The 124033-nt window shown below is 32.1% G+C and overlaps 5 protein-coding genes and 1 long non-coding RNA gene across 8 annotated transcripts; 5 read left to right on the forward strand and 1 right to left on the reverse strand.

The window, feature by feature from the left end:
- The first annotated feature begins 4253 nt into the window (after window positions 1–4253).
- On the forward strand, window positions 4254–17028 carry LOC143056569 (transcription elongation factor A protein 1-like). Its single transcript, XM_076229675.1, has 9 exons — window positions 4254–4436; window positions 6993–7061; window positions 9617–9728; window positions 10246–10488; window positions 10743–10796; window positions 11265–11419; window positions 13377–13523; window positions 14455–14526; window positions 16891–17028. The coding sequence occupies exons 1-9, from the start codon at window positions 4368–4370 to the stop codon at window positions 16897–16899; spliced, it is 930 nt and encodes a 309-aa protein (XP_076085790.1). The 5' UTR covers window positions 4254–4367; the 3' UTR covers window positions 16900–17028.
- Window positions 17029–27234: 10206 nt separating this feature from the next.
- Window positions 27235–31178, forward strand: LOC143056592 (uncharacterized). Its single transcript, XM_076229695.1, has 3 exons — window positions 27235–27611; window positions 28331–28458; window positions 29318–31178. Exons 1-3 carry the CDS (start codon window positions 27362–27364, stop codon window positions 30314–30316), a joined length of 1377 nt encoding a protein of 458 aa, XP_076085810.1. The 5' UTR covers window positions 27235–27361; the 3' UTR covers window positions 30317–31178.
- A 12657-nt stretch (window positions 31179–43835) lies between these two features.
- LOC143056686 (uncharacterized) lies at window positions 43836–70995 on the reverse strand. The gene is made up of 7 exons (XR_012972474.1): window positions 70904–70995; window positions 62231–62957; window positions 57665–57697; window positions 53384–53523; window positions 46503–46781; window positions 45448–45549; window positions 43836–43875 (listed from the first exon to the last, which is right to left on the reverse strand). It is a non-coding gene; the product is annotated as an uncharacterized LOC143056686 (long non-coding RNA).
- On the forward strand, window positions 45631–45861 carry LOC143061538 (uncharacterized; the record flags this gene model as incomplete). The annotated part of the gene is made up of 1 exon (XM_076233762.1): window positions 45631–45861. A coding segment is annotated over exon 1 (231 nt), but the record flags the coding sequence as incomplete, so codon positions are not given.
- Window positions 70996–71026: 31 nt separating the features above from the next.
- Window positions 71027–90040, forward strand: LOC143056581 (uncharacterized). The gene is made up of 3 exons (XM_076229686.1): window positions 71027–71080; window positions 80945–84343; window positions 89267–90040. Exons 1-3 carry the CDS (start codon window positions 71036–71038, stop codon window positions 89408–89410), a joined length of 3588 nt encoding a protein of 1195 aa, XP_076085801.1. The 5' UTR covers window positions 71027–71035; the 3' UTR covers window positions 89411–90040.
- Window positions 90041–102038: 11998 nt separating this feature from the next.
- Window positions 102039–117270, forward strand: LOC143056602 (uncharacterized). Of its 3 annotated transcripts, none has more exons than XM_076229705.1 (11): window positions 102039–102365; window positions 102656–102698; window positions 106047–106211; window positions 106762–106874; window positions 107174–107318; window positions 107862–108064; window positions 109094–109141; window positions 112886–113000; window positions 113335–113541; window positions 114221–114277; window positions 116187–117270. In XM_076229705.1, exons 1-11 carry the CDS (start codon window positions 102270–102272, stop codon window positions 117176–117178), a joined length of 2184 nt encoding a protein of 727 aa, XP_076085820.1. In that variant the 5' UTR covers window positions 102039–102269; the 3' UTR covers window positions 117179–117270. The 3 variants fall into 3 exon arrangements, with proteins under 3 accessions (XP_076085820.1, XP_076085831.1, XP_076085838.1); XM_076229716.1 differs by having other exon boundaries at window positions 114227–114277; XM_076229723.1 differs by lacking the exon at window positions 114221–114277.
- The last annotated feature ends 6763 nt before the right edge of the window (window positions 117271–124033 follow it).

A 124033-nucleotide genomic window follows, 5' to 3' on the forward strand; every position in this document is an offset into this window, starting at 1 on the left:
GTTATAGGGTTTTATATCATAAGTTAACTGTATATTTTAACTCATAACTGAATTCTTTGAACAGTTTTCGTTAAAATTTGGTGAATTGTTTGAATATATTAAAGTTTGACTTCTCTCATCGCATATGATGCTATTATGTCTGACTGTATATCAATCAAGCTTCTTTTTCAAATGCAATAACTTGGAATTCATCAGGATTAAACTTTGAATTGAGCATTGTCTGCATGCAATTAAATTTAAACACACCAATTAAAATAATACGTTCTCTTTCAATATACATTTTCGAAATCAGGGTCAGCATATGACATAGCATTATCGTCAGCATAATTATATAGGGTTCAACCCCAATCTGCACGGTTAGCCACTAGTCCGATGCCCCAGACTAGTAAAATTTCATTCGGACTAGTAAGTTTTTGCAAAACTTTGTTTGGCCAAATAAGAAAAATGTCAGAATATTGGTCTTCGGACTAGTAGTTGAAAAAGTTTTTGGTGCAGACTGCCGGGCGGGGCGGCGGGCGGGGCGGGCGGGCCCGTTCCATTTTCAGTAAGATAGAATCTAAATAAATAAATAATCTTTATTTCAAGAGGATGATCCCATTAGTTAAAACTAATCTTCCTGAGAGTCCTTAAAATATAATAACATATTTATAAGTACATAGAGTATTATAAAGTTATATTATTGTATTTAAATAATAATGAAAAAGCATATTAATTTGCACAATTGATGAAAAATTTGTAACATTTTGTTTTAAAAGATACAAGTGTATTACTCATTTTTATTTCATTTGGTAAACTGTTCCATATTTGAGAACCTGATTATGTAAATGTTTTCTTTAAAAAAATTTGTTTTTGGTTTTGTAAGATTTAATATTTTTTCATCAGCTGAACGTAAGTTATAATTTTGATTATCAGTAAAATGAAAATTTTCTTGTAAATAGTTAGGAACCATACCATTTAATGATTTAAATACAAGTATTGCCTTTTGGTATTGAATGCGTTTTTCCACAGTTAACCAGTGTAAACTATTAAACAATAAACTGGATGATGTCATTATGTCAGCTTCTACTATAACCCTAGCAGATTTCTTTAATAATAACTTATTAAGTTTATTTATTCCACTTTCACAACAGCTTCCCCATATATTGCAACAATAATCAAATAATGGCAGAATATAAGCATTAAAATAGATAATACGTATATCTATGTCATCTGTGAAAATCTTAAATTATAGAGGACCGAGGATGGAACTTTGGCATAATCTCTTTCTCAGTGGATGTAAGTCCAACTGCTTTGTTATCACTGAAGTTTGATTTATTGCCTACGATCTGTAAAATTGTTTTGAACTAATTTCACTGATTTTGAAGGACCAAAATCATATAACTAATTCACAACAATATCATGTGGTAATCGACCAAAAACTCTCGAAAAATCAATAAGTATTGCTGCCAATCCATATACATACATATTTTTCCAGATATGTTTTCCAATCCTTAATGAGTCTCAGCAAAATTATCTGACATCCATAACCTTTTCTAAATGCACACAATAAAGCATGAAATATATATTCGCTTGAATGAAAATGCATTAGTATTTAAGTAAAAACACATATTATACAAGATTCTTAATCTACATATTATTTTAAGAACTTAAATACTTCTCATTAATCTTTTTATTTTTATATATCATTGTTTGTATTGTATTATGAAAATTATTGATGTTGTAATGTTTATGCCCTTTGGGGCCCATAATTGGAATAAAAATATCTTCTTTTTATTCTAATATTCAATAGAATTATGTTAACTGATCATACATAACCATTTCATATACTTTGAAAATTGTTGGTCAAATGCTCACAGGTCTGTAGTTCCTTTTATCAAGTTGATAGTTTTTCTTTGTGTAGTTCTTTTTTTGGCAGTCTGTTTGGAAATTCAGTTGATCCTATTGTATTATTTAGAAGTGTTGTTATATGTTTTGTTAATCATTAGTGCACACAGGCACTCGTCTCAGATTTGTTCCCCTCTATATACCTTTATATAACACAAAGGTATATAGGAAAAACATTTTTGAGAAGAGTGCCTGTGCGAGTGCACCAGCTCGCAATAACCTAGAAGATAGCTGATCTACTCCAGTAGCTCTTTTATTATTGATTTTTTTTTCACCAGTTTGTCTACAGTGTCAACATGTTTTAAGGTTTAAAATCATTTTTTAATCATGTTGTATGTTAGCTTTAATTTTCAAAATGTCGTGTGGGGTTTGTTTTTTCTTTCAACATTGGTACCTTTGCCTATGTCATTGACAGTATTTACAAATAAGCATTACAGTTGCCAAACATCTTAACTGTTGTATGAAATTCTATTTTCATGCCATGCGGCTCTTGGGCTGATAATACATGCGATATGAAAAACAATCATTAATATTTTTTATTGTGATTTTGATAATGACTGACAGACTGCTATTTAAAAAGAGTGGTCATATGCTTCAGTGTTGTAGCTGAAAGCAATTCAATAAAATTGAAATTACGATTTTTATCAATATTTTGTATATATAGGTATCCCTCAATGATATATAGCATGGACAGACTGAGAAGAAATGGTACTATTATAGGAAATGGCCCGTTTACTTTTTCCAATTTAAAAAAGAAGATGTGGTCTGATTGCCAATGAGACAACTCTCCACAAGAGACCAAAATGACATAGAAATTAACAACTATAGATCGTCTTACGGCCTTCAACAATGAGCAAAGGCCCATACCGCATAGTCAGCTATAAGAGGCACCGAAATGACAATGTAAAACAAATAAAACGAGAAAACTAACGGCCTATTTTAAGTAAAAAATGAACAAAAAACAAATATGTAACACATAAACAACCGACAACCACTGAATTACAGGCGCCTGCTTTGGGACAGGCACATACATACATAATGTGGCGGGGTTAACATGTTAGCGGGATCCCAAACCCTCCCCTAACCTGGGACAATGGTATAACAGTACAAAATAAGAACGAACTTAAAAATCAGTTGAAAAAGGCTTAACTCATCAGATGGACAGACATACAAGTGGACGTGGCCGGGTACTTGTACATCCCAACAACAATAAGACACTAGGTACAGATCTGAGAGTACTCGCAGTTAATTGACAGCTAGTAAAGTTCAAATCCACTAACAAGTAATAAAAAAATCATGCATTTAAGACTAAATTATCAATCCGTACACATCCAATGGATTTAGTGTAAAGACTTCATAAACAGTCAGAGAAAACATGACCTTGTGAAATGCCAAGATGCAGGTATCGACATATTGTAGATCCATGAATGTGTATATGTATATAAAATACTAGTTATTTTTAATCTGCTATTAAATTGCTATATTTATACCAATAAAAACAATATTCAATGATCTTATTACAGTGTTGAATTGGTAACCTTTTAGAATATGTTTATTTAAAGGAGCGATAAGTCACGTTACCAGAATCATTTCTAAATTTACGGGCGCGATTAACCGTGAATACTTCCGTAAAAATGAAGATGAGCTATCCCGTTTGAAATAAGTTTTCTACAGGTACAACCAAAGTGAAACTTCAAAACCAAATCTTAATATCTATGGAAAATTTAGGAAAGGTTTTAAGTAATTTATGGTAACGAAATCCCTGGTTTAATAATTTACCAGTGATACGTAGATAACGTTCGTTAAAATGAAAAAAAACAAAAACAAAAAAAACGTCAAACAGACCGTGACGGGCATATCGAACGAACTGTGAAAAATAAACATCGTAAGATGGTGCCAAATGAACATCACCATCTATAAATGAAAAATTAACAAAGGGGAACAAAACATTGTCCCTTTTGTAATACATTTTAGTCATGCTGGTCTAACGCCCCTTTCAATCGCTAGGAAATGTGCACTGAGTTTAAATTAACTGAAAAGTGATCTGTCAGTTTTGAATTTACATATATCAATGTACGGGGACTTTTTCCCTTTTTTTTAGTCTTACAAAAGAAATTTAATTTTTCACATTTAGAAATATATTTCGCCTCTGCAGTCTCTTTTATGTCCGAGGTCAATCTTAAACAAAAAAAATACCCACTCAAATGTAAGTGTAATTTTTGACATAACCTCACATTAAAATTTTTAATTCGAACACCCTAGGCCACACTATATTGACTATGTTTGTAAAAATTATAACAGGGTTAATCTAATGTTCGGGTTTGACCATCTGTCTTCTAGCTACTTCGTCATTGACCGCCATTTTCAAGCATATATAATTCAACTTCCGGTTAAGCCGCATCCCAAGAAAACAAAAATCCCAATACTTGTCCAAATTAATAAACTTGCAATTGTTGCCAACCCATAAACAAACAAATTACAACATGAGTCTAGAAGATGAAGTATTAAAAATAGGGAAGAAGCTCGAGAAAATGATTACGAGCGAAACAGTGGTAAGTGTCGAATACTCCGTTACACTTTCGCTTCGCGTTTTTTTTTTCTCTATTTTTGTCGTCCTCGCGTAAGCGATGTCATGTCCGTATCTTATAAATTATACACTAAAAAATAGAATAATAAACATTTCTTTGTTAAGATGTAAAATATTTTATTATTATGAAGGCGAAGGGAATCAACATTTGTCATCACACACACACTCAAAATCGAAATAAAAACTCGTCTACCTCTTAAATTGAATTAAAATCTAGTCATTTAGCAGTGGCGGATCCAGAAATTTTAATAAGTGGGGGCCCACTGACTGACCTAAGAGGGGGCCCGCTCCAGTCACGCTTCAGTGATTCCCTATATAAGCAACCAAATTTTTTCCCAAAAAGGGGGGGCCCGGGCCCCCTGGGCCCCCCCCTCTAAATCCGCCTCTGTTTAGAGCTTTTTAAGTAAATATATAAGTAACTCAAGCATTGATAATTCACAAATTAAAAATAAAAGTGAATAAAAATTATCTTAGACGTCTAGGGCTCATTATTAGTTAATAAATGCAAAATATAGGTGACTATATATGGGGGGTGGGATTTGCATATTGTTGAAGGCCATACATTGACCTTAAGTTTTTAAATTCTATGTCATTTGGTCTCTTGTGAAGAGTTGTCTCATTGGCAATCATATTGATTATACTACATCTTTTTAATATAAAATAACACAGTGAAGATACAACTTTGTGCTTATATTAGTTATTTTTATCTTGAAATGCAGTCTACAGATAAAAACTAAAGTATTAAAACAATGCATGTAAGAATGTAGTAGCAATATAACTAGACAGATACCAGTGACATAGCTCATCAAGGACGCAAAAGTAGCAACCTTGGTAAAAAAAAGATTAAAAAAAGGAAAATAAAGGAAGAAAAAGAAACTTCACAATAATTTTGAAATGGCTTTCATATAATACAGATTCTGGCTAGTCAGGTATCAGGTCCGTTCGCGCCCAATATACTTTCGCACCCTACACGTTCGCACTTCGCACCCAAGGTCCGTTCGCACTCTACACGTTTGCGCCCAATTTTAATTCAAATTCCAGTTGAATAATTGGAAAATCATCATTGTTGTTTTTAATTGCTTTCGTGTAAATACTGAATGTATTTATAGCTTGGTATGAGTAAAAGATTGAAGATTATAAATGAAAAACACAAAAGATAATTGTTTTTAACAGCTTGGTCCCTTTGATCTGAAACAATGAAACAATAAAATATAGCAATACACTATTATAACCAAAACATGATAAAATTTATTCAAGACTCAAAAAAAAAAAACGTAGTCAGAATCTCACTTCATTTTGAAACAAGTCAATGAAACAAAGTTATAGTAATACACTAACCAAAACATGATAAAGAGTTATTCAACACAAAATAAAACGTTGACAGAATCCCACTTTATTTTGAAAGGAATATTTTTTTTTTAACAATACACTATCCAAAACATGATTAAGATTTATTCAACACAAAAAAATGCTGTATCACTTTATTTTGAGACAATGAAAACAATAATATTTATAAGAATACTACTTGATTACAAAGTTGAAATTGGGCGCGAACATGTAGGGTGCGAACGGACTTTGGGTGCGAACATGTAGGGTGCGAAAGTGAAAGGGGCGAACATGAGTGGGTGCGAACGTGAATGGGCGCGAACGGACCCGGATTCGGCTAGTCATATAGTTCATATTAGAAGACGTATTGAAATATTATGTTTTTTTTTAAGTTTTCCAAAATAAGTTGTAAAATGGAAATCCTTTTTATAAGGGGGAGGGGATGTGTTCAAACTCCCCATGAAATAATATCGGAGTTAAAGAAATTTACTTAATTAAACTGACAAATTTGTTTAATCCTTCCCTTAGCAACTATTTTATACAGATGATCTGTATGATCTGTTGTGCATTAGTATTCCTGGTCTCCGGGCATATCATCATGCAGCCTGTTGATGACCTCATTTTGGGTCAGCAGCTTGACAATGACGAGTTGTAAGTTCAGAGTGCTTTTTGGATATGTGTTAAGCCTACTTCTGGTTTGCTTATAAATGCTACAAAATTTTCAACATCTTAAATGAAAACAATTATTTTTGGCACACTTTTTTTCAGAAACTAGTGAACTGCTCAACAGAATGAATTCATATTTTAACAGCCGCTAGACAGCAATGAGATGTGAGCACATTCAGGCATACTAGACACCTACTGACTGTTAATATACATGATATAACTTAATTCATTTGGATAATTATGAATTTTTACAAATTTCAGATGGTAATTACATAATCATAGCACCCAACAAAGTAAACATTATGGTGTAAAACAATTGTATTTATTTTGTTGGGTGGTGCTGTCATATGAAAACCATGCCTGAAATTGAGTAAAACTAAAAAGGTTCAATCTACAGGTTATTACACAATTTTTTATGGGAGGAGAACCAAAACACACATTTTGGTTCAACCTGACTATGATTTGTAAAAAACAAATTTTGAAAGGTTAAGCCTTTAGTTTTTAACGGATTTTTTTTTCTCTATTTCAGGAACACTCCAGTTCTTTAGACTTACTGAAATCATTACAGGAAAAGAAACTGAATTTAAATGTGTTACAGGTTTGTTTTTTAAGGCATACTTTAAAAATATAAATACACAAACTTTTATAAATTTACCTCCTCAGAACTTATTTTAATTGTGATGATTTCCTATCTCAGAAGTTCATCTATCATAAAAGTTCCAGATAGAAAAAAATGTTCTGGAATAAAATTTCCACTGGAAGAAGTATTACTTTGTTCCTGATAGAGTAAAGAGTACAGAATATATATATGTAACACTCAGAAATGTGTCCTTCCCCTCAAAAGTGTCCAATTCCCCCAAACGTATCCAAATCGACATCACTGAACTGCAAAACATGTGTACTGGTAAAAGGGCGCAAAAGCTAGTCATTTGTGTAAACGCCCAAACGTGTCCATGTCAAGGTTATTTTTTTTTCTTTTACTGGAACTATCATTCTGGTCCATATCATAAGAACATAGATTTGTCTGGTTACTGCCTTTTTTATTAGCATATACTCATTTTACTATTTCATTTAAAATTAGTCAATATAAATGACTTTTTTTAAGTGGCAGTATAACCTTGGTAAAATGAGGGCGTAAGTTTTGCTATGTTTGATATAAATGTAAGCAGTCATACTCAGTTAAATTGTAGATATTAAATTAGATACCTCGTGTAGGGAGAATGTACCTTTCTCTGTGCATTTTAAAACACATTGTTTCATGGTGATATTAGTTGTATTTTGGAAGGCAACATTTTTTTTTTAAATTTCTGCAACTTTTATATAAAACGAGATCTATTACATAACGAAGATTGGAGCAGTTTCTTACTGAAATCATAAAAAAATCAGTCTTTACTCGCTCTTACATTTGTTTTTAGATTAAAGTCCAAACTAGTGTTTATCCCGAAATACTGTAAAAATTTAGGTGCAATAATAAAACTCCTGATATGATAATAAAACCTGTACAGTGATTTATTGATAACATGATGTCGTTCAAATAAGTCATGAAATATTTGGCACTGGATGTTATGTCTCTTGTTTGTGTGTCGTTAGTGATGCTCAAAACCTAGAATATGTAAAAAAAAAAAAAACTGATAACCAGTTTCAGAGCTTTTTACAATATCATTAACATCAACAGTATAAGAATCATATGTATGTTTGCTCTAAAATACTTGCAACTGGACAATAATCATTTTCAGTCAAAAGTCAATTCATATGTTAAATTTGCAATATTTTTTAATACTAATCATTAACAACCCGCATTGAACAAACTAATGCTAACAAATGACCACTTAATCAACTGTGCCCCCCATCGTATAATTGCCGTAAACGATATTGATTTCATATAGTACATGTATTAGCGCTAAAAGATGTGATGTTCTGGCCTTGCGGTCATAAAACTTTCGAGCACGTTTTTTGTACTCAGACTCAAGAATCAACCAGTCACTGGATTTTGTGTTTCGAGCACTTATTTTGTACTCGGAGTACTCAGTAAAGTTTTATGACCGAGAGGCCTGGCCTTTAATAGTGGACACATTTTGGCGAATAACAATTATCGGACACATTTGGGTGTTATGAAATCGAAAAACTTTTGGGCAACATTTAATATTACGGACATGTTTGGGGGTATTAGACACGTTTGGAGGAAAGGACACATTTTGGATTGTTACATATATTCAAACAGGAACAGAATATAATTGCATAGTTTATAACAGAGTTTCAAATAGAACTTAGGTTATGAGGAACAAACATGCATTCACAGGGAAACACAATCTGTGATTTATGATTTCTTTAGTAAGCTAAGAAAAAGTCGCCAATTACCTATTGTAGAAAATGTTTGGCAAGAAATTTTGCATTTTAAAAAGCTGGAGATCACCTTGAAGAAAGTTTTTATTTCAGTAATAACATCATTGTGTTTTGGATAAAGATTCAATTAAATTCAACTGAAACTGTATTGTCACTGGCCAGATGGCTAGATCTTCCATGTTTCATCTCTTCCTTTTGGAGTATAAACTTCAGAGTGCAGTGAGGTGAACATGCTGTAGATCCTTGCCCATGGCAAGCAGTTAATTAATATATACTCATATATTAAAGTTATAAGATGATATATATATGTAGGTGTATAACTGTACTAAAACTAACATAAGTTGTATATGATGTATGATTTTTTAGAATCTAGTGTAACTCCAATGTAAACAATGGAAGATAAGTCTAAATCAAGATAGTTTCCTTTGATTAATCGTTTTCTATATTTGATTGTAAAATGAAACCAATTTTTGCCCTTTAGTGTAAATTTTGATTGTGTGTTTGTACAATTGTTACTTGAACATTATGTCTGCTTTATAAAATTTTGTCTGTACCACACACTATATAAGAATAAGCAGATATGGCAATGAGACAACTATCCACCAAAGTTCAAATGAAGTGGATGTAAGCAATTCAAGACAACTGTTCACCCTTACTATGCCAGTTGTAATACATTTTTAAAATTAAATTGAATATTTTTGAAAATAAAAATAAAATTCATTGATAATTATTTAAAGAGTATAGCATATCTGTTAATATATTTAATAAAACATGAATATAAAACATTTTATTTGGTGACTTTTATTTTAGAAAACCAGAATTGGGATGACAGTAAATAATTTTAGGAAAGGATCAAGAAATGATGAAGTTATATCCCTGGCTAAAAGTCTGATTAAGAGTTGGAAAAAACTCTTACCAGCAGGTATGGAAATAAAGACTAGTATAATGTATTCATTTTAAAATTGTTGGAAGGTTGAGTGCTCTCAAACATGTTTAACCCTGCCACATTCATTATGTGTCTGTCCCAAGTCATGAACCTGTAGTTGCTGCCTTGGGCCAGGTGAAGTAAAAACATTATTCAAGAACAATAAATAAGAATTGAAGTCAGTTCACTTCTGTTAAAGACAAAAATGGTTACAACCATGCTTTTAACCTGAATGGCTATTTTAAGTTTTTTTCTGAAACACCTTCCTACAGCAAGTTAATGTCATAGCCATTTTAATTTTTGTTCAGTTGGACTTGAAGCAAATTTTGCTCATAACTTAATTTGGCCATGCAATCTTCACTGAGGACTAGAATTGTTTACATATATACAAATTTCTGTTAAGTGTTTGTTTGTGAAATGACGAGAAATATAACTTTATAATTTTTTTTTATATTTGAAATTGTTGATAGTTTTCACATGTTTGAATAATACCATTTTCTAATTTTTATTTAAGAAAATACCCAGTCAAATAATAAAAATGGGGAAACCAAAAAATCAACATCAAATTCTCCTGAAAATTCACAAGATTCAGAAATGTTAGAATCACAGGAATCTGTTGATAATTCTGAAGAAAAGTCTGAGGAAAAGCAGGAGACAAAAGAACCAACAACGCCTGTAGATATCACAGCGCCCTCTACACATGATCCTGTACGAATAAAATGTAGAGAATTATTAGCTAATGCATTAAAAATAGAATGTAAGTTACTTTATATATATATGTTACTTCTGTAAATACTTTTATAGGGTGCAAACTATCAATCTTCAAAGTACTATTTGACTACATTTTATTAATATTTATTTTACTTTAGTGATTGTGAAGATATTGTTTCAAATAATGGATATATTCTATAACATACATGTTTTATATTTTCCAATTGCAAAGTAAGCTTTTTTTATTTTATATTTTATACATGCCATTTATATCTTTTGAACAACCCTATTTTATTGTAGGTAATGTTGTTTCTTCATCAAGTCCTGACGATCTTGCTGCCCATGTTGAGGAATGTATCCTTTTATTCAGTCATATAATATATATGTACAGGCTTTAACATATATCATGAATGCTCAATATTGGTAACAATTGCATTCAGACCTTTACTTCTAACAAATGTCTGATACAATTATCCAGGTTGATTTCTATTCTAAGATTACGTTCATGGTCAACCTTTACACTACCAGTTTTCTTACTCCTACTGAATTTGAGCAATAACTGGCTGCAACAGCTGATATACAGTACATGTACTACATCAAAAATATGGAATTTATCTACTTTTTAGGGGTCCTGTAGGTTTCTTAATGTTCAGTTGTAACATTTTACTAAAAACTTATCTATCACAATACATACGAACTAAGGAAAATTAAGAAAGGGGGCATGTTTCTATGAGACAATAACCTCAAATCATAACAAACAAAAAACAAACAAAAAAAGCACACAGATTATGTATTATGACTTTTTTCCTTAACTGTATTTAGACATTTTTCAAGAATTTAACAATACAGATAGCAAATATAAGGCACGGGTTAGAAGTAGAATAGCTAACTTGAAAGATGTTAGAAATCCCAAACTAAGAGAAAATGTGCTGTGTGGTTTAGTTTCTACTGAAAGAATAGCCAGCATGCCAACAGAGGTAAGCTAAATTGAAAGACTTAAAATAACATTAGGATTTTACTGCTTACAAATGTCTGATACAATTATTTAGGATGATTTCTATTCTAAGAATAAGTTAATGGACAATGTTCACACTAGCAGTTTACCTTCTGCTACTGAATTTGAGCAATAACTGGCTCCAACTGCTGAGATACAGAACATGTGCAACATATAAAGTATTGAATATATCTAATTTTTAGGGTTACCTTAGGTTTCAAAATGTTCAGTTGTAAAGTTTGAATTTTTATCTATCATGGTACATATGAATTAGTTAGAACCCTGTGTTGTAACACAGAGGTCCCAGGTTCAAGTCCTGGAGGAAACAATGTGATTTTCTGATAAAAACTATGCTCTCCAGTTACATTTATAACTCCTATGAGTGATGGGGGCATTTCTTTTTTTAAAATTCCCATGACTTAAAGGGGCACTACCTACGAGATAAATTAAAAGTCTAAAGTATGATTTTTTTTGTTCAATCATCAATGAAAGAGAAGAAGTGAAATTATAATTCGCTTTTAGCTGCTAAAATGGTTCAATTTTGTCAAATTAAGATAAGAAACATTGATAATGAATTATTCACTTGCAAGTGAATGATTCGACCTCAATAAATCCGTATTCATGTGAACTCCAGTTTAATCCCTAAGAAAGAGATAGAATAACGCATGCATTGTATGTGTACAGTTATTTAAAGGAAAAGAATTTCGTCAACATTGAAAGTGAAACAAAGGTAAATCATTTGATTGACTGATTCTATCCACAAAAAAATCATTCTTATAAGGTAACAAGAGTGCACACGCTGAAATGTCTCGCCTTCTATACTAATCATTGATATTATGTTGATAGTCCTAAGTATAAAGCTAAGCTTGAATACAACTGTCACATAAACTTAACATTAACCAAGATAACTAAACAAAGACCAATGAACCTTGAAAATGAGGTCAAGGTCAGATGAACCATGCCAGGCAGACATGTACAGCTAACAATGCTTCTATACAACATATATAGTTGACCTATTACTTATAGTTTAAGAAAAATACACCAAAACACAAAAACTTAAAACTGTGCAATGAACCGTGAAAATGAAGTCACGGTCAAATAAAACCTGCGCGACTGACATAAAGATCATAAAATATTTCCATACACCAAATATCGATGACCTATGGCATATAGTATTAGATAAAAAGACCAAAACTCAAAAACTTAACTTTGACCACTGAACCATGAAATAATAAATAAAATATAAAGCTTTTAAGAAGTAAGCTAACACCGCCGCCGCCGCCTCCGCCGGATCACTATCCCTATGTCGAGCTTTCTGCAACAAAAGTTGCAGGCTCGACAAAAACGATGATAAACATATATTTTTAATCTATGATACAAAATTTAACAGACCTATAAAAATCCAATTGTACGAGTTGCTTAATCTATTTATATCTATGTTTATGTTTACATCGCTTATATGGTCATAAAAGGTCAACTCAATAGTTAATTAGATGGCATCTACACTAAAATATACACGAATCGAATCTAAATGTTATTGAGACCATGTCCTGCAAATTGTTTGTTTTAGACTTTTGATAGTTTGGAAAATAGATGAACATGAATTTGACAGCTAGTGCCCCTTTAAGGGAACATGCATTACTTTTATAATTCCCATGACTGAAGCAGACAACACTTATTTAATAAAATCCCATGACTGAAGGGAACATATCTTGCTGTTATAATTCCCATGACTGCTTTAATGTTGTTTGAAGTTAAAACTTATTGATATTATTATCATAAAAAATCAGAAAATAAACTATTTAGAACTCAGTTGATCGATGCTTTTAAGGTAAGCCTAATAAGTAAAATTTGCATAATAATATAGAAATTATTACAAGTGTATAGGAAGTAAACAAGTTTTGTCTGCAGACATATAGTGTTTGTTTTTATCACTGCAGGATATGGCCTGCGATAAGATGAAAGAGTTAAGAGCCAAATACACAAAAGAATCTATAGATGATCATCAGATGGCAAAAACAGAAGGGACAACGACAGATTTGTTTAAATGTGGAAAATGTGGAAAAAATAAGTGTACATATAGTCAGGTATGGTATTCAACCTAGGGACAATTAAAACAAATAAAGCATGGTTGTCATATGATATCTTTTCTTGAATATAACTTTACATTGAGAAGAGAAGCTTACATCAGTTTTGTGTAAAATAAATAAATATAGCTCATTCTATTTTGTTAAAAGATCAGAAATTTGGCCATTTCACATAGGAATATTTGTTACTATTAGAAATAATAAAAACATTAAAATTGAAATCTACATTAACATGCCTAACATAATTTAAAAAATTGATAAAATAAAATACCTATTTGGGACTAATGAAAAGTGAAAGTAGGTGGACTTTATCCTGCTCTGCAGGCAGTTCTCGTTTAAATTAAAACCTTTTTACTGGTAATTATGTAACAATACATAAGTAGTTTGAAAATAACTTTTGATCAGTGTTACAAAAGTAAACAAAATGTTGACTGTATTTATTTGGATAAGAAGAATAGTTATTTTTTCATTGTTTATGGAGTATAAAATGTATGCATAACATTATAAGGATTGCCAAGACTAATCATTTCATTGCCTTTTATTTTTTCCAGATGGGCCATTCAAATTTATCAATTTTCTTCTGTAAATAAATTTCTGCAGTTTCCCATTATAGATAAATTTATGCATTCAACTTAAGATATGCTAACTTTTATAACTTTGGCTAATTCTATGCCTATCAGCCTTTACTGTGGTGCCATTTAAACAAAATATGTCAAAATTTACACTTCTCATTATATAAGACATAACAATCTTCAATGAGAGGGTTTACTGAAGAATCTTTTCATCTTAATCAAAATTGAGAATGGAAATGGGGAATGTGTCAAAGAGATAACAACCGGACCAAAGAGCAGATAACAGTGTATATTTTATTTGTCAGATGATAGGGTTATTTTGAAACATTAACTAGATGTTATTGTCATCTGTCTTTCAGATGCAGACAAGAAGTGCTGATGAACCTATGACAACATTTGTGTTCTGCATGGAATGTGGTAACAGATGGAAGGTAATAGATACAACACCAAATAAACTTCATTATACCCTTGCTCCAATGGAGAGATATAATGGTTTCTCTAATTCTTCGTCAATTTATCCCTTTCTGCACCCATTGTATAAAAAAAATTTAATCAATGTGTGGTTCGTTTGATCTCAGTACTTCATTGGTTAAAATACGATTATGACATTGAATTTTGTTGCTTTCCTCTGAATTTCCTATTGTGATGGCATGAAAAAAGGCGACCATGTCTGATGACGTCACATAGAAAGAACACATCTTTTTGCAGATCATTGGAGTTTGTGTGCATAATGTTAGAAAATCATTAGAGAAACAGATTCCACCACCAAATCTCGTGTAATACGATATTTATCCACTCTCAACAGTTAAATTTTAAATATTCAAAACGCTCGGGCAAGCCTCGCGTTTTAAATTTGAAAATTTAACTGTCTTGAGTGGATAAATATCGTATTACACTCCATGCAGTCGTAGAATCTATATTTACCCGTCTCTGTCTATCTGTCTGTCAATCTCTTGAAAGTTTTATCAATTTTTAGCTCAGGCCAAGTGAGCTTTTCTCATCACTTGGCGTCCGTTGTCCATCGTTGTTAACTTTTACAAAAATCTTCTCCTCTGAAACTACTGGCCCAAATTTTAACCAAAATTAGCCACAATCATCATTGGGGTATCTAGTTTAAAAAATGTGTTAGATGACCGGGCCAACCAACCAAGATGGCTGCCATGGCTAAAAATAGAACATAGGGGGTAAAATGTAGATTTTGGCTTATATCTCTGAAACCAAAGCATTTAGAGCAAATCTGACAGGGTTTGTTAAATTGTTTATAAGGTCAAGATCTGTCTGCCCTCTAAATTTCAGACAAATCAGACAACCCGTTGTTGGGTAGCTGCCCCCAAATTAGTAATTTTAAGGAAATTTTGCCGTTTACGATTATTATCTTGAATATTATTATAGATAGAGATAAACTGTAAACTGCAATAATGTTCAGCAAAGTAAGATCTACAAATAAGTCGGCATGACCAAAATTATCAGCTGACCCCTAAAGGAGTTATTGCCCTTTATAGTCAATTTTTCTAAAATTTTGGTAATCTTTTAAAAAAATCTTCTCTGAAACTACTGGGCCAAATTTAACCAAACTTGGCCATAATTATCATTGGGGTAAAATGTAGATTTTTGCTTATATCTCTGAAACCAAAGCATTTATAGCAAATCTGACGCGGGGTTAAATTGTTAATCAGGTATCATGTATCTGCCCTGAAATTTTCAGACAAATTGAACAACCCGTTGTTGGGTTGCTGTCCCCGAATTAGTAATTTTAAGGGAATTTTGCAGATTTTGGTTATCTTGAATATTTAAAAAAAATAGAGATAAACTGTAATCAGCTGTTATTTTCAGCAAAGTAAGATCTATAAATAAGTCAACATGACCAAAATTGTCAATTGACCCCTTAAGGAGTTATTACCCTTTATAGTCAATTTTAACAATTTTCATAAATTTTTGTAAATTTTTGTAAATTTTTACAACATATTTTCCACTGCAGTTACTGTGCCAAGTTCATTATAGATAGAGATACTTGTAGCAACAAGAATGTTCAGTAAAGTAAGATCTACAAACACATCACCAAAACACAATTTTGTCATGAATTTATCTGTGTCCATTGTTTAATATGCACATAGACCAAGGTGAGCGACACAGGCTCTTGAGAGCCTCTAGTTTCATTGATCAGAGCTTCCTGAAATTTGGTATCTATCTCAGTTGATCATCCTATACTGTGGGATTTGTTTTTTTACATTCATTGCTCATCAACTTCCTGAAATATAGAAGAAAGCTTTGTATTGCCATGCCATACCATGTATGCGTTTTCACATGTTGCTTATCAACCTCCTGTTCGACAAATACTTATAGTAGGGAATCAATAGCTCACATTTCAGCTTCATTTTTCCTGCACATTTAATGTACTTTTTGTAACTTTTTGATCAGAATGTTATTTCACATGGATTTTTCTTAAATAGTGAGCAATACAAAAGGGAAGTTATTTGAACACTTTTAAAGTTCTAGCAGACTGTAGTCAATAAAGATATGCTATTCATCAATTTAGGATTCTGGAATCCCCTGTAACATTGCAGTTGGTTTAATTTTTTATCAGAAAAGAAATAAACATCATAAAGTCACTATTAGTTAGGCCTCGAAATCAAAATTATTACATTTTGATCTATCATCACACTACAGTGCATTCACATTTTTACAAGTCAAAGTCATTGTGTAGTTGTTAAAGAAGTCTTTCACATGATACTTTTCTCTTTTGATTTCTTTGATACAAGATTTATATATACATATGTCATAATTTTGTATTTTAGTTTTGCTGAGGAAAGGTATAAGCTGGGAAAGAAACACAGAGAGTTGTTCCATGGACAACCAAAAATGGATCAATGAATTGCTATCAAGAAATGTACATTACCTTTAACTTGTACATAAAAATTAGGGCATGGCCAAATAACTACAATTAAACATAAGTTATACTGTATAAATAGTTCTGCTGGAAAAATTGTAAATAATTAGACGGTAATGGTTACACTGTTTCAGTGATAAATGAATTACAATTATAAAGAACTTGTAAGTGAAATTATTTGGTTTTCAGACACCAGAAAAAAATAAATCTGTTAACTTTTTTTATGATAAAAACGAAAATAAACAGCTTGTTGAAATTCCTTCTGATTTTGAAGCTTGAATTAACTCTCTTCTTACTATTGGTAGTAATTTTATTTTATGTGCATGCCTTTTTTCGAAAGCAGCAGGGTTTATTGGCATTTAATCATGAGAGGTGTGGTTTAAAACTGATACAAAAACTAATCAGAACATGTCTGAATGATATATTTCCACAAATGATGAAAAGAATAATCAGATGAAAATTACTTTCCAATGCAGTCTAGTTCAGAGACTTAAATATGTTGGGCACGAGTTAGAAAATGAGAGTCAGAAACAGTTAAAAGTAAACAAATTATATGAATCAGTCACCGTAAATGAGTGGCAACTGATTGAATAAGACAAGAACATATTTTCTTTCACAATTGTTCCAAGAAACCTGTCTGAGAACCTTTTAATTTCATAAGGCCTAAAGGTGTCCTTTGTCAGAATATTTAAGTTTATGATAAATATTGTGTGTGTATATACAAAGAGTTCTTGTTAATGATAGTGAAAACAGTGGAAAGCAATCATGTGATTTGATTTCTTATAGAGTTTTGACATATTTTGTTAGATATTTTATATAACTTTGAATTTTACACCATGAAGCATTTGGAGCTTTAACTTCATCTCAAGGAATGATAAACTAGATTAGTATTAAACCTGAATATTTTTAAGAAATATTTTTAGTAGAAAAAGAAATGGAAATTAAGTGCATATTATATAATGGTTGTTATTATCAACACAAACAGTGGGTATTTTAGGATTATTAAGAATCATGTCAGATTTATTTTTTGATTTATAACCTGTAATCAGTAGAATTCCTATATGTTCATCTATTATTTCACACCATTTTTGTATAAAATTACATAACATTTCATATTTTTGTGTTTGTTTCATTTTGTGAAAAAGAATTCTAAATGTTTTATGAACTTTCCTGGGTAGTCAATCTTTTTCTAGAAATCACTTTTTTTTTACTTTAGTAGGTTTCATTAGTTATTTTTAGAAATATGTAAGGTTTTATAATTTTTTTTCCAAAGTTTGGTATTATAAAGTGTGTTCCTTTAAACTAATGCCAACAATAAATATGCCGATTTGTGAAAATATTGAATACATCAATACTTATGACTTTTATATATATATCAGCTATATATAGTTAGAGGAGAGGAAACTAAGTTCAGATCTTTCTTTAGTGAAGCTATTAATAGTTCATGACATTATCATATAAAAAATATCTTATGTTTTTCACTAATTGAAATTGGAACAGTTTTATGGCAGCTTTAAAAAAAATAAACTTACAATACCAGCCTACCCTAGGTATTATTTCATGAATGTTTCATTCTTACTGTATAGTAAAGTGTTGCTGCTATGTGTTAAATGTAAATAAACTTGTTTAATTTTATCTTCAGTCTTTCTTTAAAACAGGATTTATCTGCCTTGTATTTTCATGGGATCAACTTAAGACTGATCACATAAATCAATAAAGATCATTTCTGACGGCTAAAGTCTTGTTATGCAGACAAAAGTTGTGTTATATATATGGCATCTAACTGAATGGTAAAATAAATGCATTGACATTTTTTTATCCACTGCAATAAGTGTAAATAAAGGCAACAGTAGTATACTGCTGTTCGAAACTCATAAATCAATAGAAAAAAATAAAATCTGGGTTACAAACTAAAACTGAGGAAAACGCTTTAATATAAGAGAACAACGACACAACATTAAAATACAACGGTGGGTAAGCTATCATTAGTATATTTGAATAAATACACACTTGAAATCTTTTTGCAGAATTGATAATTGACCATAAAATGCCTATTTTCTTTGAAAAATTGTTAACAAAGTATATTTTTGTCTTGCCTGTGATGAAAGTCACAACAGGCAAGACATTTATGACAATCCAGCAGCTGGAACAGTTTTATATTTTGATAAAAGGCTTTTATTTCAAGAGGAAGAAAAGCTTTGAAGTTATATTTTGCATAAAGATTGCCTGTTGTCTAATGTTTCCATCTAGAATATGGCAGGTGAAATGGACTCTACTGTATTTTTGTCCATCTGATGAGTTAAGTCTTTTTCAACTGATTTTTAGGCAGTTAAGCTGCCTTATGCGAGCACCCTGGATTTGTGTGCTACCCAATAAATGCTGAAATATGTGCCATTGTTATCATCTTGCTGGCTACTGTATTATTTATAACTTATTGGACAGTTTTTTCATACTTTTCATTCTGGATTACAAAAAATATGACCAGAAAAACCTTAAATGATCGTCGATTTTCCCAAAAGTTTTAAAGTTGCACATAGGAAGTAGAGCACATTAGAAATCCTTATGTAGTTTATTATCCCCTGAGCTTTTGGCTAAGATGTCAAAGAACAAATGTATGAAATATTTAATCGCCGAAAATCTCTGAAGACAAGTAGTTAAGATTTCCCTAATTGCAAAAGTCGTAGGAATATTGTTTGTCGTCAATACGTAGTCAACTACGTATGTATGATACGTCAGTAGTCTATTATATAAGTTCAACTGATCACGTTGTTGGCGGCAATTTTGAATTAGAAAACGAAAATTTCGTATCTTTTCAATTTGGACGCAAGGTTTCAAATTAGCGATGGTCCGAGGTCTGCGACCTTCCAATTTTGCAGTCAGACTTTCTACTTGGTTACTAGCTACGCCCGACGGACCTTGAAAGAAAATAAAAAAATAACTTTGCAAACATTTTTATCAAAGTTTCCTAATAAAGATCAATAAACGATCTCAAACTTTTTTTTATCTTTACCATTCATGAGAGCGATGTTCAATTTGTTCAACCGCTAGCTTTATACAGAAAATCTCTGATTAATAATGTGTAAATCCGAGTAAAATCGTATCTCACTCTCTGTCAAAAACAACATTGAAAATAAAATGGCTGCCGCGAGATTACAATATCGGATCCGATTCCGGAAGCGGATAAGGGTAATCGCGGGTTTTGGCTATTTTAAACTAGAAAATCCAGACAGGTGACAAAATAAATCTATGCATGATGAATAAATATAAACACTAGAATTGAAAACCAAAAGATATATGCTGAGACTACTATAACAAAGTAGTGTCAGACATATATATAAAAGAAAGAAAAAGCAGAAAATATTTTGTACATCAATTTTAATGTCAAAATCAAATACAATGTGACAGTGGTAACAGTTTATCTAACAGTTTATTTTTTTTTATCAGTGATAAATGTTGGTTATGCATGTTAAATGTTTTTTAAGTTAAACATATTACTGCAATTTCAAGGGGTATTTTTTTCTTCTCAGTTTTGATAGGTCAGTTAAAATAGCTGGAAGTTTCTTATATAAAAAAAAGATGTGGTATGATTGCCAATGAGACAACTATCCATAACAGACCAAAATGAAATATAGGGGAAGTCCCTGTGGTCACCCTACCCCTCATGTTTAAGAACTTTGAAACAGTTGGGATCAACAACTCTAAATTAAATGAAATATAGGGGGAGTCCCTACAGTCACCTGATTGAGAAATTGGAAACAGTCGAGATCCCCACCTTTAAATTAAACCATATATATTCATGTATGAGAACTAATCAAATGAAATATAGGGAGAGTCCTTAGGGTGACCCTACCCACTCCTGTTTGATAACTTAGAAACAGATGAGATCCCCACTCTTCAACCATATATATTCAAGTATTGGACAATATAACAAATCAAATTAAATAAAGGGGAAGTCACTGGGATCCCCCACCCCCTCCTGTTTGAAAACTTGATAACGTTCGAGATCCCCACCAATAAACTATATATATTCATGTATGGGACAATATAAAAAATCAAATGAAAATTAGGGGTAGTCCCTAGGGTCACCCCACACCCTCTTGTGTGTGTTTTGAGAAGTTGTAAAAGATTGAGATACATACCAACGCCTAAACCATATTCATTCCTGCTTGTAATTTCAAAAAAGATTGAATGAAATACAAGGTCAATCTCATAGGTGACACATATGCATATCACTTTGCTAGACCCTAACACCTGTCATTTTATTACAAACTTTAAGACATCATGGACTTGGGGTGAAGGTGGGAGTCATTTACATTTATCAGTCAGACCTCATCATTGATCCCTGTAGTAGTAAACATTTGTCTGATTTGTGTCTCATAACTTTTGTACTGTACAACACAAACTCAGTTTTTGTTTCCAGGGAAGCAAGTCCATTCATACTTTTACAAGCTTTTACTAAAGTCAACTAATACGAAAAATTATGATCAAGTAGAAGAACTGCAATCATTGCAAATTTGTACCACTGCTGACTCATTAAAGACTCATGACCATTTGTGGTCATGTGCGTTGCTATTGAAAACCTTGATAAAATATGAATTATTTGCCTTAATGTTTAATTCATTAAATGAACATAAATGTACAATTATATATGAATGTTTGTTCTTTTTAATCTTTAAAAAAAAAGTTGAAGCAACATTACCACAGTTTTCATAATTATGTTTGCTTTGTTTTTTGGTTAACTGCCTACAGTGCTTACAGCGCTTTGATTATAGTTTGTTCTTATGTTGTACTGTTATACCACTGTCCCAGGTTACATTATTTATGTATGTGCCTGTCCCAAGTCAGGAGCCTGTAATTCAGTGGTTGTCGTTTGTTTATGTGTTACATATTTGTTTTTCGTTCATCTTTTTACAGAAATAAGGCTGTTAGTTTTCTTGTTTGAATTGTTTTACATTGCTCACTATGCGGTATGAGCTTTGCTCATTGTTGAAGGCCTTACAGTGACATATAGTTGTTAATGTCTGTGTTATTTTGGTCTTTTGTGGATAGTTGTCTCATTGGCAATCACACCACATCTTCTTTTTTATATATTCATTGTCATTGTTGAATAATGCTTTTAAGTCAAATCTAACTTTTAGTAAGTGAATCAGTTTCTCAGTAACTATCAGTTATAGGTTAATAAAATGAATTGGTGTAACAAACCTCATCAGAAATACCATGTTTTTTGAATGGTTGAGTATGTCAATTGGACATTAGGTGTTGGTCAATATTTTACAATCTTGTTGAGACTTGACACCAACTGTGGTAGTTCAGAGCCCACAGGCTGATTTTTAAAGTCCCCATTCTCTTCATTTTTATGGTTCACAATAGTTTCTCTTCCATCAAAGTTTTATTTTGTTAATTTCTAGGCTTCTGGTTACAAACCTTAATAATGGTGCCACATGTCTTTTTTAATTTGTCACATTGCTTGCATTGTTTTACCTGAAGGTTGCACTTTTGTAAATTCAGCTGTTTTACAAACCACTACTCTTTTAGGAAGATATCAAATATTCATAGATATTTGTTTTCTTTCACCTACTGTCTCCCAGATATGAATTCCTATGTTTCATCTTGTAGTAAATACCTTTGAAATGTTACCAGTATAAATACACAAGAATAGTGGCCAAATTGAAGGAGTTGTAGTACAGAGTTTTATCATAAGTTTAACTCTTAGAAGTTCAGGTCAAATAAAGTTGAATATCTGACGCACAGCACTATATTTTGTCCTTTGCAAAAAATAGTAGTACATATGAGCTTTCTGATCATGAACAAGCTTCTGTCCAAGTTTGATACAAATCAGGGATATTTTTTACAACACATCATAGTAAAAGTGTTACAATTTTAGTGGTAAAAGGAGTTCGTATAGGAAATTGGATTATCTATATTTACAGAAGTGCAACCTGTAGATAGATAGGATAATACATTTCTTGTTGATTTGGTCTTTAAAGGAAAGTTGTCACGTGGAAGTTGATACATCAATATGCCAACAGATGAGTATAAAATATATTGAAGTATATTCTGTCAAATCAGTATCTTTTTGTCAAACACATTCGCGTGAAGCTTTATTCAATACTCCTTTTCAAAACTTTATATTTTCCTGTACAACCACTGTTACAAACCCTCATTCAAACCAAAACAATTTTACAGCTACTATATACTGGATACGGATACTGCCAGTGCAAGGCTTTTAAGACCGGTTTGCAATGGAAAAGATGAAAAAAAAATTTGAATTTTCTTTTGCAAACAAAAGTCTAATGCAACTAATTTTTCCATTACAAACAAATGTTGTTGGATCTTAATATGAACGAATTCAAGTCTAAATCTCCTGGTTGTACCAATGCTAGTTCCCTGTGTAATCGGGTTGGTCACGTTATTACGGGCGACCTGATCATTTTCTCTTTATAGATTTTATATTGTGTTATCTAAAGACCCGAAATATCATAAGCCTAAAGTCATCAATTGGAAATGCAACTTCAAAATACTAATGGATTTAGTCGAGGATTATGCCAGACAATGGGCTAAACGCGGAAAAGATGACATATATACCCAGTCCGAATGGGTAGATGATTTCAGGTCGTTGATACAAATCAGAAATGAGAAAAATCGAATTGGCCAATTATTACACCTGCTACATCGATCGATAACCAAAGATAATATTATGAACCTGTCCTACAAACATACAGATTAAGTCCGAAAATCATTATTTTTGTATAATTCACTTTACATTAACTGCTTGTTAAATGAATTAGTTATTGAATATTCACTAGAAAACTCAACATATACTCCAACGACACGTCCTGAAAAGTCAGGTCTGTTCTATATTACTTTAGAATTTCAATCACTGATAAAGAACTGGATCTTCTTTCACTGATAAAGAACTGGATCTTCAATCACTGACAAAGAACTGGATCTTCCTTCACTGATAAAGAACTTGATCTTCCTTCACTGTATATGTTCTTAAAAGTATCGTGATATTGGTGAGTCATCCAAGTGCTCAACGAAAACTCTTTCTTAAATATAAACATCAATTGTATCAGCTATCCAGGTCGGGCTCTGGCTATGTATTGGCTTCCGAAGCTACACAAAACCCCTTACAAATATAGATTTATTTCGTCTTCAAGCCATTGTTCAACTACTAAATTGTCTATTCTTCTTACCAGCACACTTGGTACAATTAAAAACCTGATAATATATTGTTCAAATAAGGCCTTCGAAAATAGTGGAATAAATTACTTTTGGAGTGTCAAGAACTCGTTGGAAGTACTTGATAAATTGCATGCTTATATTGGTGATTTTTAATCTGTTCAAAGTTTTGATTTTTCTACCCTGTATACCACATTGCCTCACATTCTCATTAAGAAAAAATTCACACACCTAATTAAATGGGCATTCAAAAAATCAAAATGTGAATATATATGTTCAAACTCTTTTAGGTCATTTTTTAGTAGCAATAAACAAAAAAACTATGTTAATTGGACATGCTTTGATACTATATATGCCCTTGAATTTTTACTAGATAACATTTTTGTTCGCTTTGGGGATTCCGTATATCGTCAGATTATCGGAATTCCAATGGGGACTAACTGTGCACCACTTATTGCGGACCTGTTTTTGTACTGTTATGAGTTACAATTTATGACAAAAAAAAGCAAATACCCATCGAAACAACATCTGATAAACAAATTTAATAATACTTTAGATATTTGGATGATATTTTGGCTCTCAATAATCACGACTTCAGTATGTATATTAATGCAATTTATCCTGTTGAACTTACTTTAAATAAAGCTAATACTAACAATGACCACTGCCCTTTTCTCGATCTTGATATCTATATCACTAATGGAAAGCTGAATACTAAAATTTATGATAAAAGGGATGATTTTTCATTTCCTATCGTTAATTATCCGTTTTTAGATGGTGACGTTCCCTTGTCACCATCTTACGGTGTTTATATATCTCAACTTGTACGATTCGCTCGTGTATGTAACAATGTTTTAGATTTTAACGAGAGAAATTTATGTATTACTGAAAAATTATTACACCAGGGTTTTCGATATCACAAACTAGTCAAAACATTTACTAAATTTTATCATCGGTATAAAGACATCATTCGTAAATATAGCTCAACATGCAGACTTCTATTACGTTCAGGTATTTCACATCCAATTTTTTATGGAAATATTCTTTATAAAGCACAAAGGTGTCAGTATTCACCTCAGAAACTTACAAAACCTTTGAATAGACTTATTAAGAAGGGATATAATTACGATACTGGTGTCAAGTCATTAAAGATTGCATATTTTGGCGTTAATATTGAGTCACTGATAAGGTCTTTGCATCGGAACTAAACACATTTATTTTAAAAACAGTTGTTGGCATGACACGGGTTATGTTCTTCTCATATATGTTATGATGGTATGATACTAAACCCCTAACGGGAAGGATTGTGCCTGATGTTCATATGATGAAATCATAATCTTTCAGTCAGTTTAATTGAAGTCTGGAGCTGGCATGTCAGTTAACTGCTAGTAGTCTGTTGCTATTTATGTATTATTGTCATTTTGTTTATTTTCTTTGGTTACATCTCCTGACATCAGACTCGGACTTCTCTTGAACTGAATTTTAATGTGCGTATTGTTATGCGTTTACTTTTCTATATTGGTTAGAGGTATAGGGGGAGGGTTGAGATCTCACAAACATGTTTAACCCCGCCGCATTTTTGCGCCTGTCCCAAGTCAGGAACCTCTGGCCTTTGTTAGTCTTGTATTATTTTAATTTTAGTTTCTTGTGTACAATTTGGAAATTAGTATGGCGTTCATTATCACTAGACTAGTATATATTTGTTTATGGGCCAGCTGAGGGACGCCTCCGGGTGCGGGAATTTCTCGCTACATTGAAGACCTGTTGGTGACCCTCTGCTGTTGTTTTTTATTTGGTCGGGTTGTTGTCTCTTTGACACATTCCCCATTTCCATTCTCAATTTTATCTAAAATTGTAAAACTTACTACTCTTGACGCGGCATGAATCCTGATTAAATATTTAAATTCTAAAGATCTGTTTGGGTACATACAAAATACAACACAGATCTTTTTCCTATTGCAATTGTATTAAAAGAGGGACGAAAGATACCAAAGAGACAGTTAAACTCATAAATCTAAAACAAACTGACAATGCCAAGGCTAAAAATGAAAACGACAAACAGAAAAACAATAGTACACATGACACAAGATATAAAACTAAAGAATAAACAACACGAACCCCGTTTTACTTTTTTTAACCCTTACACAAGAACTTCCCATTAAAAATTAAAAGGCAAATTAAAAGAATCGGTTCTTGTGCTTTTTTTCATACACAATTGGCCAACATAGATAGAAGTATCTTCTTATGGAGGGATAAATCGTACTTTGTACAAAATCCCTCTGATTCAAACAAAAAGTTCTCTGAAACTGACACGAATTTATTGACAACATATTTGGTTCGTTTTGAGGACGGGTTTTACAATAAACATTAGGCATTCCCATAATAAACAACTTTGCTACTTTCTTGCCGACTTATTCCTTGTTTTCATCTGAGTTCACTTCTTACAGGAGATTCCAGCAGCGACTGCATATGGAGTATGTATATCCCAGTCGATGTGGTATTCCAGAGCTTGCATTTCCCATCATGATTTCTTTGATAGAGGTTTGCTGCTTACAATGAAGCTATCGAACCAAGAGTTCTAAGGGGAGAATGCGAAAAATTCCCTTCAAAAATTGACCGTGTTACTGATGAAACAGGATGAGTTTGAATATCTTTTATCTCTCTTTTAAAAGGAATATGATCTGTTATGTCAGTTTCAGATGCTATCCGGGGTAAAAGTTCAATTTTGTTTACAGTAACAGTAATAGTTTATAAAATACGCACTCCTAACTGTATAAAGGAAACCAGTACTTACTGTTAAATAGCTATGATGACATACATTTGACAATCCTTGTCTATCCTTTTCAAATTACGTAGGAAATGTGCGATGGTTTATTTTTGCAGTATAATTATAATTATTGGTATCTGCAAAATAAATAATTTCAAAAAATGAATAATAATAATAATAACTCTGGGTTGTAAAAATAAAAATAAAGAATAACATTTGATCATTCCTTCCTATTTTGTAAATGTACATTTTTGTTATAATAACAATATTATCCTAAACACTTCCGCATCTTGTACTTGACAGCAATATAACCGGGGATGAACGACCCACTTCATTCTTACGAAAACCTACTTAGCTAGTTGGTTAAAACTTTTACGTAGATTGTTTTCGATTTAAATATTTCAAATATAATCCTTGTTGATCATTGGAGATGACTCCTTTAGGAACTGTACTTTTCATTGCGGGTTTTTCAAAAGTCTTGTGTATTTGTGATCGCAACAATGGTCCAGTCGGTGAACCAGAATGTGTTCGATTGAACGGTTACAATGGGAAGCAATGGGCAACTTGTTTAACAGATGATTATATACAGTCTAATTCATTTGGAACCATAAAGTGTGAGGATAGACAGACCAAATATTGTTATTACCAGTGTATGGTGGAGTTGCACGGAATGAATGATGGTATGAATATTTCAAAATTAAAAGGAAATGAAGAGAAAACTTTCTTTTCAGCAAACATTTCCCGTCTAGTAAATATATCAAGAACACCAAAGTGAATATAGCACTTACTTTTTCAGATGATTGATTTTAGTTTATAAATGATAACAGCATATATTAGAACTATGATTACTATTCCCTTGATTTATAACGTTTGATTATACTAGTTTTTATGGACTTCTCCTGAGTGAATATACTTTGAAGTTCTGTATTTTGTTTTCTGGTCTGTGTGTCCATCCGTTCGTCCGTCTGTCCCGCTTCAGGTTAAAGGTTTTGGTCGAGGTAGTTTTTGATGAAGTTGAAGTCCAATCAACTTGAAACTTAGTAAAAATGTTCCCTATGATATGATCTTTCTTATTGTAATGCCAAATTAGAGATTTCATCCCATTTTCACGGTCCACTGAACATGGAAAACGACAGTGCAGATGGAGGATCCGTGTACTTTGGACACATTCTTGTTTATGCACTACTTTCAGCTTTGATAAGCATAGATTTTGCTCCAAAATTGTTATTGACCTCATTCGAGACAGAGTGATACGAAACTTAACTGAGATCTGCTATCAAGGCACTTTTATCAAACAACGAGACAACATTAAGACATATTAATATCGATATCAACATTATTAAACATTGATTCAATGAAAATTAAAATATTCATTCTGTAAACTTTATTTTTCTCGAAGGACTAGTGACGCAGGACTGTAGCTGTAATGAGTTGACCAAGCACAACATCTCGATACAAACTGATTTGCCTTCCTGGTGTCTGAGTCCATCCCTTGATGATTGTAGATGGATTGGGGAATGTCTACAGGTAAGTAATGTCATAAACATTAGACTATTTTGACATGAGAAGGCATTATATTCATCAATATCTTTAAACCGAAAGTAAGCGCGATGTAAATTGTTGACCAATATAATGCCTACCCATGTTTGAATTAGCATGGGCATGGCGCGAAAGAAGTATTTCTTAGGTGTATTACTTAACTGTGAAATTTCAATATTGTTTTAAACTGTATGAAACTACATGTTAAATAGACCTCAAAATTGCGGCCAACAGGGTATTCTATGTAACCCGGATTTATTTTCGCTTAATCGATTTTTGTCTATTGAACATTGTTATACTACTGTTACCTTTATTTTTATCAAACCAAACTGTGCAGTTACAACTTTCGGCCCCACTTCCCTGAGAATTTTAGAAAAGAAAACATATTCAATGACATAGAAATCGCTTTCCATCTCCTGAAATAAAAGTGAAATCCTATAAATCAAATTTGTACGCGTTTAATGAAATATGAAAATGGGAAACAAAATGCGTACGTTGTCTTAAATTAATCGACAGACGTGAGGTGGAATTACCCAAGGTATACCATCATAGTTTGTGCTTCTAGTATAAAACCATAGTTTATAGTTAACTAATTTGAGATGAATGAACTCGTGAATTAAACCATCTGATTAATGGCAACTGATTACAAAGCTTATCAAAACTAATGTTTGAATTTGGGTCCTATTTGGAATTATCTTCGTTTTGAATTGTATAGTGAAGAAGAGATATGCAAGAGGAATATACACAACATGGGTAAAACACAATAAATCAACTATTGTTTGCTACCAGCAAAGAGAAAAATGGAACAATAAACTTTCGACAAATAACTGTTTTTTTTCGTTTTCAGAAACGTTACAGATGCACTGGATATTTAGGGAAATCAGATGCAATGGAATTTACACAAAAGGTATGCCAAGCATATTCATTCCACTACCAACGGTTCTCACTAGAAGGGGGGAAATGGTTGAATGGTGTTAGAAAATGTCTACAATCAAAACTTGTTCCATTTCTTCGACCATGGATGAAAGCAACATGCAACACGATAAACTTACGAGCGCTGCAGTCTCAGTATCAATGCCTTAACGTTCCTGGCATAGGACTGCCATCGATATGCAATATAACCAGTGAAGATCGGTGGTCTTTGTTTTGGACTCTACACGAAATAATTGAAGACAATGTAATAAATTACTACAGTTTATTAAATTTGTTAACTGCAATTTTATCTTGTGAAAAGCATATGTACAAACCTGATACATTAGAACTTATGAAATATCAGGTCAACCAAAAACGATTTTTTTCCAACAAGTTTGAACCAACAGAATATGATAAATACGATATTTCAAAAAAAGTAACGAAATTTATCTCTAGGGAAATGAAATGGCAGGAGACTGGGATATCTTGCTATGCTTTTGTTGAAGGGGTTCCGGTCCAAACGATGACGAACAATGTTATATGGAACGTCAGTATAATAATAACTTCAAAATCTGAATATGACTTAAATGACCACAAATCTGTTCCCCAAAACTTATCAAATGAGGTAAGACAAATTTTGGAGCGCATTCAGAGGAAGGATATACCAAACACTACCAATAGACTGACATTTGAGTTTTTCTATTACTGCGAGTCATTTAACTGTTCACAACCGTTGAAAAGTGAAGAGATTTATAACCAGAGGACATCTGCAGAATCAATAGCGACAGCAGTTACCTACCTGGCTTATGTTGGAGGCATTGTAATCCTTATCATTATAGCTGGAGTTGCAATCAAGAAGTTTAAAAAAAATAGACTTTCACAAAATCATAATCAAACAAAATTCATAGCAGTAATTGCAAGAGTTAAATCGTGACATTTAGCGATTTTGTGATAATTATTTCCTATAATTTAGCGCCAATATATTTCACGAAAAGTTTTTGAGATATTGGTAAAGGAGAACGAGGAATAGTCCGCTTTGTTATTTAAATTGTAAATTGAAAGAGTTGTCCCACTTTTGCACAAAAACACGGCTAACAAAAAAGATATTCATTTTAGTGAATTTATGTTTCTTTTTTCTTGCAAACCTATTCTATTTTCTTTTCTAAATGCAATTTCAAATATTCACTTTATATGATTTACAAGTATAAGGCAGACACACATATTAAAATTTTGTAAAGCGAAATGTTTAAAATAATATCTGGAGATGTAAGTTTAAAGACAAGACATTTCCATAACAAACAGAGTGAAGATCATTACTTTAAGGTGGTACCCAACACTTGCACTACAATACGTTTGGCTCGTTTAATTTTCATAAAATTTTATCAAAGTACTTACTTTGACCCTTTAACAAAAATATAAAAATTTCAAAAATTTTGAACCAACCGTTTTGTCAGAAAAATTACACTTGTTATATAGCAGTTTGACAAACACCAATTTTGATCATTGAGAAGCTTAATATTCCTTTTACAGCACAACGTAATTAAAACGTTTAGCTGACTTTACTGAGTTATCTCCCTGTAGTGTTAGGTACCACCTTAAGGAAGTCATGACTTGGCTTAATGTAAGAACACAAATTTGTATCATATAGGATGATCCAACATAATGTAAAGGCTTTTCTTATCATTCAAATAAAGAGATATGTCCTCATTACTAACGAAACTTATAACTCTGGTCTCATCTTAACTTATATCAGTACTTATTGATGTAGTATAATTTAATAAAAGATGATGAATTATCTTGTTCCTTCTAGATTTTGGCAACACACCATAAGCGTAATAAGTTTTATATCAGTAGATACTCTGGATAATATATCGATATAGGAAGATGTGGTATGAGTGCCAATGAGACAACTCTCCACCCAAGTAACAATTTATAAAAATAAACCATTATAGGTCAAGGTACGACCTTCAACACAGAGCCTTGGCTCACATCAAACAGCAAGCTATAAAAGGCCCCAAAAATTACTAGTGTAAAACCATTCAAACGGGAAAACCAACAGTATAATCTATACAAAAAACGAGAAACGAGAAACACTTATGAACCACATTAACAGACGACAACCACTGAACATCAGATTCCTTACTTAGGATAGGTGCAAACAATTGCAGCGGGATAAAAACACTTAAAAGAAGGAATGTCACCGGGCGTTTATGAATCTTGTTGGGATCTAAATATTTCAATGTATTTTCTGTCTCAGATCTAAACAAAACCGGGTGCTACCAGTCACTACACCCTTAAAACATTATATTGCGTTTCAAGATGTCAAATACAGACGCCTTTGTCCTTATGTAGTCAGGTTAATAACGGAAAGCCTGACCGAAATTAATAATGGGTGACATGTTTGAAAAGAAATATGTGTATATGCAAGTTATAAATAAATCATAACATACATCTTAATTTCAGTTGCAAGAAAGACTAGATTTCTTTTATTCCTTGAGACGAACAAAATTTGAACCAACCATCTTTTGTTATTGATATCCATATGAATAAAAGAAGACGAAAGATATTATTCAATGAGACAGCAACCCAACGACAAAAATAAAATAAAACCTATCTTTATTTCCTCTTATATCATCAATTTTATGTAGATCGCCTCATTAAAACTTTGATCTTAGATAACAGATATTTTATTGCACTGACAGTCTGTGCAACAAATATATTATACATCTTTTGATGTTAAATATTGATTGAACCATGTTGATACTGCTTTACTGGCTTAATTATATAAAGGTAATCTATAGTGATTACAATGTACTTCAAAAGAATGTCAAAGAGGGACGAAAGATACCAAAGGGACAGTCAAACTCATAAATCGAAAATAAACTGACAACGCCTGGCTAGAAATGAAAGAAGACAAACAGACAAACAATCGATGACTAACATTCATAAAACGTCAATACTAATTAAAACAAAAAACTGAGAGAGTTTCATGAACCCCAAAAAAGAAGCCAGACCGGATGCGTCGACAGGTTCGACATCTGCCTCTGTGTGTACCACCCTCTAAAAATTCAATGCTCAGTCCAATACTCTAAGATCTTCTCGAAGTTAAAAATATAAGATCGCCAACACATGCTTGCTGTTAGATTTGAAATGTAATTCCAAATTGTTGGGTTTCTTTTATTTATTATTACTGAATTTATTCATTTCATTTATGATACTTGTAGATACTATTTTTGTGTATTTGCGCATATGTAACGTTGCGGTCATGAACATTTTAATATTTCCCGTTTTTTAAGTTTTATGACGTTTCGCTTTTGACGTACGTAACGTTGTCTAGTTTTTATTCATTGCTAGTTATTTGATATTCGGAGACACATCATTATTTTATAGAGAGATCATAATCGGTAAGAGATAATTATTGTACATTTTTAAGAACAATATTTATTTAAAGAAGAAATATTAAGAATTGTAAAAGTATTTATAAATTAATATCTGTTCTAATTAACCTTTTCATTTAACAAGTTAATTATGAAGCGTGAAAGAAAGTGAATCATATTGTTTGATTAGTATTATGCCTCTAGTGTTTTAAGTTATATTTTAACTTACGTGTATTTGTATTTTATTGTAGAGAATCGGTTGTTATGATATAGTATATGAAGCCAAAATTATATGCAGTTTTGAAGAATAAAGATACTTATAGACCGCATACTCGACTTATCGCCTTATTTGATGTCTTTGATGTGACCTATTTAGTTAAACATGACATATCGTACCGGGGTTTAAATTTAAGATTTTGACTGTAAAACTTATGAAGTGCCAATTGAGGTATTTCGTTTTCATAACTCTGTTGGAGCAGTTTGTTATGAAAGGCGAACTCCTCTTTTAACAAAGTTCGAAGTTATTAATGCCTCACGACGTGTAATTTGGTATGTTATTGATGAGAAATTGAAAGTTTTTCTTCTCCATCTGGGTCAATAGTTATCAAAGGTACCAGGATTATAATTTAGTACGCCAGACGCGTGTTTAGTCGACATAAGGCTCATCAGTGACGCTCATATCAAAATATTTATAAAGCCAAACAAGTACAAAGTTGAAGAGCATTGAGGATCCAAAATTCCAAAAAGTCAATATCGACGTAAAGATCAAGATATGGTGCACATTTATTCTTTTGGTAATATCATTAATCTGAAGTTCACTGAGTAATATGATATTTAAGTACATCGTCAATATATCTTTAAGTGAAAGAAAAGTAGGAGTGCACAATAAGAACCCATTGGAATACCTGGCTGTTGAAAAATTAACGCACCAAACTCAGTTAACTCGTGGTCGGTCGCACAACCAGCATTTTGATGAGTTCATATTGGGTGTATTTCAAAACCTAAACAGAGGAATTGACATCTACGAGTTTGTTTTCTAGAATTTGAACAAATCTGTTAACTAGACGATTGAATTAATATCTTTAAATTGGCCATAGAAAAAAGCATAGACAAATCAAACGTTTTGATATAACTGCAAAATTGTATAGGTTATGATTTAAGATTTAAGAGTAGATTGGTAAAATTTTTGACGCCACTGTTAAATTATACCTACTTATGTTATTTGTGAAAGTCATCGTAATAGTTGTAAGAACTTCAGAAACATGTTTGGTCAAGAATGACGATCTGGGAAAAAAGTAAAATCACAAAAATACTGAACTCAGAGGAAAATCAAATCGGAAAGTCCCTAATCACATGACAAAATCAAATGACAAAACACATCAAAAACGAATGGACAAGAACTGTCATATTTATGACTTGGTACAGACATTTTCAAATGTAGAAAATGGTGGATTAAACCTGGTTTGATAGCGCTAAACCTCTCACTTTGTTGACAGTCTAATCAAATTCGTTATACTTACAATGATGCGTGAAATAAACAGACATATTTAAGTATATCGTTCTTTAAAAAAAGTTTTAGATATCTAGTATAAGGACGTCAGATATTTAGGGTCATTTTTAATGTTTAGTCAAAAATAGAAAAGGACGTATTTGTGGTTTTCTAAAGTCTCCTCTGTCGCTTATGCATAGTTATCAAAGGTACCAGGCTTATAATTTGATAGTCAGACGCGCGTTTCGTCTACGTAAGACTCACCAGTGATCCTCAGATCAAAAGAGTTAGAAAGCCAAACAAGTACAAAGTTAAAGAGCATTGAGGACTCAAAATTCAAAACAGTTGTGCCAGATCAAGACTGTCCGCCATCAATGTCAACAATATAGATAATTGTGTTATCTAAAAGGAATCAAGATATAGATTTGGAAAACAATACAGAGAGGTATGACGGCTGTTTCACCATCAACCAAGTTTGGCCCGACTAGGGGTTTTCAAATATGACCATAACCAAAAATAGACTTCAAATACCAGCCTACCCTTGGTGTTATTTCATGAATGTTTCATTCTTGCTCTACAGTGAAATGTTGCTGCTATGTGTTAAATGTAATTAAACTTGTTTAATTTTATCTTCAGTCTTCCTTTAGAATTGAAAAAGTAATATCACAAAAATACTGAACTCCGAGGAAAATCCAAATTGAAATTTCCCTAATCAAATGGAAAAATCGAAAGCTCAAACACATCAAAAGAATGGACAACAACTGTCACATTTCTGACTTAGTACATGCAGTTTCTTATGTAAAGAAAGGTGAATCAAACCTGGTTTTATAGCTAACTAAACCTCTCACTTGTGTCACATCAAATTCCATTATATTGACAATGATGTGTGAACAAAACAAACACATACTAGGTGAAAATGCAAAAAACAAGGGTACAACAGTCAACAGTGTGTTATAATCTTAATCACTATAAAAACCAACAAATATGTAACAAAGAAGCACAAAAAGGCATATAGACAAAGCACATTAGCCAAAATAAAAGACAGGAATACAAAAAGTTACAATAGTACAATTACATAATGACGGGATGTATTAGTACAGAGCCACATCATTTTGTATCAAAGAAAGACAAAAAGTCATATAGACAAGCACATTAGCAAAATTGAAAGACAAGATTACAAAAATGATCATAGAACAATAAATGATGGGATTTATAAGTACATAGTCACTTCATATGGATTTCACCAAAAATAGACTAATATTCATGAAGACAAATAAAAGAATACTATGACATGATATTAAGATGATACACAACGTCAGTAACCAGAATCTATACTTCAAGACCCTTTGTGTATTATTTGTGAACTTCAAGTTGATACGAAATATTTATCAACATTTACCAACCAATTATTATCAGGGGATCGACTTATCAACTGATCGAATAAGTAGAAAGTAGAATGGTATACTGAAGTAGTCTTTGATCTAAGGTTTGTGTATTTGGCTTGAATGTATAATAACTTAAGGAAAAACAAAAAACTTTATCATATCTTAAATATTGAAATAAAAAGGAGGGTAGTCACTTTCCATTTAAGCCAAAAATCAAATGTCACAAATGGCATGTGTTAGCTGCTGTTAATTGAAATAATACCTATGGAAGAGGTTTTGACAGATTCAAGTCAAAATGTTTGATGTTTTTGAGATATTAAGTATGAAGTTTAATAGGATTGAGGACCCACAATTCTGAAAGGTGTTCCCAAATACAGCTAAGGTAATCTAGTCCTGGGGAAAATGATCATTTTCATATTTGTTAACATATTATCATTGATCACCATCACAGACGAACATTCTCTCGCAAAACAAACTTCAGTGCTGTGAGTTTTTTCCCCTCTTGAATAAGCTTCCTAGATCTATTTTAAATGCATTAGTCTTTGTTTAGAGACTTTGAAAATAGTGACCTTTTAATAATCACAGGGAGAACAGCAACAGGCGTCAATATTACCATGAAATATCATATTTTGAAAGCATAGTGAATGTATATCTCAATGAATGTGTTTGTAGATAGATGTTTTTGTGTTCTGTTAAATTGTTCCTTTTACAATTGTTACACGATGATGACTGCTGTACCCATATTTTGACTATTTTATTTATTATGTCTGTTTAGTTCACGCAACATTGTAAATATAACGAAATTTGATGAGACTGTCATCAAAGTGAGAGCGCTATAAAACCAGGTTTAATCCACCATTTTCTACATTTAAAAATGCCTGTACCAAGTCAGGATGATGACAGTTCTTGTCCATTCGTTTTTGATGTGTTTTGTCATTTGATTTTGCCATGTCATTATGGACTTTCCGAATTAGATTTTCCTCTGAGTTCAGTATTTTTGTGATTTTACTTTTGTCTAATATAAATAAAGCAACTAAATCAATTAAACTGTTAAGATAGGTTCTACACATTTCAATAGATCTAAGGATTGAACATAATTTTCTAATCGACTTGAATGGATAATCGGCTAAACTGTACTGTCAACTTATTCAAAATCTCGTATCTCAAATATAAGCAGCAGCAACGTAGACTAACTTGATATTTATCTTACGAATGATACCCAAGAAAATTATGTCTATGGGGGTCTGCTTTTCATGAAAATGACCTACATTTCATGCTTTATTGTCTTTGGTTAAGTTTTGTATGTAGGCTCATTTAACAGAACCCTATAGTGATATATCACGACTTCAGTATTATTTGTATTACATGTAACACATAGCTTATCGACAATTGGAGTATTAATTAAAATGAACAATCAATTTATTTATTTCTCTGTTTATGATTAAAATTTCTACATTGGTGCTGATGTCAAATGTCTGGAGCATATATTGCATTGTTTTTCCATCCTTGTTGAGTCAGGTATTAAGCGTTTAGCTTAGAGGGAAAAATGTTCTAAGTCAAACTTTCAGAATAAGTATTGGTAAGAAGTAAAATCATAAAAATACTGAACTTTAAGGAAAATTCAAAACTGAAAGTCCCTTGTCAAATGGCATTTCAAAAGCTCAAACACATTAAACGAATGGACAACTATGTCATATATAAAGGCAACAGTAGTATACCACTGTTCAAAATTCATAAATCGATAGAGAAAAAACAAATCCGGTTTATAAACTAAAACTGAGGGAAACGTATCAAATATAAGAGAACTACGACACAACCGAGACACAACACCGAAATGTAACACACACAGAAACGAACTACAATGTAACAATGGCCATTTTCCTGACTTGGTTCAGGGCATTTCATGAAAAAATGGTGGGTTGAACCTTGTTTTGTGGCATGCCAAACCTCCTGCTTTAATAGCAGTGTTAATTATAACATTAAAATGAAAACACTACACAGCAGGGCTACAATAAATAAATGGGAGAAAATATAGGACAGAGAAACAAGCGAATAATAGCCATCAAAAGGTAACATAAATATTTTTATACGCCAGACGCGCGCTACGTCCACACAAAACTATGCTCAGATGAAAAAAGTTTGAACGCCATAACAACTACAAAATTGAAGATCGCCGAGGACCGGACTTGGTACAGGCATTTTCTTACGTAGAAAATGATGGATTAAACCTGGTTTTATAGCTAGCTTAACCTCTCCCTTGTGTGACGGTCGTATAAATTATATCATGTTGAAAACGATTTGTGAATCAATGAAAGCAATGCAAGTAAATGTACATATTTTAATAATCATTTCTGTTGTTATGCAGGTTGTGAAATAATGAATAATATATGTATATTGTGCCTCCGACATTATTCAAAAACAAGGCATTCGTTTTTCAAGCATTTGACAAAGACATTTCCTGTTTTTCCATGTGTTATGGACGTTTAAGTATGATTCCTCTATCGTCAACCAGTTACGGAACAAAGAAATCTGTAACTGTTTAAGTTTTTCTTCAATCAGGGTGTCAACTAACTCCTGAAATATAAAACGGCTTGTAATTGATACAATTTTCCATTGAAGTTGAATGTGTAAGAATCAACAAATATATTACGTACTTCACAAAATGGTGTAAATATTTACTGTATACGGAAAAATCAATATTTGTTCATTGCCAAGAATTACTAATAAAAGAAAAGAAAAACTGATTACCATTGATGGATGTAAATGCAGATTATACAACAATAAAACACATCTAAATAAGATTTTACAACTAAGTATGGACATTTCTAAATTTAAGGATTACAGAAAATTTGGAAGGCTAGGATAATTTAATTTCTATAATATAAAATGCATTTGTATATAAATACAAAAAGGTTATGCAAATTCGTTTCTTAAGTATTGTAGACGCTTATTAAATATTGAGATGTCACTGCCAATACGCGTATAAATAGAATAAAATATAAACATTTCATACGATATACGATAATCAACAATTGAAAAGAAAAGTAGTCCGTCTTTTTGTAAACACTCTCATTAGAATATTACCGATATCAAAGTGTGTTTTTTTCTTAAAATGTTGTGTACCAAGTCTGGAATATGGTAGTTGTTTTCTACAGTCCGTTTCTATGTATGTTGACGTTGTTTTCGTTGTTCTTCAGTGTTTCTGTTATTCCGTTATTTTTCCTTTTGTATTTTTTTTACGTAATTGGGTGATAAAGATTTTAATTGCATTATCAATTTCAGTTCACCCCTCAAGCAAATATCAAATTGGGTTTTTAACCACTAAGCTCCTTTATGTATTGGGTTTTTTCATCAACACAGTATTGAATATTCAGGCATGTTATAATCACATTATATCAACCTCAGATGTTTTTCCATCTTAAATAAATGCTAGCTGTTTTATTTAGTTTATTCACTGATGAGCAATTGTAAATTTTATTTATGTCCTGTTTTAAACGTTCTTCCAGTTTTTTTTATTTTCTCACAACTTATATAAACTGCAGCTGGTGTCACTAGTTGGACAGTAACTAATTACCTTTCTAGATCCCATATGATCACCCTACAGTTTAGTTGGGGTAGGCGTGGGCCGGCTAAGTGTTTAGATTTTTATGTGAAATTTAGGTGCTGTAAGAAAGTTTTGCCAGTACTTTCACCTATTTGCCAGACCTTCTTTTTAAAAAATAAATAATTAGTAGTTCCCAGATTTGAGATATACCTTTCACTTTTTCCAACTAAATTCGTTTTTGACGTTACCCCGTGTTTATCTTTCTAGCAATGTTCTCGTTAAGGTATGCAAACACGCACGTGCGTTTGATGGATGCTTCATAAAACACTAGCTGAGTTTTGTTATTATCATAACTTTCCCTAAGCTATCAAAATTAAGATGAAAACATGCGGATATTTACTTTCGTTTTATATCATTGTATGTTATGATGAGTCCCGAGCAATTCGAAAAAATATGACAACATGACACACGCTAATTGGATAAACGCCGAGAAGATCGAAATCTTTTCATATTCACGTGTACCTGTTGAGCAACGGAAAATTCCAACAGGGACCCATTTCAGCTACTTGATGCAGGGCTCTATTTTTAGAACGATAGGACATTTTCAATTATAAATATTATAAAATAGATTTACGCTATGACTGTAATCAGATAAGGGTAAATAACGCAAACGATAGCGAGTAAAAGCGTTAAGAACTCATAGTTTTGGCATACAATTGGGTTTTCCTTTGAATTAATTGGGTTATTCAACCCGGCAATGGGCAATTGCAGTGGGTTTTTAATTATTTTTATTACGTGATCATGCACGCAAATACGCAGCTTATCTTGAGCGGCCGCCTATCGAATTATGACAATTGAACAGTGGTAAACTATACTGTTGCCTTTATCTATCTAACAAGGATAACAATCCCTTTAATAGTTATCAAAGGCACCAGGATTATAATTTAGTACGCCAGACGCGCGTTTCGTCTACATAAGACTCATCAGTGACGCTCATATCAAAATATTTATAAAGCCAAACAAGTACAAAGTTGAAGAGCATTGAGGATCCAAAATTCCAAAAAATTGTGCCAAATACGGCTAAGGATGTAGAAAGAATAGCACAGATTGGTATAAAACCCATGAAAGATATCTTTTTTATAATTTGTTATACCACACACGTTTTTTTCGTAAACTTAACACTCACCAAAGGAGCGCGAATTTAAGTCAGAAAAGTTGTGCCGGATACCGTTTAGGAAATTAATGCCTGCTGTAACATCCTAAGGCTTATTGTAGACAAAAAAAAAGGTATTTTTTTCAAGGAAACAGAACGATATCAGAACTGCATTGAAATGAATAAACTCATCATAGATACCAGGATTAAATATTGTATTTACGCCAAACGCGCGTTTCGTCTACAAAAGACTCATCAATGACGCTCGAATCTAAAAACGTTTAAAAGGCCAAATAAAGTATTAAGTTGAAGAGCATTGAGGACCAAAGTTCCGAAAAGTTTTGCCAAATAGAGCTAAGGTGGTCTATTTGTGAGGTAAAAAAACCTTAGTATTTCAAAAATTCAAAATTCAAAACGACAAATCCAAAATAATTAAGCGAAGACCTAAAAGGTGTTTTGCACTAATTTAGCATTGCAAAGTACCCCTACTAATGCTTATGTCTCTTGAGGAAAAGTAAAATTTGCCCAAGAGACTAAAAGTGGGGAGAAACGAACGATCTGAAATGACGGATAAAATCAGCTAATTTACGTTGCAGATGAACAGTTGCAGAGATTATAATATCTTCAATTAATAATCAAACGCTTTGCATAAGAATTCACCTTTCGCTCGATGCAACGATGAACTTGAATGAATTAGATTATGAAATACCGAAAAATAAATCAATGACTCAAATGCTTTGTTTCTTAAATAATGGAGAATGGTGCTTAGCATTCAAATACTTATAGTATAGGAAATATAGCTTTTAGAAATGGGAAAACATCTTTGAACTACTCCATAATGTAAGTTTCACAAACCTCATTATGTTTTATAACTTCAATGGAAAATTCAGAGATTTGTGAAGACATGTATGACTAGAGAAAAGGGTTGCAACTTGTGACCATACAATGTTAGGTTTTCCATTTGTTGAAGATGCACCAAATGTGTGTGTGAATAATTAAACTATGTATATGAAATAGGCATGCATTCGTTTTTAAACATCTTAACTACTTGAGATGTAAGCGATAATTACAATGAAATTGAGAATGGAAATGGGGAATATGTCAAAATAAACTCATCACTAATACAGGGATTGAAATTTTGTATTTGTGACAGGTGCGTTCCGTCTAAAAAAGATTCACCAGTGACACTCGAATCATAAAAAGTTAAAAAGGTAAAATAAGATCAAAGTTGAAGAGCATTGAGGACCAAAAGTTCCTAAAATTTTACAGCTAAGGTAATCCATTCCTGAGGTGGAAAAAGCCAAAAAGTGAATGGATGAGCTTGAACTTTTTCTTGCAGTAATAGTCTGCTGTTGGCTAGTGTGTTCAATTTTACTGTCTGATATTTTTTTTATATTTCTTATAATCCTATTAATGTCAATAATATGTAAGATATATATATCCTAGGAGTTATCGGTTAAATTCGCACAACGCGTGTTTTAAGTGATATCGTTACAACACCCATACCTTTCTCCTTTCTTCGTCATAATTCGTCCTTCTTTCTAATAATATGCATAAGTATTCCTACAAAGCAAGATAAGTACATACGCTTAACTATATCATTTAAAATAAGGCTTCTTTTGTGTAAACAAAATTATTTATTCAATAACGACCCTACATTTCGTTTAATGAGATACATTATGCACTGGTTTGTTTTAATCGTCTATACATTGTAAAAGGTAAACCAGAATTACCATGTGGCCAGTCCGGTTTTCGGATGTTACATTATGGCTAAAATATGTTTACACAATTCTTTTAAATTGGGCGATTTCAATTTAAACTTGACATAGTTTGAAGACTGTATATTGACTGTACATGTAACATAAGAAATACATGCTTCATAAAACTAAAAGAGTCAATTTTGTGCATTTCATGTTTTAATTTAAAAAAAAAAAAAGAGACTCTTATTTCCGTGCTCAGATTCTAAAATATGTTTTCGAAATTAAGGATGTTAGTTAATCTGTTTTGAAACAACTAGCTTTCTAAAAGACTGTTATAAACTAATAGTATATAAATAAAGGAACTTTAAAGGAAAAAAAACCCAAAAAATGAATGGTCAGTGTGTTTACGAGATAAGATCAATTGAAAATTTGGTCGGAAATTATTCATTCTAAACTTTATAATAATTTAACACTTTTCATTCAAAAATTATAAAAAAAACTAGAATTTTATTGCATTTTCAAACATGACCTTTTAAACTATATGTAAAAATATTATGAAAAGAAAAGTAGAGGTTAGCGGGGATTTTTTTTCTGGCACAACATAGACAAAACCAAAGGATTCCCAATATCTGGCAAAAATTCAAAAACCAGAGGAGCGAACATCCTTCAATCCAAGAATTCAAGTAACTTATTAATTGTGTTTTATTATTACTTTTTTATACTTTTATAGACTACTGAACAACATTACACTACTGTTGCCCTTATTTACAAATGGAGTGTGACACACATTGCCAATTACATTTCTTCAAACTGCATACACCTTCTGAATTTGATGAAAGATCCAAAAGCAACCTTTAACTTTTATTAATCTTGCTAGAAGTCCTATAAATTTGACATAAAAATGCTACTTTTAACATAATATCTCATATCAAATTAACAGGAAATAGCAAAAAAATGGTCATGCAATGTATGCGTTTTGATAATGCAATATAACAATTTATATTTTTATAACAATTTTCAATCATCGACACATTCACATTATAATGCTGTTGTTTGGTTTCTATGTATGATGACTTTTGTTTTTGTTGCAGTTAAAGTCATAAGAAACCTCAAATTAAAAAAAAATGCATATGCTTTTTATAGCTAAATGGATAGTTTTCATTATACAACTTATGTACATATACTTTTTTCTGGGGAAAATTCTTTAATTTGTCCACATTTATAAGAAGTTAACTTATTTTTAATTGCTTGCTTCCAGGAAGCAATTCGCCGACATATTTTCCGTATGCACAGTGACCCGAGCGTAACCCTCCTCGTAAAAATCCGGTGATCGCAATACGCATGAATCTGTCATTGAAATAAACAAATATCTGATTATACATGTCAAACACGTGCCCAATACCCATGCTTTTTGTGATTAGTTTACTATAAGGTGACAATCGGTAAAACTCGGCTTCAAAACACGGCATTTAATGAGCAGCCATATTTGTTAAATCATAATAAACAGAGAGAGAAAAAATTGACGATTATATGATACATTTGCGAAAATAATGATAAAATCGTGCACAGAGGACTGAGTTTATGATATATACATGCATTGGTCCAAGAATTGGATAAACATTATTTTCCACCACTCACTCGTTTCATATGACTTTAAGTGTTTCTGTTTTTCCTCTTATAGTTGATTTGATTCCCTTGATTTGAATCGATTTATGACTATATCAACGGTATTTGAGACGAAATATTCTATAGAGTTTATTATTACAACAAATTTAAGTTGCAAATAAGAAAAAAATATCGATACCATACCTTGCATTTTGATGTGTCATATCTTACAAGTGACAGCTAAATCATGTTAAGGTTACATAATTATGTCAAGGATTTTAATATGTAAATTCTTCATATGCCTGTATTTGAATGATTATATTTTGACAGAATCAGTCAACGAAAGGGATCTTCTCAGTGGCTACCTTCTGTCACTTTTCATTGGTGACATATGTTTCTTTCTAATACCTGAAAAAATCCGTAGCTTAAGTGTAGCCTTTCTCATTTAAAGGTTTAATTGAAGTTCGCATGATTATACAAATGCTAAGGAGTTAAATTATTGTTTTGCAATACAGTAATACACCATCAACGATTTTGTGCTGATATTGATACAACGTAATTCTTAAAGCGAAATGTTATTTTACAATAAAGTGCTCGTGTTTCACAAAGTTTTCAGTATAAAGTTTTATGTACTGTTGTTTTTCTTTTGGTAGATGTTCGTTTTTAAAATGGCATAGAGTTTGTTTTCGACTAATTTTACCTCAATGTTATCAATGTTTAACAGAAATTTGCCATTTATTTCTAACATTTAATTCAATCTGGATTAAACACAAGTAATCTATATTTGATTTTTCTCATATTGCTTGATTTTCAAATAATTATAGGTACCATGATTATAATTTAATACAACAGACCAAAAATTTCAAAAAGTTGTACCAAATACAGCTAAGGTAATCTATGCCTGGGATAAGAAAATACTGATTGTTTCGAAAAATTCATACTTTTGTCAACAGGACATTTATAAAATGGACACATAATTGATACTTATGTCAACAACGAAATGCTAACTACTGGGCTAGTGGCATCTTTGGGGATGAAACGTGCACCAGCAGTGGCACCGACCCAGTGATGTAAATAGTTATCAAAAATGTTTGAACTTTTAGTAAATTACCTTGAAAAGAAGGCGAAAACACTAAAAAAATATTCAAACGCATACATGAATTGCGAACGCCAATGGCAAAAAACACGGCCAAAGATAAACATAGCAAAGAAATAACAACAGAAAAAAATAAAGAATGAACAACACAAACCCCATCAGAAGCTGGATATTATGAAAGATAAAGACGTTGTATTATTTGATCGATTTTTACAATTTATCCTGCTTTCATCAATTATTGTTAAGTTATAAAAAAATATTAAAATTCCAATTAAAAACTTTAATTTTCTTAAACATAAGATTCATTATCATCTTATTAACTTGGGTATAAAAGTGTTTCTGATGCCCATGTTTATCTGTAATCAGAGTAGATTTTACGGTGTCAACACGTGGTCAGTTTTGCCATAGCTAGAGTTTATGAACTTTCATTAGCATTCCAAGCAAACTGAAAGTAGTTTTCATCCTACCCGACTGTTAGATAGGAGATTTTATTTTTTGCAAAATCCGTACAATCAAAAAGTTTTTGTGAATCACGTTTGTCTGTCTTTGCAAACTTTTGCGAAAAATTCTATATTTTGCTTTTATATTTGATTATAATTTTCTTTTGTTATAATTCTTATCTTATGCCCCAAAAAACAGAACAATATACGATCGTTAATTAGTATTTTAGACTATACAGGAATCCTTTTCATACTCGTTTTTATTTCAAAGGATACCATAGGTGTAGCATCATAACAGTCAAACTCTATTAGGCAATTACTGGTCTCATAATATTTACTGTTGATATTCCATATCCCTGTCCGAATGCTCATGACGAACTGTAAATCAAAGAATTATTTCTGTGGATACATGCATATTAATTTAGCTAATCAGTGCAGAATAAATGAAATAATCCGGATATGATAAAATCATTTAATGATGATGATGAGGATGATGGTGATGATGATGATGAGGATGAGGATGATGATGATGATGATGATGATGATGATGATGATGATGATGATGATGATGATGATGATGATGATGATGATGATGATGATGATGATGATGATGATGATGATGATGATGATGATGATGATGATGATGATGAGGATGAGGATGAGGAGGATGAGGATGAGGATGAGGATGATGATGATGATGATGAGGATGAGGATGATGATGATGATGATGAGGATGAGGATGAGGATGATGATGATGATGATGAGGATGAGGATGAGGATGATGATGAGGAGGATGAGGATGAGGATGATGAGGATGAGGATGAGGAGGATGAGGAGGATGAGGAGGATGAGGAGGATGATGATGATGATGATGATGATGATGATGATGATGATGATGATGATGATGATGATGATGATGATGATGATGATGATGATGATGATGATGATGATGATGATGATGATGATGATGATGATGATGATGATGATGATGATGATGATGATGATGATGATGATGATGATGATGATGATGATCATCATCATCATCATCATCATTCATCATCATCATAAAAAAAAAAGCATTTTATATGAGCAATCTTTTCTATTTTTTTTATCTAAATTCTGATATTTAGCTTACCTTTTATTTACATATTGTAGTTTTCCCCTGTAAAAATCCACACAAAATGTGTCATTTTTCGCAAAACAATCTCGATGACTTATGTATATGATATTTTTGCATAAAGCACAATGAGTACTATAATTTAACAAAGCATGGAACTAATCTATCCTATTTCTTTCAAACACTTGTACTACCTTAACATCGTTTTACTCACGTATGATTTCAGTTTAGAACGTATTCCGATGATCACACAAGTGGCAAAAATACCTATGAAAAAGGCACTTAGTGACATCCAAATCAAACTCAAAACTCCGTCCGAAGATCTTTGCAACATTATAATTAAGGAACCCAGGGCTAATGGTACACACACGAAAATTATCAATATTAAGAAACACGCACAAACTGCAGGACGTCCATAGTTGAATACTCCAAAGAACTTCATAAGTGTATGGCTATTTGCATACACGATTACAGCATGGGTTTGATCTTTACACTGAAAATAGAGTAAACATTTATCTCTCGATTAACTCAATACAGGAATGAAACTGTAGATTTTATTAATTTATTGTCAATCAAAAGATAGATCGTCAATCGATTGACGAGGCTCCGCAATTTGAAAGAATAGCAAGTTGCCTATGTAAGTTAACTCATCATAGATATCATGATTAAAATTACGTACGACAGACGCGCGTTTCGTGTATGTGACACTGTAAGGTTTGATATACACATATCTTACTATATTAAGGTTCGATTTCAAAATCTTAACAAAATAAACATTCAACATAGATATCAAAAGATGTCATAATAATGCAAAATAGACATCTCTCCATTCAAGTCACAATTTGTTATAGTAAAAAAGTTATATTCAAAACAGAAAATCTCTATCAAATAGTAAACTCAAAAGCTACATGAAATGAATGAACAACAACCTTCATATTCCTGACTTGGTACAGACATTTTCTTATTTAGAAAATGGTTGATTAAACCTGGTTTTAACGCTAGCTAAACCTCTACCTTGTTTGACAGTATAAAATTCAATTGTATTGACAACGATGTGTGACAAATGTCAAAAATAAGGGTACAGCAGTCAACGTTGTGTTGTTATCTTAATCACTATAAAAACAAAGTTTTATATTCAAGTACTTACAATGACATAATAACACAATGACGGGATGAAGAAGTACAGAGTCACGTCACATACAAGAAAGAAACACAAAAAGGCACACAGACAAAACAAGTATATGTCAAAGTACGGTCTTCAACACGAAACCTTGGCATCCATCGAACGGTTATACATTCAAACTACATTATTATGTAGACTAAACGCGCGTCTGGCGTATTAAAATGTAATCCTGGAACCTTTGATGACTATTTACACAACTGGGTCGATGCCACTGCTGGTGGACGTTTCGTCCCCGAGGGTATATCAGCCCAGACATGGCTATCAATTACTAGTATCTGGTCATTTTCATAAATTTCTTGTTTATAAAACTTTTTTCGAGAAACTAAGGATTTTCTTATCCCAGGCATAGATTACCTTAGTCGTATTTGGCACAATTTGTTGGAATGTTGGATCCTCAATGCTATTCAACTTTGTACTTGTTTTTGCCCTAAACTTTTTTGTTCCGAGTGTCTCTGATGAGTCTTATGCAGACCAAACGCGCGTCTGGCGTATTAAAACCTGATACCTTTAATAACTATTTACACCACTGGACCGAAGCATCTGCTGGTGGACGTTTCGTCTCCCAGTAGCCAGCACTTTGTTGTTGACATGAATATCAATTACTAGTATCTGGCCATCTTCATAAATTTCCTGTTTGTAGAACTTGAAATTTTTCGAAAAACTAAGGATTTTCTCATCTCAGGCATATATTACCTTAGCCGTATTTAGCACAACTTTTGGAATGTTGGGTCCTCAATGCTATTCAACTTTGTACTTGTTTGACTTTAAAACTATTTTGTTCTGAGCGTAAGTGATTAGTCTTATGGAGACGAAATGTGCGTCTGGCGTATTAAAATATAATCCTGGTACTTTTGATTACTATTGTACGTAAATTCTAATTTTAATTTTCAAGTTGAAATGATGAAAATCTTAACTTTGGTGAAAAAGTCAATTCAATAACATTTAATCAAATGTGCCACAAAGTCTTGAAGTCTTAAGCAAGAACTGGACATTAATTTGAGAATGGAAAAAAAGACTTCGATTAGAGATGCAATTATTGGACCGTCGATTTAGAATCTTACTCTAGTTCAACAATTGTATCCTAAATATACATTCAAACTACATGTGTAATAAATAATTATTATGTTTTGTTTCGGGAACTGTTGTTTGTCCTTTCGTCGATTTCGTATTTTTCCATGACATTGTCAGTTTGTTTTCGACTTGAATGTGTCTTTTGTATCTCTTGTCTCTTTTCGTCAAAACTTAGTTTTTAGTACATGGTCGTGCTTTTCTCATTCTGTTAAATACTAAATCGACAAACAATCTAGTTTGACCTTTAAAGATTTGAACTATGTGAGAGAAGCTTATACAGAGCCTGGTTGAAATCTTGTATTCTCAAAGTACAATGTTAATTGAAACAACAAGGCCTTGTTTTTATTTCAATTAATTTGTACAGTTTTCTTTGAAACTCATATACTTTTATCTCAATCGTATTTTTTTTATTAAAGATACCAGGCTTAACAATTTGTGAGCGTCTTGTGTGTGTTTTGTCTACAAAAGACTTACGCTCGAATCAAACAGATTAAAAGACTACATCAAGTACGAAGTCAAAGAGCATAGAGAATCAAGAATTCATGAACGCCATTATGCCTTATATAGACTTGCTCGGGAAAGATTTTGGATTAGAAAGCTAAGGGCAGTTTCCCCAGTGGGCATACATGAAAAAAAAACCATAGAATCCATCACTAATTTTCCTGTCATCACTTTTTTCCTACCATCACTTGTTTCAAGTAACTCCGGCTTCCACACTGGACGTGCAGGTGTAAGGATTTAAAAAAAATATACAAGTTTTAATTACAGGGCTCCATTCATTTGGGTTTGTACTATTATTCTTAATTGTAAGTAAAATTCACTTTATTTCACTAATCATTTTACAATGATTACAATATGAACAAAATTCTCACTGTTCGTATATCTTATTAATGAACCATTCAACGTTCATCGTGTTTATTAACCAGACACTATGAGTGCATACGTATATGGTTATGCCCATTCGAGTATGGTCCAAATATTCATATGGTCCGAAACAAATATAATATATATATATATATATATATATATATATCAGTCTAACAACTTGCGTTGACAATTTAATAACAACATTTTCCTATAATAACATCTTATATCAGTACCGTTGTGCAAATTTTTAGACTGGTATAATTTTTTCCTTATCTGCATAGTATCGATCCGGTACATAGTAAATATGCTGGTTGGTCCTTTTTATAGACTTATATATATATACACATACATATATATATATATGGTGCAAGTCATGTGGTAACAGACGTTGTCTGACTTGTCAACAAATACTAAATACTCAAACATGTACTTGCCACTCGACTGGGTCTGTGTACACTATATTTTGCAATGTAACTTGCAAAACCCAGAATGTTGTATACCTCCTTCAGTGTCGATGTGGCATGCAGTATGTTGGCGAGACAGAGCAGCCATTCAACAAACGCATGAATGGTCATCGAAGTGACTACACTTGCAAGCCCGACCTACCCGTAAGTCGTAATTTGAGATCACCTGGGCACGCACAAGCTGATCTCAAAAACCTTACCATCAAAATCATAGACCACAACGAGGGTTGGTCGAAGGTCGACAGAGTCGCTCGGGAAAGATTTTGGAAAAGAAAGTTAAGGACAGTTTCCAGAGAGGGCATCAATGAAAAAACATAGAATGAGTCACTCATATTACTGTCATTACTTGTTTCCAGTAACAACGGCTTCCATACTGGCTTTACAGTTCGAAGATTTTTTTAAAATACCAGTTTAAATTACAGGGCTCCATTCATTTGGGATGGATGTATAAGTACGTAGCCACGTTCAATTATTTTACCTTATTTGATAAAACTTATTTTTCTAATCATTATTAAACTGCTATTCGTTTGGGAGGCTTAAATAAGTAGTTTCTGTTGCAATTGCGCTACCGTTGTCAAATTTGAAATATAATACCAACTTTGATCGGTTAGGGCATTTTTATTTTTTTGTTTGAGGACTGCCCTCCATGCAATATTAACATCTAAACTGTCACAACCTTTAGAAATTCAGAGTTGTGCCAGTTCACATCGCAAATAACTATCTTTATTTGGCATATCTTTGTAATCTTTGCGCCGTGTTTGGAAATTTTAAAATTGTACCAGCGTCTGTGATGTCCGATTAAATTGTATAAACTTTCAAGATTTTGATAGGGTCTCAATTTGAATATGTTGAGATGATTCATTTGACATCGTGCTATTACCGAAGAAGGATATCTGTTATCCGAAATATCTAATATTTGTTCATTTTATAGTTATTTAATGGTGATGTTGTTCTCTTTTTGACTTGTTATATATTATATTTTGTAGTGTACAGAATCATAGTACACGATCCATCGCCCTGTAAGATTAATCGTTGACTATTTATTCAGTCATTATATGTTTAGATGTATCTAGCGTCGTACTACAGTAGATGATATATAAGGAATGGAGATGTTATTGTTACAGATATATATATATATATATATATATATCTGTAACAATAACATCTCCATTATATATATATATATATATATATATATATATATATATATATATATATATATATATATCAGTCTAAAGATTTGCACAACGGTACTGATATAAGATGTTATAATACGAAATATATATATATAACTCGTCTAAACATCAACCATATATATATATATGTAACAATAACATCTCCATGCCTTATATATCATGTACTGTAGTACGACGCTAGATTAAAACTGACGAGGAAAGGTAACACACGGCCACCGAAAGCTTTATTTTTATGAAGCCCAGGTGGTCGTGTGGTCTAGCGGTCCGGCAACAGTGCAGGCGATTTGGTGTCACGATATCTCAGTAGCATGGGTTCGAATCCCGCCGAGGGAAGAACAAAAAAATTGCGAAAGCAAATTAACAGATCTAACATTTCTTGGTTGATGTTTAGACGAGTTATATATATATATCATGTACTGTTGAACGACGCTAGATTTAAACTGACGAGGAAAGGTAACACACGGCCACCGAAAGCTTTATTATTGTGAAGCCCAGGTGGTCGTGTGGTCTAGCGGGATGGCTGCAGTGCAGGCGATTTGGTGTCACGATATCTCAGTAGCATGTGTTCGAATCCCGGCGAGGGAAGAACAAAAAATTTGCGAAAGCAAATTTACAGATCTAACATTGTTGGTTGATGTTTAGACGAGTTGTGTATATATACATAGGAAACTCTACTTTTAAGAGTACTAATTATAAAAGTACAAATAAATACATGTTTTTTTTAATTTTTATTGACTTATTGAGTCAATATCAAAAACCTTTTTTAAACATCTTCAAAATATAATGTAATTGGTTAGTGTGAAGTAGAAAACTTCATATCAGTTATACTTATTATTTGGTGATAAGTCTACCAAAAAATATAGAACGAACGTAGTAATTCAATCATGATTATCAAAAGAGAGGCGAAGTTGTCTTTACGTAATTCTTCATTTCGTTTTTAATTGAGTGATAAAATTAGTTAAACCTGATGCATTTGACCATAATTTTGGCATCAAAAGCCAAACAAGTATTGAATTTTTCATAAACGCTCATTCAACAAATTGTTAGAGTTTAATGAAATTGTACTTTGGTAGTTATCTTTGCTTTTTAGACTTGTTTGTTTGTTTTTGTAGTTTTATTTATTTCGCTTCGTTTATGACAATGCACAAGGCTTTATCGTTTAGTATTATCTTCATATGACATTGCATGTGCCGGTTGTAAAAAATAACCCAATCAATATGACATGACTATAAAACAGTATTCTAGGATAAATGAACTGGTTAATAACGCAACTAAGGCTGTTTTGCAGCTAATAATAAATTCATTTCAACTTATTCCAAATTTGCAAAGATTATTACGAGATATCTGTTATTAATGTTGTTAGCCCTGTATACGTTATCAGAAGGAGAAAGTTGGCCGTTAAGTCGTCGCATATTCAAACGTATAAAATTATGTTATGTACAAACTGTAATGATGCATAAATTATAATTTGTACAGGTTTTTTTGCACAATTATCAGTATTTTGCGAACATCTCAACAAAATTTCAATATCACTGTTAAATGTTCATGTCCACATGTTATAGTCTTATGCATAACACTGATACAAAGTTTATATAAGAACACTTTAAGATGTTTTTTTAGACAAATAATCTGACAATTTTGTGAAGAAGAAACAGAATATGAACCGATCAGGTGTACACATTTTTAGTGTGTCACAGAAGACAGTACTTGTGTCAGGTTAAAGTTTCTGATTTTGGGATTACAACAGCAACCTTATTAGTAACTGAAAACTGTTTTATTCAATACTTCCCATTTCAGGTATTTGATAATTCCAGTGTTTTGCACAAAAGATATCTTTACATCATTGTGTGTTTCGTTGGCACACAATAAATTCCTTAATGAGACTTTGTCAATATTATTTCACGTCACCTGTATAGAAAATCATTTTAAGGCCAAGAATCTGAACAGGTGTTTTTACATCCGTTTCTTCTCCAAACGTTAGGTGAGGAGTCTTTATTATCTATTGTTGTCAATATAATGGAATTTTTATACGACTGTCATACAAGTGAGAAGTTTATCTAGCTATAAAACCAGGTTAAGTCTACAATTTTTTACATAAGAAAATGTCTGTACCAAGTTTGGAATGTGACAGTTGTTATCAATCGTTCTGTGTGTTTCAGCTTTTGATTTTGCAACTTGACTAGGGTCTTTCCGTTTTGAATTTTCTTCAGAGTTCAATATTTTTGTTATTTTACTGTTACTACCAAAACTACAAGAATAATTAAATCTCAACTTTTAAGACCTCACTCTTTATCCCTTAACATAAATAACTTACGTTAGTACCGTTGGAGTTAAGAGATACTTTATTTTCCTCAGAAAGTGCTGGAAAATTACAAGTATACAAGATTCCATAATGTTTCTGAAGTTTTGCCTCTAACATCCATATACTTGCACCATTTTGTCCGTTTTCATAAGCTAGATAAAAATACAACAATATATAGGATTATAAAGTCTTACAAATGAACGCTAGAAAGCTAATAATGCAAAATCAAAAACCAGTTTTGGGTTTGGCATTTCAACTATTTTCAAACGGCAGAGAAAAGAATGTCCAATAGGGACTCAATAAACCAATCTCCTGGACTCAAACAAAATAACAGGTATATTTAAGATGGGGATCGAAGTAATTTTCGAGTATTTAGATATTTGTCAATGGCAGAGTTTGGATTTCAACCTTTAAAGAGGTTTGAATATTTTAAAATGGAAACAAGGAAAAAAGTGTGGAAGTAAAACAAGTAAAGAAAGATGCGTAAAAAACAATGTTACCCTCATTTCTTTCGGGTTGACATAATCAAAATAATTAAAATAACAATTGCAAGTACAACGAATTCGCAGTTTACATGGTCACATGCGACACTTTGAAACCTTTAATGCAATAATTCACCTACATACATAACAATATATAAAGTCATATGAAACGAATTGCTGGTGATTATAACAACCAGGCGAAAACCCTGTTTAAATAGAACAAAAGAATCGAAGCTCTTTGTTAGAGAAGGCGATAAATGGTTACTATAATGTTTACTGTAGTAACAAAAAATTTCAAACTTAATAGAAACAAATGAAATGACAATTTTCTTCTCAATTACGAAGTGTTTTATGTTAAAAACACCATTTGCATAAGTTTTCAATTTATCTATTACACAGTTAAGCAGAACAATCAGATATCAAGTCGACGACATGGGTATCAATCAAGTTGGATGAAAAATATGCATAACCTCCGATTTTAATTTTTGTTTACCACGGGCGTGTCTGCCCTTCCATAATATTGTGTGACTCAAGAAAAAAATCCAAAAAATGGCTAACAATTGTATCGAAAAAGAAAATCGAGTGCACCTTTTTATGTTGGGGTGAGTTTGAGTTGACTATTTTGTCTTGAAATTGTACAAAGCAAGAATATTTGATACATCATATCGATTCTATCATTTTTATATATCAAAGCTACAGGTTGACTATATAACTTTAAAAAAAATCGCACTACTAAAAGATGAAATAAATGGGTCAAGTGAAATACCTATCTAATGAATTACAAAAACAGAGTAGGTGTGTTCGAATATTTTTTTATTCTGAATACTTGACGACAGTCTTTCAAGTTGGATGATGAAAATGCATATCTTCGAAACAAAAATGTGTGTGATAACTAGGGTTGATAGTCTTTAACCACTTAAAAAATCTAGTCTGGCCTTCTATGAAATATTTAATTAGTTTTTTTTTAAATGATTATGAATTTTCACAAAAATTCCAACTGACAACCGATCAGACAATAGTTTTAAGTTGAATCAATGCAGGAAATATCATTGACTGACGCGCATTAGCTAGAAGATACATATGTCTTTAACACCTGGATTACATTGTAAGGCGTCCTGGTGTTAAAAGTACAAAAACATAAATGTCAATTATAAGTAAAGGTGAATTATTGTGTAGATTGTAGTGTGTCTTTTGGGGACTTTTGATGTATTTTATTTACTGTAGAATGTTATAAATATTTTATACGCAAACTCTGTATGTGTAATTAATATAAATGTTTAACTTATGTATGCAAAAGATCAAATAGATTTTGTTTTATAATAGAGTCCACCGTTTATCCCTAGACGATGGATCATTGTTTACACAGGGCCCCTTGTGTATACTTCCCTGGGTTATACAAGGTAAATTATATTCAGGTGATTTTCAATAAATGTATGTCAAATCTTTAAAAAAAAAAGATACATATGTCTTATAAAATACAACTATCATTTAAGGATCGTAATGGTGCTATGTGGATAAATTTATCGGTTTGCAAGAGCAAAAAAAAAAATGGCAGCGCGTCATCCCTATAATGGCTACATTTTCATTTTTACAATCATAGAAAATATGTAAAAATGAACTGGCGTAATGGGGGGGGGGGGGGGTTAGATTTGACGAAGTAGAATCCTGACTGTACCAAATTAATCAATCCAAGAATCTACCCTAAAATTAGACCTCGGATTACTTATATTTTCACAGTTTTTGTCAGGTATAATCGAGAGAAAAAAATCATTCGTTGATTGTTAATAAAAAAAAACCACTTCATTTTTAATTAACTTTCAGGTGTTTGTGTCTGGTTGACCTTGACGAACTGTCGTCAACAGAAACATAGATCATGTAAAAAAAAAAAGAATAATAACTTAAATTGATATTGCAAGCAACAGCGGATGTCTACCTATTAATCGCAAGCCATTTTACACTATCAAAGTTTCATTTGAATTAACCTACCATTTGAATAGAGGAAATGATACGTTTAGCTTTTTGGGTCATTTTGACTTTTTTTGCACTGTTTCCATGGTAACACCAGTCGTTTGGAAATTCGAAAGTTAAATGCTAAATCTGCACATATATAGTGAAGCTATATTTATATTTTTTGGGAATACACCTTCACGAATTCTTAAGTTAATTAAGAATGTTATACTTGGTGCTATAGTTGATGTCAATCCAGACATGCTATTTCTATGGCAGTAGTAGCAATTTTTTAAAATATGAAGTCAGATGACACATCTTCACATAACATGTCACATTACTGTAAAGTTTCATAAAGATTGGAAAACATGTAAGTTTTGTTCTCAGTCCTACAGCCTTTTGTTAGATTTCTTATCTTCACAAGAGCAATGAAATTTTTGTAAAGTTGCATTAAGTTTTGTTAATTTTTTTGTAAAGTTTATTGTGATATAGTGATCATCATTTTAATGAATTTTCTTCAACATTATCCCAATAATCGCCAAGACATGGCTAAAAAAACAAGAAGAAACATATCAATAATATAGGGAAAGCAATGTGACTGACTACTGGCTTTTTTCGTTATGAATACCAAATATAAGTTATAGTAAAAAAAAAATGTGTCACCACAATATGTCACTGATACCGATATTAGTTCTGTAATAAATTTCCAAGAGGGATAAAGAAACAGAGGAATGCCAAACTAACTAGAACTGAAAGATCAATATTATTGGGCGGATGTTAAAAAAAACTTCAGTATAATATTAATCACTATTAGCAGTTTGACTTTGGACGTTTTAAAATGGCCGCCGTTACCATAAATAGCGTAATTTAGAATAATTGAAATGTTTTGCAAACCAAAAAGCATTTGATGTCAGTTAGACACAAAAAAATATCGAAACTCGCTTTGTTTTGGTTAAATCATTTATAAAAGAGGAATAATGAAACAAAATTTCACTAGAAGAAGTCAATTTGGTTCAATTTGGTCAAAAGATCGAAAACATCAAAAATTTGTTATTGACCTATAGTTTGCACATTGACCTCTAAGAAAGCCTCAGTTGCATCCGTGTTCATATCGCCCTTAATTGAACATAAGCTAAAGATGAGTTACACATGCATGTTCAATTTTAACAAAGAAAATGATGCCAACATTGAAAAGTAAAACAAATGGTCCACTATAAAAATTAACATTTCTTTGACCGATTCGGCCCTTAAAAAATGCTAAATTAAATTTGATGACAGTGTACGATTTCATTTCAAAATTACGCAACACCCTAATAAGAAACATCATTTTGAAAATTCAGTTCATTTACGCAGGACTAAACTATTCCCTCTTTTTATTAGAGATATATCCTTGAAGACTTTTTCTAGATTGGGTATATTAACACGAATAAATGTACCCCCGCCCAAACGTTCCAATTGAAATTACAATTTGATGTGCATATTTGTAATTGTATAATGTTTAAAAGGGGTTATGAGATAGATACAAGATATTTTTATGTGAGAAAAAAAGTTTTACAAGTTAAATATGTTGGAATTCATAGTAATGCTATACGAACTCAAACAATTAAAACCTGTTGTTAAGTCATAACAAATATTTTCGTTTATCTTTATCTTTCAAACACATGTATGAAGTCTGATTTCGTTTATTGAATTACATATATTGTCAGAGTACTCATTTTAAGATCATTTCATGATATAGAACATGGAAGATGGAAACCATACACTAAAATTAAAGGAAGTACGTGACAGAATATAATAACAATAAGAAGGTTTTCCATACGAAACGTAAAGAAAATAAAATAAATTTGTAATTAAAAATAAATACCTTTTCGCTCTACGCTTTGCATATTCATTACAGCTGAAATACATAAGCCAGTACTATAAATGATTATTAAAATTCCTCTATAAAAATGAAACGCTTTAAAATGTGCACTTTTATGGTTGATTTCTGAGTTTTTTTTAAATATGTTATTGATTTGATAAAAGAAGATGCGATATGAGTGACAATGGTTAAATAAAAATCATTATAGGTAAAATAACGGTATCAACACGAGCCTTTGGCTCACAACGAAAAGTTTGCTATAAAGCGCTCCAAAAATAACTAGTGTCAAACCGTTCAAACGGGAAAATCAACGGTCTAATCTATATTAAAGAAATAGAAACAAGAAACACTTATTAACCACATCAACAAACGATAACTACTGAACATCAGAACAGATACAGATACAAACAAATGCAGCAGTTTTAATATGTACCAACCTTGATAGTGTAACAACACAACATAGAAAAATATAGTATAAACTAGAAATTGAAATGGCTTATCCCAATCAAAAGACATATTACCACAAGTGAACATACACTGAATGAATAAATTTGATCTATGATACATTGTAAATACAAAATCAATACAGTAAGTGGTGAATAAATAAAGAAAACAGTTGTATACAGCGGTAAAATGTTAGATATTACAGAAATTAAACCATAGATAACCTTGCCGCCGAATAGAATATTGTACACAGCTAAAAGAAAATAAAGTACGATTTGAGAGTACATGCAGCTTATGAAAATAGTCAAAAGTCAAAATCAATTAATAATTGAAAAAATCATGCATCAGCTTTAATCACCTAAAGCACATCCAAGGGATTTAGTATGACAGTTTAAAACGACATGACTTATGCATTGCCAAAAATAGAATTATCGACAGGCTGGGGGATAGGTAACCTCTTTATAGAACAAATCAACGTGAATGTGTTTTTATACATCCCGCTTAAACAAAAATACAAATTTAGTTATTTTTTAATATGCTGAAAACAAAATCGATATTTATGCCAATGTAAACTTTATTCCAAGACCTCATTATAACATTTGTAAGATTTCCAATTGTGAACTTTCCATTTATAAGTAGCAACATTCCAGCAGCACCTGCATACGGGGTATATATCTCCCAATTGATACGATATTCCCGTGCTTGCATTTCTTATCATGATTTTCTTGATAGAGGATTGCTGCTCACAAGGAAGCTATTAAACCTTGATTAAGAGTTCCTAATGGTAAAGTTGAAATCATCCCTTCGTAAATTTTACGGACACCATCACGAGTTTGTTGACTGTTATGTAATAACCGTTTCACAAATGAAATCGGATATGTTCCTTACGTCGTAACTACAATCCCCTTCCCTTTCATGAATGTGACCTACCGAATTAGACTATTTACCGAATTTGTTATAACATGAGCAACACGACGGGTGCCACATGCGGAGAAGAATTTCCTTACCCTTCCGGAGCGAGCACCTTAGATCACCCCTAGTTTTTTTGTGGGGTTCGTGTTGCTTATTCTTTAGTTTTCTATGTTCTGTCATGTGTACTATTGTTTGTCTGTCTGTCTTTTTCATTTTTAGCCATGGAGTTGTCAGTTCATTTTCGATTAATGAGTTTGACTGTCCCTCTGGTATCTTTCGTTTCCCCTTTACTAATAAGTTTGTTTAAAGGTTCGACGAATTTACACGGATCACACAGTGAAATTTTGTTTTTGTTTTAGTATTATGTTTTGTTGATCAGTTTCTTTTTCTATTTCGGTTGGAATAGATCTGGATTTAAACACTTAAGTAATCAGTAATAGTTAATTGGTTGATTGATAGATTGTTTTTATTTCCACTGATACAGACAGATTGACACAGAAAGTTAATACATACAAATAGAAATTGAAAAACTTTATACAAATAAAGACAACAGTAGTGTACCGCTGTTCAAAACACTTAAATCGATGGACAAAAAACAAAATCGGGGTAACAAACTAAAACTGAGGGAAACGCATTCAATATAAGAGGAGAACGACACAACATTAAAATGTAACACACACAGAAACGTACTAAGCATTAGACAAAATCCGATGAGAATAACAAATATAACATCAAAACCAAATACATGAATTTGGGATAGAAAAGTACCATGACACGTCTTATAGTAATGTGAATTCACACTCAAATTTTAACAGAAAACAAACGACACAACGGAAACACAACGTTAAAATGTAACACACACAGAAGCGAACTATAATATAACAATGGCCATATTCCTGACTTGGTACAGGACATTTTTTTAAAGAAAAGACGTTAGAAGACGTTTGATGGACATACAATGTCCACTAATCTAAATGAGTATTTATAATGTTCTATTTCAATAGATAAAAAAAGGAAGAACCAATGCATAATCCACCTTGACCATTTATAGTGACCATAAGATAAAAGTATGGTAAAATAAAGCACATTTGAAGTAATTTTATAATTTCAACATAGAATATTCAAAACAGTGTAGCTGTGGCCATTGATTGACGACCTTAAATTATCCCATTGACTGGGACAGATTAGGTGAACGTGTGTCTGTAACGACAACTGATCACTACTTACTTATTATAGACTTTAAACTGTGGAGTCACCACAAGTTCTTAACGCCTTTAATATTAAAATAATTCGAAAAATTACCCAGGATTAGCTTTATGTTTTGATTTATATTATTGATATAAATCAAAACGACGTGTTATTCCTGATAAACTTTTCTAATTACTTTATTTAGGTGTTGAGAACCTTTTGTGACCCACAGTTTAAGTGTCTTTAACAAGTACATAGTGAGCAGCTGTATATCCTGTCTTTAGTTAGAAGCCTGTAATTCAGTGGTTGTCGTTTGTTGCTGTTTTTATATTTCTTTTGTTTTTATAAACCAGGGGTGGTGTTTTCGAAAGTATCCTTAGATTCGTCCTCAGACACATCCTTAGACAAATTTTGTGATGGAATTAAGCTCATCTTAGAACACACATCTTAAATTGTTTGTCTCGAAGCTATCTCAAAAGCATATTATGTTAGACCGTCTTATACATATCATAAATGCGAAATTAAGTCGTTAGTTTTTTTATTAAACAATTATTAATGACACGAAACCAATTAATAATATCGTTTACGAATTTTTTGTTACACATTTAGAATTAAAATAAATAATATAATTCATTATTAAAAACTGGAAAACTATTTTTTTTAAAATGAAAATTGAATTTTTATTGTCATCGTATCGTGAAACACGAAGTTCAAAGTTTAATTAAAATATGCACAATGTCTATATATACGAGTGAATAACCGATCATGTGTATCATTTTATGTTCATCTTCACGTAAAACAATGAGCAATAAACGAGATCCAGAAGATCAATGTAAAAGGGCATTTTATTCAGTAAGCACAGCACTGCAGCCAGAAACGCCGCTAAAACAGCTAGAGAGACCATTTGCAGCAAGGTGAATGTTTACAACTCGACAAAATTAAGTTAGGATGAAGATAATAATTATCAAAGGTACCAGGATTATAATTTAGTACGACCGACGCGCGTTTCGTCTGCATAAGACTCATCAGTGACACTCATATCAAAATATTTATAAATCCAATCAAGTACATAGTTGAAGAGCATTCAGGATCCACAATCCCAAAAAGTTGTGCAAAATATAGCTAAGGTTATCTGTGCCTGGGATAAGAAATCCTTAGTTTTTCGAAAAATTCAAAGTTTTGTTAACAGGAAATTTATAAAAATAACCACATTATTGATATTCATGTCAACACCGAAGCGTTAACTACTGGGTTGGTGATCCTTATTTAGTGTCCTAAAGTTAGGACTAAAAATGCGATAAAACATAAGCTAAGAGGGCTTCTATATATGACTTAGGACAGAGACGTGTCATAAGATGGCATAAGGACATTTTCTTTTTTTAATAATGCTATCGGATATTGTGCACTGTATACTGATGGTCATGCAAAAATGATACGTACATAAATCAGGACGTTGTTTTTTTTTCGTTTGAAATTTTGTTCATTTGATATGTCTAAGCCTGCCATAGTTAAGATGCTGTATGGGTTTGCTAAATGCTGAAGACAAATGCTGAAGACTGTACGGTGAACTATATTTAAAAACTCTTACGTCATTTGTTGGCCTCTGGTGAAAGTTGTATCATTACCACATCTTCCTATTTTTACATTAACTTTGTTTATCTAATATTTCTCATCCAACAGAATGTATGACCACTGTGGATAATAATGGAAATTGATGTATATTTCCATCTATATTCCAAAATGAATTATTCTAGCTAATTTATCTAGTAAATTCAGAGAAAAATATTTTGATGTGTTGTATTTCCACTATAATCAGGTATTTTGCTAGTAAATAATTGTTCATTATTATTATCTACTAGTACTCAGCTTAACTTGTTTGCATGGTTTGAACTCAACCGATGAGAAATTATCAGCAAACAAAACCCTTTAGAATTAGGGATATTAAGCTTAAACATATCAAACGAATGGACAACAACTGGCATATACCTGACTTGGTACAGTCATTTGAATGAATGTTTTACTTACCAGGATTATTGTATACTTCATTTATTCTTGCTGCAACATCTTCTTCTTTTTCTGCATCTATGTATCGGATAGACCTTAGTACTGTTGGTAATTCATCGGTTAGCGAATTAATACGAATCGGAATGACCTTCAATTTGTTGTTGGATTTGTATGACATTTCCAATGCTTGGGTGGCTTCTGTCATACACCACATTTTTGCAATAAATGATTGGCTTAAAATAATTAATACAGCTTCACTTTGGTTCATTCCCTCGTGAATAAGTTCATCAATCCTCCTACCAGCAGTAAAATCCCTTTCATAATTCAAACATTTAAAGAAAAATCTTCCCTCAAGTTGTTCGATAAGCTTGTTTACTACTGAAATGTCGTCGGAAGAATACGAAACATAGAAATGATATTTTATTCCAACAGGAAGATCACGACAGTTTTCCTCTACGATTGCTGTAATGTTGGGAATATCATCAGTTTTATTGCAAGTTAATGGATGGGTATCAATATGTTGTTGATTGTTTTCGGTTATAAGGGTATCGCTTTCTATACAAAATAGTTGTGTGTTTTCTGCTTCTAACGGTGAAATATTTTCAATCGGCAATAAGGCAGTACTTTCTGAAAATGTACTATCATCGTTTGTCTGATGAATATGCAATATTTCATTGTCTTCATAAACCTCTTGTTGTCTTTGGTTTTGAAATTTACAAGCGTTCATGTTTTCTTTCTTTTGAATCAACTGAAAAACAATAAGACAGATAATATCAAGTTGATTTTAATTAGTATCAAAATAACTACCCTTCAAATAGAATATATGAAATTATTCACACATGCAAACAATGTTTTCTTTTGTTTAAAAAAAACCACGACCACAGTAATCACAATATCGTCTTATGACTATATTATTCTACATTTTGAACTTTGAAATCGACAATATTTTATTATAATGCAATTCAAAACGTAAGTGCATTACCTAATACCTCCCTTGCAAATACCTGAAGCTGGATCTATTCAATGTGTGGACGCTTTCCTTTGCTAGTAAAGAAGCACAATGTTTTGCATAGCTAAGTTTATTTCAATAACAAATTTGATGTAATTTTTTCTTCAATTCATTTACCAAGATGGTCCAGTCAGAATGAGGATGTTGAATATAATGCTTCGTTCAGAAAGAGTGTGACGCTCTGGACATGCTGAAAAACTCTTGATAAAGTATAGCTTGACATCTCAGTAACATAAAATACTAACCATAGTTATCTATTAATATGATTTTCATAATTATACCATGCTTTTGTTTTAATTGAACTTCGGAAAGAAAATAAAAAAGGAAGAAAGCAAAACTTGACAACGCTATGCATCAGCCGATATCAATGAATGCTCAGGATGGGTATCAAACCTACATACGCCAACTATGTTGTCTAATTTTGTTTAAGTCGCATTCAAAATACCTTTGTCAGAGATAGAAATTCAGATCAAGTATGTATTAAATACTTGTATACCAAATTAGAGTTTGACCCGATTGTTTTGTTCTCAGAACATCGGTTAGTGATAATGTGAGGGGCATGGTTTTCTTAAGGCTTCATATTGTTGTTTGGATATGCATGTACAAGAATTTGTAGCTTCCATATTTATTACCGCCTCTTATAATATGTCAAGTAAAGCGTGCTAGTCGAGTTCGGGAGTTATTTTGTTCGATACTCGCCCGGTTCAAATAAGTATATAAACCCTCTAAAAGTTCGCGATGTTTAGGAGTCATATTAGGAATTGGAAATGTACACTATTGGTATACCGTCCCTTAAGTCTTCTGTAGGATTTTAGTTACATATTTTTAATTCAAATGAAAATGAGTCTTTATTATATAACATATACTATTAAACGAGAAGACCTCATTTTGTGTGTCGCTTCTATTCCTTCCGCAATAGATTTATGATCATGCCTCTGTGTCCTATAGGTATCATGCATAGTCGCATTTGTCATCCATTCTTATGATTATTCAGTTTGGTTTTTTTATGGGAGAAATCGAAAAAAGAAATCGTCCGGATATTGCTTCCGTCATCAGACCGACTTTTAAGTAATAAACAAGACTTCTGGTTTTAAACCTTTAAGCATAATTTTCATAATTACTCGGGGACAGGGCAATTATTTTCGCGTTATTCTGCATGTATACTATGGTTATACTCCTATAAAATATAAAGACTCTCTATATAATATAGCAGTTATCACCTTGGAGAAGAAAATTAGAATTGATAGTTTATAGAAAATACACTTTATTTATAATTTACGTATGTTCGAATTCATTGTTTACAGAAACGCGAAAATCATGGAATTTTACAAAAATTATCCTACAACAGTTTTCATACTTTCAATCAAGCTCTAAATGTTCTAGTATTTATAACGTAAACCAGCAGTTAAGATATGGATTTGCTTCAAAAATTTAAATGCAACTATCAAAATTGAATTTCACTTATGTTTGGGAAAATCAATGTACCTTTTCTAAAAAAACGATTACTTTTTGCCCTAGTGAAAAGGCTCAATGAAAATTACATTATATTTTTGAAAAATTGTCTCTTTAATGATGATAATTCAATAAAAGGAAAGAACTGAGAACATACAGAACATACAGAAAAAGTAAAGTATGAACTAGACAAATACCTTTTACTGAATTAAGATAAAATGTTACAAAAAGTTATGCCAAATAATGTATTTCCGTTGAACGCGGTAGATACAACAAAACAGCCTTGGAAAATAGAATATGTCCTTTATGCCATACAGTGGTGGAAGATGGATTTTATTTTATCATAACATGTACAGAAAATAATAAAACTAGGATCAAAATGTTTAATGAAATTTCTAGTATTGTCCCCAGTTTTAATTCAATGAGTAAAGAAAACAATTTGATTTTATATTTTCTTGTGAAGAATGTGATATTTTACTTATTAATATAAGTGAAATGTATAATGTCAGAAACAATTATAATGTCAAGTGTGTGTGATTCGTAGCTTAACTTATAATGTTATATGTAATCATAATATTTGAACTGATAATTTTATACAGGAGGCATACTGTAAAAAATAGTATCATAATTAATATAAGTAATCTTTATTTTTCTTTCAATGCTACATGTTTAAAATTGAGAATGGAAATGGGGAATGTGTCAAAGATACAACAACCCGACCATAGAACAGACAACAGCAGAAGGTCACCAACAGGTCTTCAATGCAGCGAGAAATTCCCGCATCCGAAGGTGTCCTTCAGTTGACCTCTCAACAAATATATATACTAGTTCAGAGATGATGGACGCCATACTAAACTATAAATTGTACACAAGAAACTAAAAGTTAAAATAATACAAGACTAACAAAGGCCAGAGGCTCCTGACTTGGGACAGGCGCAAAAATGCGGCGGGGTTAAATTGTTTGTGAGATCTCAACCCTCCCTCTTTACCTCTAGCCAATGCAGAAAAGTAAACGCATACCAATACGCACATTCAAATACAGTTCAAGAGAAGTCCGAGTCTGATGTCAGAAGATGTAACCAAAGAAAATAAACAAAATGACAATAATACATAAATAAGATCAGACTCACTGACATGCCAGCTCCAGACTTCAATTAAAATGATCGAAAAATTATATCTTCATCATATGAATATCAGGCACAATCCTCCCCGTGAGGGTGTTTAGTATCATACCATCATTACATATATGAGAAGAACATAACCCGTGTCATGCGAAAAACTGGTTTTTGAATAAATGTTTTTAGTTCCGATGCAAAGACCCTATAAGTGAATCAATATTACCGCCAAAATATGCAATCTTTAATGACCTGACAACGTTATCGTAACTATATCCCTCCTTAATAAGTATATATAAAGGTTTTGTTAGCTTCTGGGGTGAATACTGACATTTTTGTGCGTTATAAAGAATATTTCCATAAAATATTGGATGTGAAATACCTGAACGTAAATAAGTCTGCATGTTGAGCTATATTTACGAATGCTGTCCTTATACCGATGATAAAATTTAGTAAATGTTTTGACTAGTTTGTGATATCGAAAACCCTGTTTCAGTAATACATAAATTTCTCTCGTTAAAATCTAAAACATTGCTACATACACGAGCGAATCGTACAAGTTAAGATATATAAACACCGTAAGATGGTGACAAGGGAACGTCACCATCTAAAAATGGATAATTAACGATGGGAAATGAGAAATCATCTCTTTTATCATAAATTTTAGTATTAAGCTTTCCTTTAATGATATAGATATCAAGATCGAGAAAAGGGCAGTGGTCATTGATAATATTAGCGTTATTTAAAGTAAGTTCATCAGGATAAATTTCTTTAGTATACATACTGAAGTCGTCATTATACTTATATACCAAGTGCACTGGTAAGAAGAATAGATAATTTAGTAGTGGAACAATGGCTTGAATTTATAATCCTGGTACCTTTGATAACTATTGAAGACGAAATAAATCTATATTTGTAAGGTGTTTTGTGTAGCTTCGGAAGCCAATACATAGTTGGGACTTTCATTGTTTTTGGTTCTGCTTGTTAAGCGGTAGCTAAAAATGTTTGTTACAGATGTCGTTTTCTGAAAATGGAGTCAGTTGGAATGTAGGTGAATTGGTGATTTCTTTTTGTAGAACCTCAATGTAAAATTTACGTCAAGCAATAATAATATTATTAGCAGCTTTATCGGCCGGGACAAAAACAAATTCCTTGGCTAGTTCTTTTAGTTTATGTTTGACACGAGAAATAAATTTATTGTGGTTATTGTTAAGAGTAAAATGTTCTTTAAAATGGTGATTAATTATATCAACTATGTTCATTACTGAATTAAAAAAAAAGAGTCCAAAGATTTTTTGTCAGCTTTTTCCCGTTTTATTCATTTCAAACAGTAAGTACGGAGTGAGTCGTGGATGATATTACGACACTTATTCCAAAATTGATAATTGACGGGGGACGATATTTAGGTCCTTTACTGAGGAATGATTTTAACTCTCGGTCTTGAACGATGTTAAGATCTCCTGTTATAACATGATAAATTGGTCCATAAATGTATTCGGAATTACTGCAATTACATGAAGTAGGTGTATTTTGACTAATATTAACATCTTTACACAATTGGCTATAATTAAGCACAAATTTCCGGATAGATTTCTTGTAAATATAACAAATAGGAGGGAGCTAAGTATTATCAAAATATCCAGGAATTTGTTCTTTAACAGAATGGTCGGTAAAAATACCAGCATTGTATTTTTTAATGTCTATCGTTTTTTCATTAATATGTCTGTCTGTCTGTCTGTCTGTCTGTTTGTTTGTTTTGCTTTGTTTTGTTTTGTTTTGTATTTGTTTTGTATTTGTTTTGTATTTGTTTTGTATTTGTTTATTTAGTAACAATCCTATTGGTTGTACTATTAACTTATACATTATTTTATTCTCAATCGTATTTTTAGGAGTCTGTCCAGAGTCAGAATAGTGTGTCAAGGTAGGTTAACATATTTTCCTGCGGACATAGTTAACTATTACTATAACGTATTTGAACCAGTGTGTCGATGTAGTACAAAGTCGGCTTTATATAAATATGTCGTCATGAATCAGGTCAAGATCAGACAAGTGTATCATTCGTCTTGGATTGCTCTATCATGAGTGTTATGTTTTCAAATGGAAACTTTTGTTCTTTGGCAAATGTAGACTGGATTGAGCTCATCTATCAAAGCAGAAAATTTGGTCAGACTGCTTGAATCTAAATACAAAAGTGTGGATAATTAGCTTGGTTTTATTACTTTATAACTCTTGCAATATATTTTTGATTTTAATGAACTAGGAACGTTTCCATCAAAACATATCTGGAACATTGAAATCTCTAAAAAATCACATTAGAAAAATTGCAGTTGTTAAAAAGGATTGTAAGCGTAATCGATTTCAACTTTTTCAAACTTATCTTTCCATACATAAGTTACATAAAGCATGGATAATTGCAAAGAGATGCCCAAATTGAAGGGTAGCTGCAAAGTCCATCATTGACTTTTGTGCTATTGTAAGTAAGAAAGTCGGACAACTATTCTGTGAAAAATGCGGGAAACTGTTCTGAAACGTTTTAGAACTGTACTTTGCTCAAGTGATTTTATTCTTGATTGTAGAAATGAATTCTGCAGAAATGTCATAATCATCAATCTAATTAAGTTTAGTGCCTATATGGACAGCCTATCATCTCTAGTTCTAGAATGCATAGCAGCACTTCTATCCTGTGACACTTTTGAATACGAACTATATGAAGACAAAACTACAAAAGTGCCTGAAGTTATGCAATTGATAAATAGTTTAACAGTTCATTTAGATATTTTTCGAAGTAATTTAAAAAAAAAAATCGACATATACATGGTCGGACCATATGAATATAAATGAAAATGGTCATGACCATCCGCGTCTGGTCCAAATACTCATATGATCCAGAACATAAACATTACATGTATACTCTCATATCGATTAATCGCTGGTCATTAACGACAATCACAATTTGTCTATTTTTATGTTTCTTTGTTACTTTGAACTGTCAAAATGTGAGTGTTTGTATGTGTTTTATTGCAAATGTTATGCTTATGACTTGATATAGTCTCTGTTTAAGGGGAACTAAAGTCAATGACAAAAGATGGATAGATGGAGAAAAAAGAAACAAAGAAAAAACAACAGAGGACGAAAACAAAGCTCCGTATTGAATACCCTACTTTGACTAATTGTTAAGGTCACTTCATATAGGAAAATTTCGTCGAATTAGTGTACGGGCCGACAATAATGATATTGAGGTTTATGATGATAAGATATTTAAAGAAATAGATAAAAAAAAAAGAAAAAAAAAGAAGACAAAACAATTGATAAAGAAAACAAATAAACATTTAAAATATAAAATAATGGATCTGTCTTCTGCAAAGTATAGTAAACAAATAAGTTGTTATAATCAAAACCATGAAACATATTAACTCAATTCCATCTTATAAAAGGTAAGGGATATGTGTTTACATGTGATATTATGTATGTGAAAAATAAGGCGGCAGTGTAGAGAATCACATTATAAATAGAAAAATACCCTATTTCTTTCATTTTTCGATCACTTAAACATTATTTGATATGGACGAAAATATCAGGGTATGATTTTAATATGCGACGAATTTAACCATATTCCATGGTTGATAATAACCCCTTTCATTAGAACTGTAGGCTGAGTTACGTGTGTATGTTATGTTGTTGGAAATCTCTATTGTACCGTTACACTCCTTTCGATAAGAGAAAAATGATTGATGCGTATGCCTTTTTTTGTCACACAGTATATTCAAAACATCTGATACAGTTAACATATTTTTGGTGACTAAATTGAACGCATCTATCCCATCGAACTAGAGATAAAGGATACAACAGATACAGTTAATGTAGTCTTATATCTTGACTTACATCTAAAAATTGACAATGACGGTCGGTTGAAAACTAAACTTTACGACAAAAGAGATGGTTTAAGCTTCCAAATTGTGAACTTTCCAATTCTATGTAGCAATATTCAAGCAGCGCCTGCATAAGGAGTGTGTATTTCCTAATTGATACGATATGCACGGGTTTGTATGCCCTATTTTGATTTTCTTGATAGAGGGTCGCTTCTCACAAGGAAGCTATTAAACCAAGAGTTCAAAATGGTGAAGTTGAAATCATCCCATCGTAAATTTTACAGACGCTATCACGAGTTGTCTGACCGTTATGGAATAACCGTTTCGCAGATGAAATCGGATATGTTCCTTATGTCGTACCTACAATCCCCTACCCTTTTCACGAATATGACCTACCAAATTAGACTATTTACCGGGTTTTAATACTATGAGCAACACGACGGGTGCCAAATAAGGAGCAGGATCTGTTTACCCTTCATAATCCAGTATAAATCTGTGTCCTTATGCAAACGTGTACAGTGGGTTGCGTTATTCTTGTTTTTCATATGGCAGTTTTTATTGTCTTTGATAATGTATGCTATCTTTTAAGATATGAAACATTTTTAACGTTTCCCTACATATAAGGACGCCACGTGTATTTGTAAATCCATTAAGTTTTATGAATGGACGATAGTTTAAAATTTTATTGATTGATAGCATTTGATGCTATCAAACTTCATCTATGAAGACACTGTATCCTATATTAGAATTATTGTAATATGAAAAGTTTATAATTTTTAAACATACCTGCACTTTAAATAACAATAGTCAGTGGATACTGAAATGCACTTTAAAAAAACTTCATTCAATGAGGCATGAAAAAAGGCAATAGTAGTATACCACTGTAGACATCAATCGATTTAAACATTCAAATGTAAATCTATTGTACATTTTTTGTATATGAATCTATATAAAGAAGGTCTTTTTTTATTGTAGTGATAATTGTTTTCAGCTATTAAAAAGAAACATGTACCTTACGTTTTAGCAAGAATATATCCTGGTCACTTGTTATAAATAGCATCAACGAATCGAAGCAGATAAAAGTCTCCATTCTGCACAAACAGGAACATAAATTGAATCATCAAATATTAATTATTATATTTTAAAAAAGTATAGACCTCATTGGTGATATGTTGCTATATGCATTTTATGATTTGTTTTGAATTATCTAACACATACAATATAATGCATAAAATATTTTAAATCTTACCTCAATGTGTCTGATCTTATTACAGTATGATCTTTTATTTTAAAACGCATGACGGATATTGATCTTCAAAATATTTACATGGAGACGCTATAGATTCATGTTCATAATGACGTAATACAACCGAAAGGAAAAATGAAACTAATTTTTAAAACTTTATATCTATTCAGTCATGTGACGGTAAGTGAATTAATAATGTAATTGTATTTTTATTCATAAAGGCATATTGCATATGATGGTCCACAGTCTCCTTAACTATTTCAACATCCCCGGGATTCAAATGTTTAGGCTTTTTCGTTCCTAACTAAGCCTAATTCGTAAAAGATTAATCATTCTCAACTGACATAATAAAGAACAGTCATTTCTTATATTTTTCTTTGATGAACAAGGAAGTTATACAGAAACGAAGTTCCTTTCTCTCTCAGGCACAGATAAATTATTTTAATATGATTTAGAGATCACCGAATGGTAACGAATGTATTTCAAAACACTAGGACAACCGTCGTCTCTCATCGTCATCACTACCCTTTACAAAAATATTTTCCGAAATTAAATTGACCAATTGAAACCAAACTTAGCTATAACCACTGTTTGGATATTTGGTCTAAAAAATGCGTCCAATGAGTTAACTGCAAACTTACATGGCCGACATGGCTAAACAAAAATAACAAGGAATAAGTTGCATTTTTACACGATTATTTGTTAACTTCTATAAATAGATGAAAATCTGACACAGACATAGTACCCTAAACGTTGAGATTTATCTAATATCTTTCCATCAAAAGCTGTCAGACAACGTCTTATAGCAATTATAATCACCCTTATGACAAACTGTTCCATTTCTTTTGAATTTTTACCAGATTTTTTCAAAACTTTGATAAAATTTATATACTAATATAAATAAGAAGATGTAATATGAGTGCCAAAATACTGTTGATTCATTTATTTTCGTGGGTACCATTTTTTGTGGATTGAACAAAACTTACACTTTTGTGGACATTTAATTTCCACACAAGTCTATGGACAATTTGTAATTCGTTGAATATTCAAATTCGTGGGTCACTTGTACCCATGAGATGCACGAAAATTCGTATCCAACGAAAAATCATGAATCCACAGAAATATCTCCAGCCAAGTAACAATGTATAAAAGTAAACAACCATAGGTCAAAGTACAGTCTTCAACACAGAATATTTGCTCACAGGCTATAAAAAGGCTCCAACATAACTAAATGTAAACCTAAAACTGTCTTTTAATGTTAATCTTACCGATTTGTTTCATTTTTGCTTATTAACCTTAAAACTATCTTAAATAAAGGTAGAAAAAACTTTTAACTGGGAAACATAAACAACAAGAACGTTGGATTATGTGTTATTTCCAATCGTTTGTAGTCCAAATTATTATAAAATGGATTTTCGATATCGTCATTGTTATGATAATTGTTTGGACTAGCATTGTGAAAATAATTGTATATAGTTCAATATTACATATTTGTTTGATAAGCGCGTCACTGTATGTATTGTCTGTTGAAGGAAGATGTTAGAAAAAACTTTGAAAACAACACGTTTAATAATTTCTTGCATCCGGAGCGCTTTTCTGAATTTACCTTCATCAGGAACGTTCCAAGCCAAACATTTGAAATCCGAAGATAGATAAGTTCCGAAAATCGTTGAAGAGCTATATGTCAAAAATACCTCAAATAAATGGCCAAATTCATCAAAAGCCAACTTTGACTGAGGAAGTTGAAACCTTAGTTTCATAATAGTCATCGGTTCTGCAGTTTGCAACTTGTGTCGAATTTTATGTTATTTGTTTTTGTGTTTCTCTTTAACGTGTGTTTGTGTTGTATTTATGGCACGTAGTGTTGGCAATAATTTTAACATTCAGGAACATGGCAATTGTTATTAAATAGTTCGTTTCTAAGTATGTTGTCGTCTGTGTTTTGTTTCCGTGTTCCTTTTGTACCTTTGTTTTCATCTTATAGTTGTGTTGTTTCTCAGTTTAGGTCTGTAACCTGGATTTGTTGTCTCTTTACCGATTCATATCTTATTAATAGTGGTTTACTGCTTTTTCCTTTCTGTACATAAATAATGGGCTTTGCTCATTGGTGAAGGCTGTAGATTAAAAAGTAAGATTTGGTATGTTTGTCAATGATACAACTCTCCACAATTTAACAAATATATTTTAGATTCCGTGTTACAGAAAAGGGATATTCTAAAAGATCTGAATGATAAAATTGTTGACGCAAGCTCGGATGAAGACGTGGTGGATGAAATTCAACAAACAGTTCGATTTAGATTCAAAAATTTGTCAAATTAGAAAACTCATTAATCCCTCCCAGTCGAAAAGTCATAATTTACCCGTCAATACTACCGTTTTTCAAGCTAGTAACGTAACTCCCTCTGATACACCCATGCATACCTTGATTTCACCTACAGCAAATAGTGTACCCGCAAGCGACTCCTCTCAATTGAACCCGCACGCCAATTGTTTCACGTCGACATCTCATGTACAATCGAATGCAGCCTCGTTTTATACAAGTAACCCCGCTATATCAGAGATTATGCCTATTACGAACCCGTCTATGCATATTCCAGGTTAACATTCGTCTTCTAGCACAAATAATCAGTACCACAAATTACCAAAGTTGAACTTGCCTACTTTTAAAGGGAATATTCTAGATTGGCAATCCTTTTGGGATTCATATGAGACATCTATTCACACAAATCCAACACTCAGCGACGTACAGAAGCTTAACTACTTAAAGTCACTACTACAGGGAGAAGTGTTTCAGACCATATCAGGTTTTTCTATGACAAACACTAATTACGGCAAAGCTATTTCGTTGTTACAAGAGAGGTATGGACAGACACAGAGACTCGGTTAGCAGATTAAAATTTTGTAAATCAATGTTTTTAATTTATTTTTCATTATTTCCTGTCTATTTGCATTACTATATTAACGTATTTAACGTTGCCATCACTATTTCTTTGTTTTTCTGGCAATGTGCAGTTTACTATCCATATCCATATACTGAAAAAACCTAAAGGGATCTAAGTCGCCATCTTGAATTGCCTTCCCTACTTTAGATAAAAAATAATTAAAAATATTAATAAATTACTATATACCTTACAACAGCCCTAATTTTCTTCCGAAATTATTCTTCTATCACATGCATATTTTGATTTGTGGATTAACAGAACCCTTACGCAGTTTCAGTTGCATTCAGTCAGAATATTCAAATTTCCCGGCGAAAGCAACGTATCATTCCATTTTTGTAACTTGTTACCAACATTTACATATCGACGAAACCTCTGGGCTACCAATCGGTTACGATTTAAAAGTCTATTATATATATATATATATATATATATGAATATATGATATACATCGGTACAACGGACACACATGGCTTTTACCTTTATTTATACATAATAGGTAATAGTATAGTATGAGTTGGTAGCCACGAGGTTTCGTAGTTAAGATAAATAATAAAGATAAAAAAAAAGTAGTTAAGATAAATGAGTTAAAGCTAAGGACTTGTATGTTTAGGTTCGAATCCCTGAATTCTCTTTGTTGTTCCAATAGTCTAGATTTCCAGTTTTTGTTCTTGTTTTGAATGTTATTGTGGATATTTTGTGTAAAAAACGCGATTTTGGTCGTTTATTATCGGATAATGGTTGGCTATTCCATATGTTTCAAACAAAACAAAAGTGGATTGCATAATATTGGTTCATTTTTGTTTTTATAAATTAATAATATATGGTTTCATCTGTTTTACTACATAATTTTATAAATTTTAATTCGCAAATTCCTATGCTAGAAAATCGTGATATGTCTTGACTTAGGCTTATTGCTTGAAATTTCGGAAACATACTTATTATATGCACTATATATAATGTTTTTGTCGGGTTGTTGTCCCTTTGACACATTCCCCATTTCCAATAAGATCAATTCAAATAGAAATAAGTTCGAATATGTCCTATTTTGTAAAAACAGATAACATTTGGATGTCTGATGATAATTATGAAGATCTTTAAGGGTAGACGTGTTGTGTTATAATATATTTGTATTTTTTAACCATTTAATTGTGATATCTAATTTATTATAATAGATCGTTTGACACAATATCGTGTTTAATTAAACTCACTTACAATACCTTCTAATTAAGAATAGGCGTTAATTTGCAAAAGACATTATCACAATAGTTTAAGTGATAGATACAATGGATAAGCGTTGATTCATGAAAAACAAACCATTCGCCCTGCGGGCTAATGGTTTCTTTTTCAAGAATCAACGCTTATCCATTGTATCTATATCACTGATTTACAAAATTTTAATCTGCTAACCGAGTCCCTGTGTGGACAGATACATACTATAATACAAACATACATGCAAGCTCGACTTGAGATTTCGCCGCCGATTTATACTTTAGTAAGCCTCTGCAATTATTATGACAAAACTGAAACTTACGTACGAGGTCAAGAGTCACTCGGACAGACTACAGACACTTATGGTTCACTACTGGTACCCGTTATTCTGAAAAAGTTAACTCTCTCCTTGATGATAAATATGCACGTTTCTGCAACAAAGTTTATCGACAGGTTGTATGCATTTCGATGTGCACTTGTTATCTTGATGATATTTTTGTCGTTAATTAATCAAAGACTTTTCTAAATATACTGCCCAAATTTACCCAAAGGAGATCTCTTTAAATTAATCAAATTTTAACGGTTTTAACTATCCTTTCCTAGATTAAGATATTTCGGTTTTACATGGGAAACTCCACACTAAAAAGTTACGACAAAGGGGACGATTTTTCGTTCCCTATTGTTAATTGTCACTTTTTGGAGGGTGATGTTCGTATGGCACAATCTTACGGTGTCTATATTTTACAACAAGTTCGCTATGCCCTAGTATGTTGTGACGTTTTTTATTTAAACGAACGTTATCTAGATATTACTGGTAAATTATTAAGTCAGGGATTTCGTTACCACAAATTTCTTAAAACCTTTACTTAATTCTTCCATAAATATAAGATTTGGTATTGAAGTTTGTTTGTACCTGTAGAAAACATATATCAAACGGGATATCACATCTTCAATGTTATTTATCGTGTCCGGAAATTAAGAAACGATCATGATGAACTTATCAATCCTTTAAATCAACTTATTCTTAAAGGTTACCAATTGTAATTAGATCATTGAAGATTGTTTTTATTGGTATTAATATTGATTTTGTAATCATTAAATTAAAAGTAAACTAAATATAATGATTATATATATATATATATAGACATTCATGGATATACAATCGGTCGATACCTGCGTCTTGGCATTGCACAAGGTTATGTTTTTCTCTGACTGTTTATGACGTCTTGACACTGGATCCATTGGATATTGGATGTGTACTGATTGATGATTTAGTCTTGGATGCATGATTTTTTTTTATTAGTTGTTACTTGCTTTGAACTAGCTGTCAGTAACTGCAAGTTCTCTCAGATCTGTACTAAGTGGTTTTGTTTTTGCTGTTGGGATATACAAGTACCCGGCCACGTCCACTCTGTGTAGTATTTCTTTTTGTATCCATCTGATGAATTAAGCCTTTTTCAACTGATGTTTATTATAATTCGTTCTTATGTTGTAATGTTACACCACTATCCCAGGTTGGCGAGGGATTGGATACAGCTAACATGTTTAACCTCGCCACATTATGTATGTATGTGCCTGTCAAAAGTCAGGAGCCTGTAATTCAGTGGTTGTCGTTTGTTGATGTGACACATATTTGTTTTTCCTTAATTTTTGGACATAAATTAAGCTTTAAATTTCTCGTTTGAATTATTTTACATTTGTCATTTTTAATATAAGGAGTCGGGGTTAAACTTGCTAGAGGGATACCAAAGGCAACAGTAAAATGACAATATTACATGACAGGACTACAATACAAATAAATGGGAGAACATATAGGACACCCTCACCTAACCTGAGACCGTAGTGAAACAATACAACATAATAACGAACTATAACAGTCAGTTAAAAAAGGATTCACTCATGAGATAGACACGTATAGAAATACATATAGCAAAAACACAGAGTGGACGTGACCAGATCCTTGTATAAATTCCAACAACAAAAAAGACACTAAGTACAGATCTGAGCGTACTCACAATCACTTACAGCTAGTTCAAAGCCTATAACAACTAAACAATCATGTATCTAAGACTGAATCATCAATCAGTATCAATATGTTTACAGCGTCTTGAAATAAAGAATATAGAAACAGAAACGATTTCGCCTGCTTCATATTTTACTTAACATCTGAAATTGACGATGAGAATAAGTGATAAACAAAACTTTACTCCAAGAGAGATGATTCTGAAAAAAATGGTGTTATTTTTTGGAACGATTGAACAAGTAAAATAACCCTATGGACGAGTTCAATTAAAAAAAATATGAAAATCTTGAGCGTCGAAAGCTATAGTACTCATCCACCACTAAATTTTCACAGCTACATTAAGTTGAATTGATAATTTTTATCGTGATAGTTCAAATTCCTCGATGTCACAATCACTGAAAAGAGGACAGAATTTTATTAACGAAAATTCGTTGTCCTCTGAGAAACAGATCAATCAACTTGTGATGGTGATGGTTGAATATTAGAAGGGTTGATTCCAACTCCCCCAATTTGGTACCCTTGGTTTAATAGCGTCCATGTAAGCAAAAACCATTCATTAAGAACAACAATACAATACAATACAAGCTCGGTAAGTTCGTGTCAACCACATCTCAAGCAAAAAGTAAAATCACAAAATTACTGAACTCTGAGAAAAATTCAATCGTAAAGTCCCTAATCAAAAGCAAGTGTAGTTATAATTATGACGAAATTTGGGTATAAAACCCAAGTGTTGAGCACATGGAGCAAACGGCTGTTATTTCCTTGTCCTCGTAAAATGTTATCAGAGCTGCAGTTTTGGTTTCATACCGTTATTAGTTTAAATCATTGGGTAATTTCTTAAAATCACATGTCATGATGTACTCTGACAGCAGAGGGCTGGTGCCCTGCTTTTTCAATTAATCTTGATTAGAACGTTTTTCGCAAAACATGGAATTATTTTCAAGGAAAAGACATTTGTTTAAAAACTTTCACAAATGAAAAAGACCTAAATTGTAGACATACAATCATAATTGTGTGCTAGTTGTAAAAGCTGGTAATGTTGATGTTTATCTGCAAATGATGGCGTTGTTCATATTGTCAGTCCTTTTCAGAATTGTTTTTAAATTTTTCTCTTTGATGTTCAATAGACTCTTTACAAAAATACAAATATGTATTCACTCTTAGAATAGTGGTCATAATCACATTGCACCTCTTTATTACTAGCTTCAAATGTACATATCGCCATATCGCATTACATGATTTTCACATTTCTGAAATGGGCAACTCTATTCGTATGATATCATTATAATATTATATGTACTTTAGGTATATTGTTTTTTTTTTATTATTTTGAGGACTCTCATGAATATAAGTAAACGGAATAAAGAGTATTTATTCATTTATTTTTTTAAGTTCGTCAATTTTAAAAAGCACAACTTTTAAAGGTATTTACACTAAAGATGGTGTTGTATGTATTCTAAAAATTGGTTAGATAAGACTTATATTACTATTAATTAAATACAATGCAATAGTTTCTCTTGTTAATTTCCCACGGTAGTGTAATGACCAGACGAGATGATGGGGTTGTGTTTTATGTTCTTAATAGTTTACTAATTTGAGCCAACGGACATTTTTCATAAAGACGCTCAGATAACTACTTAAATGCACACACCTTACATACGGCTATATTATATATCATTGGAAAGCTTATTGTCTGTTTCTCCCGGTCGATAATGATTAGTATGGGGCATTTTTTATGGTTTAACCAAGGTCAGAGGTCACAAATGAGCATTCCTAAATTTCGCAAGATGCTTGTTTGATCTTTTGAATTTTATGGAACAAATTTTAATAGGGTTTAGGTGTTCAAAAACATTTCATCCTCGTTTGTCTAAAGTTGGGAACGCAATCAGCAGTTGTCATTAGAGTATTATGTATTGGCTTTGTCGATAGCAAAGTATAAACATATTAATTGATACAACTGTTAGAATAATCAACACTATGACCAAGCAATTAAAAGCTTGCTTGTTTCGTTAATCACTGTTAATTGACTTTATTGTTTTAGTTTGATTGCTTCTCTTCATTTTTATTTTCAGATGTTGTATTTTAAGTATTGTCGTTTCCTTCTGTAACCATGGCTTTGTTAGTTTATTTTCAGATTATTAATATCGCTCTAACACTAGAACAAACAAAAAAAGATATAATTCCGAATTTAATGATTATAAATATTGAAAGTACGGTCAATCCATGATGATAATATAATGACATTACGTCTTCTTATTTGGTAGTTACTAAAGTAAATATAGAAAACTTGAACGCTTTTGTAGTATATCAGATTTCCTGGGATCTTTATTTGTTTATGCAATAAAATCCTGTTTTTAATCTACAATTTTTTTCTTCTTAATCCAACAAACATAACTTTACCATTGCACATGGTAAATGCAGTTGTTTATCGCAGACATGGAAGAATTCTTATTGATATCATTTTTGTTAGCTCACCTGGCCTAAAAGGCCATGTGAGCTTTTCTCATCACTTGGCGTCCGTCGTCGTCGTCGACGTCGTCGTCGTCGTTAACAATTTTTCAAACATCTTCTCCTCTGAAACTACTGAATGGATTTGAATGAAACTTAGCATGATTGTTCCTTAGAGTATCCTGCACAAAGTGTGTGCTTCGATTTTTGATCCGTCAAAAAACATGGCCGCCGTTACTTAAAATAGAACATAGGGGTCAAATGCAGTTTTTGGCTTATATCTCAAAAACGAAAGCATTTAGAGCAAATCTGACATGGGGTAAAATGTTCATTAGGTCAAGATCTATCAGCCCTGAAATTTTCAGACGAATCAAACAAACCATTGTTGGGTTGCTGCCACTTAATTGGTAATTTTAAGGAAATTTTGCAGTTTTTGGTCATTATCTTGAATATTATTATAGATAAAGATAAACTGTAAACAGCAAAAATGATCAGCAAAGTAAGATCTACAAATAAGTTAATATGACCAAAATTGTCAATTGACCCCTTAAGGGGTTATTGTCCTTTAATGACAATTTTTCACAATTTGTTCATCATATTTGCTAACTTTAAAAAATCTTCTCCTCTGAAACTGTTGAATGGATTTGGATGAAACTTAGCATGATTGTTCCTTAGATTATCCTGCACAAAGTGTGTGCTTCGATTTTTGATCCGTCAAAAAACATGGCCGCCGTTACTTAAAATAGAACATAGGGGTCAAATGCAGTTTTTGGCTTATATCTCAAAAACGAAAGCATTTAGAGCAAATCTGACAGAGATAAAAATGTTCATTAGGTCAAGATCTATCAGCCCTGAAATTTTCAGATGAATCAAACAAACCATTGTTGGGTTGCTGCCACTTAATTGGTAATTTTAAGGAAATTTTGCAGTTTTTGGTCATTATCTTGAATATTATTATAGATACAGATAAACTGTTAAAAGAAAAAATGTTAAGCAAAGTAAGATCTACAAATAAGTCAATTTGACCAAAATTGTCAATTGACCTCTTAAGGAGTTATTGACCTTTAAAGACTTTTTTCACAATTTGTTCATCATGTTGACTTACTTTAAAAAATCTTCTCCTTTGAAACTGCTGTATCAATTTCAGCCAAACTTAGGCTAAATGAGTTTTAGAGTTTCAGAGTATCTAGTATAAATTTTATATTTCATTTCCTTGTATGTCAAGAAACATAGCTCCTATGGCTAAAATAGAACATAGGAGAAAATGATTTTTTTTTTGCTTTTGAAGAAAATAGGACGATTCAAAGAACATTTAAATAAATTGAAAAGCCAAAATAATCATTGATATGAGATAAAACCAAAAAAATTCAGGTGAGCGATTCAGGCTCTTGAGAGCCTCTTGTTTGTAATATTTTTCTCTAGGTAGTTTTCATGATGTGTTTACCGTCTGAAGTTTTAATTCCGGACACCAAAAAGTGTACAGAAATGTGTCCATCAGGAACATTTATCTTTGACAAACAGTGTGTAACAACTTGTCCGTTTCGCTCAAAAAAACTAGAAACGGGGCTGGCGAGATTTTGCAATTTTAAAAACGAACTGTCGTGTCAGACTTCACTTTGTACTGACGAATATCCAAATTGTTACAGAATGGATTGTCTGAAAAAATGTCCTGAGTATACAGTTGAATACAACAATACATGTTTAATAAAATGTCCGGAAAAGGCGCCTTATCTTACATTTTATGATTGCGACGGTATTTGTACTAGAGGGAATAAATCGTGCTCAACATTGTGCCCTGAAACACATTCATATGTTTTTCGATCAGAATTTTTAATGCGCTGTCTTAAACATTGTCCATGGTTTACGGAATTAATATCAGAAAAAAAAAGTTGTAAACTATACTGTCCAACATTAAAACCGTTATTATACAATAACACGTGTTATGTTACATGTCCAGACACCGCACCTTATTCATCAATAGCAAAATCAGAGTTCAATGAAATATATTTATGTGTGGAAAAGTGTCCTGTACATACAGTCTATGACAACAGAAGATGTGTAGAGTCGTGTCCGAAAGGGAAATATTTTTTTAACAATTCATGTTTACTTGAATGTCCTGCAACTCATAAATATGTGTACCCTAAAGCGAAAACTTTGAACACAAATTCTGATTTTGCAGAATTCGTGTGCGTGAACGACTGCTCTCCAAAAATTACTTATGGCACATTGTGTGTTGATAAATGTCCACCCAGTGCTGAATTTGAATTTAAAGGTAACTGTTTAACGGAATGTCCTAAAGATAACCCTTTTATTGAAACAAACAGAGGACTGCGTTTGAAATGTGTTAGTAGGTGTAAACGGCTGCAGTTTAATCAAACGTGTGTGACTTTTTGTTCAGGAAATGCTCAATACACATTCAATGGGTCGTGTGTATCTACTTGTCCAAACGATCATCCGTTAATAGATCAAAGTGGTCTCGTTTGTGTTAAAACATGCAAAGAGAAAGACATATTGCATAAACAAAACTGTTATTATATTTGTCCTACAAATGCAAAATATGAATTCAACGGATCATGTTTGGCTTCTTGTCCTGATAAATTTCCTTTCATGGAGTCTACACAAAGAAACGTAGAGTGCGTTAAAAGCTGCAAACAATTACATTATAAAAATAGATGTGTGGGAATCTGTCCACCTGAAGCAAAATATAAGTACAACTCGTCATGCGTAAACGAATGTGGGGATGAATTACCATTTCATTACGATGAACTAGTAAAGAAGAAGTCGTATACTGACTGGTATACACCTATATATAAATATGAGCATAATTACAAATGCGTAACATTATGTCCCACAAGAACATTCCAGTACAATAACTCAAAATGTGTTTTGTCTTGTCCTTTAGACCAGAATTTCGAATTCAATGGTATTTGCTATGATCAATGTCCGGATACACATTTGTATACACAACAACAAGGTAAACATATAAGCTGTGTCAATAAATGCTCAACTCCATTAACATACAATTCCACCTGTCTGAAAAGGTGTCCGAAGGAAAGACAGTTTGAATTGTTAGGTTCCTGTGCAACAGATTGTCCGAAAGAAAAACCATTTAAAGCACTTACAAGTCGTAAAACATATAAATGTGTTGATAAATGCTCAACTCCATTAACATACAATACCACCTGTCTGAAAAGGTGTCCGAAGGAAAGACAGTTTGAATTGCTAGGTTCCTGTGCAGAAGATTGTCCGAAAGAAAAATCATTTAAGGAACTTACAAGTCGTAAAACATATAAATGTGTTGATCTTTGCAGAAGTCTGGAAATAAACGATACATGTGTGGATACTTGCCCTCCAAGTGCAAAATTTAAGTATAAATGGACATGTCTTGAGAAATGTGAAAGTGATCTTCCTTATGCCTATTACAATACGTTTGTATCTCCTAATATGTACCATTGTTTAAAAAAATGTTTCTCAGGTACATTTTTGTACAATAATACAGAGTGTGTTCCGAAATGTCCTAAAGACGCAAAATTTCAAATGAATATTACATGTGCAAGTACTTGTGATATTGATAGACCGTATGAGTTCTTTGATGGATTAAAATGGATCTGTTTGAGAACATGTCCCTCAAATACATACCTCTTCAATAGTACGTCATGTCTTAAATCCTGTCCAGTAGAGACTTTCAAATTTAAATTTGGTTGTATATATAGTTGTCCTTCATCACACCCACTTAACTACACAGACACATTTGGCACCTATGAATGTGTAAAAGATTGTCCTGACCAAACGTTTTTATTAAATGGTACATGCTTTCAACAATGCCCCGGTGATATGAAAGGCCATGTGTCAAAATGTTTAAAAGAATGCCCCGAATCCCATCATTTCATAGACGAAAAATTACAAACATGTTTAAGCAAATGTCCAGCACATTTAGTTTTAAAAAACGACCATGTATGTTCGAAAGAATGTCCAAGAAGTGCACAGTTTATAGAAAACAATAAATGCGTTCAACGTTGTAACAAATATGAAGCATTCAATGAAGATACTGCACAAGGCATAATGTGTCATGAAAGATGTCCGATTCACTTGCTATTACAAGAGACAAATAATCGATGTGTGAAAAAATGTCCATATGATGCACGGTATATAGAAAACCATAGATGCGTTCCACGTTGTAACAAACATGAAGCAGTCATTGAAGATACTGCTAAAGGCAAAACGTGTCATGAAACATGTCCGGTTCACTTGCTATTACAAGAGATGAGTAATCAATGTGTGAAAAGTTGTCCAGTTGGTTTAATTGTCGACAGTGTTTGCAAGCAAATTCGTAAATGCCCTTACGAAAAATACATAGAACATTCAATGATTGGTAAAAGATGCACACATAGATGCTCACAGAATTTTTTTCTTGATGGAACGAACTGTTTAAAAGAATGTCCTCCCGAAAAAGTGATTGCAGGTGCTGAATGTTTATATATGTGTCCGGCATCATATCCATTTAGTAACAAAGAGTATACTTATCGCAAATCACATGTAAAATGCTATAAACAGTGTCCGGATGGTCATGTTGTAGATGGCACAACATGTATTCCTAAATTTAACTGCAATAACATAATATACGACAATAGATGTTACGAAAATTGTCCAACTGGAACAGTTCAAGTTTCTAAAACCAAATGTCAATCGGTGACTATTTATGGAGTTGTAGCAGTAACAAGTGTAATTGTAATACTTCTGTCAGTTGTATGCTTGAGTCTGATCATCTTCAGTAATAAAATATTGAGAAAAAATTGTACCTTGCGAGGTAAAAAAGAACGGGTGAGTAATTTCTTATTAAATATTAGTACTTCATAATATCACAAATATATATAAGTCGAAATGTATTGAATTTCATACAGAAGTCTGTCGTAGAGTTGTCGCATATGTACACGTATATCAACTTCGTACATTAATTGGATTTGTTTTACTTTTTGGGATTCGAGCGTCATTAATGAGTCTTTTGTAGACGAAACACGCGTCTGGCGTAAATACAAAATTTAATCTTGGTATTTATGATGAGTTTATGATATAAAAATGTGACCGCACAAAAAGTACTGTTATACGACCAAAATAGACATAGGAAAACAAATTTTAATTAGGCATAGTATAAAACATATATAAAAGTTAGCACGGATGAGTCTTTCAACAAATTTAAAAATGTATTTAAAAAATAATAATACAAAGTATCATGTTCATTTAAAACATACAACTGAATAATTACATGAGATGTATGTTTCATTATAATACGTTATTCTGATTGGCTAACTAGCAATCTCTTGATATTCCTTAATCAATTGCATTACACAATGCAACTTTTCATTCATGATGACACGAGGTCCCACAATAAAGTGCACAGGTAAATGAAATAAAAACTTGATAAAAGGCGTGTTTTCATGATCCTATAGGTAAAAATGTAATTATAAGTATTGAATGCCTTTTTTTGTAACTTTATAGGGTTGTAAAAGCGTTGACCGTGCGCACATCTTTAGTATGAAGCACTTCCGCGCTTCATACAAAATGTACTTCGGTCAACGCTTTTACACCCCAATAAATTTACAAAAAAGAGCATTCAATTCTTAAATAAAAACATGCAAAAACCAAAATTACAGATTTCGAGCAGGCTTATATTTAAATATTTTTTTTTTTAAATGTTGGATAATAACAATCAGTATACCAGGTGGCAAAAAGTAAAATAACGAAAATACCGAACTCTGAGGAATATTCTCCAAACGGAAGGTCTTTAAGTTAACCTCTTAGTCACTAAAAATCAGGGATAAATTATTAATTCTAAACCAGTTTATCTGGTAAAGATCATGTTTTTCTCTGACTGTTTATGACGTCTTTATAATAAATCCATTGGATGTTGGATATGTATATTGATAATTTAGTCTTAGTTGCATGATTTTTTTATTAGTTGTTAGTGGCTTTGAACTAGCTGTCAGTATTTGCGAGTACTCTCAGATCTGTACTTATTATCTTTTTGTTGTTGGGATATACAAGTACCCGGCCATGTTCACTCTGTTGTTTTGTTAGATGTAATTCTATTTGTATCCATCTGATGAGTTTAGCTTTTTTAAACTGATGTTTATAGTTCGGTCTAATGTTTAACTGTTACACCATTGTCTGAGGTTAGGGAGAGGGTTGGGATCCCGCTAACATGTTTAAGCCCACCACATTCTGTATGTATGTGCCTGTCTCAAGTCAGGAGTCTGTAATTTAGAAGCTTTCGTTTATTGATGTGTTCCATATTTGTTTTTCGTTAATTTTTTTTTTACATAAGTTAGGCCGTTAGTTTTCTCCTTTGAAGAGTTTTACATTTGTCATTTTTGGGCTTTTTATTGCTGACTATGCGGTTTGAGCTTTGCTTATCATTGAAGGCCGTACCTATAGTTATTAATTCTTGTGTCATTTGGTCTCTTGTGGAGAGTTGTCTCATTGGCAATCATACCACATCGTGTATTTTGTATATCACTTGTTTGGATCCATTTTCTAATCTAGATCTTAAGATTGTAAAAATCAGGATTTGAGAATGGTAATGTGTTGTTATACAATGAGCTTTGCTTAATAAAATAAAAATAAAATTACGTTTAACAAAAGAGATTCCAAAGTATAAACATGTATCAAACCCTTCTCAAATCAACCCAACACATACGTATGTTGCAAACTTGTTTTTTCTTGTTTTTTATTTGATAAATATAATTTGAAAAGTGACACTGAGTGAAACCAAGCACCAACATGAGATTGTATGTCAGTTAAAATTCACGAGCTAAGCATTAAAAGAAAACGAACAGTCCGTTTAAAATGCATATTTGTAATGATTTTTATAAAGGGACTATCTCCAATCCTCTAGTGTCTACGTAGTGTGGTCTAACATCAATGACATACCAGATCGTACTAGACAACCTTGCCTTATTGCACACGAGTATTGATTGAACATGTGGTAAACATGCCTGACAGTTGGGTTACTAATCTATTTTCAGATAACTTAGAAAAAGTAGTAGAACACATACTGGTCTGTAACAAGATTTTACTACTAGAAAATTGTTCTTATAAAGTAAAGTGACGTGTGCCCTTGTGACTAGTTGATCTTGCAATCCCCAGAGTCGACAAATAAATTTATTAGATCTGTCGTCTGTGACATGCACACGAAAACAAGTTATGATACTGAAGAGAAGATTTTACAAACCCAGAGACTCATTTACAGTTGTTGAAATATACTCATACCTTTTTCTGTGGGTTCTATTTACTCACATCTATTAAAAGTACATACAAGTATTACTCAGTACTATTTATAGGTTAGACAATACTTGGTCATGTTCTATGAAGATTTGAGCCCAAGGCGAAGCCGAGGGCTAAACACTTCATAAAACATGACCAAGTATTGTCTGACCAATTTAGAACATATTCACACTTTCGAGTGACCTTACAAAACTATCCTTCCCCTTTGTAATATTCAAACCTAAATAAGAGTTCACTTTTTATAATGAACTAAATATAAAACATAGCTAGGTAATGATCATTTCAATGGATGAAATGAAATAGCACTGACATAGTTTGTGAAAGATAAATTGTTTTTCTTCTGCTTCAGGTAAAATATAATACTTATATATTTTATTTTTAATTTTTAAAAGCAACACAATGTTATATAAATCCCCTTTTTGAAATTTGATTTTTTTTTATAAATATAAAACTCTCTGTATGAATATTTGAATTCAGACCATTCAACATTAAATGCTTACTTTTTATTGATAAATTTAAATGTATTGTGTTTCTCCGAAAACTATTCTTTGCTTTATATATCAGCAGTCTGGCATTGTGTTTTTTTTGGAAGAAAAAGAAAATAGTCCCCTCAAATGTAAGGTATATAAATTAAATAAATATCATTTTATTTATCCTTACCAATTGGTTTGTTGTGTTCCCTTTATATGTGTACCATTAGAAAATGCATGAAATTTTGCAAAATTCAAAATGTTTTTATTTTAATCTTTGCTCTCTCATCTTTCATTAGAAGCCTATTTTTCCAAGGAAAATGCCTTAGGGGATTATACACTTCGTTAGTGTAGTTATTAAGAGTTCACTTTCATAATTAACTGACAATGAACATTCATTCATGTATAGCATTTCATAGTGGATGGAAAACCATGTACTATGAAAATTAGAGGGCAAAAACTGATTTTTCATTGGACGAGAAGGGGTGAGTATGTTCTAAGATATGATTACGTAAGTATTTCTGATAAAGCTGGCCAAGGACTAATAACAAGGCCAATACAGAAATACACGTAATAGTATCTATAAATTAACCACAGTGTTACAATATTTTTACCTTGAAGTGGAACTATCCAAATCTCAGTTTTCATAATGATCTGGTGCTGTTTCCATATGCCTTCAGAGCATTTTCTCATCTGATGAATATTTCCACCCTTTCCAGTCACTAAAAAGTGTTACAATTTTAATTTAGACGCAAAACATAAATAGTAATTGGAAAGGTACTGCCATTGCATGTGTTATGCAGGAATATATTTTAAAAATAATAGCGTAGGAGTTAAAATCCCTTAAAATTAAACAACTAGGACTATCCATAAGCCAAATGATCAAAGAACGAAGATTTGCATGATTACAGAATGCATAGGACTGGTTCGGGTTTAAAAATAAATGACAGTTTACAAAAAAAAAGCGAAAGTAAAGTTAATCGATTTGTAGTATTTGTACCATCGGCATCGTGAAATTTAGTCCAAATAATTATGACGTCTTGAAAGGCTATTATAATTTTTTTCTTTGACGCCTTACTTCGACGTAAGCCGTCAAAGCAAAATAATATAATTGCCTTTCAAGACGTCTTAATTATTTGGACTACGTGAAATTATGAGGTCATCAAGAAATGAATTTTGTGATAATCTATTCGTTCCCCCAAACCTGAAATATTATAATTCAATCGTCTGCTTTCAAAATGCTTTTTAAATTAATGTGGCCTTCTTTAGCCTGAAATATATATGCTATACTGAACTTTACAGCATGTTTATGATGTCTAAATAATAACTGCGTCTTCCAAACAACTTTTTACTTTCAGTTTGTGTTTATCGTCACTTTCGATATAAAAACTAGAGACGTTCCGGAATTCTGTATTTGTGTCAACTCGGCCAATATAGAATAACTCGGCCAATACAGAAAAAAATCTGTATTAGCCGAGTTATTCTGTATTGGCCGGGTTTACACCTTATATTAAATAGGCAGTTTTCATCATAATAAGTCCAATAACAGTGTAGTTAATTAAAGAAAGGGAAGAAATTCCAGCTATGGGGTAGTACTAAAACATCACATACGCACAGAACAATAATTTGAAAATTTCATAATTGAGTTGAAGGAAGTTATAATTCTGGCTCAAAAATAATAAAAACCAAAGTAGGATCAACTGATTGGCTATCATTTGAGCAATAATAATATTCACTGTGCTAAATTCGCTAATCGATTAAATCCATACACTATTAAGTACTCGGGGCAACATTGCTCGCAGTAAATATCGTTCCAATAACCAACCTTTACTTCAAGAATAAAACGTTTTTTTCCAGTGTTAAAACAGTTTAATAAGTATAACTACTTGTTTGCATTCTACCACCATATTACATTTGTTATCTGCTTATGATTTATTAATGTATATGCTAGTTTTTTTCCATGTCCTTTTATTTGATTCCTGTACTGTTTCAGGCTTCAACCAGGGCTGATGTATCATGGAGGCAGTTAACACAGACAGATGATTTAGAAGCAACGGAACTTAAAGTCTTGAGTGAAAATGTAGACCCTGTGTTACCGGCAATGATAAAAGAACAAACACTTGCAACGAAAATTTAACGAAGTCTTTGAAACAAGAAAGTGCTAGACAGAATATTTCTACAGTATTCAGATCTCGAAAAACATAGCTTCAACAAAAGAGAAAAACAATGCAAATTGATAATGCCATACAAAACGCAAAAAAGAATAAAAAGACTGAAAAAAATAGACCATATAAAAAACAATTCCTGATGGGTGGTAGCATGTTCATTTTATTCCTTTCAGATCACATGTAAAATTTGCAATATAAATCACGCAACATTGTCGTTTACAGTATTTCTAGACCTTTATAAAACCGTTTGTTAAAACAATAAAAATCTTTTAGATTTATTGTTATAACTTTGAAATATGTAGATCACATTGCAATTAATCAAAGAAACAATATCAACTAAATGTAAGCGTTAAACATTAAAAAAAAGAGACTTTTCCTCTTATATCATCTAAACGTTATATGAATTGTATTAAAATGTTAAGCTATGTTGGTTCGGACTCTATGTATAAGTGTCTACCCTAGAACCGCCCAACGAATAGATTTAGGGAGAAAGAGACCAATATTTACCGTTTCTATGGATATTTTGTTTTATAAACAAGTGTGGACACAGATCAATGTGGAAAATATGTTTGAATGTTTGACGGTGTTTTCTAATAAAAAAAATTTCTTTAATCAATAATCTTTTTTCAATATTTGGGTTTTATGTTCAAGATTATCTTGGAGGAGACACTTTATGTACACAATATATGGATTACCAAATGATTCTGTTAAAATGAGTTCCACTACTTTGCTTTTAAAAAAAAAATACTAAAAATTAGTAGAGGAACACATAAGCTGCATTTCTACATTATATGTAATTTTGATATGCAAGATGGTTTGTAAGAACCTGTATGTATGTTCCTCTCGTGTGGGTCTAATTATGTCCATTGTGGTGGGCATTTCTTTCTTGGAACACTGTAGTCAAGGATCATCCCAGTATCATTAGTGAAAGACTCCCTTTACATGTTCGACATTGTTTCTTAGATGTCTAATAGTTCAAAGTGATGATAATACCTGGCATGCACATGGGGCTAGATGAGCAGGAAAGTACACTTCTGTTGTATCACACATATATTTTAATTCTTTCTTTGAAATTGTCTTTATCTTAGATTCTCCATGGCCCGGTTGAAGTTATATGAACATGATAAAAGACAAATTTACCAGAATGAAATAATTGTAATAACATGGTAAAGCCAATTTATTTGTTTATGATTCTTAATTTCTCTAAATAGATTATGACAAATAGTGTAAGACTATAAAAAATATGAATAAGGTTTTGCAGAATTATTCGTTTCAAGGTTTTTGTTATGTGGATAGACATCTATATATCTAAAATTACGAGGTCCAATTTGTCAGCCGTCATCACGTAAAAACGACGAATCAAAGAATTCAACTTTATATATAACTAATATAGTACAAAGGTGTAGATTAAAAATTACACCACTCCAGACCCTTTTGTTTTCCACGTAATTAATATTGCCAATAATTAAGAAGTTCCGGGTCGAGTCCGCTACCGATACCAATAGTATATTCACCTGTTACCTTATCTGTACGTTCCGCATCTGACAGGCGCACCACCAAACGGTGTATTCAGGATTAATATGCTATATACACGGGTCATAATCACAGGGTTGACACTACTAAATTGTCAAATTGTTACCTATTGTAGTATTTTAATCAGCAAGACTTTCTAAGATAACAATACGAATACTAAAAATCTGTGACTAAAGATAAGGCGTATAGGTACAGTTTTCAATTTGTTAGCGGGCATGACGTAAAACAGCGAATTAAAGAATTCAACTTTATTTATAACTAATATAGGACAATGCTGTTGATTAAAAAATACTCCATTCCAGGACCTAATGTTTTCCAAATAATTAATATTACCAATAACTGATAAGTTCCAGTTCGACGGGTTCAAACAGAAAGATTTGAAAGAAAAGAAAACTGTGTATCTTATAATTGATAAGTTCCAGTTCGACGGGTTCAAACAGAAAGATTTGAAAGAAAAGAAAACTGTGTATCTTATAATCGGCATGACTTTATCAGATGACAATACTAATACTAAAATAAGGCTTGCGCATAGTTATATACTTTAATTCAGTCATGGACCCGCGATATCACGGGTGTGTTCTAGTATAAATGAAACTTGTAGGATGCAGTTTTGTTGTGTCCATGCTTTAAAAATAAACGGTGCTGTAATCCGTCAATTAACATCAACACAAATTAAAGAACCTTAGATATGCACATCTATATAGTATGTCCTTATTATCGACACATTTTCATGAAATTCTGTTGTGTGGTTTCAAAGGAGTTGCGATGACAAACTGTTGCAGTAGTATATTGGGGGAAATAAGTTCAAAGGGGGGTAACTCCTAGAGAAAAAAATTGAATCATAATTTCCTGTCAATATGCACATCTACATAGTATGTCCTTATTATCTAAAAACTCCTCTGAAACCATACAAAGTCAGAAATATTTGTGTATATGACGTATAAATGTAATGTTTTGTACTTCCTAAATTTGTTTTTGACACAATCTTTTTTCCACAGAAAATGCCAATTTTTGAGAAAATATCCAAATTCGGAGACCGTTATCGATCCGTGTCATATACGCTTTCGCGCATGCTCAGTCGACGTACTGCACGCAAAATTTAACTTTATATATCAACAAGTATTAGCCTTTCAAAAAGGGCTATCCGTCTCTTAGCTGATGAAAATGGAAAGTGTTCTCGCATTGTAGAATAATTCATTTACTAGTTCATCCACGTGCATCAATCCACACACGTGAGGTCACACGTTATGAAGTAGTTACATATCGTTTAACGTTGTTGTTTACGAAACTCCAGAAGATTCAGCTATTTATAGATAAGAGTTACCTGTGTACCAATATCATGAATATGCATGTTTAATTATCAGGCAAAATCTAATTGCTAAAATAGAGAGGACAAATCCAATACTCTACGGAATTGAAGGACATTTACTAGGTTTGGATTGTCATAACCAATCAATAAACTTTGATTATTCACGTCTCGTAATATCTTCCAATCAGGTAGTAAGAAGCATTCACGCACTGACTGCCTATCGTTCAATTCTTAATATCGTCTCCGAGGAGACGATAATAATATAGAACAATGGTGTAGATTAAAAATTACACCATTCCAGGCCCTTTTGTTTTCCACATAATTAATATTACCAATAATTAAAAAGTTGCGGGTCGAATCCGATTCCAATAGTATATGTCACAAAATTACAAAAAAATGTACCTGATCCCTGTAACATAATCTGTAGTGTACATTCCGCCTCTGTCAGGCGCACAACCAAACGGTGTATTCAGGATTTTCTATAAACTCGGGTAATAATCACACCTGAGCTTTGTCATTATACAGGGAATAACTATGCACCTTATTATCAGCGTGACTTTACCAAATGACAATACGAATTCTAAAAGTCCAGGTTAAAACTAAGGGGTAGGTTCTTTAATTCAGTCAAGGACCCGCAATGTCGCGGGTATGGTCTAGTTAGCCTTATGCGTTTCGTCCATATGTATGAATGACTGACCAGTTCCACTCAGGACTCTTTAGTAAATAGTGCAAATGGTTAAAAAGGTGACAAAACCACCTAGCATCATATTCCAGGTAGCAATGTTTGGTATATTTCAATGTACTTTTTTATTTGGCTATCTGGATGCAAATTATTTGTTTCAAATGCATCTAAAATAATTTGATCTATCTTAAACTTTTCATGCTCTGTGGATGCTGCTTCAATAATTCCTGGTTTGTTTTATAATATAAATACGTCTGAACAAGTAGCTAGTGTTTACATCTTTTAATTGATTAAATTCATTCATTCGAACTGATCACTATCAAATAGCTCCTTATTCTTATATTGTTATCCTTATCGATGTATTTAATAACGACAAATAAAAAAGGTACGCGAAAGTGTGGTTGTCTCATTAACAAAATATCGAAATAGGGATATGCAATGATAACATCACCAATTATGTTTAGCCCAATGACTTTGTCTATTCATATTTTCCCCGGTGACAATTTGTCATTCATCTGCAGAACAGAACCTTTATAAAATGCTGCTGTTGCCAGGCTGGTGGACCTGGAGAAGAGGACAGGGAATTAAGACTGTCAATGGCAAACAGGATATCTTCCATAGAACATAAATTAACAGGTTTAATAAACGTACTTGACATTCTCCGTACAAAGACATCGGATTTTCATAAAATCCTACTTTGAGTTCTAATTAGCTCCTAAATAACACAGAAACTGTTTACTTGCGTAGTGGTATTAATCATATGTGGATTTTTTTAAAAACTGTAAAAGAAACTTCTAGAAAGTTTTTCTGAAATGGAGTTCTATAAAAAATTTTGATTTTCAACCCTGCTTACCACCATTCCCCATGTGAAATTGATAAATCATTTAAAAAAAATAATGCACAACGCTTTTAACATAAAAATGGTAGCATACGCTATAAATTTATAACTTTGATATACCATAAGGCATATTTTGTTAATAGTGAACAAAAAAGGTTTAACATGCTTCACAGAGGAACAAGTGATCAGTATGCTGGAGTTTCTTATTGACAACATATTTGTTGAGTTTGGAGGTAGACCTTTTCAACAAATTGTCGGCATTCCTATGGGAATGAACTGTGTGCCTCTCCTTTCCGACCTCTTCTGATTTTCATTTGAATCGGAGTTCATTCACACACTTATCAAAAATAAGAATATCAAAGAAGCCAGGTCATTTTATTTCGCGTTCAGATATATTGATGATGCTCTTTCAATTAACAATCCAAACTTTTTTAATTGGGTTCCATTAATATATTCCCCAGAACTAGAAATTAAAGAATGAACATACACGGCTTCCTTCGCCTCATTTTCAGCATCGACTTTGATATATACGGACATCTCAGTACCAGAATCTAAAACAAAGGAGACAATTTTGATTTTGAAATTATCAACTCCCCCCACTTAAGTTGCAATATACCAAATTCACCTGCATATGGGATAAACATTTCCAAACTTATTCGGTATTCAAGAGCTTGCAGCTCCTACTCAGAATCTGTAACATGACACCAGTGTTTGACCAGACAGTTTATTTGTATGGAGGTATGTTGAAGAACGTCTCGTTCTTTTTCTCACCAAGTTCATTGGAAGGTACTAAGAACCTGTTGATATATATTCCGTATCAACTTGATAAATGATACACGACGGTCTTGAAGTATAGATTCTAGGTACTAAAGTTGTTTATCATCTTCAGAACGTGTTATAGAATTTTCCTATGGATTTTTTGTGTGTTCAAGTCTTTCATGTTCGCCAATGTGGTTTGTCTATGTGCCTTTTTTTTGGTTTTCTGATACAAATGACGTGGTCCTGTTCTTATACATACCGTTAATGTGTTATTATGATATGGTATATTTTTTAGATTCTTGCCTTTATTTATTTGCTAATGTGCTTCTTTGTTACATATTTGTTTGTTTTTATAGTGATTAAAATTATAACACATTGTTGACTGCTGTGCCTCTATTTTTGAAAATTTTTTACTATTGTGTCTGTTTGTTTTGTTCACCAATCGTTGTCAATATAATGAAATTTAATGCAACTGTCATACAAGTAAGAGGGTTAGGTAGCTAACAGACCAGATTGAATCCAGCATTTTCTACGCGGGAAACCGCCTCTACCAAGTCAGGAATATGACAGTTATTATCCATTTGTTTGATGTGTTTGAGCTTTTGGTTTTCCATTTGATATGGGACTTTCCTTTTGATATTTCCTTAGAGTTCGGTGTTTTTTTCTAATTTTACTTTTTACAGAGATAAAAATATGTACAATACAACATATTTTGCATGTGTGAAATATTCATTAATGAATGTACTTTAACCACGAGGACAGACTGTAACTGATAAATAATTTATTGATTTTCAAAATGTATCTAATAAGACAATATTAACTGTAGTGAAAACATTATAAAAATTAAGAATATATACATTTGTACAATAATAATGGGGTAAATATATATATATCATCCTTTTTCTAAAATAAGATAGGACATTACATAATGAAACTCATCGCCGATGTGAGTAGTTCAAGTTTACCATTTAACTTTTTTCAATGCTTAATTCCAGTGTCTTGAGATTCTATATTGATTTTGCCATATATTTGACATTCCAAGATTATAATAACCATTTATTATAAATTCCATAATTATTATAATTAATATATATCAGCTTATATCACAAGTCTAAATTTAAAACAACGTTCAAACCTATGATTGCGTTGGTTAAAACAGCAATTTTTATACGTGTTCCTGTAAAACAAATTTCGTTGTAAAGGGGCCTAAATATTTCATATAAATTGATATACATTAATCATAATAACTATGGAATAGAAAACTAAAGGTATATTTATAATATGTCTAAATAACAGCCCAATAATGTCAGATCTGTAAATTTGAGAAATCAATTTTATGTTCTTCACGGGCCGGAATTCGAACTCATGCTACTGAAATATCGTGGCACCATATCGCCTTGCACTATGCCCAACGCGCTAGACACTCAACCACTTAGGTTCGACAAAAATCAAGCTTTCGATGTTACCATGCCTCGTCAGTTTTAATCTAGTGCCGTAACACAGTACATTATATATAGGCATGAAGATCGAAAATTACAAAACAGCTTAATTATCTATCGTAGAGGATCTTACAAATTAATGTAGGATTCAGTCAAAGAAATATTAACAACAAAGTCTGAATCAATGACAAATCTACGAAATAATTTATCCATCGGATCACCAGTGATGCTGATACAAGACTGAAAACACATTCTGTATAGGTCCGGTAAGTGCCGGTTTTGGTCTCAAATTTCATGTTCATCTGAGGAAAAATTTTGAACACTTTTTAAACACTTAAATGTCTATTTCAATTGATTCAATTATTTTTTGTGAAAGGTTTTAACTGTTTCACTCATTAAAAACGCCACGATTCTAGCTAAAATGTGAAAAATCTATCAAATATGCCAAAAACTGTCACTTTTCATATGGTTTTTGTCAAAAATGAATGTGGCCGCATCCGTGTTCATCCTGACCTCGACCTTTATATATGTTATGTATTACCATTAAACACAACTTACATTTCAATATCAAGAATGAACACGAATGTGGCCACTTTCAATTAAGACGGAAACCGTCTAAAATTTAACTAAAATGCTGAAATTGTGAAGATTTCAGTAATTTAGCATGACTTAATGATGCAAGTATCCGATACATGTGCATTGTAATGCCAAAAGCAGCCCATATTTATGTAGCAGAGGCATTTTACCTTCCAAAAAATAACTAAAAGATTACATTTAAATAATTTTGTAAAACTGCTATATTTTGGGGCCAAAAATGGGTCTTACTGAACCTTTCTTTGAGGATGCGAATTTTGTTCTTCCCTTCCTAGGATTCGAACTCATGCTACTGAGATATTGTTGCACAAAATCGCTTTGTACTACAACCTAGGCTCGACAAACATCACGCTTTCGGTGGCAGGATTTTTCATTTCCTTGCCAGTATTTATGTAGCGTCGTAACACAGTACTTAATATATAAGGCATAAAGTTTGGATATTACAGATCAGCTGAGTTATCCATCGTGGATTTATGTACAGTCACAGAAATAATTATATTATAAGAACATCTAAACCAGTGACAACTCTACTACATATTTTATCCATCGAATCACCAGTGAGGGTGATACCAGGCTGAAAATATCAGATCTGTAAATTTGCAGAATCAATTTTTTGTTCGTACCTGGCAGGTATTCTTTTTATCAATCCTAAGTGGTCGAGTTTTCTAGCGCGTCAGACATAGTGCAAGGCGATTTGATGCCACGATATCTCAGTAGCAAGAGTTCGAATCCCGTCGAGGGAAGCGCCGATTTGACATTATTTAGAGAAATTATATATATTATTTGAATTGTTTATTAACTTTGGATTTACTCAGTATTTATTTCAGAATCATATCATAGAAGAACTAGATTTGCCATTGCAAGCAATAGCGGAGGATGTCACCCCGTTCTTGACATTGTCACAGTAGCAGCAACCAGTTTGAGTGTATCAAAGTCACATGGCACGTCTAGTATACATGCCTTTGACCCCCCCCCCCCCCCCTTTTCTCTTCTCGTAGACTAAGAGTGATGTCTATTTATAGTTGGGGAACGCTTTAAAATCTTAAATTAGACACACGCTTGAGGAAGAAAGGTGCTGTCACGTGATACTGAAGTATATTATCGTGGAGTTAGTACATTACTATTCTTTTTAGAGGGGACCTTGGACAGACAACATGTGTATATATTGACGGAGCGGCATACTAACTGTTCATTTTATTCTTCAATATCTCGCGTATCACACGATACAAGTATTTTATCTTGTACAATTTAATTACACGCTTATCGATTGATTTCAGCTAATGTGTATATTTTTGCAGGTGTTCGATTAACGGATGTGTACTTTAATGCAAGTGCAGAAATGTCAATTATGTGTTCTCTTCATGTTTCTCTCTCTCCCTCTCTCTCTCTCAGTGGCGATTTTCTCTTCAGAGCACGATTTTTGTATAGAATAGAAAGAAGCACGTTAAATTATATATTCGTTTTCTTCTAGCATATTCTAGAAGATGTTTTGCACATAGTCTTCATCACAGAATTTTGTCTCAAATTTTCGAGTTTTTTTTTTTTTTTTTTTTTTTTTTTTAAGGCTGTTTCCATGGCAACGGCGGCCATTTTGAAAATTTCGAAGACAGATGACAATACAATAGCATTTAAACTGGAATGAGCTTAAAATTTGTAGGAAAATGTTACTTTGAAGTTTTTTACCATATGGGTCCAATGTGCACTTTTAGCGTTATCTCCATGGTAACAGCAGCTATCTTAAAAATTCTAACGGCAATGAATTCTACAGTTTATACTGCTGTTTTCTACTTCCGGTTTTTTTTGCCGTATCTGTAGCGGTTTATTTTCTATGAATTAATTAAGGATTTATTTTCGTTTTTTTCACGTTTGGACCGTTTCCATGACAACGGTAGCCATTTTAAAAGTTCTTAAGATGGATGTCACGCCTTCTAACGATGAGTTATTAGTTCTGAAAGTTTCATTAAATTTGGACCATTTTTCGGTTTTTTACATTTTTGTCGTTTCCATGGAAACGGCGGCCATCTTGAACCCTTCCATGCTTACTGCAACTTTGCACATGGGGATTGTCATTATGGTGCAGTTTTATAAATATATGTCAAGGCATCTCCGAGAAATCGGCTGGACAAAAAGTGTGGAAGAAAAAATTCGTAGAATAACAATATATCCCCCCTTTTTCAAAGGGGTGACATAATGACTCCTGACTTATTATTACATTCTTATTTCAGCCTTATTTATTTCCTTGTTTACTAGTATTCACCTATAGTGTTAGTAAAATACGAAATGTATCTCAATGAATTTAATATTCTTTAGCAAACCTTTTCTATTTTCTTTTTTTAATGCAATTTTAATTATTCACTTTATATGATTTACAAGTTTAGGCAGACACATATATTAAAATTCTGAAAAGAGGCATGGTTTAAATAATATCTGGTGATGTAAGTTTATATACTAGGCAACCAAAGTGAAGATCATTGCTTTAAGGAAGTCATGACTTGGCTTAATGTAAGGTCACAAAATTGAATCATATAAGATGATCCAACATAATGTAAAGGCTTTTCTTATCATTCAAATAAAGAGATACGTCCTCGTTACTGACGAAACTTATAACTCTTGTCTCATCTTAACTTATATCAGTACTTATTGATGTAGTATAATTTAATAAAAGATGATGAATTATCTTGTTCCTTCTAGATTTTGACAAAACACCATAAGCGTAGTCATTTTTATATCAGAAGATACTCTGGATAAACATATTTGAGAAGGAATGTCACCAGGCGTGTAGGAATCTTATGAGGATCTAAATATTTCAATGTATTTTCTGTCTAAGATCTAAACAAAACCGGGCGCGACCAGTCGCTACACGCGTAAAACATTACATTGCGTTTCAAGATGTCAAATAGAGACTCCCTTGTCCTTATGTAGTCAGGTTAATGCCGGAAAGCCTGACCGAAATTCATAATGGGTGACATGTTTGAAAAGAAACATGTTTTATTGCAAGTTATAAATAAATCGTAACATGCATCTTTCAGTTGCAAAAAGACTAAATTCCTTTATTCCTTGTGACGAACAAAATTTGATTAAACTATCTTTTGGTATTGATATCCATATGAATAAAAGACGATCTAGGGTATTATTCAATGAGAAAGCAACCAAACGACAAAAATAGAAAAAAATTATCAATAGTTCCCCTCATATAATCAATTTTATTTAGAATGCCCCATTAAAACTTTGTTGTTCATTTGGACGTAAAACACAAACAAATCAATCATTTATTGGTCTCTTAGATAACAGATATATATATTTTATTGCACTGACAGTCTGTGGTACAAAACGATAAAACAATCTGATGTTGAATATTGATTGTACCATGTTGATACTGGCTTAATTATATAAAGTTAATCCTACAGTGATTACAATGCTCTCAAAAAGAATGTAATCGATGACCAACATTCCTAGAATGTCAATACTACTAAAAAAAAGGAGAAAACAAAAAACCTGTGTGAATTTCATGAACCCCAATAAAACGCCAGACCGGTTGCGTCGACAGGTTGAACATCCGTATCTGTGTGTATATCCACTATATCTACATCTGTGTGTACCACCCACTAGAAATTTAATATTCAGTCCAATATTCCAAAATCTCTTAAGAATTGCAGATAGATCTAAGACAACTATTCTCATGGTTAAAATATAAGATCACTAAAACATGCTTGCTATTGAGTTATGAATGCCATATCGTACTGGTTTTTTTTAATTTGTGATTTTGACTGTAAAACTTATGAAGTGCCAATTGTACTTTTTCATTTTCATAGCTGTTGGAGCAGTTTGTTATGAAAGTCGAACTCCTCTATAAACAAAGTCTTTTGTCCCTCTTTTATAAAGTGTGAACTTATAAACGCCTCACAACGTGTAAATGTTATTGTTGATAAATTGAAAATTTGTCATTTTTTCTTCTCCATCTTGGTCAATATCGACGAAAAGATCAAGATAACGTGCAAATCTATAGTTTTGGTAATATCCTTAATCTCAAGTTCACTGGGTGATATGATATTTAATCAGATCGTCAATACCATCTTTAAGATGACGAAAGTCGTAGTGCACAGTAAGAACCTATTGGAATACCTAACTGCTGAAATATACATCCTCTTAACTCAGCAAGTATTCTTTTTTTTTGTTATAAGAACCGAAACAGTTGAAGATATAATTATATATATATAGATGAAAACATCAGGACTAGTAGTTGACTAGTAGAATCATCGACATAGTGATGTAAATAATGACAATAACACGTTATTAAATTCAATCCTCCCAAAGCTGTTCTGGATTTAGTTTCATCATTAACGCCAAAAGCCGCACATTTGAGACTATGTATATGAACAGAAACAGTTGAAGAGCAATATGACCACAAAAAAAAGAAAAAATACAATTTGAAAGAAGAAAGCTCAGCGGTAAAATGTTTTGGGATAGCCTAATAAAAATACATATGGTTGTGGTAACTCCATAACCAACACAGATATAACTGAGAGAGAGTAGAAAGTAAAGTAACGATATTCAAAACGTCCATAATCAAATGGCCAAATCAAAAGCTCCGAACACATCAAACGATTGGATAACTGTTGTCCTATTCCTGACCTGGCACAGCAGATACACAGTAGATTTGAACTATGAACTATCGTAGTACTTATATTTGCAGAATTTTTAAATTGTAAATAATAAGATGTTATAAGATAATAATTAAATTTAAAAGAATAACGGACGTCAAAACAGGAAACTGAAATTGCCTCGACACAAAACTAAACACCAAATAAAAAGAGGTACCGGGCGTATAATTTGATACGCCAGACGCACGGTTCGTCTATGTAAGATTCATCAGTGACCCTCAGATCAAAATAGTTAGAAGCCAAACACGTATAAAGTTGAAGAGCATTTAGGACCCAACATTCCAAAAAGTTGTGCCAGATCAAGACTGTCTACTTTCAGTTTCAACTATATATTATTTTATATTTATTGGATATGCATATATAAAAGGAATCAAGCTCGATATAGATATGGAACACAATACAGAGAGGTATGGTGGCAGTTTAACCATGAACCAAATTCGGCCTGCCTAGACGTGTTCAAATGTGGCATTTGCAAGATGACATTTGACAACTCCATGGATAGAATAGATGTGAGAAATGCATCACAGAAAAACAATGCCGTGACTCAGCAAACAATCACCGATTTAATATTTACTTTTCTTTACATGTTTGCAGAAATCTGGATTGAAATAAGGATTAAAATTAGAAATATGACCATCTGTTCACTCGTCCATAAAAATGAACCGATGATTATTTGTAAACTTTAGATATAAATGCCGGTATAGTATACCTGGTGTTTTATTTCGTTTTGTTAACTTAAAGTACCCTAATTTACTGTTTTATGGATATACGACTTAATAACTGTTGCAATGATAAGTTGTGAAGAAAAAGATACGTTTTGACAAATAGCTGACAATATTACAATATTTAAGCCCAGGAACTAAATTTTAAAGATAAGATTTGAAGACAATATGTGCAGTTAGATATGATAATACTTCGGAGATTATATCAATTTCGATTAGGGAAGTGTGGATTCATTTTACTTTAATGTCACGATTTGTTGACATTAAAGCGGTGGACTGAGTGATGTAGATATGCAGGATTGGTGTGCGTTAACATTTGTTATTTTATGTTTGCCACACACAAGATGTTTGCTACTTTTACCATGTCAATCGGAGCAAGATAATCCGGTTAGTATTATCTTAATAATTATATTATATTTTTAAAAGTAAAAGTATCATTTTTAAACGGAGGCAAGCTGAATCCTACATTTTTACTATAATAACTATGATATCATGTACAACAAAAAGTGTTCAAGTTCGTCTATGAATCTGTCCGAATAAAAATATAGAATTATGATACAAATGTCAGGAAGCAATGTCAATTTGTTTTAACAAATGATGCATACCACATATACTTTGAGTCGTGTAATCTGACGATTTGATATTTCATGTAAATGAAGTATTATTTGCAATTGTAGAAATATGCTGTGAACTGTACTGCGATCAGATACGAAAGAAATAGTGAGTACAGTTTGCCTGTTTATAATTTTATTTGTGTGTTTGGTTCATCGACAAGATTTTGCTTATTAAAAAAACTATCTGAAAACGCTTTATAGTTTTAAGTATTGTAACATTTCAATTTTTTTATTATTCGTATTCCTGCTTTTATCAGCTGTATCTCAATGACAATTTTTTCAACAATCATGTCTAATCGTACGTTCTTGTTTATTTGACCGATTGATACTTATTGTAATGCTTTTTTGTTATCTAATGTTTACCTATTCATGGTAATATCTGGTTTATATAACAGCTTTGAGAAGTATTTGGTAAAACTATGAATTTTCACGTTTTCGTACTATGAACATCAGAATTATTTTTTATAAAAATATTTCCTTTCTTAATGTGGACTGTATACCCAGCGACAAAATTATTTTTATTTACCTGTGTATAATAGTATTGTAAATAGCGAATTATTGTTCAAGCTTATTGTTGTTTTTTTCTGAAAATATTTAACTTTTCACTGTTACTCTAATTATTCATCCCTTGTTTTATTGATTATGTATTTACATAGTATCATATATCAAATTTATTCGTTCAGTGTAACTATGTTTTTATGTTGTGATGTTACACTATTGTTTCAGATAAGGATGAAGGTTTGGTACCATTAAAAGTTATAAACCCGCTGCAATTGTTTGCAACTGTCCTAAGTCAGGAATCTGATGTTTAGTAGTTGTCGTTTGTTGATGTGATTCATAAGTGTTTTTCGTTTCTCGTTTTTTATATAGATTAAACCGTTAATTTTCCCGTTTGAATGGTTTTACACAACACATGGAAGTTTTTAACGACATTGACAGGCTATATAGCCCTTGCACGGTCGGTATTTTCACACTAGTAATTTTGGCCCTTTATAGGTTGCTGGTCGGTGTGAGCCAGGGCTCAGTCTGTGTTGAAGACCGTACTTTGACCTATAATGGTTTACTTTTATATTTTGTGACTTGGATGATGAGTTGTCTCATTGGCACTCTTATATCTATATCTATATACAAGAAAAAATAGCAACCTTCGTTTTACTGTTATTCGTTCCACGGACAATGTACATTTTTATACGAACATCAAAAGTACGGAAGTTTATGTACAAAAAGCTTGATGACTTATTACATATTATGAACGATGTGAAAACTAAAATAGGAATCTAATAAAATATGGTACTAGTATATCTTAATTTGATACGTTTAATCTGTAATTCACGTATGTTCCATGTTTATTATACGGATGTTTCCGCATGCACTCGTCTATGATAAAACAATGTGTGAGAAAGGCGAGATTTACCATATGGATATTCATATTTGTAAGCCAATAACGAACTGACAACGCAATAGCAAAAAATACAAACAAACGAACAGTACATAAAACATAACATATGAAAAGAACGTTTGAGCAACACGAACCCCACAATGCATATGGGTTGATCTCAGGTGCTCCATAAGGGTAGGCAGATCCTTATCTAAATGTGGCACCAGTAGTGTATTTTTCATGTTAGTAACAACCCGACGATAATTTTAATTCTGTAGGTTTCATTCAGGAGGTTGGACAATTTGAAGATATCTGACGTCATCTGTGAAACAGATATTCCGTAACTGGTTAACAAACTCGCGATGGCTTCCGTAAAATTTACGAAAAAAAAGTAAAATCACAAAAATACTGAACTCAGAGGAAAATCTAACCGGAAAGTCCATAATCACATGGTAAAATCAAATGACAAAATACATCAAAAACGAATGGACAAGAACTGTCATATTCCTGACTTGGTACAGGCATTTTCAAATACAGAAAATGGTGGATTGAACCTGGTTTTATAGCGCTAAACCTCTCACTTGTATGCCAGTCGCATCAAATTTAATAATATTCATAATGATGCGTGAACAAAACAAACAGACACAATAGGTAAAAATGTCATTAATAAAGATAAAAAGTATAATTCGGAAGGTCACATTCGTGAAAAGGGAACGGTATTGTAGTTAATTATTGACATAATTTAAGAAACATATCCGATATCATCTACTAGTATATAACAGCAATTCTAAGGAGAGGATTTCACCTTTTTGTACTTCAAACTTTTGGTTTAATATCTCCCTTGTGAACAGTAACCCTCTATCAATGATATCATGATAGGAAATACAAGCTTGGAAATATCGTATACATTCCGTATGCATGTGCTACTGGAATATTGATACATAGAAATGGAAAGTTCGCTATTTTGAAGCTGAAATCTTCTCTTTAGTTAATTTGTTTTATTTTTCAACCGACTCTAATTGTCAATTTCTAGATGTAAATATATATAAAAAAAGATGTGGTATGATTTCCAATGATACAACTCTAAACAAGAGACCAAAATGACACAGAAATTAACAGTTATAGGTCACTGTACAGCTTTCAATAATGAGCAAATACATACCGCATAGTCAGCTTTAAAAGGCCCCGATATCACAAATGTAAAACAATTCAAACGAAAAAACTTACGGCCTAATGAATCAACAAAAACAAATGAACGAAAACAAATATATGTTGAACAAATAAAATCGAAAACTTGTTAGCGGTACTCCTACTTAACCTTGGACAGTGGTGTACAAGTCAAGATATGAGGTGTTTTCCATTTAAATAAAGCCTGCCAATTGTCAATCTTCACTAATGTCTGTTAGTGAAGTCTTTTCAAAATGGATTTACTTGTTTTTAACATCGGTTATCTATCATGCTGTCTTGAACTAACTGAAATTTAGTTCTAAATATAAGTTCAGATGATAACACACACTGTTTTTCTTGAGTATACCATGATACCAGTAAAACAGATCATGTTGGATTCGAATAAAACACATTCCAATTTTAATACTGATATACACGTTTTATCATTTTCATTGTTAAGTTGTAATTGTTTAAAATAAACGGAATTATTTATTGTACAAATAAAATGAAAACAACTGATATAAAAGTGTTATAAAAGTGTTATAAAATTCTAATAAAACGAAAACGTTAAATTCATTGTTTATAACTATTGATAAAACAATCATCTATCAATGAAAATTACACTCCGATATTAAAATTAAAATATTACTTTGAATTCAAAGGTACTATTTATTTCAGAAACATTGTTTTCATAGAGATTAGGATGTGAGATGCCAACTTATTCATCGGTTATAAATTAGTCATTTGTTGAGCCTCTATCGAAGTATTTAACGTTAACGGTCGATAGGAAGTGATTACTTTCGTTCTATTGTTTATTTCGGATTTAAGAGTATTAATATACTACAAATATCACGGAGTGCAACATCAGTCAATATATTTTATGTAGACCATATCAAATTGTCTTTGTAGACTGCAGTGACTCATTTCTATCTGGACAGTATGGAGATCTTTATGGACAGAAAGACTGGCCTGTAAAACCAGATGATTTGACGCTCGAACCAATACAACCAGAGTATAAAAATACAAATATATTTTATCCTGGATTTTTGGTAGTGCTCAAACCTCCTCGCTCGGGTGCGTTAAAATTACGTATTGTCGATATCATACCTATGCCCCTCAAAATGTTACATATATAACTAACCCTTTAATGCATGAATAGAGCAAGCTTGTATCTCATATAAGTGAGATTGCTCTACCAACACAAACTGACCGCCACGAAATAGCCCAAAAGCTGTGCTTAAAAGTGGCGTTAAAACACCAAAAATCAAATCAAATCAAATCTCATATAAGTGAGAGGTTTAGTTAGCTATAAAACCAGATTTAATCCACCACTTTCTACACAAGAAAATGCCTGTACCAAGTAAGATATATAAAAGTTGTTTTCCATTCGTTTGATGTTTTTGAGCTTTTAATTTTGCCATTTGATTAAGTATACTTTACGTTTTGAATTTTCCTCGGCTTTCGGTATTATTGTTATTTTACTTATTAAGAATATTTCATGTATTACAAATTTCTTGTAAATATTGAATATGCTTGCTTTTCAGATGTCAACGTAACAAACAGAAAATTACTTTCACTAGATTTACCCTGCATTTTGATATTGAGTTTAATTTTATTTTTCTAGGCATCCGAGAGGTACAGGGATTTCAAATCAACTACGAAGAGTTAGATACTAGTACTCAAAAGTGTATAATCATACTTATTAAAAATGCTACTATGGATCATAACCATAGAGATGTAAGTTTTTTTAAACTTTTAATTTCAAACTTGTAATTTGTTTATGAATATAGGCATATTATAAGATAAGCGCTTGCATTTCAAACTATTCAAATATCTGTTATCAATTAATAAATGACATTATGTCTGGACGCTTTTAGAAAAAAAAGAACCTATATAAAATACTGTCTTTGAATAAGTAGTTTAGTTTTCTTTTGTGATTTTTAACAAATGATCATTAAATTGTGGTCTTCGCTCACGGAATTGCTTTTAAAAAGTTATTAAACTAGATTTTTTTCCATCAAGTATTTAAATTACAGAATAACTTACGAATGGTTGTGAAACTGTGGCCAACGCTTGGCGAGATGAACTACCTGTTTACAGCATGGAGTCTTCCGAAACCCCCTGCGAATGAAAGTGGTACAAGTCTTATAAGATATGGTAGGACAGGGAAATATCAGATGAGTAAGTTTAATAATACATTACTTGTACGATACGTCCGGTAATTTAAACAAAGTACACTTCTGCAAAATTGTAATTCAGTTTTGACGAGTTAAATCGTTAATTCGGTTTCAAAGTTATTGATGTTAATAGTAATATTGAATGTTCGCTATAAAGGGTAAGAGTATGAACCATACACATGTAAATAAAAAATGTTTGCATAGAGACTCAATTATGTATACACAGAAATATCAAGATTTTTGTTATTCTACATTTCAAGGTAGGATAAACAACGCGTTAATTGTAAACCTTAAACATATGGGATACTATCCGGACTATTTGATTACCAGATTTAGTTAATTTAGTACAAGAAAAAAAAATGAAACATATAATGTAGAAAGAAAAGGGTCAGATCGGTTGAGATGTAAGGAATTTTATGTAAATTGCTCGAGGCTCAAAGTGTAGTCTTTGTTTTTGTACCGTGCTTGAAAGAAAACAAACATCTTACAATAAAAGAATTTCAAGACTTACCATTTCTGAGGAAAAAATGTTGAATTCTCGTTTAAGGTTTGACAGACGCACAATCAGACTGGTTAACCACAATTTCATATCACAATGATATAAAGAAAAAATACATCAGGATCTGGTTTGTTAAAGCACCAGTGGAATATCGTTTTTTAGAATATACAGTCAAATTAGAAATAATCAGATCCGGAGAAGGAACATCCTTTGAAGACAGAGATGAAGTAGAACGGAACAAGATTTCACAGGTATCCCATACAAAACGAATCCACCATTGGCGTTAAACTTAGAAGAGAACTTCGTTTTAACATTTTCATTAGTGATCCCCTTAAGCTTGCAAGATTATTGAATGAAAATTCTCTAAAACCTTGGAAATAATATATGCATATTTTTATAGATCAACCTTCAGATAGCCATTTTGAGCCCGAGCTATGGGACGATAACGATGTTGGTGGACTATCTATCCCCTGTATCATGCATCGACTCAGTAATGACATGATTAATAACAAACCTTTCTTGAAGTGTTCGTTTATAAATTGGGAAATTATTAAGAAACAAAGATTCCAACTTCGTCATGCAGAGTTTATTTTCAATTTATTCGGCCCTATAGCTCTTCAACTGATTCAAATCTCTGAAATACTTGGCCTGAAAGTGTTCGGCTTTGAGAGTACCTAGTTGTATAAATCCAATATTGCACTTTGGACGCATGTTATTCCAAAATCGTTGTTTTCATTTCTTTACAGCACTTGGTCGATATTGCTTCTAGTGAACTATCAGTCTTCGATAGGTTCACTAGCTCAGTGATTTGGTACTAACTTAATTGATAATAAACATTTATTAAATTTCCCCCCTTATAAATAAAGACAATATTTAGAGACCACGGTTTCGACTCTATCAGGCAAAAATGACCTCAGAAAATTTTGGTTATTATCTTTATGTCTTTTAGAAATATAGTTCTTTAATTCTTTCCGTCCTTATACACCTTTGCTTTTAGATAATCGGCTTTTTAGCCTTGATTTTCAAGGTAAATCCATAAAAGCTTAGATATCTGTTGGTCTTTTTTTTTTGGCCATATAGCTCTCTAACTGTTTCGGTTCTTACACATCATTAGTTTCGAAATATATGATTTAAGAGTTCCAGATGAAGTTTAATTGTATTAAACCTCTTTGGACGCATGACATGTATAAAATGTTGTTTTGATATATTTTCTTCTAGATACACCCAAGATATATTGAATGTAATACAATATATTAAAAGAATGATACAATCTTTTGCAGACAAATTATACTTTTATTAACGTGAAACCTGGAAGATACAGGACTTTGGTAAGTTTGACATAAATCAGGAAAGATATCGATAAAAACAATAACGGGTGTCTGGTATTTTACATGTTTGTTTATATATAAATGATACGAAGGAAAATGATAAAAAACATATTTAATAAAAAACTAACAAATAAGTCTAAACAGAACAACCCAATGAGTCAGTTTTGTTCAAAATTGTCACACACGATTAAGGTCTGAACCCTCTATTTTATTCATAGTTTTGTTTGCTTTAAGCATATATTTTTTTTAAATTCCACCTTTTCCTCTTAATTTATTGTCATTTATACATGCTTTCCATGTACTGTTACTTTTCACATCACAAGAAAGATCCAAAGTCTAGATATTGTACACAACTGCTCGACACTCATGCAAATGAAGTTGATAAATCATATAAAATAAGGCACGTAGCTAATCAATTAAATTACATTTTCTTTGCTGTTGTTGGTTCGTATGGACCATCTATCTGCTTTTCTAATGTTTGTATTGTAAACTCTCCAGTGGTTGAAGTTTTGTAAAGTCAAAATGTAGACTCCAAATTCAAAATGTTTTCCCGAATTTCTTTTTTAATGTTGGCGCCTGTACAAAAAAATAGGAAAACCTGTAAACTGTATCGGATTTAATAATGATTTCATACTTGGCAATCGGAGTCTACCGTGAGTCAAATTTGACTACCGTTATGAAAAATGAGCATTATTTAAAATTAAGCTGCTAAAGAGTGAAATTAAGATTTATGGATGATCGAGTATTTTTTTAAAACATTCAATCAACAAAAAGGAAAATGTGAGTCTTTTTTATTCGATGTATGTTATATTCTGCGTGATTTATTAGTACAAATAAAATATATACTTACCGTCAACAACGCGACGAGTGTCACTAGTAGAACACAATTTGCTTACCTTTTCGGAGCACCCGAGAACATCCATAGGTTTTGATGGCATTTACATGCTCAATCTTTAATTTGTCATTTATTTGTGTAGCAGTTTTAAATCTGACAACAGTATTTCTTTTATTCCGTTGTTTTCCCCATATAATGATGTGTTTTACTCGGTTTTGGTTTGTGATCAGGATTAATCGATTAGTGACTATTATACAGCGGTATACTACTGTTGCATTTATTCAATGTTTTGTGGACTCTTCTGATTTTCGTCTTCGTGTTTTGCCATGATGTTTTCGATTTTTCTGTGACTATTTACCTTTAAATGTCACTTTGGCATTATCCGTCTTATTTTTTATAGAAATATAATGAATGTATTGTGTCGCGGTCGAGCAGTTGTGCGATACTTAATTTGCTTTCCTGTTTTATTATATAAAATGGGAATGCCATATAAAACACCCCTATTGAATGGATCAAAAAGTAAAGTCACAAAAATACTGAACTTAGGAAAATTCAATAAGGAATGTCCTTAATCAAATTGCAAAATGAAAAGCTCAAACACATCAAACAACTTTCATATTCCTGACTTTGTACAGGCATTTCCTATGTAGAAAATGGTGGAAATAACCTTGTTTTATAGCTAGCTAAACCTCTCACTTGTATGACAGTCGCATTTAATTCCATTATATTGACAACGGTGCGTAAACAAAACAAACAGATATAATACTAGTAGGTAAATTTGTCAAAATTAGGGGTACAGCAGTAAACATTTTGTTTTAATCTACATCACTTTAAAACAAACAAATATGTAACATAGAAGCACAAAATGGTATTATAGAACAGGCATAAAAGCAAAGACAAGAAAAAACAAATTTGATATAATACAATATCACAATGACGGGATGTATAGATGCATACAGATCCACGAAATATATGTATCAACGAAATATAAAAAGCCATATACCTGTAGACAAAGCACATAGCAAAAATGAAGGACAATGTGTTACAATAGCACGGAGCCACGCTATATTTATCGAAGTAACACTAAATAAAGGCAATAGTAGTATACCGCTGTTCAAAACTCATAAATCCATGGACAAATAAACAAAATCGGGGTAACAAACTAAAACTGAGGGAAACGCATTAAATATAAGAGGAGAACAACGACACAACATTAAAATGTAACACACACAGAAACAGACTAAGCATTAGACAAAATCCTATGAGAATAACAAATATAACATCAAAACCAAATACATGAATTTGGGATAGATAAGTATCGTGACACGTCTTATAGTAATGTGAATTCAAACTCAAAAATAAGAGAAAACAAACGACACAACGGAAACAAAACGTTAAAATGTAACACACACAGAAACGAACTATAATATAACAATGGCCATATTCCTGACTTGGTTCAGGACATTTTCAAAGGAAAAAATGGTGGGTTGAACCTGGTTTTGTGGTATGCCAAACCTCGCACTTTAATGGCAATGTTAAATATAACATTAAAATGACAACATAATATTACAGGACTACAATACAAGTAAATAGGAGAACGTATTATGCAAAGAAACACATGAATAATAGATAACAAAAGGCATCAGGTTTAAAATTCAATACGCCAAAAACGCGCCTAATCCACACAAGACTTACCAGTGATGCCCAGATATAAAAGTTCGAAAGTCAAAAAAAGTACAATGTTGTATAGCACTGAGGATATTGTTGAAAAAGGTTGTGCCAAATACGGCTAGGGTTTCTTGCTTGTGATAAGAACTTCCTTATTATTTAAAACAATTTATGCTATTGCAAACAGTAAATTTTACAAATGAATATCAAAGATATACCTGATAAAACTGAAGTATTAACTAATTACAGAAAACAAAACCCGAATACATAATACAAAGACCAACACAGAAAATAGACACACCCGACTGAGTCCAGGCCTCAACGCAAAAAGTCATAAAAATTACGTCACATACGAAGTAGTGAAAAGGCACAAAAATTACGTCACATTTGAATTTCTGAAAAAGCACAAAAATTACGTCACATTTGAAAAACTATATCTCAAAAATAAGATAGAATTAGGATTGATTTAAGATTTTGATAGAACTAAATACTGATATTACATTGAAACACAATGCACATTGCAATACTTATTAATAGCAATTAACTATATTATATATATGTCAGGGTTGTTTTGAATCTAACTTCAAACGTAAAACATCGTACAGATTACTTTGAACAAAATCAAATCTAATAAATGAAGGCGGTGATTAATTTTCTTTACCATAACACATAAATATAATAAAAAAGACGTCAACACATTTGAAAAAATCCGATGAGATTTACAAATATAACATTAAGCATTTAAACTAAATACATGAATTTGTGATAGATAAGTACCGTAACACGTCTTATAGTAATGCGAATTCACACTCAGCAAAACAGTCACAATCGGTAATAATTCACGTTTGGTAATTAAAAGATTAGACGACGTAATGACAAACCACAATCAACCATGTGGTAAAAATATCCTTAGATAGTTTGGTCAAAGACACATCGTATCATAAAGCAGTAACACAAACAGTAAGGGAAAAGTACATGACGCATGTGACACATTTTGAAATATAACTTTTTTTTTCAATAAAATTTTTCATTTAAATCTTTAATTTACAATCAATTGCAGGTTCCTTTCAAATGTCGCTACCAAATAACTGACTAGAAATTATCATTCTTCTTCTTCTTCTTCTGATATACAGTTACAGCTTCATTGAATATTACGAACTGTTTTGTCCAAACTAAAAAAACTAAGATAGGTAAAATAATACGAATTCGTTTTAAACCTTACAATAGATAGTTCTTTTCAGGTTCAGCCATATGATGACAAATTTAACACACTGACTGATTGTAAATGCAAAACCAAGGGAGAGACATGTAAACAGTGTATATCAACTAAAACAGATGTTATAATTGTCCCAGCAGGTAAGGGTTTTAAAGTATTCCTCAAAAAGTAATTGTTCAATAAAAAACTGTAATCGTGATTTTCTTTTTCATGATTTGAATCTTGACTAATAAACGCATAGCATAAGACGTTTATCCTATAAAAAAAGCACACGGTCTCGGTCATTGCGATTTCTTCTGTTTTTGGTTTCACGTGATCTGTTGATTCAAAGTATATATAAAAAAGATTTGAACATCTGTAAATTCCTGTTGCCTCTTCAAATTGCATAAAACATAGGAATCTCGACAACAGAAATACATTATATATTCAAATATAGCAAAACACTAGACAGTCTCTGTTATAACTATTTTACAGACATTCTAGCAACAACGACAATAGGACTTACTTCAACAGAGGCACCACAAACCTCGAATGCTACACCAGGAACAAATCTACCAGTATCCGCAGGAAACTCTGATCAGGCAACAAACAAACAAATTCTATCCAGTGTTTTAAGTTTTGTTGCCTTCATTTTCGTCATTGTAATTGTAGTTGTATGCTACAAACTTTACAGAGATAGAGGTAAATAAATACATTAGTCAATAATACTTATAATGACAAATTTCGCTTATCTTTCTCATAGCTTTCAGTATGGAAGTTCAAATTGAATAAATATAGCTTTATAAATTCCATGCTTACGAAGTGGTATTCTGGATTCACCTTCATCCCGAATTCTCAAATTTAAACATATGTAAGCCTGTAATGTGTATACAGGCGGAAGATTTATGAGCTTTATGACAAAAAAGGGATATACAAACAATTAGAAAATGCATATAAGGTCAGCGTCATAGCTGAAGATAGATATATGAAATTTTAAATGTTCATTTCCATATATTCAAACATTCATGGTCTTCGATATTTGAATTTTTATTAATGTAGAAAATGTCAAAATAAATAATTCACACACATCGTATTGGAATTTTTCTGTATGTTAATTGCTATTAAAAGAACGAACAGAAATATGAGATATTCTAAGCCAGATATACGGTCGAATCATACAATTATACACAAATGAAACGGACTGTACGCGTATGGTTCAAATACTGTCGTGATATTGATAAGCTTGTATTGGTTACTACTCTACAAATTATATTCAATACATAACAATAAAAAAGGTTCGATTTGAGTTAATATTCCTATACACAAGTTTTATTTGTTTTTCTAACAATTTTGTTGTTGTATAACAATAGAATATTTGTAGTTTTAGGTAACAAAAAAGATAAATTTGTTTTACCAAAAGACCACATTCAAATGAAAGGTAAATAATTGTTAGTTACGTTACTAGCATCACGAATCGTTTCTATGTAGCGACTTTTTATGCTCCGCCTTAGCGGAGGGGACAAATAAGTTTTTAACCTTGCCCGTCTGTATATACATCCCAAAGTTGGTATCCGTTCTCTATCTTTAGTTTGCCTCCATCAAATGTTATGAAACTTATACAAATTGATTATTACTACAAAACACGGATCAAGTTTGAATTATGATGGTGTCACTTTACATGTTTAGAGTTATGCCCCTTTACAAATTGAAACAAAATGCTGAATGTTTCGTTTCTGTTCCCTTACTTAAGTTTGCCTCAACCAAATGTTATGAAACTTAAACACAGTAATTATTACCACAAAACTCCGATCAAGTACAAATTTGGATAGCGTATTTTTTAACATTCTCCAGTTTTGTCCCTTTATAACTTTATATGATATGCAAGCAGGGACAACATCTGTGTCCCATTGAAACGTCTCCCCTTTTTTATTGTCCCAAGGTATGTGTACGACTCTTTGGTCTCTTACACAGATTGCTCTTCCATTATTTATTCTGTCCATGTTTATATATAAAAATGTGTTTATTGTTAATTTGTAAGAAATATACTTCATTTACACATAGAAGAGGATAGTAATAATGACTAATTTCTACTGTGTTTTTAAATTGTGTTTGATTGTTGTTTTATTGGTTTAGACCCCATATCTTCTTTTGTTTGAAGAAATGCATAGTCTATACATGCTAAAATATTCGTCATCACATAAATTAAATATGTAAGTTCAGTAGAAATCCAACATACAAAGATAAGGAGATTTGTATGATGGGTTCAAAGACCATAAGGCTTTGGATGTAAGCAACAATAGGTCATTGCGAGGCTTTTAAAGGGAGAAATTACGTACTATATTCTAGTAGTAAGCTAAAATAAAGGCACGGCAAGACAATATGTGAAACAATGAAAATTGAAAAACCAACGGCCTGATTTATGTTCAAACAACAAACAAACAAATAAGAAGCACATCGAACAACGACAACCACTGCATTACACGCTGGGTTGGGACTTTAACATGTTTTTGAGCGCCAAAATCCTGCCTTAACCTGGAACAGGGGTGTAACAGCACAACATCAGAACATACAGTAAAATGGAGGCCAGTAACAACCAACAAACAAATCTTGTTTTCCCAAATTTTTAAGAAATCAAACAGTAAATATTCAACGTATTAAGTGTAAAAACGTCAAAACAAGTTAACTGACCAAGTATAACGCTTTAATGAAAACAACACGGGGATTAGTTTTGTTTCAACATATTTATTTATAGTGGATTGGGAAACAAGTTTTGCAACTTATATTAATCCCTTTCTCCTTTGCGGGTACGAGTGCTGCCTTGTAGCGGCATTAGCCTGCTCTTTTTCCAAATCTACAAAGGTGTCTTTAACGTGCAAGAGATATGGCTCTCTCTTACCACGGGTCAGCCATTTATCGTCCCCTTTCGACGGACTATCATCGTTTCCTCAAGACCATACTCGCAAATGGTGCCAAGGGAGAGCCGAAAATTCAGTCCCTGAAATTTTCATCCCGAATTGGAATCGAACCAGGAACCTTTGTGTTAGTAGTCCGATGCACTAACCACTACACCACGGCTCTCTTAAAGGGGATTAACCATGATTCGAGTGTTTAATCGTTTTAGGCTTTACATTTTTTTTTATATTACAAATAGAACATTTTAATAAATAGTTATCAAAAGTACCAGGATTATAATTTAGTACGACAGACGCACGTTTCGTCTACATAAGACTCATAAGAAAGTTATGCCACAATTAACTCTTGATCGGACTTACTCCCCTTATTGTTTTAGATTGTCAGAATTTCTTTTTCATGTAAAAACTTTAATCAAGAGTTTTATCTATTTTTAGTTTGTTCCAGAACTATCGGAATTGTTACTACAGATGATGATGACAAACATGACAAATTGGTCAATACATTTGCAACATTTCTGCGTGAAGCATGTCAACTCAACATATTGTTTCATCCATGGACCCCGACAGAGAACAAAGACCAGTGGATTAGTAATACTTTACACTCGGCAGATTATATTGTGTTTGTGCTATCTGAATCAGCAGTCAACCAGTATATGTCATGGACAGAGGAAGGTTATCAACATTGTCGGACCTTTTTTATGACAGCGCTCAATGCGGCATTAAATCGATCTATTCAAAATCCTCATATTTCGAACAAGTTTATTATTGTTTCATTCGATAATCCAAAATGTATACAAATTCCACGAGACCTCAATAACATGAAACAATTTTTGCTAACAAAGCAGCTTAAAGATTTTCTCGATCATATACGAGAAGTGCTTCCGTCTGACCAAAATCTGGAAATTATAAGTGAATGTTTGAATGTCAATTCAGATAACGCTGTGCGAAATTATCAGTGGTTGACCTCTGTTGATAGTGGTTTCCATGATGAAACAACAACGCCAATAGGGTCAGTAAGATCATGTAAGACACTGGATAGATATGACTTTATTAATTCTTCAGATATATATTTTATTCCGCCGAAATTAACGGAAGATCAAAGTTGGGATATCAATATCAGTGACCTACAGGTTGAAATAAAGGAGTTCAATGATAAAAATATGTATGGTTCTACTAACATAAGTCACATCTGCATTGGTAGTGATTCCCATGAACAACTACATTATAATAATATACAACATTTAACCAGTCATAGTAATCCTATGGTTAATCAGTACAGTCGTCATGCAGATAAAAAAGACTATGATACGAATGATCCTCGTGGTTATCTAAATGACCGTTTTTTTCCCAGTTACAAAATCAGCGATGACAAAAATATACCAAAACTCTGTGAAAATTCTGACAATTCAGATGGTATAAGTGTCTGAAATACTTATTCATTCGTTACTTAAAACTTTGTCGGTTTCCATTTTCAATGGATTGCTTATATTTTGATATCAGAATAATCCTATTGTTTGTCTTTTCGTTGTTTTACGTTTTCTTGCCATTGTTTGATTGTCTCTCTTCAACTTGAGTTTTAAGCTCCTTTTGGTGCCTGCGTTATCGTGATAAGTTATGTGGGAAGAACAATACGAACTCATTTTTATTCAAAAGCACCATAAACTCGCATTAAATGAAGAACATTGAACTAATCTGAAAGTCTGTAAAATCATTAAGGTTTGTTTTTTTTTTTTTTTTGGGGGGGGGGGGAAATTTTCAACAAGATCTTCGGCTGAATTATCGGCTCCCGAAACTAGTAAGAATATACAGAGTGACATTAAATTAGAGTGCATTTGTTAATCACCTTTTAAGATCTACAGCACCAGAATTATCGCTGTTTTTTTCATATAACTTGTAAATAGTTTTTGAACTTCAAATATTGAAACTGAATTAATACAATACCAATACCAATAATACACAATTGTTTATTATAGTGACATGTGTTTTATCACAATAAACAATATATCAATCAGGGGTGATAATCACATGTATCAACACCAGGCCCTTTGGACCTATGCAGTAAGTAACTTTAAACATTATACATATAAGAAGAATTATCAATTAACAGCGGACAAAATCAGAATTCATGTTTGATTGTTCCTATACAAAATTCTCATATTAAATGCATTGTTCCAAATTTTGCAGTTTTTTGCAGGATATTTGTAGATAAGCACTTTTAATTGTTTATCTTTAGAGATGTCTTCAAAAGAGTTTTCTACATTCAGTATATGTTGAATTCTTCAATCTCTGTAAAAATCACAGTCTATCAGAAAGTGGCGTTCATTTTCAACACAACGTGAGTCACACATTTTTCAAATGCGATAAGCTTATGCTTCTCCAACAATCATCACCGGAAGTATGTCGTATCTAAATTGTGCCAGTATAGAACGTTCAGCAAGATTGAGGTTCAGTACAGCATATGTTTCACATTTCATTGTTATTGTCTTCATTCTGATTTGAATGTTTTATGTGCCCGTAATTTTGGAAAGTTTTGAAAAGTCTGTCTTTTACAAGAGAATAATCAAAAGTTTGTTTTTGGTGGAAATAATCTTCCATGTCAATTGGTGGCATTATGTGCAAATTAAACTAACAAACATATCAGGAAAATTGACAAAATAGTACCGTTGACAAACCATAGCGTTATAAAAAGAAACCATGCAGGGCAAGTTTGCTATATCCAGGTATGTCATAATACTCAATGGTTTATTACTCAATTTAATAGTTTATGAAGAGACAAAATGTTCAATCTTAAAAGTGTTCCATTTGCACAATTTTTAGAGGACCACCATATCAAATATACTTGATACATCGAAATAAACGACATTACATTACAATTCATTGCATAGTCCCTTTAAATCAAACCAAAATGACAATGTCAGATCAATATCTGTTAACTAAATGGGATTTGATACATGTTCAGACTGAACGATCTGTTATATCAATATAACATTACAAACTTCTATAGGTTTTTGTAAAAGAAACATTATGTTTTATAAATAAAAAACAATACATCTTTATATAAACCGAGTTTAAGAATTGTAAGCCAGACTAACGTTTCGTTTACGAACGACCTCGAATTAAATAAGAAAAAGGTTAAATAAGTACTGTTTAAATAGCATAGAGGCCGAACATTTCTAATGGTTTTGCACATCAAGCTTAAATAATGGTATCCTGGGGGAAAATCCTTAGTATTTCGAAAAATTCAAATATGAAAATAGTTATTTTAATAATATTTTTTATATCACACGTGCTAATTACTGGTCTAGTGATTCACCCGATGATAAACCTCCACCAGCAGTGTCATCGACCCATACATGTTAACATGTTTAAATTATGCAAGTCACATAAACAGTATTTGTCTTTCCAGTCCATTTGCATTCACTTTTTAAACGTGTCAAAATAGTGTAATACATTCCATTACGAGTGTCAAATACTTATTTGAACTCAGTCAAGTTGGATATAGGATTTCAAAAGTTTATACCAAAAAGAAAGTTATATCACGCGAAATAGTCATAATATCTTTCAATATCTACGGAAAAGTAAGTGAAATTTCCCCAGGAAAATGCATTCTTTCATCAGCAAAACCTGATTTTTTTAATTGTGTCCTTAATTTTTTTTTCTATATCTAGTTCTCACTCAGAAGTGTCTATGATAATGGGTTATCAAAAAAGGTTTCAGATTTTTATACCTGTTGAATTTAGTCTAGGTTTTGTGCCGTCGTAAAACTCATTACATGGCCTAATACTTTCCCCGTGTATGTTACCAAAAGTATCAAATACACAATTCATCATATCATGTTTAAGTGCATTCACTTAACAACTATATATTTAAATCCAGGTCATACGTGTAGTAATATAGTAAAAAAAGGAAAAAAAAGGAGATATGGTATCTCTAACAATGCAACAACTCGCCATACAAGACAAATAGAAAAGGATGAAACAACTACGCGTCACCTTAATAAAAACTGCATAACCCCTTTAAGGCAAATCTACTTACGTTTTACATCGTTTTATAAACCGAATGCTCTACTAGTACGAGTAGTTTGATTTAATTTTTTAGTCCAATTTGACAATTCTAAAAGACCTTTTGTTGATTTGTAATGGACTTTGAACTAGTTTTCTCTAACAGAATTCAAATAGATTCATCGAAATTACCACGAGATGGAAGCCCGTTATGGACTACGCATAGATTACGCCAAATATGTCCAATTGTCGTAACCACAATCCAATCCTCTTTTCGTCAAATGTGACATCATCGAATTAGACTTATCACATATGTTCTACTTGCATGAGCATCACGACGGTTGCTGGCAAATATATAAGCTATACTAATGGGATTTACCTTCAACCGAACGCTCAACGCCAAATATTTGGAAGGCCAATGATGTATAAGAACTGAAACAGTTGAAGACCTGTACATAAACAAAAGGAAATAAAAAACAGCCAACATCAGCATCTCTGCATGCAACTCTAGAGTTTAAATATCCCTTTGGCATCATATGTCTTTCTTTTTCAGTAAGTACGAGAACTCTTATAGATAGGTACTTCGGTCTTTTGTCGTTTTGATACTTTTTTGCTTTGTGGCGATCTTATGAGGTGAGCCCTTTTCAACTGTTTGATTTTATGTTGTGCTGTTACGCCAATGTTCCAGTTAAAGGTGATTTGTGCTCTCACTACATGTTTACCACGGCCACATGGATCGAATCTGGACCGAGAATTGTCAGTTGAAAGAAGTATAACAACGTCGTAAGTAATAAACTCTTCTAGAAATAATACTTCTGTCTGACTTTATGAAGGTTCGACAAAGGAAATGGTTTTGAACATCATAAATCATTTGATACAATACACTATTGGGTATGGTTTTTGATAACTTGAGTCTTATCAAGTCAAACAAAGGCATGTTTATCTTGAAGTGCTTTGTGTTTTAATAACACGTGTGTTGTCTTTTTTCCACGTCGTCCACGCTTATTTCCTATTGTAACAAAGTTTAAAACATTATGATCGTTGAACAACCAGATGTTTAGGCGTAGAAAAACAAAAAGGCCTGCTATTTGTTGTCATTTAATGAAAATTATTAAAAGTAATTTATGGTGTATATTGAAAAAATAGATATGTTTTCTGTAGGTTTTTTTTAACGCAACAATATCTCCCTTGTATGTATGCTGTAACAAGTCTACAGCTTGTTATAAGTATCTCTAATGTTAGTTTACCTAATAGTTAAACATAAACATGTTGCTTTACATAAAACGACCACATTCCACTTACATTGCGATATACTTTCATGTGACATCTCATACAGGGTTTTAAAGTGATGAACAGGAAAAAATACACGTTAAATTGAATTGTAAGTGTGCAAATAGTTAAACAATTGTACTTTATTGTAATATGAGGTTTCAGTTTTCTAAATAAAAAATTAGATCCTTGAAACCTAGACACCTGCACTTAAATGAAGGATAAAAACACGTTCATCTTTTAAAGTATTTACATATTACATCCTCTAATATCTTACATACTTTTATAAAAATAATACGAATTATAGGTCATATATCCTCTAACATTGCTGTACAAAATGTTTATATGATAACAGTACAGTACAGATAATAGGCCGGATACCCTCTATCATTACTGTATTCATCAAAAGTACAAAATATTGGTAAGATATACACTATCATAATAGCACAGCTTATAGGTCAGATCTCATCTATTATAGCAGTACAAATTAAAGGTTAGATATCCTTTATTATAAGATTACAGATTATTGGTAAGTTACCCTCTATTTAAGCAGTACAGATGAATAGGTCGGATATCCTCTATGATGACAATACAGATAATAGGTCAAATATTTTTTATTTTAACAGTACATATTATAGGTCAAATATACTCTATAATAACAGAGGAGATTATAGGTCAGATGTCCTCTATCATAAACGCGCGTTTCAGCTACAATCGTTTCACCAGTGACACTCGAATAAAAATAATAAAAAGGCCTAACAAATTACGAAGTTTAAGAGCATTGAGGACCAAAAATTCATAAAATTTTGTCAAATACAGCTAAGGTAATCCATTCCTGGGATAATAAGATCCTTAGTTTTTCGAAAAATTCTAAGTTTTGTTAACAGGAAATTTATAAAAATTACCAGATAATTGATTTTCACACTTTTCTTTTTCTTGTCTTTTTTATATAAAAGAAAGGTTTTTTTTATTGTCCCCAAGTATTTAGTCTTTAGACAGAACTTCAGCAAAATCAAGTACAAGTAAATTCCTACTCGAATATATTGTGTATATTTTCTACCTGTTGCAGATAAAATTCTGAAAATAGCATTCAACGAGAGCTTTAATAACATAAACGGTACTATTTTTTCTGCACCAGATGCGCATCTCGACAATCAATGTCTCTTCAGTTATTATAGAACCCAAAATATTTGAAAATCCGAAGCTTATTAAAAGGATGTAGAGCTATAAACAGAAAAGGACAAAAAAATAGCCAAAACCGGTCAAGGGATCAGAGCTTTGCACAAAGGAGAAACAAACTTTCATTTTAGATACATTGTTTTAATATCAAATAATATCATATTAAGGATCTATAATAGCACCCTAAGAAAATCAGATTACAGTTATCGTCGTAGTAAAGTCAGTTATATATATTTTTTTCAGCTTGTTTTAAAATGCTATTTTTTGTTTGAATATCATGTGAAAATATGTAAAAATTCACTTTTGTTCCAACCGAAATATCAGATTTCATCTAGACTCAAAAATACCTAGCAAATCAGTGCAGATCAAATTCAAGGACGTTAAACAAGTCGGAAAAAACTTTCTTTTAAAATTATAGATGTCGATTGCGATAAGATAGGGGAAAGATGACATTTATTACCAAATAACCATCCTGGATGAAAGATAAAATAAATCACTGCATTTGGTATGATGAAGTAATAATACGGAAAAAACAGAACACGTAAACAATGACTTGACACAAACAACAGATATGTTGACTTTCGACCTGCTTCTTAATTTAGCAGCCAAACATAAAGAACGGACAAACCAGAGAAAAGGGAAATCGAAATCAGAATATCCCGATTTGTGACAATACACCACCGTTAAGCCTTACAATTTTTATATCGTGTTAGTAAATGACAAATGCATGTCAATATGTAGACTAGCACGAGTTAAGCTTATTTCAGATTATTTTTACAGTTTGCTCTAATGTTATCTTGCAATTGGGTGTTCTACTATACAGATACAGCCCTACATATATCGCTATGATGTATCTGTATGCTTAAAAACTCCGCCCACTGCCGGACTGAGTATTGTATGAACCTGCGTGAATCTCAGAATGTGTATTCAGTTTGCAGTCGCTTTCCAATGACGTATCAATTGCGAATTAACGATTAATTTTATACGTTCTGTTTTCAAACATTTCTTTAGAGCAATAAGAATCACACCAATTTTCTGATAACATACACACATGAACAGCAGTCTTTTCTGCGATGACAACTATCGATTTCCAAACTTGAATGTGTATGATTGTGTAACAAAAACAACCATGTCAATTTCAGCATGCATGTTTAGTGAATGTCGAGTCGGATGCGTAGGACAACTCGTAAACTCCTGTTTCAAATTGGACAATGTTTTGTTATTTGTTTTTACTGTTAAAATTACTTGTTGTGCTAAAATAGATAATTATTCACCTTGAGCGATGTATTATTGTTGACCATTCGAAATTCTTTTTTTGCGAACCCGCCTTCAGCTGAATGTGTGATTACTGTATCGTATTACTACACGGGCCTCAAGGGATTTCAAATCGAAAATAAATGCAAAACGTGTTTTTGAGTCTTTCAAAACACAAATAATATACAAAGTTAATTGCAGGATAAAGACAATAACTGTTTAGTGTCTTAAAATATCAACTGTATTTGTACTCGGCTCGAAACAGGTGTTATAGCTCGCTAAAAGCTCGCATACACTTTTCCTAGCCTCGTACAAATACAGCCACTAAACCGGTATTGTCTATGTAATGTTGCACGCTCATAAACGTTATGTATGTACCTGTCTCAAATTGACAGGATTCTGAAATTCAATGTTTGTCATTGGTTCATATGTTTCAAATTTGTTTTTAGTATAATGTAATGTGTGTATTAGAAATTTAGAATTCTCGTTTGAATTGTTTCACATTTGTTTTATATCGGGCCTTTTATAGCTGACTATAGTGTATGTACGTTTCTCAATGAGAATGGTTACCTATAATTG

The sequence above is a fragment of the Mytilus galloprovincialis genome, chromosome 1 (assembly GCF_965363235.1).
Source record: "Mytilus galloprovincialis chromosome 1, xbMytGall1.hap1.1, whole genome shotgun sequence".
In the NCBI taxonomy this organism is placed as follows: domain Eukaryota; kingdom Metazoa; phylum Mollusca; class Bivalvia; order Mytilida; family Mytilidae; genus Mytilus; species Mytilus galloprovincialis.

Excerpts from the sequence above, each read along its gene's own strand:
- LOC143056569 (XM_076229675.1), top strand. The coding sequence starts at position 4,368 with ATGAGTCTAGAAGATGAAGTATTAAAAATAGGGAAGAAGCTCGAGAAA. Across the intron at positions 4,437-6,992 it reads TGATTACGAGCGAAACAGTG|GAACACTCCAGTTCTTTAGA; the intron begins GTAAGTGTCGAA and ends TCTCTATTTCAG. Across the intron at positions 11,420-13,376 it reads TAGCCAGCATGCCAACAGAG|GATATGGCCTGCGATAAGAT; the intron begins GTAAGCTAAATT and ends TTATCACTGCAG.
- LOC143056592 (XM_076229695.1), top strand. The coding sequence starts at position 27,362 with ATGACTCCTTTAGGAACTGTACTTTTCATTGCGGGTTTTTCAAAAGTC. Across the intron at positions 27,612-28,330 it reads GTTGCACGGAATGAATGATG|GACTAGTGACGCAGGACTGT; the intron begins GTATGAATATTT and ends TTTTTCTCGAAG. Across the intron at positions 28,459-29,317 it reads GGATTGGGGAATGTCTACAG|AAACGTTACAGATGCACTGG; the intron begins GTAAGTAATGTC and ends TTTCGTTTTCAG.
- LOC143056581 (XM_076229686.1), top strand. The coding sequence starts at position 71,036 with ATGAAACTAATTTTTAAAACTTTATATCTATTCAGTCATGTGACG. Across the intron at positions 71,081-80,944 it reads ATCTATTCAGTCATGTGACG|GTAGTTTTCATGATGTGTTT; the intron begins GTAAGTGAATTA and ends ATTTTTCTCTAG. Across the intron at positions 84,344-89,266 it reads TGCGAGGTAAAAAAGAACGG|GCTTCAACCAGGGCTGATGT; the intron begins GTGAGTAATTTC and ends GTACTGTTTCAG.
- LOC143056602 (XM_076229705.1), top strand. The coding sequence starts at position 102,270 with ATGCAGGATTGGTGTGCGTTAACATTTGTTATTTTATGTTTGCCACAC. Across the intron at positions 102,699-106,046 it reads GATCAGATACGAAAGAAATA|ACTGCAGTGACTCATTTCTA; the intron begins GTGAGTACAGTT and ends TTGTCTTTGTAG. Across the intron at positions 113,001-113,334 it reads TGTTATAATTGTCCCAGCAG|ACATTCTAGCAACAACGACA; the intron begins GTAAGGGTTTTA and ends ACTATTTTACAG.